The 144,179-nt window shown below is 37.4% G+C and overlaps 1 protein-coding gene and 2 long non-coding RNA genes across 7 annotated transcripts; 2 read left to right on the top strand and 1 right to left on the bottom strand.

Moving 5' to 3' along the window:
- Positions 1–15,582: 15,582 nt before the first annotated feature.
- LOC131202914 (uncharacterized) lies at positions 15,583–34,033 on the top strand. Its single transcript, XR_009156247.1, has 3 exons — positions 15,583–15,622; positions 30,060–30,151; positions 33,719–34,033. It is a non-coding gene; the product is annotated as an uncharacterized LOC131202914 (long non-coding RNA).
- Positions 34,034–74,745: 40,712 nt separating this feature from the next.
- On the bottom strand, positions 74,746–125,456 carry ANKRD50 (ankyrin repeat domain containing 50). Of its 5 annotated transcripts, none has more exons than XM_058192539.1 (5): positions 125,326–125,456; positions 121,941–123,126; positions 100,982–101,211; positions 81,039–84,589; positions 74,746–78,886 (listed from the first exon to the last, which is right to left on the bottom strand). In XM_058192539.1, the coding sequence occupies exons 2-4, from the start codon at positions 122,417–122,419 to the stop codon at positions 81,042–81,044; spliced, it is 4,257 nt and encodes a 1,418-aa protein (XP_058048522.1). In that variant the 5' UTR covers positions 122,420–123,126; positions 125,326–125,456; the 3' UTR covers positions 74,746–78,886; positions 81,039–81,041. The 5 variants fall into 5 exon arrangements, with proteins under 5 accessions (XP_058048522.1, XP_058048517.1, XP_058048521.1 ...); XM_058192534.1 differs by lacking the exon at positions 125,326–125,456 and adding an exon at positions 125,086–125,295; XM_058192538.1 differs by lacking the exon at positions 125,326–125,456 and adding an exon at positions 124,161–125,079.
- Positions 103,718–115,293, top strand: LOC131202915 (uncharacterized). Its single transcript, XR_009156248.1, has 3 exons — positions 103,718–103,819; positions 112,101–112,153; positions 112,888–115,293. It is a non-coding gene; the product is annotated as an uncharacterized LOC131202915 (long non-coding RNA).
- Positions 125,457–144,179: the final 18,723 nt, after the last annotated feature.

The following is a 144,179-nucleotide window of genomic DNA, read 5'->3' as shown; positions in this document are numbered from 1 at the left end:
CTATTCTATTCTATTCTATTCTATTCTATTCTATTCTATTCTATTCTACAAGGATGATACCATGCATTTGTGTGATGATCAGATGTCTGTTGTTTTTTGTTCCTGTGGACAATCACCATGGATCCACAGATATTCATACAGACACCTCTCTCCACCTTTCTCCATTCTAATTAAAACTGCTCCTGCGACATAAAGCTCCCCTTTCCATTCTCCTTCTCTTAAGACAATATAGTATATAACTTTAGAGTGTTCTTCGGAATGAGAGTCACAAAAAGATTATAGCAAGAGGAATAGGCTGCAATTATTTCTAATTTTCAACCAATAGTTTTTGGAATTATTTCTAAAATTTCAACCAACAGTTTTGAACAATTGTTTGGTTGAAAGTGGATCACTTGAGAAGGAACAAGCTGTTCATAAAATCTTTTTAAATGCAGAAGAAGCTCTCGCCATCATATTATATAACTTTTGAGGAATTCCAGGAAGATGGGCCAGAAGGAAGTGGCATCTCTGCCCAGCTTTCTCTTGCAGTACTTCCTGGAATGCCTCTGAAGTGACATACCACATTACATTGCACTTTATCATATTCTTCATATAGTACTTAAGAGATGTAAAAATAATTAATATTTGTAGACAGACTTACATAGAAATTTTTAAAATTAAGAAAACAGTGGAAGAAAGTTGGCTGGCCATACAAAACAGTAGTCAGTCCTCTGAAAAAGTGAATGAAAATGGCTTTTCTACATAGCATGAAGCACTACATCATATTTCCCAGTACTGGAATAAGTACACATGATAAAACATTCTGGGGCCTAAATATTTCTGAAGGAAAATTCCCTTCAATCTCTTATCATCATCAGCTTTTTCTTCATTTTGTCACAGAAAACTAAGTCAGCTCACAAAAGATTTTCTAGGCCAAACAAGAGAAATAAACTGACTATTACTCATATAGCTGTCTCTGATACAGGCTAAAAGTGCTGACAGGGTTTAACTTGCTTTTTTAAAAAGTATTTTGAAGGGCTGTAAACTAGTAATTTGTACTATATGCAGGAAGCAGAAAGTAAAATGGTAATTTCGTCCCTATTTAACATTTTGCATACAAGAAGAAGCCCTGAATTAGTGTGACAATGGTATCCCGCAGTGTTTGCAAACAAGTGGCAAAGGAAGATTTAGGAGTGAAAATACCTTTGGGGCTTTCTTTGACCAAGCCTTTTGCATAAGCCCAGTGGCAATTATTGGCTAAAATAAACTAAATTTATACGTGAGTGACATTGGTCCTCTTAAGATCTTAGAGAAATAATTTTTCTCTTTCCACTTCCCTACATAGTTCAGTATTTCATTGAAAAGAGAAATTTAAACTTTTATTTTTTTTTAACCACCAGTTCGTGTCTGATTTCCTCTTCCCATATCTTACTCCCTCTTGCTTTAGGATGCAAACAGGAGAGAACAGAAATTACAAAATTGCAGATAGGGTGCTCTCCAAAGGAAAAGGAAAGAAACTGGCCAAGATAAAGAGGCCAGTAGATTAATTGGGGGCTTTAACTTCCCAACACACTAATCTTCCAAGGAGTGGGAGGAAAGAATGTGAGTCAATGGCAGCTGAACAATGATTCCTCTCATCCAGGCATTTAGCCTGTGAGCAAATTGAAAAGGGCCCCATACTCTTAAAACCACCAAGAAATAGCCATCTTTTTTGATTGATATCAGCATTTGTTTTATGAGGCATCTTCATCAAAAGATATTGCACAAATCTCTGGCCCAAAATAAGAATGTGATGTCATACCACTATCTCATTAATAACACTTCTCCAGATAGTTTATTGCATTGCGGCTCAAAGGTTGTGTTCCCTAGGGATTATGGGACTCTGTGTAACACTTTTGGAAGGCCTGGGTTGTGTTTTGTATAGATAACACCAAAAATCAGAGTACAACATGTAAGCATAAAATAGTCACAAAAATATTAGTGTAAAACTAACCTAAAAAGCTTTATTAAGTCCATACTATGCAATACTAAGACAATCTAACTATTTGTGAAAGTTTTATGACTTTTAGAACTCTTCATCTGACAAAACAAAGGCAGGAGATAGAGAAGAAAAGAAATAACAATGCATGAGGTGGAGAAATCCTGACTTGATATTGAATTGTGCCAAACCTCAAAGGAGTACTCCTCTTTGATTGAAGTTTTGCAAAGCAGGTACATTGTACCTATGGTAAGCTCATTATATCTGCATCCTGTCAAAGCAAACCCTTTGATGGTCTTTTGCCATGTATGTCAGTGATCCAAAAACGTATCTGCAGGCACTTCCAGTTCCTGCGCTGATAAAATTGCTCAGGTGAAACACATTTTTTTGGAAAAGGAAGTACAGCTTGAAGCAGATCATTCTAATGACAGCAGCTGAAGTGAATGCACAAAAGAAAGAGGCACTATAATGTGAATATGTCTAGTAAGAGGTATGTGTAATTTTGAACTCAAAGCTGGCAGGAAATGAGACTACAGACATTCACAGTAGATCTTAGTTGGCATTATGATAAATTCCATTAAAAAGAAAGTAAACGTATAGGAAAAAGCACATAAATATTAGAAAAATCACCAGTTATGACTTAACTAAGAAATAAAAATGGAAATAAACAGTCTCACTGTTTTTCTTGTTCTCTCCTCCACATTGCTACAGGGACTACGTAACACAAACCTATCTTAGAATAGTTTTCCATGTTTTCTGATTAAGGACAGTGTGTTTTGTATTGTTTAATCAGAGTTCTGGGTTGTTCAGATAATCTTCATTTTGCTTTCTTTTACTCATTCTTAGTGAATGCTTAATATGCAATCCATTTTTCCCACATTAGTCTGTATAGGAAGGTAATGCCAGTCCACACCTTAATCTGCTTTTGTGCTTCATTGTCAACTGTAAGTTGCATCCCATTGCATCTCAGTTTAGTGGCATTTTTCTTGAGCTGAGCATGCAGGGAGATGCCCAGGATATGCTTTAGCCACCACTTTAGGAAAATACATTTATTTGGGTATATTTTAATAATATCCATGTTCCATATCTATATGTCAGGAACTGGTGCCTGGAAGGTTCACTTAATGTTTTTCACTGAGATGTTTTGTTTCCTCTGTGGAAACTAGTTTAACTATTGAAAGACTGCTGTGGCTGGTTATGTTTGGTCTTGACACATTTTTCTGTTCTTTTATTAGTGACCTAGGATATTTCAGTTTATTAACTTAATTATAACCCTAATGTGGTTATATAGATTCCACTGAGATGGATGGCAGGCTGTGATCAGAATTTTTAGGTCTTGTGAATTTGCACTGTTTTTGATATCATATAAGATATGATGCCTTAGTGTCATTGCCTGCAAATATGCCCCTGTCACCAGCAAACTAAGATTCAGTGGGTTTCATCATGGCTTTAACTGTTCCTCATCATGGCATCAACTGTGTCATTTCTTTGGAAAATGCTTTGATTTTCAAAGGTCCTCACAAAATTGGTCAGAATATACAGTTGATGGTTGCTGAAAGGTCAGTGAATATAATAATAATAATAATAACAACAACAATAATAATAATAATAATAATAATAATAATAATAATAATAATAATAATAATAATAATAATAATAATAATTTAATTTGTATACCGCCCTTCTCCCGAAGGACTCAGGGCGGTTTACAGCCAAAATAAAATACAATAGTAATACATACAATATTAAAAACAACCGTTAAAAAACTTATTCAATTTGGCCAAAATTAAGATACGATCAACCCTATAAAATTAATAAAAGTTACAAACCCATAAAATCATCTAAAAATTTAAATAATCAAGCCAGTCCAGAAAGGCGGAATAAATAAGTCTTAAGTTCGCGGCGAAAGGTCCGAAGGTCAGGCAATTGTCGAAGGCCTGGGAGAAGTTCGTTCCACAGGGTAGGAGCTCCCACAGAGAAGGCCCTTCCCCTGGGAGCCGCCAGCCGGCATTGCTTGGCTGACGGCACCCTAAGGAGTCCCTGTCTGTGAGAACGCACGGGTCGTTGGGAGATAGAGGATGGCAGAGACAGTCCCGTAAGTAACCCGGTCCTAAGCCATGGAGCGCTTTAAAGGTGGTCACCAATATCTTGAAGCGCACCCGGAAGACAACAGGCAGCCAGTGCAGTCTGCGCAGGATGGGTGTTACATGGGAGCTCCGAACCGCTCCCTCTATCACCCGCGCAGCTGCATTCTGGACCAACTGAAGCCTCCGGGTGCTCTTCAAGGGGAGAATGTAGAGAGCATTCCAGTAGTCCAAGCGAGAGGTAACAAGAGCATGAGTGACCGTGCATAAGGCATCCCGGTCCAGAAAGGGGCGCAACTGGCGAATCAGGCGAACCTGATAAAAAGCTCTCCTGGAGACGGCCGTCAAATGATCTTCGAAAGACAACCATCCATCCAGGAGAACGCCCAAGTTGCGCACCCTTTCCATCGGGGCCAATGACTCGCCCCCAAGTGTACAGGGGTGCCGGCATCCACAGCCACTCCGTCTTGGAGGGATTAAGCTTGAGCCTGTTCCTCCCCATCCAGACCCGTACGGCTTCTAGACAACAGGACAGTACTTCGATAGCTTCGTTGGGGTGGCCTAGGGTGGAAAAGTACAGTTGCGTATCGTCAGCGTACAGTTGATACCTCACCCCAAAGCCACTGATGATCTCACCCAGCGGCTTCATATAGATGTTGAACAGGAGAAGCGAGAGAATCGACCCCTGCAGCACCCCACACATGAGGCGCCTCGGGGTCGATCTCTGCCCTCCTGCCAACACCGTCTGCGTCCGGTCAGAGAGATAGGAAGAGAACCATTGATAAACGGTGCCTCCCACTCCCAAACTCCCCAGCCGGCGCAGCAAGATACCATGGTCGATGGTATCAAAAGCCGCTGAGAAGTCTAATAGGACCAGGGCAGATGAATAACCCTTATCCCTGGCCCTCCAGAGATCATCAACCAACGCGACCAAAGCTATCTCCGTACTGTAACCGGGTCGAAAGCCGGACTGGAATGTGTCTAGATAGACAGTTTCATCCAGGTACTGGGGTAACTGACTTGCCACCGCACTCTCTACAACCTTCGCCGTAAAGCGAAGGTTGGAGACCGGACGATAATTTCCTAAAACAGCTGGGTCCAGGGAAGGCTTCTTGAGGAGGGGTCTCACTACCGCCTCTTTCAAGGCAGTAGGAAAGACACCCTCCTGCAAAGAAACATTTGTAATCCCCTGGAGCCAGCCTCGTGTCACCTCCTGCGAGGCCAGCACCAACCAGGAGGGGCACGGGTCCAGCAAACATTTGGTGGCATTCAACCTCCCCAGCAACCTGTCCATGTCCTCGGGAGTCACAGGGTCAAAACTATCCCAAACAGTCTCAACAAGACGGGTCTCGAAACTCTCATCTGGATCTACCCAATTTTGATCCAATCCGTCCCGAAGCTGAATGATTTTATTGTATAGATAACCGTTAAACTCCTCGGCACGCCCTTGTAATGGGTCCTCCTGCCCGTCCTGTTGGAGGAGAGAGCGGGTCACCCGAAACAGGGCGGCCTGGCGGTTATCTGCCGACGCAATGAGGGAGGAAACGTAAGAACGCTTCGCATCCCTCAATGCCACTAGGTAGGTCCTACTGTAGGACCTAACTAGTGTCCGGTCAGCCTCAGAATGGCTGGATCTCCAAGCACTCTCTAGGCGTCTTCTCCGGCATTTCATCTCCCTCAGCTCCTCGGAGAACCAGGGAGCTGGTTGAGACCTACGCCGGGTCAGAGGCCACAAAGGCACGACACGGTCCAAAGCTCCAGCTGCAGCCTGGGAACAGGCCGCGACTAGTTCTTCAGCCGTGCTGCGGGCCAGATTCTCGGGAACCAGCCCAAGCTCCATCAGGAACCTCTCTGGGTCCATCAGGTGCCTGGGACGGAACCAACGCATTGGTTCCGTTTCCCTGCGGTGGTGAATAGTGGTCCAAAAGTCCAGACAAAGAAGAGAATGATCTGACCATGACAAAGGCTTGATAACTAAATAATTTAAAATCAGATCATTCAACCACTGGCCAGAGATAAAAATCAGATCTAGAGTTCTTCCCCCAATGTGGGTAGGGCCGTCCACTAATTGAGTCCATGGCTGTCATGGAAGCCATGAACTCCCGGGCCGCTGAGGATGCCACGCCAGTTGATGGCAAGTTGAAATCCCCCATGACCAACAGTCTAGGGGTTTCAACTGCCAACCCGGCCAGCAACTCCAACAGCTCGGGCAGGGCTGTTGTCACGCAGCAAGGAGCCAGGTACGTGATCAACAAGCCCACCTGAGTCCTACGACCCCACTTCACATAGAGGGATTCACAACCAGTTATCTGAGGCACAGTGGTCTCCCTCGGTTCCAGGCTCTCCTTAATAATAACCACCACCCCTACCTTGGGCCCTCGGCTGATGGAATGCTCGGAAACCTGGTGGGCACATCTCCACTAGGGGGACCCCCCTTCCGTGCCCAACCAGGTCTCCGTAATGCCCATAACATCCGCGGTCCCCTCCTGAATTAGATCTGAGATCAGGGGTGCTTTATTAACCACGGACCTTGCATTGCATAACATCAGCCGGAGGCCCAAGTCCCGAGTATTCTGGCCACCCGGGGAACGGGAAAAATCTGGGGGGGCCGGAGCACACGATCGCTCTTACATAGCGAGGGCGTACTCCCAAAACCTGATATGCCCCCCCCTTCCACCATATCTGCCTCTCCCACTTACCGGTTGTCAATAGCACAACCCTGATAAGCTGGAACGAAACCCTCCCCCACCACCTTCGGACCTGTTAACTTAACGCCGCAAACACACATCGGACTTGGCTCCCTCCCTGATGGGTTTCCCCCCCATTCTCCCCCTCCCCCCCACCAACCCAAACCTGTCAATTCCCACCCTCCCCTTAAAATTCCCATTAAAACTCCCCTTAAAAAATCGATTAAAACAATTAATTAAAAATCCCCTAAGTCTCCTATTTTTGGCATGCCACCTCTTCAGGTTCCAAAACCCGTCCTCAAGGTGGGCCCTTGATAATGTGGGGGGCCAAACCCACGAGAGAGGGGAATCTCGCAGGGCAAGAAGGTCAGCCGCTGTAAATGTCCGCATAATAGAAGTCCAGCCAACAGACCCATCCTGGGCCAGTCAAGATGGTAAATGACAGTGCCAGCAATTCCGGGTGAGAAACAGTTTAGGAATAGTTCTTAGATGGACAAAACCGCTATGTTCAGTCAATTCACCAACCCCTCATATACAATCCAGGGATTTATTGATTTATTTATTTATTTTATTTATTTGATTTTTATACCGCCCTTCTCCCGAAGGACTCAGGGCGGTGTACAGGCAGGGATGTACAGGGCGGTGTACAGGGATGGTCTATGGAAGAGGGGGGAGGGAAAAGATAGAGTCCTACAATGATGCTGCCAGGATTGTCCAGGACTGTCCTCAATTCCCCCAACTGGAACTAAAGATCTTAAAAGGTCCCTCCGCAGCCGGCCTATAGGTGTCCTCCAGGATGGTAAAAAGGGCGTCCGCTGGGCCTGGGGACGTCTTTCAAGATGACAAAGAAGGCATCCACCGGGCCAGTTGGCTACCACTAGGCCAAACTGCCAGGCTGCCAAACCGCCCAGGCCGCTAGACCGCACGTTCGCCCATTGGGCCAAGCCGCTCACCCGCAGAGCCATCTCTCTCCCAAAGTCCAGGGAGGGGGCCGGGGGGGGGGCAAAGGTCTTAAAAGGGTCCCCCACAGGCCGCTCACCCGCCGGACCTGCTGGGCCATGCCACCGACTCCGACCACCATCAGACCAGGCTGCCCGCCGTCCGTCCAGGCCGTCGCCAGACCAGACTGTTGCTGACCGTCGCCACCGGGAAAGCCAGGCCGCCGCTGCTGGAAGGCTGCCGAAATCGTCTCCATCAAGGGAGAGACGCTGGCCGCCAAACCCAGCAGCCCGCTAAGCCAGACCGCTGGAAAAAACCAGGCCTCCAGGCCACTGCTGACGCCACCACTGGAAGATCGAAGATCGAAATGCCGAGAAGCCAAAAAGCCGAGAGCACCGCCGCCGTCGCCGGGGGGGGGAGAGACAGTTCCGGGGCTCCTCTCGAAGCAACCCGGAGCTGCCCAGCATCAAGCCGCCCATCCTCCAGCTGCCCATACTCTCTTCTACCCGGGCGGGGGGCCCAAGCTCTCAAAAAGGCCCTCCCCAGCCCGGTCAGGTCCAAAAAAGGCTCGTCGCCACATCCCCCATTCAGCGGCACGACGTCATCTTGGTCATGCGCAAATAGTATCTAGAGAATATAATGGACTTACTGAATTTGTTGTTGTATGAGGTTTTTTTGATGATGAAAATTATCCTTAATTTGTATGGAAGCTGGATTGCTGTTCTTTGGTTGTCTGCTGTCACTGTTTTCATGTATACTTGGATGATTCTTCCCAATAATTAATGGTAGCTGTTGCGGCTCTATTTTTTTTCAGATCTCATTTCCATGCAGTGTGAACTTTTCTGAATTGTAACATTAATTCAGAGGGTGTCTACCACTCTACTTAGAGTGCCTCAGCTTCGATTCCATTCATTTCAGTTATTTTATCATTTTCATAGTTTTACTGCCACTTTCACTTCATTTACTGTGGGCTATGTATCCAAGTATCCTATGCTTTTCTTGTGCTTGGACATGTAATAGATCAGCTACTGTCCCCTGAAGATCTTCGTGATTATATAGATGTTGCTAAAGAAAGAAAAAACCCCTCTCTTCTTGTTTAAAGTTACTGGTATCCTTAAGATTTATATTGACTGTTTCCTAATATGATTTGATTGCTTATTTGTTCCCTATGACTATCATTAAGTGTTGTACCTTATTATTCTTGATGAATGTATTTTTTCTTTTATGTACACTGAGAGTGTATGCACCAAAACAAATTTCTTGTGTGTCCAATCACACTTGGCTAATAAAGAATTCTTTTCTATTCTATTCTATTTAAATATCATATAAACTTCCTATTAACTTTATAAATATTAGGTAAAGGTTCTGCTTGCACATATGTGTTAGTCGTTCCTGACTCTAGGGGGCGGTGCTCATCTCCATTTCAAAGCCGAAGAGCTAGCATGGTCCAAAGAGGTCTCCGTGGTCATGTGGCCGGCATGACTAAATGCCAAAGGCGCACAAAACGCTGTTACCTTCCCACCAAAGGTGGTCCCTATTTTTCTACTTGCATTTTTTATGTGCTTTTGAACTGCTAGCTTGGCCGAAGCTGCTAAGTAACGGGAGCTCACCCCATTATACTAGAGATTCGAACTGCTGAACTGCCGACCTTTCGATCGACAAGCTCAGCATTTTCACATCCCTTGTAAATATTATTGATGGTTAATTTAGACTGAAAGTGGTAAATTTTATACTGTACTTATATTTCTGTGCTGCCTCTTCCAATGTTAGGGTCTTTATTTTCCCTTGTGACTAATACTCTGCCTTTCATTAATGGTGAATTTCATGGTCAGTTGCCCCTTCATGTCTTGTCAATAGGCTTGATTTATTTCTGTTAGTCTATCAGGAAAAAGCATATGAGATCCATGCTAGTGTTCATGATCATATGGTTGGGTATAGTATTTGGCACATTCATGGAGAGCTTCAGAGACTTCTTTTTCCCTCCATGTCCACATCATCAAGCAGTGGTAAGGTGGCAAATCTATTTGTTAATGCTATTTTTCTGGGAGGGCCGCTGGGTGCAAAAAATGACAAATACCCAATACATTTTTCCTGTAAGGAATAATGTAAATAAATATAATGTGTTCCCAAACCAAATACAATACAATACATTTTTTAAATAAAATAATATTTATTGAATTTCCAAAAGTTAAAATACACAATACAAAAAAAGAATACACACACACACACGCATACACACACACACATATAACATGTCAAAATTACATTACTCATAAAAGCTGTTATGAGTAATGTAATTTTGTCAATGCACATTTTTATGGCAATATGTAAAAAGATGTGGTTGTATACCATTACTTTACAAGAGAAATAAACCTAAAAATTAATAAATACATAGCTTAAGTGAAATAAAAACTTCAATTTGCTTGAGAAAAACATGAAAATACAGAAAATGACTACAGAATCTAATATCGACTCCCTGACCTCTGGACCTTTCGACGCGAGCTCAAGACATTTTTGTTCCATCGCGCAGGGCTGGCCTAATAGTTTTAATGGGGGGTTTTATTTGAGTTTTATTAGAGTTTTAATTATCTTTAGCTAAATTGAATAAGTTTTTTAATAATGTTTTAATCTTTGTATTCTTGTTTTTTACCTTGCTGTAAACCACCCTGAGTCCTTCGGGAGAAGGGCGGTATATAAATCAAAATAATAAATAAATAAATGATAAATAAATATAAGACTGCAAGGGAATGTATATAGGGCAAGAACTACCATATGACTCACGCATCACCCTTTGTTTCAGCTGGAAAGGTTAGCGAGTCACAAGGCAACCGACACCAATAAGTTCTATCTTGTGCATTGAGTACCAAACAAATAAATACCGGGACAAACTTTTCTTGTCAAAATGCATTGAGTACCAGATTCAATAAGTTTTAAAGCAGTTGAGTACTGAGATACCATTGCATTTGTTTACAGCTTGTTCAACCAATTTAGACCTGACCTAACAAACAGGAAGCAGCAGGTGAAGCTAAGCAAGATCACATCAAATACCTGTACAATTAGCACAGGGGCCCCCCAAGGCTGTGTGTTCTCCCCACTTCTCTTCTCTCTGTATACCAATGACTGCATCTCCAATGATCCATCTGTTAAGCTACTGAAGTTCGCAGATGACACAACAGTGAATGGTCTCATTCGAGACAATGACGAATCCGCATATAGACGAGAGGTCGAACGACTAGCCTTGTGGTGCAACCAAAACAATCTGGAACTGAACACACTCAAAACCGTAGAAATGGTGGTAGACTTTAGGAGAAACCCTTCCATACTTCCACCTCTCACAATACTAGACAACACAGTATCAACAGTAGAAACCTTCAAATTTCTAGGTTCTATCATATCGCAAGATCTAAAATGGACAGCTAACATCAAAAACATCATTAAAAAAGGACAGCAAAGAATGTTCTTTCTGCGCCAACTCAGTAAGCTCAAACTGCCCAAGGAGCTGCTGATTCAGTTCTACAGAGGAATTATTGAGTCTGTCATTTGCACCTCTATAACTGTCTGGTTCGGTTCTGCAACCCAACAAGAAAAACACAGACTTCAGAGGATAATTAGAACTGCAGAAAAAATAATTGCTACCAACCTGCCTTCCATTGAGGACCTGTATACTGCACGAATCAAGAAGAGGGCTGTGAAAATATTTACAGACTCCTCGCATCCAGGACATAAACTGTTTCAACTCCTACCCTCAAAACGACGCTATAGAGCACTGCACACCAGAACAACTAGACACAAGAACAGTTTTTTCCCGAAGGCCATCACTCTGCTAAACAAATAATTCCATCAACACTGTCAAACTATTTACTGAATCTGCACTACTATTAATCGTCTCATAGTTCCCATCACCAATCTCTTTCCATTTATGACTGTATGACTATAACTTGTTGCTGGCAATCCTTATGATTTATATTGATATATTGACCATCAATTGTGTTGTAAATGTTGTACCTTGATGAACGTATCTTTTTTTTTTTTATGTACATTGAGAGCATATGCACCAAGACAAATTCCTTGTGTGTCCAATCACACTTGGCCAATAAAAATTCTATTCTATTCTATTCTATTCTTCTTTGGTAATGGAAATCATCCTTTATTTTACATTGGAGTTTAAGCTGACTTTTTGGACAGACTAAATCATGAATGGAGTTACAATCACCATTTTGAATTCTATGGTCATTATATATGGATGATGAGAGTAATCAGAATGTAATCCAGGATGAATACATTCTTGCCATCTGATGCTTTTGGGGGTGGTAGAAGAGACCTTATTAATAGGCCTTTGGCTGCTGCAAATGATAAAGTCTGATACTATTTCCATTTTGTTAACCCAGTCAAATTTTCCAAGGGTTTCTTTCCCTCCTGGTCTATCTGCTGCAACATGGACACTGAAGTCCCCAGCTATTATAACTAAATACCCCTTTGGACTTGCTGTCAAAAGCATTTGGAATTTCAATGTAATGATCTTCTTTGACACATCTGGACTAATTTTGATGGGAGTATAGATAGAGAATTGTTCTGAAAATGCCAGAATGATTAGGCAGTTTGAGATCTTTTGGAATTTCAACACACTTGTGGTTGTGTGACTAGTGTGATGTCAATGCCCCAGCATAAAGAGTGTATTTCTTAATTGTTTTCTGATATTTGAGAGTTTTTTCTCTTTAATTCAGTTGGTCTATTCAAATATCATAGCTATTGAAATTCTATAATCTATTTATTTTTGTACAAACAATTTCCCTCTGATTTGTATCAAAGATCGCTAAACAACAAAAAGAAATTGCTTCTAGGTTTTGTGGAACATTTAATAATTCATGTGTTTAAACATTTTTATGTACTTTCTTTGAATTAAAAATATTAATAAAAAATAAAAATGCTTTCATTTCTCAGTATGTGCATATGAAATTCCAAGTACTTTGAAGTTTCTAAATATTATAGAAGTGGTGATAATGTATATGTTTTCTTAAGAAAAAGAAATGGATTTTATAAAGTAATAAAGAAGAAGAAAAGAATTTAACTTCTGGTTTGAATAACACGGCTACGGTATTACAGAAATATTATTTAAGTGGACAATATCAGTGCTGCTGTAAAATGCTTATCAAATATCCTTTAGTATCTCTGGATTATTAGGCAGGGACCTGGATCTAATACTGACACTTGCATAATACAAACATTTATTATAAAAACTCAGTGGAAGCATATTCCTCATATTTCAGTATAATTTGCAGCAACACGAACACATAATAGATATGTAATAATCTTATTACAATGTTAGAAAAGCACCGCTGGAAGTGACTTATATATAAATATGCATATAATATACAATTGCTATAAACACTTCTTTCTCATGTATTGGAAAAAGTCCGTAAAGTTAGTATAGCAAGGACCTGTTAAGACAAAACACAAGTCAAGAACATATATCAGGAAAATTTCCTAATATACAGAAACTATATGATTCTAAATTAGGTACTTTTTAAAAAATGAAACGATGTAACTGTGAGTTTGTCAATTGCCTGAATTAAGATAATTTGTTCAACTGAAATATGTTTTTCAGAACCTTTGCTCCTCAGGTAAATTTTTAAACCCATGACTGTAATTGATGATGACAATCAATATCATTTTCTTGGTAACATTTACTTTGGCTTGGGAAAATGAATAGATGCCTGATATAATGATGGGAACAATGAAGATTTGTATTTGGCCCAAGATTTGTATTTGGTCCATGTCATTTGAAAATATCACTGTAAAATGTGACGTTTTACATTTTTAAAAATCTCTCATGTCATTCATGTTTCACAGTTCAGAGGCCTATTCTGTAATTAAAGTAATAGCATTGACACCATAGCATAGACAAAATAGAAATAGATGTGTATGCTAACGAACTTCTCTATATATGATAAAAATATTGTATATATGATAAAAAGTTTCTTCATCTTTTTATGAAGTTTCTAATGAAAATAGATTTTATGTTATGATCTGAATGAAAACTATTATGATTCCTGTGAAATCAGGCTGAGGAAAAAAAAAGTTTCTGTATGCTAATTTTGAGATCTGCTATCTTTGAATAGAAAAGAAAAAATATGAGCTAGTTTTAATTCCATATTTATTCACATAAAAAAATCTAAAACATTATCATGGTATGCCTGCCAAGTCAACATGCAAAATCCAGTTTGGCAATAGCTTATCAAGAGTGAGCGAAATGCACAAAATACTGAGGGAGATTTTTGATTTTTTGATAAATTGCTCAAATAACATCGAGTCTAGTGAAAAGTTAATGGAGATTTAAAAAGTGTGCACCTTCTTTTGTGACATTTTAAATAGCCCATAAAAGTATTGTGAAATCATTAACTCCAGTCTCTGTCTGTGTGTGTTTGTGTGTTTGTGTGGGTTTGCTTATTTAATAGACTCTGTGACCTTTTATTCCTATGAATAGTGCTAAGGTCTTATCAAAGGAAACTGATATCATAATGTTTTAGTGATAGAAGTTCAAATGTAAACATGTATCTTTAATTCTCTATTTTCTCTACTTTACATTACTTTCTATTCTAATATTTCAAGTAAAATCTTTCTCAAGTCAAACTCAGTTCCTGGTGACAAGCCAGGAATTTGCTTGGCAGTACTATGGTGATGGTTTGCAATTGCCTCCTCTGGGATTTTTTTTCTAGATAAGCTGTCTAGTCCACATTTGTGGAATTTCTAAGTAGTGTCCCATCCCAGGATTAACTATAATTAATAATGTTAACTTTTTCAATCAGCCAAATTTAGCAAGCTGTGTCATCTTCTGTAACTGATATTTACCAAAAACTAATAAATAATATCTTCTCTGTCATAAATTGTTTAGCCTGTTCCAGGGCTTTCTTATAGCAATATATTCTTATCACTTACTCTTATAAGCCTTAGAAATATTCTCTAATTCCTGCTTCAAACTTTTGCAAAATCAGCCTCTTCTATGTTTATACTTGAAGACTGTGCCAAGAAACTAACAATTAAGGGCTTATCACAGTAATTAATAGAGACTATTGTATGAATGGAGCCTCAAAAGCTCCATTTAAAAAAAAAATGGCTATGTGTGAAATATCTGGCTATAATAGCATCATGGAATCACAGAGCTTCAAAACAATAGTGAAATAAATGTTCTCCCTTTTCTTGAAAAATAGACCTCTTTGTAATCTCTTAAAGCAATGACAATGTCCATATTCTGAATAGAGGTGATGAACATGCTAGCCTCCTCTCACTGCATCATATTCCATATGTAGTCTGCCACCATATATAATGGAAAACCACTTCAATCAATAAAGGCTTTCCAAAGAATTGAGGAAGAGGTAAATCAGGTAAATCCTGATCTTTGATTTACAGTATCTGTATAGATAAAAGATCCTCTTGGATCTTTTGTGGCATACAGGAGGAAAATGACATAAAAAAGACAAGTGTGGAAATACCTCCTTCTCTTATAGGGAGAAGAACTATTTATATTCTTATTGATATTAATATAATTTGCTATTATTTAAACAAAATGCAGATTCTAATTCTTTGTTATAATCTTTATTTTTTATATATCAGATTGAAAGTTATGAAGTTATGTAGAAAGGTGGAGAAGTAAAGGTAAAGGTAGTCATGTAATCTTAATTTTTTAACATTTGATTTAAATTGATTCAATGTATATGCAAGCAACCAAACTCTTCGATTTCTCAGATCAGTGATATAACATTTCACACATAGCATGACATATTTCTGTTCAAAAGTTATCTTGAATGTGTTTATTTCTGCCAGCTACAACTTTTAATTGCCCTGTTTTGTCTCTTATTCCTTCTTATCTTCTCCTTATTCTCTGAAAAACAGTTGCCAAACAAGCAGGCAGCTAAAATCTTCTCAAGTTGTAGATAAAGCAATGGATCAAAGAGCTGGTAAGTTTCTTAGCAATCATGAATTGTTTCATTCTTTGATTAATTGGGAATTCTCATACTAAGCTAATCTTAGCAAAAGCCAAATACTTTCTGAGAGAAAAAGAGAGACAACTTAAGCCAAGAATATTTACATTTTCTAATTAAAAATGGAAATTAATTAAAAACTGAAACAAAGAAAGAAAACAAAACCTCCATGGGGAAAAAGGAAGTGGTAAGAAACTATTAAATAATAGTAAATATCAGAAGCATTGGCAAAATAAATATTTTGATCAATTTCTATTTAATCTACAATATTAGATTTTGATTGATGAAATTATTGTCATTGGTTTTCCTCTGTTTTGTCTTTTTCAAAGTTCTTTCCTGGTGACCAGGGATATTAATTTGTTGAAAGAGCTATAGTCTTTAATATTCCATTGCATTTTTCTGCTGAAATCCAACCTTCTAGATTTTATAAAATTAACTTTTTGTTAGCCTGGCTTTCATTTATTTGTGCCAATAAAAAACAAATATCAAACTACAGTGAATTTAATGGAAAGATTTTAGCGGGTTGGGTGAAACTCCATATGGATTTCAAGGATGTAATATGAAGCTCTAATAGCAAACTAGCATTTGCATTTTATTTTTCATCAAATCATTCATTCCTCCAGATCAGTTTTCACCATTTATATCCGTTTAATCTTCATCTTATGATATAAGTTAAAATGTTTATTCATTTTTATATGGAGAATCATCATTCTCACCATGCTGGAATTTAATACTTTTTTGCAACTTAGATTTCACAAATTTTCAGCAAATGTAGACTATAAAACACCCAACACAAAACACAGTATAAAATGGACACAATGTACTGTGTGAAAAACATTTTGCATTGCACATCATAAAGAAGAATATCACCACCAGAAACCTATTTTAACTAAATGAAAGTCCTTAGTACAGAATGAATGCCTTTTGTCACAATTTGCTCGATACATCTCTTAGCTCTATATTGTTTTCAAACATATGTGTGAATAATTTAATTTATATGAAATAGTGTAATTGGAGATCACGTAAATATTTATCCATCATTAAAAATAGTATTGTAAGTAATCCCTTTCATGGATTACTGCCTTGTCGTGGCGAAGGGGCTTGTGTAGCTCAATGAAGCTATGAACTATGCCACGCAGGGACACCCAAGACGGACAGATCATAGCAGAGAGTTCTGACAAAACGTGATCCACTGGAGAAGGAAATGGCAACCCACTCCAGTATCTTTGCCATGAAAACCCCATGGACAGTACAAAAAGGAAAAAAGATATGATGCCGGAAGATGAGCCCCTCAGGTTGGAAGGTGTCCAATATGCTACTGGGGAAGACGCTTGCTCCTGGGGAGGAAAGCTATGGCAAATCTAGACAGCGTATTAAAAAGCAGAGACATCAACCTGCCAACAAAAGTGTGTATAGTCAAGGCTATGGTTTTCCCAGTTGCAATGTATGGCTGTGAAAGTTGGACCATAAGAAAGGCTGAGCACCGAAGAATTGAGGCCTTTGATTCTGATGCTGGAGAAAACTCTTGCGAGTCCCTTGGACTGCAAGGCGAACAAACAAGTCAGTCCTAGAGGAGACCCTGACTGCTCTTTAGAAGGCCAGATCCTGAAGATGAAACTGAAATACTTTGGCCACTTAATGATAAGAAAGGACTCACTGGAGAAGAACCTAATGCTGGGAAAGATTGAAGGCAAAAGAAGAACGGGACGGCAGAGAATGAGGTGGCTGGATGGAGTCACTGAAGCAATAGGCATGAGCTTAAATGGACTCCAGAGGATGGTAGAGGATAGCAAGGCCTGGAGGAACATTGTCCATGGGGTTGCGATGGGTCGGACATGACTTCGCAACTAACTGTAAGTAAAAAGATTTAAATTTCAAAACAAGAAATATTTATCCTTATAATGACAGTTTTTAATGAAACATACATGCAAGAATATATGGTATAATACATGATATAATCCAGCTGTCCATCTGGGATCTAATCCAGCTGTCATATAGCACATTATGTATGCAACCTCAAGCTAGATTTAGCAGGCTCTTTCCACAAAAGTATTTCAGTAATGAACTTAGTACCATTGCTGGATTCCAAAGGGCTTGGTAAGCAAGTTCCTTTAACACAGCATTATTTTCATACAACTAGATACTGAATTGATTAAGCAGTTATTAAATCTGCTGCTATTCTGACATTGTGAACAACTGGCATGCTGGATGATTCCTTACTTTAAAAAATGGGATAATTCTGCCCATTGAAGTAGTCAATGGTTTCTAATGCAGGACGAAGAATAAAAGCATCCTGTTGATCGGTTAATTTTTGCTGAAGATTTTCCTGAGTTCTTGGTGCATGCCTATATATTTTTTGTTTATTATTGGTAGTAATTCCTGAATTGATTATAGGTAAAGGTAAAGGTTCCCCTCGCACATATGTGCTAGTTGTTCCCGACTCTAGGGGGCGGTGCTCATCTCCATTTCAAAGCCAAAGAGCCAGTGCTGTCCGAAGACATCTCCGTGGTCATGTGGCCGGCTTGACTAAACGCCAAAGGCACATGGAACGCTGTTACTTTCCCACCAAAGGTGGACCCTATTTTTTATACTTGCATTTTTAACGTGCTTTCGAATTGCTAGGTTGGCAGAAGCTAGGACAAATAATGGGAGCTTACCCCATTATGCACACTAGGGATTCAAACCACTGAACTTCCGACTACATTGATTGTAACGTAATATAATTATATATTATATATACAATATAATTATATATATATTGATTATAATGTAATATAATTGTTTATGTTATAACATTCATATTATATTATAAGTATTATAATGTTGATAATTGTATAATATTACAATATAATATTGTATATTATAATATTCAATTATTGTACACAAGAAGGGAATGAATTGTCTTGGTGTATGTACCAGGTTCAACTTAAACTGTTTCATTTTGTGGAGATCTCACAGTGTCTAAAAAGGCTTGTAGAATGAACTCCGTTATAGATTACATTCTTGCAGCAGCTTTCTTGATCATACTGCCACAACCATAGCAGAAGAACTATGGAAAAATCATATTACTTCTGTTTGATGTGCAGTGATCCTATAAATTTAAAATCCTGAAAAATAGGATTAGAATAAATAGTTCAAGTATGGGTTTCTACTTCCATACTAAAAAAACTCAGAGGTAATTCAGTGAAACAGATAACACTACCTAATCTCTGTTCTGTATCCTTGCGCTAATATTGTGTGTTAATTATTCTGTTCTTCATTTGTTCTGGCTATTTGGATTCATGCTGAAGGTCTGTTGTCTGAAGTTTCTTCTGGGAAACTTCAATTTGACATTTCCCAGACATTTTTTTGTATAGTATCACCTAAGCAGATATCTTTCAAGTGAATTTCAAAGCATGACAGTGAACAGATTGTGGTCACATTGGTCAATTAAGTAGTGTTCCTTCTTGAAAATGTTTGGAAAATTGTTGTGTTTAGGGACAACACTAACAAAAATAATCACCTAAGTGTGTTGCTTAGCAATATGCTTTTCAGATGAGATAATTTCATTAGAAGAAGTCTTTCAACTGTACAGGCAGCACTAACAGTTATCAGTGGATTTTAATAAGTTCAGTATACAACAGATCAGAAATATGACCCATTACAAATTTTAAGTACATTAGGCTTGAAATATTTATTTATCGCATTTGTATAGTCGCCCGTTTCACATAGTGACTCTAGGTGGTGCACATAGCCATAATCAAGAGAATATAAAACATTAAAACAACAAAGTAGACATTTTAAAAAATAATATGAAAATGTACAGAGAGTACCTAATGTAGTATCAATCTGTACCTGGAAAAAGGCATAGGATTATATGTCATGGGGTTCATTCTCCAAACCATGGTGTAAATGTGTCATAAAAAATGGTGTTATATAACATCCTCATGAAGTTGCTCTTGTCATAGTCCTAATTTTCAGTCAATTGAAAATCATATTTCTTTTTTGTCCTTCTAAAGTTATATTCTTCCTTCTTGGTCCACCACATTTTTTTCCAGGGACTCCGTCTAGCATATTTTATTGATAATTAAAGACTGGAGTGTGCTAAATCATTAATTGCCATTTCAGAGTGCTCTTAAGTATTCTTAAGCCTCCAACTGCTATTGCCTAGATGATTTTGCTTGGCCTGTAGGAGTGATTGAACACCTGGCTATTAACATTCCATGCCAGATACTTGCCAGCCTTTGCCAAAGTCAGCCCATTATGGAAGGTGACTGTGGCTGTTTCCTTGCCAGCAGATGATATGCAATAGAGGTATCTTTTCTATCAATTGTATGCCTTAGCATTCCTCACAGTAAAACAGTAAGGGAAACATCAATTAGCTTTGTTACTGGAAAAGATCAGCAAGGAGGACAATGCAGTTTTTGCTGGCCTACTTTCCTTCCAACTCATGGTTTGCAGAAAAGCACTTTAACATGATGTCTGCTTGAGTCAATTACTTGCAAAACAATATCATCCCATTTGATGTGTCTGAAGGTTGAATAGATTTTTAGTATAATGTCATAATTTCTTTTTTAATTTGTAAAGTACCTTAAATTGTATTAAAAATTTAATAAAATAAAATAAATAAATAAATAAATAAACAGGGTTATTTATTTTATTTATTTTATTTATTTTTATTTATTTATTTTGTCACAACAGTATATATAAGCATAAGCATGAAAGTAACTATATAACATATAAGCATATATATATATAAGCGTAAGTATGCAATAACTATATTAATTGGATATAATGAAAGGAAACAATAGGACAGGAACGGTAGGCATGCTTGCGCTCTTATGCACACCCCTTACAGACCTCTTAGGAATGGGGTGAGGTCAATAGTAGACAGTTTTTGGTTAAAGCTTTGGGGATTTTGAGAAGAGACCACAGAGTCAGGTAGTGTGTTCCAAGCATTAACAACTCTGTTACAGAAGTCATATTTTCTGCAATCAAGATTTAAGCCGTTAATATTAAGTTTAAATCTATTGTTTGCTCTTGTATCATTGTGATTGAAGCTGAAGTAGTCTTTAACAGAAAGGACATTGCAATAGATGATTCTATGAGTTAAACATAGGTCCTGTCGAAGGCGGCAGAGTTCTAAGTTTTCTAAACCCAAGATTTCAAGTCTGGTGGCATAAGGTATTTTGTTGTATTCAGAGAAGTGGAGAACTCTTCTTGGAAAATATTTCTGGACACGTTCAATTGTATTGATGTCTGAAAGCTGTATTCAAGAATTGATCTAGCAAATGTTTTATATGTTCTGGTTAGTGTTTTTGGAGAAGAAGCTACACAAGATTAGGTTTACAACTCTTAAAGCCTTTTTTGCGATGTAGTTGCAGTGGGCTTTGGCACTTAGATCATTGGCTATGAAATAGCCAATGATCTAAATATCTAAATATTATTATATCCATTCCTTTAAAAAAAAGTAAATTCATTTAAGATATTCAGAAAAGAAATCAATATGTTTGCCATTATATTACCTCAAATACCTGGCTCAGTAGTCATATTATTTTCATCCAACTAATTTATCAGAAGGAAAGAAGAATATCCTTTTACGTCTCCTTAAAGCACCTGGGATTTATACTAATTCCTTTCTTATGCATATACAGTTTAGATTAATTTGAAAAAAAACACACTAAATCTATCATTGTCTTCCTCTTGTCATAGTAATACTTATTTAAAAGATTCCCATTTCCTTTCATATAAAATGTTTCACCCAATTTCTTTGTAGATAATATTAAATAAAGCAAAATAAAAGGTAGAAGATATGGTATGATGGTAATGAAAATAGTTCTTGATTCTCACATTGGAGCCAATGGGACTTTAATATCCATTAATATAGCTGAACCTTGAACCAATATTTAGATATTGTGACATTATCTGTAAAATTAACATTCCAAAGTCAGGACATGAAATAGACTTTAGAAAGACCATGTTAGAACAAGTTTGGTCTAGTGGATAAGCTTGAAACTAGTAGATCATGCATTTTGTTGCCATCTTAGACATAAAAACCTTCTGTGTGGCTTTGTGCTAATCATTTTCTCTCTCACCCTAACCTCCCTCATAGAGTTGTGGGGAAAATAAGAAGAGGAAGCAGTATTAGGTATGTTCTCTAGTTCAGGGGTCTCCAACCTTTTGGACCTCAGGGACCACCAAACACATAATTTTAAATCCCATGGACCACTGGGGTGGGGGGAGGCTCAGCTGCCTTTCGGGCATACCTGTCTGCTTCTGCGAGGCCTTCAGGTGGGAGGCCTGAGAGAAAGTGCCTGGTTTGGGCACACAGCCTGGAAACCTCTTTTGTGTTCCTTCTCTCAAGAAGCTTGGTCAATCTGAGTGAAGGAAAACGAAGACAGGCAGACTGATGGTGGCTTGCTGATGTTGGTGGGAAAGTCAGTCCCATATTCCAGAGCTGTGGTAGTCACCAGACTGGCCCTTTGGTCATTCCAGAGCAATTCCTCCACCTGGGTACACTGGCCTGCCAGGGAGCAGGTAGCTCTCCGGCAGGCCAGTGGACCCGGATAGAGGAGTTGCTCTGGGATGACCAAAGGACCAGTCCGGTGACTACCACAGCTCTGGAATATGGGACCGGGCCATAGGGCTGGAAATCTCTGCCATAGGAGGTGGCACGTGCAATGTGCAACTTTGCAGGTGGAGCAACATGCAAAATGGAATGCAGCCCTTGCTGGCTGGAACAAGATAATGGTGCTGTTACGGGGGGCGGGGTGTGTGTGGCCCAAGTGGTGGTGGAAATGGCTGGAAGGTGTGAGAGAGAAGTGCTAGCTGCATTTGCATGACATCAGCATTCTACCTTCGCTGTGGTATATTTGCACCAGCTGGTGGTACCAAGGCAGCCCTTGTCTCCTGCTGCTTGGGGCTCAGAGTGGTAAACCGCATCCAGGAAGCACTACAGCTTTTTTCCATTTTATCATTTCTTCCCTACATTACATGTCCTATTTTAAATTTAATCAGCATCAACCTAGAATCTTAACCGGTGCACCATTGTTATTTTTTGCACAACATAATCAAGGCAATGCAGCAAAGAAAACAAATCTCAGTTCCCCGCTTCATGCTAAATTTCTTTTAAGAATTTCTACTCATTCCCATTTTAAATATATAGGCATATTCATGCCTGGGATTTATCCACCAATCCAATACAAAGAGAAGTCTTTAAAGCCTGGTGTTTCTAAATCTTTGTTTTTAAATCACACAGGCAAAAACAAAAACAAAAAGCAAATGGAGGATTTGGGAAAGTAAGGTTGGGTGGAGGGATCAATGAGAAAAATGGAGATGTCCAGAAAGGGACGGCTGATGTAAATAATAACAATTTTAAAAAATCACAGTCAAAGGGGATTTGGGCAGCTAACACTGGAAAAGCCAACTTTGGAAAATGCCAGCTGGGTAAAAAAAGAGGAAGGGGTCTTCTTCTTTTTCCAGAAAGAGCCACAGGGAAAGAAGAAGAAAGAGCCAGTTGGCTTTGTGCAAAAAAGTCGGGCAGATATCTCAAAGATACCCCCTCCTCCTCCTCCTCCTCCTCCTCCTCCTCCTCCTCCTCCTCCTCCTCCTCCTCCTCCTCCCAGAACCGCTGCTGTTCTTCTTCCTTTTCTTCTCTGCCATAGCCACCCAACCTCTGAAGATCCAGTATTTCCACCTCATCCAAAAGGCTGGCTGGGGGCAGAAGGATGAAAGGGTTGGTGAGGGCTTTGTGGGGTCCCTCAGATGGGGGATGGATTGGCATACAAGAGCCAGTGCTAGGCTGCTGCGGGGAACTGATGAGGGGGCACTTGAGGCTTAGAGCCCTTGGGACTTGGAGTGGTAAACTGCATCCAGGAAGCACTACAGCAGAGAAAAGCAGCCATAGACAACCCTGGCTTTGCTGTCTATTGCAGATGCTTGATCGGCCCCCTGCAAACCCTCATCTCTCAAGCCCAGCTGAAGTTTCCTGTGCTGCTTCAGCAAGTGCTCCTCGAGAGACGAGGGTTTGCAGGGGGCTGATCTAGCATCTGCAATGGACAGCAAAGCCAGGGTTGACTCCAGCTGCTTTTCTCTGCTAGCAGGTGGCGAAGCTAACTGCCTGAAAGACCCCATCCTGTCTCTGGGAGTCAAAGCGCTGAAGCACGAGTGGTGCATGAAACCTTGGCTGGGCTCCGCAAGAGAAATGCAACGATTTCTCTGCGGACCACCCACATTTTCTCATGGACCACCAGTGGTCCGCGGACCACCGATTGGTGACTACTGCTCTAATTTATTTCTAAAATTAATAAAGGTGGGATAATAAATGAATAAATAAGAAAAAAGTGAGTTTCATGCCCTGCAGGGCTCATTAGTTCCACATAATGATAAGGTCAAGATAATTATGCCAGATCAACAAAATCATATACATGTCCATGGTTCATATTATACCTGGCAGTCAGGAAAAGTAGCCTGCAGTATTGTATTCTAACCTCTGCACCACCACGTTAAGCACAGATTAAGCACATACACACATACTCGTTTTATCATATATGCCATTTATTGCTATTGGCTGATTTTGTCCCCATACACTATATGTATTTAGTTCATTATACTGAATAGTATAATTAAATAAAGATAAATTAAATAAATAATTAAATAACCCAACAGTAGACTTGGGTTAAAGAAAAAGAAGAGCAATACAACAAAAATATTGCTGCATGAGAAACTACTTCTTGAGGCGTATTCCATGGTCTGCATTCAGTTATATAGTGTTATCAGTTGTGTTCAACAATTCATAAAGGATCACAAACTTCACAACAATAAAAAGAACAGATGGTAGCACCTTTTTTCTTATATGTACCACTGACAAAAACTTTTCAATTGTATTATGAATAAAGCAAGAGAAATGCCTGGATGTCTTAAATAATTTGCATTGTGCCTCAGAGCTTTAAAAGCTAGGATTTTGAAAATAAAATGCAACATTGTTGTTTACATTAATATTGATTTATTACTTTACTTTTAAATATGAAATTACATTTTCATTACATTATTCTTGCAAGAAAAACCATTAAAAACTAACTAAAATAATTAAAAATAACAATGTCACATTTTCTTATTTTAAATTTCCCCCCACTCCTAAAAACTTTGTGCTGCCTTCCAGCATGTCACTTTAAATAACCACCTCAGTCCACCCTGAATTTAAGCAGTCAAATATCTATATACTGAATATTCAGAGATGTTGGAAAAGCATTTTTAAAGCACAGAAATAACACAATGAAATGCAGTCATATATTTATCACACTTGGCCAATAAAGAATTCTATTCTATTTTATTCTATTCTATTTCTGTACTATATGAATTAAGGATAGTCAAAATCATCCCAAGTAAGTATATTTGGCAATTTTGTTAATCATAGACTACTCTATTTGGCAACTTTATTGATGCTGATCACAAAGAAGATAATGTACACACTACATAACTAACTATACAACTTGGAATATTTTTTAACATATCAGCATAAAGACAAATTAATCAAATTGTTATGAAACAATAGGTGTAACCTGATGAGTTTACTTACTTTAGGTTATAATGAAAAGAGATTGAAGGCATGCCTCAACAAGGAATGGCATGTATGTTTTCCATATTTAAAAATAATGAGTACAATGACAATCAAATCATTTTTAAACACTATCATATTTAGAATGTAATAGTTATATTAAACCAAAGATAATCTAGAAATGTGCAACATGGGATAAAAAGTGGTCAAGAGTCATAAAAAAATCAAGACAGTAAAGGATATAGGCAATCTCTGTTGTTCAGAAAAAAGAAATTAACCAAATGGTATATACTTAAGAATTTCTTAGGATCCTTGAGATCTAAAGAAACCACAAAAATGAAAAGACAAATAGATACAATCTCAATAGCGAAGCACATGATATCAGTTATCTAAAAGTGCAGCTGCTATAGATTATTTGTAGTATGCAGCACGGTGCCAAATCCTTTGATGAATCCTTTTAAGATACACTTACAAACAAATGAGGTGGTGACTAGTTTCCATTAATCTTCCATAAGTATTATAGCAAGACCATGATCTGTGGTTAGACATTCTGGAAAGCCCAAACTGACCATCAGTAACGTAGCTATTTTTTGAACTGTATTTTATTAATAAATACCAGAACATTGTGAAAAATACCTCCCATGAGTTAAAACAAAGAACAAATAGCCAGGCTTGTCATTTCAGGATACTCTGGGTATCTCATCCTTTTAAAGATATTGTTGCAATGCTTCATTTGTTGTAATGCTACCATATCTAGGCTGCAAAACTACCATATCTGCTCTGCAAATCTCTAAATGGCAACGATTTAGAATTTTATGTATAATTTTGCTAACATCTGGTGGTAATTCAATTTTTTGTAACCAATATATGGTAACCTAATATAAATCCTGACGTTTATTTTCCAGATATGTTGGATCACAGTTTATCTTATCCTTTATGGAAGTCTAGAGAAAGTTGTTTCAGTAATAGGTAATCACTGGGTTCTCTAAAGTTATTGAATTTTAGATAATACTTCTCTGGAAAGCTGAGATTTGTGATTTATCAATATCTAAAATACCGCAAGTTGTATTCTCATGCTTTGATAACTATGAATGATTTGATTTGCATTTGATCTAGGGGTTACCATATCCACCGTATGTAATAATCCCTTAACTGAATATTGATCAATCAAAGGAAAACATTTGTCAGGCCGTTGGAAAAGACTGGGCCTGAGAAACTGGCAGTTTCTCTTCTGTGGAATTCTTCAGGGAAAGAATTGCTGTCTTACCCCCAAAATGACTTTAGTTCTACACATTACCTAAAAATAGTTTCAGGCAATTATCTTTACTGTAAAAGGTAAAGAGTCCTTCAAGCTGAGCTCATCTTCTAAAAGATAAATATTTAATGTTAGGTGAGAGGGGTACGTATTTCTCTGCAAGTGTGCCAATTTCTTCTTTTGTGCATTTGGGTCATAATTGCACTTCCAGATTCTAGGCCAAATGTGTTTAATTTACATTAACACTTTAAAGTATTTTTAGTTACCTTTGAACACACAGCCCTCTCAAGGCAGTTTATATATTAAGAATCCAGTAGAAAAATTGGCTTCATTTCAAATTCTGTAGCTATTCCTATTGCAGTGTTAATAAGTGTTGTAAATTCAGAATGACTAACATAGAATTTTTATTTAAAAATATGCAGCAAAAGTTAATAGTGCTGCTTGAAATGGATTTTATGAAGTGTGAATTTGTATCAAGATTCTGTTTCCCGTATGTGTAAATGTTAGAAAAGAGCTTTTCAGACTGGATTCTTTCCACATTGCCAAGAATTTGACATTTCTAGTTGTTACTGCATCTGTCAAAAGGGGTGAAAAGTTAGGAGTCTAAAGCTCAAATTGTTTCACAAATCGCTTTTGTCTTGTAAAGATGGTTTGTAAAAGTCATTTGCCATTGAACCAATCAGCGATTTTTATTCCAAGAACTTTGATTTTCAGCCCCTCACCTTAAACATTTCTCTGTGTATAGGGATTAATATTCATGACTAATTGTACTAAGATGCCAGAGAAACGCATCTATCTCATGAACTCTTTGCTATTGTTGTATCTGCTTATATTGTATCTCCTATATTGGTTCTTGTTTCTGTATTTTTTGTGACACTCTCCTCCGTAAGTAGCCATAGCCATAATGTTTATATCTCCATATGTACACTCATATGCCACCTACATAAAAGTGACACAATTTTGTGTTAAATCTATCCATGAAATGAAAAATATTCTGACTGAGAAAAATAAAGGTAACAACACAAGGACCAGGCTGAAACTTGCAAAAAGCTTATCCAGCTCAACATTTTGTTTTCATAATAGTCAATTGGATATATGGTCTGCCCTTTTTACACAGTGAATTAAATTTCTCTATATATACTTTTTAAAAATTATTATTTGTCTTCCTTCACCCTTGTGTACTTTCCCTTCTATGATGATAATGGCTTTTTCCCAGCTTTGCAAAAGCTCACATTCTGCAACAAAACCTCCTACACCCTCAGACAGTAACATCTGCCTCTATCCCAGGTCCTTGGAAAGGACTTGATAAGTGCATAAAAATGCCAATTCTAGTCTAAACCTTTGGCTGACTTTATGACTAGCCATAACAATCCCAAAACAGGAACAGAAAATGAAGAAGCTAAAGTGCTTTGGGACTTTGGAATTTAAACAGACAAGTATCTGCCACACAACATCCCAGATAACAGTTGTTGATGGAAAAAACACAAAAGCGTGGATAGTGGACATTACAATATCTGGAGGCAACAGAAGAGAAAAGAAAGAACTAGAGAAAATCATAAAATATCAAAATCTGCAAATATAAGTAGAATGGATGTAACAAATACGTAAAGATAACCACTGCATGATTGATTTTCGTCTCAATATACGTCCATACTTAAATCATCATGACAACAGTATTCCCAACTACAACTTCAAAAAAGCTAATTACGACCTTATAAACAACGATATGACAAAATAGATATTTATTTATTTATTTATTTATTTATTTATTTATTTATTATTATTATTTATTTATTTATTATTTATTTAAAATGATATGACAAAATAAATAAATAAAAATAAATAAAATAATAGTAATAGGAGTATTGGGTACAATTCCAAAACATTTGGAGAACCACTTGAATACCATCGGCATTGACAAAATCAGTCATTTGCAAACAGTAGCTTTTTTTGGAACAGTTTACATCATGCAATGATACTTTTAATATTATTAAACATCTACCTATTTCAGGTCCTTTGGAAGGACACGATAGGTGGACAAAAATGCCAAAACTGGTATAAACCTCTAGCTGACTGTGTGACCATATACTGTATAATATAACTACTTTAATCACCACATTAATTAAGCTCTATAATTATAATTTGGTTTAATTTGGAGTTACTGAATAATAGTTTATAGGATTAAATTAATACTGTTTACTAAAAGCTATTTTTTCCACATGTTTAGGGAACAATAATTGTCATGTTGGTGTTATTTTATTCTTATTTACAGTTTACAGTAGTTCTCGACTTATAAAGTTCATTTAGTGACTGTTCAAAGTTACAATTGCACTGAAAAATGTAATTTATGACAATTTTTCTCAGTTATGACCTTTGCAGCATCCCCATGATCATATGATCAAATTTCAGATGCTTGGCAACTGGTTCAGATTTATGACCATTGCTGTGTCCCAGAGTCACGTGATCATCTTTTGAGACCTTCTGACAAGCAAAGTCAATGGAGAAGCCAGGTTCACTTAACAACTGAGTTACTAATTTATCAACTGGAGCAATTCACTTAACTGTAGCAAGAAAGTTCATAAAATGGGCAAAACTCACTTAACAAATGTCTTACTGAACAACAGAAATTTTGGGCTTAGTTGTGGTCATAAATCAAGGATTACCTGTATCCTAAATTCTATTCTAAAGTCTGTTACTAGTAATATGTATAGGGAATGATTCCATCTCTATAAAGTTTTTATATAATTGCTCATACAGCAGTGCAAAGGAGTCCTTTTTCTGACAGGAAGCACAACTTACGTTTCCAGAGCTGAATATAGGCTTGTAATTTGGTTGTAGTGCTCAGAACATCTTCAAAAGTATTCATATTAATCACCTAGGTTCCATAAAAAGTATTAGAAAATTGCAAGGTAGTGAAATCATGTAAAACATAGTGTCTCAAACTCTTTTTAATTCTCAAATTCTTTTTAATCCTTTATGAAATGCATCAGTATTTTGTTTTGTGCAATGAAATAACATGTATGCATCTATGTATGTGTACATGTAATGTTAAGCTGAGCTACATATGGTCCATTATGCATTATGTACTGAGAGACAGACTAAGAACAATTGGCAGTATTTTGAACCACTGTCCATCTACTTCTCCTGCAATGATGAATTGGAATATATTTCGCTATGGCCTCAGGCTGGATCTAACCCACTTCTGAACTCTTTTCCTGCCATATCAAATGTGTGTTGTTTTTGGAGAATTATCTTACTAAGAGACAGGCAAACATATAGTCCTTTACACAATTTATTTTACAAGGAAAGAATAAGAATGACAAGAATCAGTATTTCAGTGCTTTATTTGGAAATGTGCCCATTTAAAAAGATAAAGAAGAACTTGGGCATAAGGGAGCACCCAAGTAGGTGTGAAGAAAAAATGAGAAAGAGTAATCATTGATATGCTCCCTGTGAGACATACATTCTCTTGTGCTCCTGAGCACAGGATTTTACTTTGGTCCATTTAACTGAAAAACATCTCATAGGATGTACACTGTGTAAAAACAGAGAAATTCCATTTCAAAGAAGGGATGGAACTAAAACACAGCAGCATGACATAATGTAACTTTCATATCTTTCAGCTCTGAGAGTTTAAGGAAAGATGGACTGTGTACTTTTCTGAGAGACACTACATATCTGCAACTGAGCACCAGAACCTGGATGGCTCCTAAAGGTAGAGCACTGTAATTTATCATATCTAGATATCAAATGCGTAAAAGTCTGAACCTCATAGAATAATATATGGCTATCTGTAACTAAATAAAGGCAGAATGGGTACTCGCAATCATTTGTTACAAGATCTCTGAGTAACACGGTGGTGAGAGAAAGGAAGAAACAAGGTATAAGACAAACCATATAGCACACTCGGCCATATATCAAAACATTTGATCTGCAAGAAGCCATCACATACCTCCCAGAAGCTGCCATATGAGGACAAATTATGCATTGTAAAGATTGCTCGGAGGTGGGATATACCTCCAATGTAATCTACTGGATCCTCTGCATGGATTGCCCCTGGAACTATGTAGGATAGCTGGGTAGGAAGCTAAGCACCACATTGCAAGAATATAAGTGAGCGATCAGATGAGGAGACCCGAAATCATTGGTAGCCTCATATTGCAATGAACAAGGACAAACATTCAATTTTGCAGCTATTAAGATTGTTGGACAAGCAGGCACAAAAACACCCATGGAAGTGATCGAAGCCTGGGAAACGGGGGCCCTGCCAGTCAACAGGAGTGCTGATCAAGTACTTAGAAGCGAAGCCTTGGTAGTCAAGGAAATAACATCCAATGACTTAATGGCCAGCCATCCACACCCCAATCGATCTCTAAAAATACATACAGCAGGCATGACATAAAATACAACAAACAGAATAGCTCAAAGCTCACATTCTTATAGAGTAGTTCCCTGAAGATGTGTTCCAGCATGACTCTGAAATCTCATAAGACTAAACTTCTGATCCCAGTGACCAACTCAAATTGGATCCTGTAACTAAATAGGACAGTCTCTGAGTACTGTCTGATTGTCAGTGTTGATTTGTGTTAAGCTTTTGGTTGATTTGTGACTGAACTTCCATTGATTTACTCTTTCCAATAATATGCATCTCTCTCTCTCTCTTCATGTGATATAGTTACTGTATGCATAGAATATTTGTACCAGGATTGCTAAATTTAAATCGAGCTCATTAATGAGAATAGGTCCTCACATAAGCAAATTTGAGTAATGCAGACATTGTATATCAGAATGTATACAAGGCTTAATGGTGTTGTAGTGGTTATAAGAATCTCCTAACAAATTACCCATATCTTTTTACATGATATAAATAGGTCAAGGTCTTGGAATAAGAATTACATAACTACTTCATTTTTAAAGCTTCTATGAGCCTTTATTTTATTATTCAGATTGATTTCTTTGCTTTTAACTGCTTGTTTTCGTCTTGATTTAGCAGTTGGTTTTCATTAGTTCTGTGAATAGACAGAAAATGGCTTCATAACTTTTGTTTTTATTTTCGTAATAAATTCTGGGTCTCTGCAGAATTAATATAGAGATAAATCTACTTGAACAGAGCCAAGTGCTAATTTATAAGTATGTTTTTTAAATTCATGTTGAAATTATTCCAGTTTAAACACTTCCTCTTATTGTTCTGAAGTGTTATAATCAAGCACTAACGCCTTTTTACTAATTACTTAGGGAATTTCACCAATTTATCAGATATTCTAGAAAATTTACTTTTTTCATATGGTAGTTTCATGTGGCTATAAAAGGAGAATGGGCCAACATGAGTGGGCTTTCTGTTAACTTTAATCAATGTGAAAACAGTTCTAATGATTCTCAGAGCCCACTTTGAGTCCAAATGATAACTTTGTCTAATCTATCAAGCATTTTCACTAGAAACAAATTTTAGGCATAAATCCAGATATGAGGTTTATTATGAAGCTACTTCTATGTTCTATTTTAGTAATCTGTCTGCTTTCAAAGCAGATTTCAGAAATATATCCTCACTCTGTTGGATAGCTTTAATGGGATTACTTTTAAGACTGTTCTAATAAGTGGTGTTATTAAGTTGTCTGGCTCTCACTGGGACTTATACATAACCACTGGAGTTTCCCTCTTTTCTCCTGATTTTGTTACAAATTGGAATTAGTGTCATCTAGTATATGGTTTCATGTTTTAAAGAGGATTGGATCTTTCAATTAAATCCCCACACAGCACACTATGTTTTTAAAATCTGCTTATTTTGGAAAATCCTAATCCATAGAGCATGTCCAGAAGGGGATTAAACGCACAGTTTAGGACACATGTGACAGAAGTCTAATTAGAGAGCCCATAATACAACTACAATGAAAGTCAGATTTTTACAAAGGAGAGTTTAACACACAGCACCAAGGAATTATTTCTGAAAGTCATTCAAGTTGAGATGACAATAGTCTTTTAATTCCCCCTTTTAAAAACAAAATGGTTTTATCCAGTACAAATGCCAGGATGAGCAAATTCTCTGAGGACACATCATTTTTCCATTCTATTTTGGGTGCAGAAATGTGGAAGAGTTAATTCTTAAACAGATAACTTTGCTCCCCTTAGAGAGAGCAATTGTCTATTTTATTCTCTGCCAGATGGAAACTCAGCATGGTCTCTAGTTTTCATCATAAATAGGGAAAAGAACCTGAAGCTATCTAGATACAGATACCTTAGTATCTGTATCCTAGAGGGCTTCATTTCTTATTAAATATAGAATAAATGACTTGCTCACTAAATCTGCAGGAATGAACACATGTTATTCTACAGATTTTAGTAGATTTTATTGGTAAGTACTATGCTCAGGTTTAAACATAGATGCTTACTGAAAAGATCCTCATTCTTTGGGCTCATATTTTTAGGGAGTGTAGGGAATGACCAGACTGAGCCCAAAGGAAGGATCAAGCCCGTCATCATTCTCAAGTCAATTCGCATCCACAAGAGATCTAAGTCCACCTTGAATTCCATTGACTCTTATCTACTACCAGTTTGCTTTGAGAGCTACTAGTATAGATTCTTGCAGAAAGGATATGCTTGCAGTAAAGCTTTATATTCATTTGAACTGCCTGGACTTCCTGATTTTCCCACCCTTGACAGGTAGGTTGCTAATCTGATTATGTGTCAGACTTTAGAAAATATTCCTGATGTCTCCTGATGTCTAGAACTTACAGCCATTATATTTGTTTCTAGAAACCTTATACAAACCTTACAACCTTATGCATATTACCTCCATAATAAACTTATGGAGTCGAGTTTACTGCTAAGTTCTGGAGGGAGTTCTTACAGTCATTGGGTCATCCCAGGGACTTAGCTCCGCCTTCCATCCGGCCACTAACGGAGCTGCTGAAAAATTATATAAAGCCCAAGCAGACAAATGCTGATCTCTTCAATCCCCTTTCCAGTTAGGAGACAGAATGTATTTGTCAACTAAATACCTAAGATTGAAGTTGCCTAGCAAAAAATTTGGTTCCAAATTCATAGGTCCTTTCCCTATAGTAAAGATAATTAACCCGGTGACTGTCCAACTTGGCCTCCCTTGAATATTAAGAAAAGTTCACCCAGTGTTTCACAGTAGTTTATTGAAACCAGCTAAGGGATCTAGTTTGAGACCCTTACCAGCGGCTCCCCCCCTCCTTTGGTAATCGAGGGGGAGAAGGGGTTAGAAGAGTGTGTACTGGGTATTAACCCCTTATTTTGCATTTCTGTCTGTTTTGTTTTCCAGGGTGTGGTTTCTTCTGCAGGGGGGGATGCCTGTCAGCTTTGGAAACCATATTAGGCCGAAGGCTTCCACATGCTGCCACTTTCTCCTGTATGGGAAAGGAGTGGAGGGGGTGTTGGCAGTACAAGGTATTATTAGACATAACAACATTCTTCCTGCTGGTCAAAGTCAGGCTGAGCTTGCATCTGGAAAAGGAGTGCCTGGAGTGATGTCTCGACATGGGACGGTTGAAGATTGGAGCATGTGATCGCCAGAGGGGTCATGAGGGTGGGAATTTTGGGGTTTGTATTACTGAGGGAGGAACCCGGATCCCCAGATTCGGATTTCCACCATCTGTGCCAGATTACCTATGCTAGTAAAAGAACTTTGAAAGATGTTTGCCTCCGAGTCTTTTCTGCAAGGAGGGTTTTCTGGAACATTGACATTATGTTGCATTATGATCTGAATTTACCATGGGTGAGATAAGAACATTTTTGAATCCAGAACTGTTTCTTATTTTCAGCTTTAGCAATATCAAAATAAACAAAAGCTGTATAAAAGTAGAAATCAGATCAGTCATTCATATTCTAGACCACATAATTTTTAATTTTAAAAGACCCCTGCAAGTGATCTTCTATAAGAACTTACATGTGGAATGAGAGCAATGAGGGATCACGGAAAAACAGGAAAAAGGAGCAGAAGATATTCATAAAGAAAATATAGAGTTAGGGTCAAGGTGCAATATTAATACTGTACCAGGTTTAGTGAGCTCTAATATTATTGAAGTGGTTTCTTTAACAGAATAACAGAATTGGAAGGGAGTTTGGAGGTCTTTTAGTCCAACCTCTTCCTCAGGCAGCAAATCTTATATCATTTCAGATAAATGGTTATTCAATCTCTTCTTAAAAAGTTCCAGTGTTGGAGCATGCACAACTTTTAGAGGCAATTTGTTCCACTGATTAATTGCTCGTTAAGAAATTTCTCCTTAGTTCTAGGTTGCTTCTCTCCTTGATTACTTTCCGTCCATTGTTTCTTGTTTTGCCTTCAGATGCTTTGAAGAATAGCTTATTTCCATCTTCTTTGTGGCAACCCTTGAGATATTGGAACACTGGCATCATGCCACCCCTAGTCCTTCTTTTCATCAAACTAGACATATCCAAATCCAGCAACTGTTCTTTATATGTTTTAGGCTCCAGTCCCCTAATAATCTTTGTTGCTTTTTTCTGCACTCTTTCTAGAGTCCCAACATCTTTTTTACATCGTGGCAACCAAAACTGGATGCAGTATTCCAAGTGTGGCCTTACCAAGGCATTATAAAGTGGTATTAACACTTCATGTGATCTTGATCCTTTCCCTCTGTTAATGCAGCCTAGAACTGTGTTGACTTTTTTGGCAGCTGCAGCACACTTTATAGGAACCTATCAAGCAATTGTCCTTCTTTTTGAGATTCTGCTCTTAAGTCCCCTAGTTATGATGACTATTTAGCCTAATTTTAAACTCTAATCTGGCTTCCCAAAATGCACATAACCACCTATGGTTCAGAATACATACAGCACTAGGAATATATACAGGTTTCTTTCATGATGTAAGCATGCTTGTTTGAAATGGATTGTCTTTAAACTAGGGGTCTCCAACCTTGGTCACTTTAAGACTTGTGGACTTCAACTTCCAGAGTCCCTCAGCCAGCAAAGCTTGCTGAGGAACTCTGGGAGTTGAAGTCCACAAGTCTTAAAGTGACCAAGATTGGAGACCCCTGCTTTAAACTGCTGTACTTTAAACTGCTGTCTTTGATTTTCTTTTTCAAAATTAATAAAATGAAATATAGGCTGCTTGTAAACACTAAGAAATTTAGGGAAAACATAGAAGGAAAACATAGAAGGAAATCTCATTTTACTTACAAATGGAAAGCAGCGCTGAGTTTTAGAAGCCCTGCCACTTACAAGAGCAGACAGAAAGAGACTTGCCCTGCTTCCATTTCTGTACGTTCTGAATACTATTATAATGATAATAATTATGTATGAGGTATATAAAAATAACAATTCTATTTTATAAATAAATTTTGTTTTATTTTTATAAAAACATAATTCTACTTTAACAGTAAATCATTTGGGTAAAAATCTCCTCTTTCTTTTGATAAACATAATTTTCAAATTATATATAATTAAATGGCTATTTAGTAAATGTTTTGCCCTTACTTTGCTTAGTATATAAATCACTGTCTGCAAATTTGCTAACAATCTAGTTCTGCCCACCCTTGGAAAAACAGGTTTTTCTTTTCCTTTCACTTCAGGCACAGTTACAACACATGTTCTGGTACATTGCCATAATTCCTGTCTATTCGTTCATGTGCTCAACTTAGCCCCAAAAGAATGAACAGCATGAAAACAGCCAACACAACTCAGAAAACTAGAAGCAAGCACAGGAAGATGTTACAGGATTCCCCAGTGATTTTAACCTTGGCAAGGACAGAGTTAAGAAATGCAGATTGGCCTTACCGATCCTTGGCAGTGATTTGGAAATGGAATAACGCAGCCTCTGAATATATTTTGTGTGGCGTATTTTAGTATTTGTTGCTGATATTTTTTATAGAAACTCTTTTCTATGAATCAGTAGGAAGTTGCTCTTGTTTGCAGAGAAAGGAGCAAGTCAGTAATTGACAAAGCATGGTGCTGTTCACTGACTGCTGAAAGAAAGAGACTTATGTGAAAGGAGGCCATATTGCTGGAATGGCATGCATTTAAGTAATAAAGATAGATTGTGGCACATAGAAATGTAATTGGCTGCCTTCCTCAAATGAAGATGAAATGGAACAGTTCGGTTGTAGAAGGTTATTGATCATCAGAATTGCAGAGGCGACACCAACAAATGTCCTAAGTGTCAACCTCTGAACAGGCTTATGGTTAATGTTCTTGTTTTTTTTTTCCAAGCAAAGGGAAGATTAAGCAGTTTTAGTCAATGCTGTGGCCACACATTCAAAACTGAAATGGAAATGTAATAAATATATACTTTTCTGATTAGAACTTTGCTCAAACAATTCTGAAAACTTTCTGTTTCCTACAACTAGCTTACACTTTTAATCTTCAGTGGGATTTGAAAGGCAACATGATTCAGACGGCATTATCAATTTGAATCATGCAGTTTGCTAAAATTACCAAGATAACTTGAAAATACTACTAAGCAGTTGCCATATAAAAAAATTACAACAGGGTTCTTTCATGTGGAAAAACAGTTCATAATAAGGATGATTATTTATTGCTGTGATCATATCAAAAGCAACAGAGAAGCATATTTGCACATAAGAATCATAATCTTATGAATTAAACAAAGAGCAGCAGGCATCAATGTATTAAGTAGCAGGCATCAAATATCTTCCATAAACTGAAACTGATTAGAGAGAAGGAGGGAAGGAGGGAGGGAGGAGAAAGAGAGAGGGAGGCAGGGAGGGAGGGAGGGAGAGGAAGGGAGGGGGGAAACAGATGGATACATCTTATTTACCTTCTCAGCACTATACTTTATATAACAGTTGCAATCAAGATAACAGGTTTAAAAATTTGATTCTGGGCCAGAATTATAACCTAAGAAAGCATCTAGACAAGACCCTCTTCTTTATGAAGATGGAAGGGAGGAAAGAAGTTGGAAGGAAAGGCATCCAGATTTGAAAGATTCTATCACAATAACCTTATAATAAAAGTATAATTAGCATGCATGACTTTGGTTCTGGTCTGATCTACCTTAAAGGACTGACGGCAACCCTCTTCTGTTAAGTTCGGGCAATGAAGAGGCAGGAGACCAGTGAGTGACAACAGCTCTTTAGTTTATTGTGACCCCAGCAAACACAACCGGCAAAACCCCCTCTTTAAATACTCTTTTGGTTGAGGCTTCAACCAATCAGCAACGTGCAATTTTCCCGCCCAAAATTCCCTCTCAAAGTTCAAAATACATTACACTCCTTCCCTCCCAGAATGCTTTGTACCTCTATTTACATAATATTTACATGCTATTTCTCTACGTAGTCACGCAGGTAGACAGGGCGTCTCCTAACTCTTTCTGACCTGCGCAGTTCATTCTCTGGGAGAGAGTCGAGCTGGTCAGAGGGACTGTTTGTTCCTCCCAGCTCCTCCTCTAGGCCGTCCGGCCCTGGATTGTTGGCTGAGTCGTTCCTGTTGCCTTCAGGAGGAACCGGTTGGCGTCGCTGGACTTCATCGGAATCAGATAAGTCCTCCGCTCGCCTCGGGTTTGAGTCAGCTGCAGATTCAAACAATTGGTAGTCAGGGCCTGGTTGTTTGGTTTCTAGTTTGTTTGGTATACGTTTTCTTAACTGGTCTATGTGGCGTTTCCATACCCGGCCGTCCTCCATGTCTACTACGTATGATTTGGGTCCGGTTATGCCCAGAATTTCCCCCTTTAACCATGTTGGGCCCTCGCTATAGTTGTGTGCCCATACTGGGTCACCCACTGTCATTTCCCTGGTTTTTCCTTGAATACCCTTGTACCCGTCTGGGGTATAAGTTGGGTTTAGTCGGTCTAGTGGGCACCTGAGTTGTTCGAGTAAGGAATCCTCCAAATCTCTGTACATACAGTGGTTTGCGGCTTTCCTCAATGCGGCCATGTACACACTTATTGATTCACCTTCTCGCTGTACCCGTTGCCTCAATTCGAAACGTTGGACGAACTTTGAGGGTACCGGTGCGTAGTGCACTCAAAGTGTTGTTTGTAGTGTCTGCCACGGTACCGATTGTACCGGCGTTGGCTCTGAGAGTGACTCCGCCGTATCGAAGACCTCTGGACCGCAGTGGCTCAGGAAGTATGCTCGCTTCCGATTGTCCGAGACTCCCTGTAGTTCGTTTGCTTCGAGGAAACACTCGAAGCGAGCCATGTACGACCCCCATTTGTCCTTTGCTGGGTCGAATGGCACTGGTGGCATGTAGCTGGACATCGCTATTTTCCGCCTTCGAGAACTGGCTGGGTTTTCGAATTCCTGGTTCCTTCAGCTCTTTTTTCAATCTCACTGCCTCAACATCCCACCTTCGTCACCAATGTTAAGTTCGGGCAATGAAGAGGCAGGAGACCAGTGAGTGACAACAGCTCTTTAGTTTATTGTGACCCCAGCAAACACAACCAGCAAAAACCCCTCTTTAAATACTCTTTTGGTTGAGGCTTCAACCAATCAGCAACGTGCAATTTTCCCGCCCAAAATTCCCTCTCAAAGTTCAAAATACATTACATCTTCAGTCACATTTTATGTAACATAGACTGTGTATCTTATTTCACATAGTAGGATACTAGAGCATATGGCTGCCTTTATCATATTTCAGTGATTTTTAACCAGATTTTCTTAGATTTATTTTGAATCGATTGCTTCAGGAATCAAGAATCATTCAACTTTAGCTGAGATAAAAATATATTTTTATTTATTTATTTATTTATAATTTAATTTCTATACCGCCCTTCTTCTGAAGGACTCAGGGCGGTTTACAGCCTTTTTAAAACACAAATAATACATAATATAAATAACAAATTTAAAACAAATTTAAAATAAAATATTAAATAGGCCTAATTATAGGCCTATTTAATATTTTCCATATAGTTCTGGAACCTCTTTATCCATTTGTTGCTTCATTCTATTTTCACCCATGACAAGACTTTTAGCTCTTCTTGTGTTTTACAGCAGCTATAGCATCAGTTTTGCTTTATTCAATCAATTTTATTAAGATTGAATAATAGGGGATATATGAGTGCCTTTGAAAATGTCATTTAGAGCAAGAATGAGTCAATTGACAGTTTGGGAAGATATAAATTAGTTGAAGATCAATGCCCCCCACACACACCTTGCTTTGTTACACCTTTCATAATTTATTATTACTTTCCATCTCTTTTGTGGGATTTTTTTTTAAAAAATGGTATATATCTATATATCTATATATCTATATATCTATATATCTATATCTATTCTATATCTATATCTATCTATCTATCTATCTATCTATCTATCTATCTATCTATCTATCTATCTATCTATCTATCTATCTATCTATCTATCTATATATCTATATATCTTTGCTCATACAAGCACGAAGCCAAAAGCACCAGCCTGAAGATGATGAGTGAGACCTCGTCAAAACGTCGCCAAGATACTCTCAACCTTACATGGGAAAAACCTGAAAATGCCAAGGTCTGAAGAGTTTTTAGTCTTGAGAAGACATGCAGTGATTTCTCTTTCAAAGAATTCCTTTTGTTCCATATTAACAGATAAGAGAATAGAAAATCAGTTGTGAGTAGCAGCGTTAATTTTACTGCCACAAGAAAGTGCAAGACATACTAAAAGGGACTAATGGTCAGTTGTTACACTACAAAACAGGAAAATAGGAATAATTGGAAGGGAAAGTGAGGCCTTGACTGGGAGAGTCAAGATAAGTATTAAGACAATGGTCCCACCCATCACTGGAATGTGGTTCCTTTAAAAGGCTTTGTATGAGGAAGTGCAGCTATTAGGTTAAAAACAGTTTTCCATTCCTTTTCATTGTTTATATGTCCATTCAGTGAATGAACACAGGAAAGGAGATTGTATCTAGTGATTTTCATATGGCTAGGTTTGCACATATGCTAAGCCATGGTTTAATTGCAGTATCTTACTTAAAACATCAATCCTATGCCATAAACCATGGTTTACAGTGCAAAATTCCTGAAGTCACACAGCATGCTAAGTCAATATCAAACAAGCAATATTGTGTGTTACTTCAAAGGAGGGACCCAACAACTGAAGGGAATGTTGAACTGTAAGTATGGCAAAGCCTTATCTCTCATCAAATCAGATCGATATGTACTGATATTCTTTTGCAACTCACAGTTATTTTTAATATATCAACATGGTCATTTCCCTTCTATAAGCTGTGCAGGTCTGGTTTAGATTTTACAAGGAAAAATAATGACTTTTAAAGAGAGGTTGATACAGAAGCTTCTAACCCTAACCCTAACCCTAACCCTCACATCCAGGACATAAACTGTTTCAACTCCTACCCTCAAAACGACGCTATAGAGCACTGCACACCAGAACAACTAGACACAAGAACAGTTTTTTCCCGAAGGCCATCACTCTGCTAAACAAATAATTCCCTCAACACTGTCAAACTATTTACTAAATCTGCACTACTATTAATCTTCTCATAGTTCCCATCACCAATCTCTTTCCACTTATGACTGTATGACTGTAACTTTGTTGCTGGCAATCCTTATGATTTATATTGATAAAGTTTCCAAATGGCGCCGACGAAGGCTGCCTCGGTGAAATGCTCTCTAATTGTTTCTTTATTTCTAATTGTTCTCTGTGACTCACTACGGATTTCCTACTCACGAGACCATCTGCTAAAAATTAAGGAACATTTCTTTAAGGAGCAGCTTTCTTTAATCTCACCCCCGCCTGTCTTTACAAACACGGAGGAGATTCTAACACAGGAGGAGGCAATTCCCACGGAGCCATGGATTACTAAAAAAACCAAACGACGGAAACGAAGGAAAAGAGGTAAACGATCTGGGATCTTAAACAGATTAAGAAGTCGCATTAAAACTCCTCTGCCTTCAATTTTCCTAACAAATATACGCTCACTTGCAAATAAGATGGATGAAATACTCCTCTTAAATAAATACTATTCTGATTTTCGCAATTCAGCAGTCCTATGCTTCTCTGAAACCTGGTTAAATGAATCAATTGAAAATAGCAGCCTGAACATTCCAGGATTTCAAATTGAACGATCAGACAGGATTCCAGAAACATCTGGTAAAAAGAAAGGAGGAGGCTTATGCCTATATATTAATAGAACCTGGTGTCAAGATTTTAATATAATTTACAAATTCTGTGACAACAATTTAGAGACTCTAATTATCAACTGCAAACCTTACTATTCGCCTTGTGAATTTTCCTCATTTCTTCTAATTGCTGTTTATGTCCCACCACAAGCCTGTGTAAACAAGGCATTACGAACTCTAGCTGACCAAATCATGGAGGCTGAAGCCAAACACCCTGATTCACTGGCCATTGTTTTGGGAGATCTAAACAAGGCAAACTTAAGGAAAGAGCTACCAAAATACTTTCAGCATGTCAATTGTCCCACCAGAGGCAAGAATACTCTAGACCATTGCTACACAACACTAAAAGATGCCTATCGGTCTTTACCACGTGCAGCTGTAGGACACTCTGATCATTGCATGATTCACCTTGTACCTGCTTACAGGCAAAGACTTAAAGCCAGAAAACCAATAATTAAATCAGTGAAAACCTGGACGGAGGAATCAGAATTAAAGCTACAGGCATGTTTTGACTGCACTGATTGGAATATTTTTAAAGATACCTCTGCAGACCTGGATGAACTCACAGATACTGTAACATCATATGTCAGCTTCTGTGAAGACCTATTTATTTTATTTTATTTTATTTATTAATCACATTTATATACCGCCCTATCTCCCGAGGGACTCAGGGTGGTTCACAGGCAAGTAAAAGACATATAAATACAAACTAAAACCACATTTAAAAAACTTATTCTACAAAGCCGAATTAAAAAGCAATATAAATAATAAAAAACCTATTTAAAACCAATATAAATTTAAAAACTAAACCAGTCCTGCGCAGATGAATAAGTGTGTTTTAAGCTCGCGACGGAAGGTTCGGAGGTCCGGAAGTTGACGGAGTCCTGGGGGAAGTTCGTTCCAGAGGGTGGGAGCCCCCACAGAGAAGGCCCTTCCCCTGGGTGTCGCCAGACGGCACTGCCTAGCTGACGGCACCCTGAGGAGTCCCTCTCTGTGAGAGCGCACGGGTCGGTGAGAGGTATTCGGTAGCAGTAGGCGGTCCCTATGTGTACCTACAAGGAACTTGTGAATATACAGTAACAACAAACTTTGGTTTACACCTAAACTTAAGCAGCTACGACATTCCAAAAAAGAAGCCTACAGAAAAGGTGATAAAATGCTGTACAATCAGGCCAGAAATGCACTAACAAGGGAGATAAGAGCAGCAAAAAGAAGCTACTCTGAAAAGCTAAAGAATCAGTTTTCAGCAAATGAATCAGCAAACATGTGGAAAACTCTTAAAAATATCACCGGCTATGGCAAACCTCCTTCCCAGGCTGAAGGTAATCAACAACTGGCAGATGACCTGAATGAGTTTTACTGCAGGTTTGAAAGGAAACTACAGCCACCTATCTCCACAACCCCCATCTCAGACACACCAACAACAGCCAAGCCTCCTACAACTGACCCCATTTCATTGGGTTCACAACCCCTAGTGATCACAGAAAAGGAAGTGCAGGACCTATTTCACAGACAAAAGCCAGGAAAAGCTCCAGGCCCAGACAAGATAACTCCTTCTTGCTTAAAAGTCTGTGCTGACCAATTGGCCCCCATCTTCACCCATATTTTCAATAAATCACTAGAGATGTGTTATGTTCCTTTTTGCTTCAAACGCTCTACCATCATCCCAGTGCCGAAGAAGCCCACCATCAAGGAACTGAATGACTACAGACCAGTTGCTTTAACATCTGTAGTCATGAAAACCTTTGAAAGGCTAGTGCTTTCCTACCTGAAAACCATCACGGATCTGCTGTTAGACCCCTTGCAATTTGCATACCGAGCAAATAGATCAACAGATGATGCTGTTAATATGGCTCTGCACTACATCCTACAACATCTTGAGTCTCCAAAGACCTATGCAAGGGTCCTTTTTGTAGACTTTAGTTCAGCATTCAATACCATCATTCCAGACATTCTTCTAACTAAGCTAAACCAGCTACAGGTACCGGAACAGACTTGTAAGTGGATCACAAGCTTCCTAACAAACAGGAAGCAGCAGGTGAAGCTAAGCAAGATCACATCAAATACCTGTACAATTAGCACAGGGGCCCCCAAGGCTGTGTGCTCTCCCCACTTCTCTTCTCTCTGTATACCAATGACTGCATCTCCAATGATCCATCTGTTAAGCTACTGAAGTTCGCAGATGACACAACAGTGATTGGTCTCATTCGAGACAATGACGAATCCGCATATAGACGAGAGGTCGAGCGACTAGCCTTGTGGTGCAACCAAAACAATCTGGAACTGAACACACTCAAAACCGTAGAAATGGTGGTAGACTTTAGGAAAAACCCTTCCATACTTCCACCTCTCACAATACTTGACAACACAGTATCAACAGTAGAAACCTTCAAATTTCTAGGTTCTATCATATCGCAAGATCTCAAATGGACAGCTAACATCAAAACATCATTAAAAAAGGACAACAAAGAATGTTCTTTCTGCGCCAACTCAGTAAGCTCAAACTGCCCAAGGAGCTGCTGATCCAATTCTACAGAGGAATTATTGAGTCTGTCATTTGCACCTCTATAACTGTCTGGTTCGGTTCTGCAACCCAACAAGAAAAACACAGATTTCAGAGGATAATTAGAACTGCAGAAAAAATAATTGCTACCAACCTGCCTTCCATTGAGGACCTGTATACTGCACGAATCAAGAAGAGGGCCGTGAAAATATTTGCAGATCCCTCGCATCCTGGACATAAACTGTTTCAACTCCTACCCTCAAAACGACGCTATAGAGCACTGCACACCAGAACAACTAGACACAAGAACAGTTTTTTCCCGAAGGCCATCACCCTGCTAAACAAATAATTCCCTCAACACTGTCAGACTATTTACTGAATCTGCACTACTATTAATCGTTTCATCGTTCCCATCACCAATCTCTTTCCATTTATGACTGTATGACTATAACTTGTTGCTGGCAATCCTTATGATTTATGTTGATATATTGACCATCAATTGTGTTGTAAATGTTGTACCTTGATGAACGTATCTTTTCTTTTATGTACACTGAGAGCATATGCACCAAGACAAATTCTTTGTGTGTCCAATCACACTTGGCCAATAAAAAAAAATTCTATTCTATTCTATTCTATATATTGACCATCAATTGTGTTGTAAATGTTGTACCTTTATGAAGGTATCTTTTCTTTTATGTACACTGAGAGCATATGCACCAAGACAAATTCCTTGTGTGTCCAATCACACTTGGCCAATAAAAAATTCTATTCTATTCTATTCTATTCTATTCTATTCTATTCTATTCTATTCTATTCTATTCTATTCTATTCTATTCTATTCTATTCTAACAAGCTAAAAGAGATAAAGCAGGCTTTATTAAGGAATAAGCATATCCAAGATGCCTGAACAGCCAGGTAGCTATGATTAAATGTGAATGTAGCTGAAGAAAGTTAAAAAGAAAAAGAAAAAAGGCAAACCAGAATAACAGGAACAGATTGAAGAGTTGGCTGAATTAATATTATATAATGCATCATAAACATTTAAAGGGACAGACAATTGGCCTCATTAGACAAATCAGCTGTCCTGGTTCCTGTTTTTCTTATAGCAACTTTTCCCATCTCATTCTCTCACAGAAAAATATATGAAGTACAACAAATTGTGAGAACATCCGAATGCAGAAATACACTTCCTGTTAGAAATATTTTTAGAGCATTTTCCTCTGGTCTGCCTCTATTTCCCGATCTGCTTTTCCTTTCTCTTTCCTTTAGATTAGGAACATCAAGCATAGCAATTATTTACCAAATTATTTACTAAACAGATATTAGATTTTATAATAATTTATGCTTTAAGTAAAAACAATAGTGATAACCCACTAAAAAGCTAAACTTATTTTGATTTTTTAAACCCCTTCTATTGCTTGTCCCAAAGGTCCCAAAGCAGAAACTGGACTTTCTTGCTCTGAAGAAGCTTCTTGGATGAGAAGTGAAACCTCTTCAAAGAAAAATCAGAAAGTTCAGTTGCCTCTTGAAAAAGCACCTTTGGGACAACCATGACCTGGATAACTGAGAATATCCTTAGACCTTCTATTGCTTGTTTACAAAACTAATGTATGTATGGATCAACTGTGTGGCATGCTGATGCTGAGATAAAATGCAATGGATGAGTGGATTAGCTATGCATAAGTTTCTTGGACCCAAACTTATAGGGATGTCTCTGTCATTATCTGAAAATTAAATTTGGTGGGAAATTCCAGACAAAGTAGAATATCATAGGGTCACATTTTCAGAAAAAGTTTCCACTGTGTTTGGAGACAAAAGTTTGGTAAAATATCCTTGACCTTCCTTGGATTGATTCTTATAGAAAGATGCCTTGAAAGTAGGTTAACAACCTCAGGTTGTTAAACATGGGAAGTTCAGAAGAGGATTCCTGTGAATAACATGGCCAATTCTCAACATAGGCCCTATAGAGCACTACACTGGTAAGGATTAAATAATTTGAAATTGGAAAGGAGCTTCATTTTAGCAGTTAAACCTTGTATTCCAGCTCTTAGGTAAACATGGGATTTTCTCAAGTAACAAGAAGGGATATAAATTAACGCAAATGCTGAAAAACAGCCCATTAGGATTGATAGAGTGTGTCATTTATCTGATATGCAGTAGAAGAAAGTAGTCTTCTTTTTAAAACCCTATATTGTTCTGTTCAATGTGCTATGGGGAAAGAAAATGAAAAAATATATATTCAGAAAAAGATAAAGAGCTTATTCACGTATTTTTTACTTTTGTGAGAGCTACCTAAATTAAACCATCATTATCATCAAAAGATATATATATTCCAATTTCACAGTTGATTAGCTTGCCATTTCTTTCTTGGTATAAAATTCTGGCATCATGTTTGCATAGCTGATTGAGGGCATAATGGAACAAATGCAGTTCCTTCAAGAGGCATGAGTCTGCGAGAAAATTTAATGGTCAAAGTCAGCAGCATTTTGTTTGGATTGTCTTGTACTCTGAAATTACTATAAATCAATACCATTTCTATTTTGCTCTTCTGCAAGAGAAAAATCTGTATGTGTGTGTGTGTGTGTGTGTTGCTTCTGATAGGTCATTGTTTCTAACACTTAAACATACAAAAGAGATTCACCTCAGATTAAAATATGCTTCTATATAAAGATGAGCACTTTCAGCTTTCTGAGTTTGCATTTAGACTCTGCAATTTGTCAGCTTCAGCTGTATCCCTAGCTACAATGAGTCATTTCACTTGCTTTAGATTTATATCCAGAGTGCTGGAGGATTGTCTTATTTATTTATCAAATTTCTGCACTGTCCATCTCATCTAAGTGACTCATATATTGAAGCAAGAGGATAATTATTAATATATATGGTCACATTTTAGAGTTATATGGAAGAAAGTCAGGATTATTTTACGAACTGGTTCTTTATACTGTAAAAGCAGAAGGCAGAAGCAGTGCTATTCCGTGCAAACTATATTTATAATTCAGCTTCCTCATTTAGAAAGAATCAAGAACAAATGGCTGGAAACCATAAAATTAGTGATGTTTTCAGTTGTGCGTGAAGAAAACATAGAAAAGAACAATGTTCAAATATTTGAAAAAGAATCCAAAATACTTTCAACTGCCAAGTATATTTTTATAAAACATTTTGTATGGACTTTGCATATTTTTTTATAGAAGAAGATATATGCCCACATCTTGTAAACTGATTTCACCAGTGTGATTCCTGATGTTTTGGACTGTAAGGGCATTAATCTAAACTTCTGGTAGGGTCTAATGGAGTTTTTTCTTTTAGGTTGCTTTAAGATATTCATAAACTATTTACAAAATAAGCAAGGGAGCATATGTCAAATCCAGGTACTATAATATACTTGCATATTTATTTACTTAGTTGTTAATTTATTTGTTGCCTAATCTCGGCATAAGGCTACTTTAGGTGGCTTACGACAATAAAAAGGAAGAAATGAAAAGAGTGTAACTAAAACAGAAGTAGAATAATAAAATAATAATTTATTTATTTTTCATATTTTATACCGCCCTTCTCCGAGGACTCAGGGTTGTGTACAGCATAAATAAAACATAGATATCGAAAAATTTTAAAATACAATATTCAATTAAAAATCTAATTCAATAAGCTGCATGTTAAAATTGTTGAATAAAAAGTAATAATAGATTAAAACCCCTAAAAAACCCTCAATATTAAAATTAATCATTAGGCCAGCCCCATTAGTCCAGCAGCCATCGCCCGCAGGGAACTCTCTATTTGGTCCCCAGGCCAGTTGTTGTGACTGAGGCCCAAGTAGTGATTACCAAACATCATTCAGTCCTAAACAAACTTATTTTATTAAAACAGCTGAGAATTAATCCATTCTCAGTTTAGTCCAAAACAAATTCTTCATAAATAGTCCTTTGGCCTTATCACCAACCTTTGTTGTCTTTGGCAACCTGCCAAAGGCTTTTCTTGGCAAAAATCCCACAAAGTTCAAGAGATGCTGACAAGAAGCACTGGAATCAAAGTTGCTTTTCTACAAAGAACCCAACGGCTCGTTGCTGCACTTTTAAGCTTTATAGGAGTGGCCAATCATCTTCTGGCCTTACTCCCGAGTCATCCTTTTTGCTTCAGCTGCTCTTGCCTTCTGACAGCTCTTCTCATGCGTGCACTAGGAAAGGCTCCTCCTGTTCCTCTCCTCTCTGCTGTCCGCCTCTGGAGGCTCCAGAGTCTGTGCATTGTCTCAGATGGCCCTGGCCCCATCTCTGCCTCCGATGCAGTTCTCTCATCCAGGCCTTCCCCTGACTCCAGGATTGGCCCATTTTCCTCCCCAGCCTCCTCACTGCCCGACTCCACTTCCAGGTCCGCAGGCTGCTGGCAGACCACAAGACCAATTGGCAGAGCCAGATCTTCCACCTCCAACAATAGGAGGGTAGAGGCAAACCTCTAGGCAGACCCTAGAACGGGATATCAAACTCGTGACATCATGTTGTTGTAATGTGACATATCATGACTTTTTCCCCTTTGCTAAAATGAGTTAGGTGTGGCCAGCAACTGGCCCATGGGCTGCAAGTTTGACACCCCTGCCCTAGAAGGTAGGATATTCCAATAAAAGATGTAATTGGTTTTTAGAAAATATATCATTAGATACACAATTTTCTCTGAACCTTGAGTGACTATATATCTTGTACCTTTTGTAGATCCCATAAACACATAGATTTTATTTTTAGAAAATTAAAACTTTCTTAAGTATATCCTGTTGAAATTAACAGGTATCACACTGTACTGTATAGTAGAGATTTTTAGCCATAGTATTAATACTGTGAATTTAAATATAACTGGAGGGTCTATTGGATGAGGAGGGAAATGTCTTCAAAGAAAAACCAGAAAGTCCAGCTGCCTCTTGAAAAGCACCTTTGAGACATACAATTGGAGTCTATTAATGGTATCAATTAAAAATGGATTCCATTAAATATTTAACAAATATACTTCATATAATAGTATCCAACATGTAAATATTTAACTTGATAAATGATATTGTATTTGGCAGGGTTCAACAAATGCAACATTTCAAGCAAAATATGAATCCTGACCACATGCAAACAGCATACTGATTACAATATTTTGTTCAAATGTCTTAGCTAAGGCTGAATATTTAGCCAAGGCTGAGTAAGTAAATATGAATTTGGAAGTCTACTCTGACTTGCTTTCTCTTAAAGGGGTACTTTCTAAATTCATCCTGAACTCTTTGCATACTCTTTTAGGGAAAGACTTTAAACTTCTTCCATAGAATTATGCTATACTGCAGAGAACACTGAAGAAAGTCCTTAAAGTGCGTGCACAGTCAAGAATAGGAAACTATTACAAATATAGATTCTATGAAAAAAGGAAAGCTCTTTTTCAAAGAAATGCTTTCATCACTGATGACTTTTGTATTGAGCAGCTTTGAAAAAGAAATTGGTAAAGGACCAAAGAATTTCCATGGAATTTAAATCACAAATAGCTGCTCTAAGAACATTACATACTTCTTGAAAGTTTAACTCCTTATTAGATTTTTACATTCTCTCCAAAAATGTTGTTTACAACAGGATATAAAAACAACAGTGACCAAAACTGAACTGTAAGATACCTACTAAAGAAATCATAGATTGTTCTTTAACATGGATCTTTATTACCTGGTGATGTCATGCCAATGCAAAACTTCAAATATTCTTGACAAGGCTTCAGATCGATAGTCATTTTGGGGGGAAAAAAGCTTCAAAAATTAGAGGGACCTGCGCCTTAGAAATGCTGGGGAGAAAGCTAATGTCACTGCCAAAAGACAATTCAATATGAGACCTCTGTAACTAGTCACTGGTAGAGAAAGTGATGTGATTAGTCATTGGCATTACAAAATGACTACTGAAATATGTTTCTTCTAAAAACTTACCAGCTTTAAAGTGTTTGGCAGCCAGAGAAAATAAATGGGAAATTATCAATTGGTATGGCCTGTCTAATTGATCTGTAACAGTGGGTTAGTAGTGATGTTGGACATTATAATTGCACAACTATTGGAAATTAGCATAGTTGTGGAGTACTAAAAACCTGTGCTTATTATATATTATTATTCAAATTTTGCTAGTTGCAAAATAGCAAAAAAGATAACAGAAGTGCAACAGAAAAAGTTTTAAGACTGCTTGGGTCACAGTAGTATTCCTAGCTAATATATTAATGCAGTGCATCAGCTTGGAAGAACATGGAATCAATTTCTATGACCAAAGAAATACATTGAGATGACAGCAATCAATCAACTTTTATGGAATTTTTTTCTTGGGAAACTTGTAGAAGGAAAATAAGAAGGAAGGTATAGTAGGATATGCATCTTGTGATGACAAATTATTTCCCAAACAAGATATGGTTTTGCCAATTTACTTTCCAATTATAATACTCTTAAGAAGGAGCTTGAAGTTACATTTCACATTTATACAAATTGTAAAGCAGGTATTGTATGCTGCATCAGATACTGATAACTCCAGTTAAAAGTAACCTACAGAAACTCGATTCAGACAATTCTGATGAATTAAAAATTAAAAGAAATGACTTCCTAGTCATTTCTAAGCTCAGATATGTCATTTTCACATAATTCATTTCTTAGTCTTTCATATAGATACTCTGAAACTAACATAAGGAAAAGATCTAAACATTTTCCTTACAGGTAGTCTTGAATTAAAATAGTTCATTTAGTGACTTTTCAAAGTTCATAATTGGCATCCTTCAGTCTCAAAAGACTATGGTCTCGTGCTTTGGAAAGAGGTCCTAAAACAGCATCTAGTGTGACTAAAAAGGCCAATTCGAGAGTGGTAATTCCTTCCACACTGAGGGCAAAATACATTTCAAAGTTTTTTTCACTGAAAAAAGTGGAATGACCATTTTTCACACTTATAATTGTTACAGCACCCCCACGGTCATGTGATCAAAATTCAGACGCTTAGCAACTGATTCTTTACTTCCCCATTGACAAGCAAAGTCAATGGGGAAGCCAGATTCACTTACTGTAACGTTCGTATTACTAACTTAATAGCTGCAGGGTTTCACTTAACAGCTGTGGCAAGAAAGGTTGTAAAATGGGGCAAAATTCACTTAGCAAATGTTTCACTTAGCAACAGAGATTTTGGGCTCAATTGTGGTCATAAGTTGAGGATGACCTGAATTTTTAGATCAATGGAATATATTCATTGCAGCTTAGCAAAATTATAAATACCTAGATATAAAACAGATTTTGTACAAATAGCTATATGCATACATATACATCTGCAAAGGGAAAAATTATTATAAAAATTAAAATACAATTGAATTAATACTCAGTCTTTCCCTGATATGAAAGTACTGTGTTGATGATTTTTTTCTGTGCAATTTTTGCCCACCAACTGCTTGTTTGAAAAGTTGAGCATTGAAAGATAAAGCACAATGATCAAAGAAAATATCAGTAGATCAAGATAGATGTTTTCAAGAACAGAACAGTAAAAGGCAGGCTGCAGCTGCTTGATAACAGACCAGCAGCTGATAGCTGTAAAAGATTTTGCAGGTTAAAAAATTAAGATTTTACCAGGCATTGGGGCAGCTGTTTTCTTTCGAAGAGTGTTTTATTGGTTGTTTTTTTCTACATGGAGAATTATGTAGAATAGTCACATGACAATTCAGCATGAAATGAAGCAATAAAGCTATGTTGATGCTAAATTGTACTTTAGGAAGTAAAATGGATGGGATTTTTTCCAGTTAATCAAAAATATAATACATCAAATCTATACTGTTTTTATTATAATAAGCAAGGGGGAAAAAAACCCTTGCTTATTTTTGATTTTTTTAGAAGGGAGAAACTTCATAAAAATTTAAATTCAATTGCAACTGACAATTTATTCTATGATTTCATGTGTTTCTGAATACATTATTTGAATTACTTACATTTGCGTGAAAAAAAAATCTGAGATTGGATAAGACATGCTGGGAATATAAAAACCATTATGAGAAAGAAAGATTCCTGCTAGATTATTGTCCAATGATATAATGTATGGACTTTCTGTTCTTTTACGTAAGTATGTAAAGGAAAGACTATCTGAAGATAAAGTTATAATAATTTCCTTAGATTAGAATTTGGCAAATACAACTATGAGGTTTATGAAGGAACTTCTAGTATTGTTCCTGAAAATAGACTGCTGCCCTACCTGGTCCATAATTTTCTATTTTACAGAAAGATCAGTTATTGGGACATATTTTTAAATAAAATAAACTTAATCTAAGCTATTGTTATACAGTAGTAATACTACAGGTAGTCCTTGATTTATAACAATTCATTTAATGACTGTTCAAAATTACAACAGCACTGAAAAAGTGATCGTTTTTCATTAATACAACCGTTGCAGAATCTCCATGGTCATGTGATCAAAATTTGAATGCTTGCCAACTAATTCATCTTTATGACGGTTGCAGTGTACTACATGTGAGCAGGTTTTGTGATCTTCTGACAAGCAAAGTCAATGGGAAAACCAGATCCATTTAATAACTGTGTTACTAACTGAACAACTGCAATGATTGATTTAACAACTGTGGCAAGAAAGGTTGTAAAAAAATCACTTAGCAATATAAATTTTGTGTTCAATTGTGGCTGTAATACCTTAATACAAGGTTAAAGAACACTGATTTTGGCAGTTCTGGGAATAGATGAGGAGGAATGTTTTCTGTAGGCATTTCAGAGGTTACAAGAGATGCATATTAATAAAAAGCTAGAACATGAATGTACTACTCCACAAAACAAATTTTTGCATGCTGAATGGGAAATGGCCTGGAGCTATTGATAACAATGGTGTGTAAGATGCAGGAAAAGGTGTAGTAGAATTGGAACAAAACATCTAGGTATTGTGGATTATGTTTGGATCCCCACATCCTCCCAGGAAATGTTTTCAAGATTTTCAGATATCTCCTACAGAATTAATAGTCAGAGTATAAGTGAGTCCAGGGACAGCCAGGATTGGGTAGCCATGTCCTCTCTCTGCTTTTTGCACTCTGTGCTAAATTGTTGAACAGGATTAATGCTACACCTTTTTTAGAAAGTACACTATAGACATGAAAAATTAAGGGAAATTTGTAACACTTTTTAACTAATATTTTTTATTAAAAGGCAAAAGCTTTCATATTCAACAGATCACATATATTTATGAATGTGAGCTGCAATTCACAAATTGCCTTTCAATCATATTTGTTAGTTGTAAATAGATGCTACCAGATTCCTTCTGATTTTTGCATCTCAATAGAATAGAATAGAATAGAATAGAATAGAATAGAATAGAATAGAATAGAATAGAATAGAATAGAATAGAATTTTTATTGGCCAAGTATGATTGGACTCACAAAGAATTTGTCTTGGTGCATATGCTCTCAGTGTACATAAAAGAAAAGATATCTTCATCAAGGTACAACACTTACAGCACATAATGATAGTCACAGGGTACAAATTTAACACTTAATGATACAACACTTAATGATCAGTGGTGGGTTGCCCCCAGTTCGCTCCTGTTCTGTAGAGCCGGTAGTAAAACTCTGCTGCGTTCGGAGAACCGGTGGTAATGGCTGGCTGGCCACGCCCCCGAACCGGTTCTCCGATCATCAGAGGTTTGGGTTTTTTTTACTTTTAAAAGCCTCTTTTCTTCAGCCAAAAAGGGGCTTTTAAAAGAAAAAAAACCCTCTGATGATCCTGTGTGGCTGAGCAGGGATCCTCAGAAGAGCATTTTAAAAACTTTTTTTCTCTGGCCCACCCAATCCCCCCTCCTCACTTACCGTACTTAATTAAGCAAGCTCCTTTTGGGCTCGCTTTCCTTCGGCGTCTCCAATCAGTTACATTGTCTGGAAGGCAGAATCAGTTGCAGCTGATGTAATTGATTGGAGTTCCCCAGGAACTCTGGGAGTTGAAGTCCATAAATCTGCCTGGAATCCATTGCTCAGCAAAATGCTTTGCTGGCTGAGGAACTCTGGGAGTTGAAGTCCACAAACTTTAAAGTTATAAGGTTGGAGACCCCGATCTAAAAAATTTAAATAAAATAACAAAATATTTGTGCCGCTTTCTGAGATTTGGTGTGTTTCTGTAGTGTTTCACTCTAACTACACAAACACAGAGAATCTCACAAAGCTGTATGTGGCATTTTGTATGTGTGAGTCTGTTGTGTTGTGTTGTGTGTGTGTGTAAAGTGTGAAACTTGGTTTTTGAGCTTTTTGTGGCTTTGTGAGGTTCCTGCTTGTTGCAGGGGCCCTTTTGGGTGAAGTGCAGCTGCTATTACATTGTGTGTGAGTCAGTTGTGTTGTGTTGTGTGTGTGTAAAGTGTGAAACTTGGTTTTTGGTACCTCTTATTGTTTTGTATACTTTATTATTTTTATTATTTATTGTTATTGGCCACACCGACCCAGTCACATGATGGCCAAGCTACTCTCACCCAGTCACATGACCACCAAACCACGCCCAGTGTCACATGACTGCCAAACCACACCCACAAAATAAGCCATGCCCACAGAACCAGTAGTAAAAAAAATTAGAACCCACCCCTGTTAATGATAGTCATATGCTACAAATGAGCAATCAGGAAACAATATCAGTATAAACCGTAAGGATATAAGCAACAAAATTACAGTCATAAGTGGAAGGAGATGGGTGATGGGAAAGATGAGAAGGTTAATAGTAGTGCAGATTTAGTAAATAGTTTGACAGTGTTGAGGGAATTATTTGTTTAGCAGAGTGATGGCCTTCGGGAAAAAACTGTTCTTGTGTCTAGTTGTTCTGATATGCAGTGCTCTATAGCGTCGTTTTGAGGGTAGGAGTTGAAACAGTTTATGTCCAGGATGTGAGAGATCTCTAAATATTTTCACAGCCTCTTTTTGATTTGTGCAGTATACAGTCTTCAATGGAAGGCAGGTTGGTAGCAATTGTTTTTTCTGCAGTTCTAATTATCCTCTGAAGTCTGTGTCTGTCCTGTTGGGTTGCAGAACCAAACCAGACAGTTATAGAGTTGCAGATGACAGACTCAATAATTCCTCTGTAGAACTGGATCAGCAGCTCCTTGGGCAGCTTGAGCTTTCTGAGTTGGCACAGAAAGAACATTCTTTGTTGTCCTTTTTTGATGATGTTTTTGATGTTAGCTGTCCATTTTAGATCTTGCGAAATGGTAGAACCTAGAAATTTGAATGTTTCTATTGTTGATACTATGTTGTCTAGTATTGTGAAAGATGGAAATATGGAGGGATTTCTTCTAAAGTCGACCACCCTTTCTACGGTTTGGAATGTGTTCATTTCCAGATTGTTCTGGTCACACCAAGAGGCTATATAGATTAACACAACTCCTTGTACAATAGACTAGAGGTGGTGATGTCTTTTTTTCATATTGATAAGTTTTGGCAAATTTTGGTTGGAAAAGCTTATGCAACAAACAGGAAAAGAAAAGAGCCTCAGAGGCTGTGTGCAACTTTGTGACCTCAGGCTATTCAGTCTTTGATAGATGGTTTGTTGGTCTCAATTTTAATTTTAAAACTAAGCCTTCAATGCCACAATGTGAAATAATAAATCCAAAGGGTAAATTACCATCTATCTCTAATATCATTATAAATTAACCTGCATCACAGAACTAGATATAAATAGTAATCTTCTTGAATCAGCTATCTTAACACCCACAGCATAGGACAGGTATTGCCCATATCTACAGTCAGGCTCAAATATCAGAGGGCAAATTAAGTTAATAAGTAATCTTGAGTTAGAATTTCATATGCAGATCAGAAAACATTCTATTGTCCTGATGACTGTTACATAGTTTACTTTTACTGAATTATATAGCTCTTTTAATTAAATATTGCTATAGAACAGGGGTCTCCAACCTTGGCAACTTTAAGACTTGTGGACTTCAACTCCCAGAATTCTGGGAGTTGAAGTCCACAAGTCTTAAAGTTGCCAAGGTTGGAGACCCCTGCTATAGAATGCTGTTGTGGTCCGTCAGCAGCCTACGGAGCTGGCAACAGAGTCGGACAGGGATGAGACTGAGGTGAGGCCAGGGCCATCAGGAAGTGAGGTGCGGACTCCAGAGCCTCCAGAGACTGATAGTAGTGAGGCAGAGGAACAGGAGGAGACTGTTCTTGATGCGTGCATGAGAAGAGCTGCCAAAAGGCAAGAGCAGCTCAAGCAGAGTGTTCTGTCCCCTCCCTTCCTCCCCAAAGCAATGCGCCAGCCAAGGCCGTCTGCTAGCAATTTATTTACACTTGGCCGGGTTTCTTCTGGCAACGAAAAGTTCTGGCAATGTTCCTCCACGTGTCAGCCAAGTCCTTATCAAGTAGCAGCTTTGCCAACAGACCGTTGCCAGGGCAACCAGGAGTCTGCAGGATGATCTAAAGTACTCACAAGAAATCCCAGCCTTCAGTCCAAAGCAGTCAAAGAGCCAGTAGTCTGTAACTTTGTCCGACACAAGGGCCTACGGAGCACTCTCCCTGCTTTTATCCCCTGTGGGGTGTGGCTTCATGACTCAGCCCTCCCTGGACCTGCCCCACTTTTCCTCTGCTGCGCACGCTTATCTCGGCGTCGCTGTTTCGCATCTAGCCAAGATTGATCCTCAGCAGCTGGTTCTTGGGGTGTTGCCAAGGGGGAGGAGGGGTCGGGGGAAAGAGGCCTTGTCAGCTTCTTTTCCTCCTCCTCCTGGCCTGCAGCTGGAACCTGGGACGGTGCCAGGGAAAAGAGGGTCCAGGGGGGGAAGGAGGCCTTGTCAGCTCCTCCTCCTCACTCTCCGAGTCATCCGGCTCCAGGAGGCCAGGCCCTGGGGGCGGAGCCACAACCCAGAGAGGACAACTCGGGAATAGGGTCAAGAGATTATTGGCCCTCCCATAAGGCTTAAAACAGACCAGCACCGGTGTTTCAGCTTGCCGGAAAACAACATTGTAGCTGCGTCCTCTGCTTTGTTTTTGTGATTTCTGGACATTTATTAGGAAGGGCCTTTGGCAGTTTGCCTAATTGGACTAAGGATTGTGATAACTGAAGAATTTGTGTTTGGGAGGCATTTGTTTTACTTTGAGTTGAAGGACGCTGGGAATGAAGTAATTTTCAGCTGTTCGAATAAAGTTTATTTTATCACGGACTGAGTTTGTTGCTACCTACTTGGGTCGGGGTCACAACAAATGACACAACAACTCTTTCTAGTGTTTGTCAAATTCTAATTTCCATCATTTTTATTTCTTTTTTAAAAAGTTTGTAACACACACCCCCAACCGCTTTGGCACATGCCATATCTCTGCCCACTATGACAAGGACATTGCCTTTTCACATTTTAATCAACATGGGCCTGCCCTGTTGTCAACCCTAAAGTTGGGTGCATTGTTCTGTTGGAGGTACAGTATGATCAGTCATTCTTTTCTAAAATTATCTCTTGCTTTGAATTAAAAAAGACGACATTTTGATTTTAAAATACGGTGCAAAACGTATCTTCTAAAACTTGAAGTGTTACAAGCGGGGCATATTTGTATATCGAGTCAGATAATTGCAATTTTTGGCAACTTCACTGGATTGTGTCACATGATAAGTCTTTCTTGCCTGGCATGTCTAGTGAATTGCAGATCACCAAGCCCGAAAGGGTGTTGCATGTATTTACTTGCAGATCAGCAATGAACACAAAGTCACCTTGAATAATTTGGAAGTCTGCAAGATGATGGATGTGCAATCCATTTTTGTGTTCTTGGCTTTTCATCAGTTCCAAATAAAGGAGCAATGTAAGTAAACAATGTTCACTAAGCACTGCATTAATTCTCACACTTTTATTTATTTTATATATAAATACATTTGGGTACTATCTAATCTGCCAGGGATTCCTAATAATTTGCAACAAAACTTCAAACATTCATTGTAATTAATACCAAACACTTTAAAATGACTATTGCAATACAAAATATAACAATATATAAAACCATAAGAATCTTGATTAACTTATCATCATCCAAACCCAGTTTTAATTATCTTTATCAAAATATAGATTAACCTTTTAAACTTCCAAAATGCTAACAAGGAGCTAAAACGATTTCTGAAGGAAGGAAAAACAAGGATGTATATAAAAAAGCCGCCCAACCTTTGAATTGCAATTTTATTCAGGTTAAAGGAGCTTTGAGGTGTTAAATCGGATGATCTATTTTGGAAGTGAGAATTTCTCTTTCTTGTGTTATAGCTGTGATGCAAAGCTTAGTTGAGTAATTTAATTACTGTAATTTAAGAGGATAAAATAGAATGTTTGCATATTTATTTTCACTACACTAGGACTGGGATCAATTTAAATAAGGGGATAAGAGTGATAGTAATAATAAGCCATTCTACTAGGATCCATACATATACTATGCTGATACTGTTAAGTTGGGTGATTGAGGAGCCAGGAGCCAGGTCTTTGTGAACAACAGCTCTTTGTTTCACAGTGATTGTCCCATAGGACAGAATCCAGCAATTGTACTATAGGACAGCTCTTCTTATATAGTAACTTGGCTGGGGTGCTGGCCAATTATCATCGAGCTTTTTCCCGCTTAATTTTCCCTCCAAAATTAGATACATAACAGATACATTATGTTATCCTAGGTTCTTGGAAAGAACTCAATGGGTGTTGTGCCTGGCCCGCCCTCCTCTCCTCAGCCGGGCCCCTCCAATCTCCTGCTATCTGAGCCAGAGACTGATAGTGAAGAAGAATGGCCTGGTATGCCTCCAGCCCCCAGCCCTGGCACCATGCCTGGATAGAATGAGCAAACAAACCTCCCTCCTACAGCGTGTGAGCACGAAGCCAGCCACGTGCTAGAATTGCCGGCAGCAGAGCAGGAGGACGGAAAGACACAGTGGACAGATCCCCGTTTCCGAAGAATGGAAGCAAAAGGAAGGGAGGGGCAGGCCTGGATAAGTGCTGAGTCATGGAGCCACACTCCATGGCTTATATAAAGGATCTGCTTTTTGGCATTCCCTGAGTCAAGCAAAGTCTCATATGGTTGCTGAAGTCACATCTTGGATTCCTGCCTGCCCTGAGAACTCTGACAGGAATTTGGCAAAGCTGCAGAGGCTTTGTGGCCACGCTTGATACAGACTTCCCAGACCCGTCCATCAGAGGAGGAGTGGGACATGACAATGGGAATGAATGCAAAGGCAATGTATTACATAAAGATAAAGGTTTCCCCTGTCTACTCTAAAGGGTGTTCATCTCTGTTTCCTAGCCAATGGAGTGAACATTGTCCAAAGACACTTCCATGGTTATGTGGCCAGCATGCCTATACATTGAGGCACACAGAATGCTGTTACTTTCCCACCAAAGTGATATCTAGTTATCTACCCACATCTGCAAGCTCTGAACTACTAGGTGGGCAGGAGCTGGGGCAAGTAACAGGAGCTCACCCCATCACATGTTATTTGAGTCTCGAACCTGGGTGTTTTCAGCTGTCAGTGTCAGCATCTTTAACTGCTGAGCCATCACTCAGTAGTACATGGCTGATACATTTTTTTTAAAGGAGACAAAGCAGATAAAAACAAGACCTGGCAATGGCTAAGAGCAAAAGAATTGAAGAAAGAGACCTAGGGGCTCATTCTGGCTGCATAAGATCAAGTCTTAAGAACAAATACATACAAAGCCAGAATTGAGAAGATAGCAAGAGACAGCAAATGCTGTCTTTGCAAAGAAGCTGAAGAAAAGTGGCCTACCTGATTAACTGCTGCAAGAAGATTGTCCAACTGATTACAAACAATGGCATGACAAAGTAGCAACAATGGTTCATTGGAATATCTGCAAGAAATACCTTTTTCCTGAAAGGAACTAGCAGGATTCATAAAACAAAAATATTCACAGAAGTAGAATTGTAAGAACTGCAAAATCTACATGCACAAAGAAATAGAAGACTTGCTATATGTAGCTCAGGCAACAGAGACAATACAGAAGGTTGATAATAGACTCATCAGTCATTTGCAAAAGGCAGTCTACTTAGAGCAGCTTAGAACTTGTGACAATACTTTTAATACTATTTAACAACAATAGCTGCCTAGTTCAGGTTCTTAGGAAGGGCTCAATAGGTAGGTAGACAAAACTTCCAAATCCAGTCTAAACATCAGACTGATTGTGCAACTACAATCCATAATAATAATAGAATAGAATGGAATAGAATTTATTGGCCAAGTGTGATTGGACACACAAGGAATTTGTTTTGGTACATATGCTCTCAGTGTATATAAAAGAAAAGAAAAAGAAAAAGAAAGAAAAAAAAACCTTCATCAAAGGTACAACATTTACAACACAAATGATGGTCATAGGTTGCAGATTAACCAGTGGTGGGATTCAAATAATTTAACAACCAGTTCTCTGCCCTAATTATTTCTTCCAACAACCAGTTCACCATATTGCTCAGAAAGTTAACAACCGGTTCTCCCGAAGTGGAGCGAACTGGCTTAATCCCACCATTGAGTTTAATCCTTAGTGATAGCAACAAAAAGTTATAGTCATACAGTCATAAGTGGAAAGAGTTTGGTGATGAAAAAGATGAGAAGATTAATAGTAGTATAGATTTAGTAAATAGTTTGACATTGTTGAGGGAATTATTTGTTTAGCAGAGTGATGGCCTTTGGGAAAAAGCTGTTCTTGTATCTAGTTGTTCTGGTGTGCAATGCTCTATAGTGTCGTTTTGATGTTAGGAGTTGAAACAGTTTATGTCCAGGATGTGAGGGATCTGTAAATATTTTCACAGCCCTCTTCTTGATTCGTGCAGTATACAGGTCTTCAATGGAAGGCAGGTTGGTAGCAATTATTTTTTCTGCAGTTCTAATTATCCTCTGAAGTCTGTGTCTTTCTTGTTGGGTTGCAGAACCAAACCAGGCAGTTATAGAGGTGCAAATGACAGACTCAATAATTCTGTAGAACTGGATCAGTAGCTCCTTGGGCAATTTGAGCTTTCTGAGTTGGCGCAGAAAGAACCTGCTATCCTTTGAGATGAAGTATTAAATGTTATTTTTTAAAAGAAAGAGCCATAATGCTGTCCAATGAATTATAGAGTCAATAAATAAAATGAAAAATACTAAAGTTATCTTTTGTTTTCAAACCGTACATGCTTATCAAATGTCAGTTAAATGACCTATGCATCAGATATTCTGAATTCGAGTTCAAAATAGTAGCACTACTATTAGAAGATTATTAAGTGACTTGTATCTTCAGGAAAGTATTGTACACTTGGAACTAGTAATTTTGCCACCAATCACAAATCTAATTGATTAGGTCAAGTTGACCATTCAGCTGGGAGTAAAATTGATTCTTTATTGTTCTGACCTTTTTGCTTCTCAAGTGTTCTTTGTTGACCTATTTAGGGCTTGAAAGGATTCATTGAAAGACATGCATTGACATTTTGACACTGGAAGTACAAGCATTTCCCCCCTCAATATACATCATTTATCATACAAGCCCAATTACTGGTAACTTCTACAGTTTGTAGAATCAAGGAGATTCAAGTTATATTTAAAATTCAAGGAACTGGATATTAGTTGTATTGTCACCATTTCCAAGTCATACATCTGTACTTAAAAGGCAATCAATTATTGCCAATACATTTGAACTGCATTGAACTGCATTATCCAAATGTCAGAGAAGAGATTGGATGGTTTTTGCATCAAGAAGTTGTTGAACTACAGCCTTGTGTGATTTGCATCTACACAAATTTCATCTACAAATGTAGGAATTCAATTTTCAAATCCTATTCTATTCTAAAATCTCAAATACGCTGTGCAGTCTTTTATATTTCTTTCCTGAAAAGAACACGTGTTTCATTTAGTGCAAAACCACTGCTGTTATTTCTTCCTTCAGTAAATCCTGAAAAGATATTCTTACAATCTGGAGAAATTTGTAGAATGGTCGAACATAATGCCCAAATGCCTCCTGCCCTTGTCTTCATAGAAACTACCTAACATATTGAGAGGATGAAGCAGATTGAGAGGATCAAAGTAGCTAGATTTGAATTTGGGAGGAGAAAGAACTATATAGTGGTATAAAGATAAGGTTTGAGTTGGCAGGGCATGTTCTTGTAAAATAACTGAAAAGAACTGGACAGCTCAGTTGTCCAGACATGTAATTGCAATGAAGAGAAAGAAGAATGGAATATTTTCTGTTTCAGTACAACTTTCCTTTAGCAGATCATAACTTTAGCACTGAAATTTTGTACTTTTGAACTGTAGCACTGACTGGATTGCTTCTCAAGCACTGCTTTCTGATTATTTTTAAGTCATCACTTGTTTCAAAATAGTTTTCTACATAGCTCCAGTAGAACCAGAACTGGAACTATTTTGATAAAATTCATAAATACAGTATACCTACAAAATTGGTCTAGTGATTGAGACTAGAAACTTAGTAGATTGGAAGTTCAAGTTCCATCTTATTCAAGAAAATCAGCTAAGTGACTTTCTGTCACTCTCTGTCAGCCTAACCCACCTCACAGGGGTTTAATGTGGAGAAATTAGGAGGAGGAATGAGTATTAGGTATGTTTTCCACCTTCAGTTATTTATATAAATAATAAAAGAAAACTATAAATACATACATACATATTAGTTTTGACAGCTATATATTTGTAATCCATGTAAGAAACCTAAAACAAGATAGATCAATGACATCAGCAAGTATTGCAGGCCCAATTGGCAAAAGGAACATGTGGAAGGCCCTTTCATCCTGCAGTGCATAGACTGGCTAATATGATGGTATTTGTAGTACAAGGATCTTAAGCGATACATTTGAATTTCAGTCGTATTGAATCATATTGGCATAATTCTTTGTCCATATGGCTTTAGACTGTATTTGGCTGAGAATTATGAGAATTTCCTTCCAACATATAGAAGAGTGAGTGAGCACATTTATGATTCTCTAGCAGTTAATACATTTTTAATCATAAATACAATTCATAAAATTGATTGATTCATATAATGGTCATGTGAATTATTTCTTCTTTTTTAAAGTGCTTTTTCTTGGCAGGTCAGTTTTATTTACAAGGAAGAAATTTTCATTTTATCTCTTGGGTTATGACAGTGAACTAATACTGTAAAATGTCTGTATTTTTAATGCAGTGATGTGCCTCCAGGAAAAACAATCATATGGGGAGGAATCTTTTTGGTTCCATTTCCAATGAAGTCAGACATGGGTTCATGGCTAGAATCCAGTCACAATAATATAAATGTTGTTGTGAACCAATCTGAGTCTTAACTATGAATCTTTGCTGATTCTATAAGATTCATGATATATATTCATGATGATTCATATTAACCTTATCTAAAATAGAAATGCATAATGGTATCTACTTTTATTTTTTGGCACTTATATTAGCATTTTTTCTCATCTCGCATAGTTTGATGAATGTATATAGTTCTCTCAAGTCCATTAATAAATAGCAGATTGAGGTATGTGCTTTTATTCCACCTAGCAAAATCTTTTCTTTTACTTGATTTATCTTCATTTATCCTTAACATAAAATTAGAATTTAACACTTTATTACTTTGTGTCAACATATTTTGTTCCAATGATATTCAAAGGTAGCATTGTTTTTATGTGGTTATTAAAGACATGAATGGGAAGGGAACTGGACTTGTCTGGAATGCATTTCAATTGTCATTGAACTGTCTTTGGAAATGGAATCCAAATGTTGAAAATGCAACTGACCTGTTGTATGGTCAAATGAGTTCCCATTAAAAATGCATAGCTTATACAGAAGGAGGCTAATATAATTATATTTATTATATATAATTATAAGGTGGGTGGTATTTCTCCTCCTATGCTTAGTGTTTATTACAGTTGGACAGATTAATAGTTGTATTGCATTCAGTGAAAAATGAGTTTTGGCCCTCTATAGGCTACCATTCTGTAGCAGGACTAATAAACCCACAGGTAGCTCCCTTCCCATTGCAGACCCCTATTTATATGAATGTTTATATCCTTTAGAAGCTGGAGTTTCACTGGAGGCTTGTACGCTTAAATATTCTGTTGTGTCTTGTCCGCTCTCACCGGGGTCTGCTTATCTGCTCCCGAACACGGAGGAATGTATGCCTCCCGGCCCCAGTCCTGGCTCCATGCCCAGACAAGCTGCAGAGGAGGGGGCACCTCCCAGTCCCAGCCCTGGCTCCATGCCCAAGCAGGCTGCAGGGGAGGGAGCATCCCCCGGCCCCAGCCCTGGCTCCATGCCCAGGCAAACGGAGCAGCTAGACCCCTCCCCCTCCTCCACAGCATGTGAGCCTGAGGAAAGTTTACTTCCAACAGCTGATTGGAGTGACCCTCGCATCAGAAGATTGGATAGGCGGAGGCAACAGAAGGAAGGGAGGGGCAGGCCTTAATGAGTGCTGAGTCATGGAGCCACACCCCATGGCCTATATAAAGGATCTGCTTTCTGGCAGTCTCTGAGTCAGGCAAAGTCGAACTTATCTTGCTGAAGTCACTTACTGGTCTCCTGCCTGCTCTGAGGACTTTGCTAGGACTTTGGGCAGAGCTGCAGAGGCAAGCCTGATTTGGATTTCCCTGACCCGGCCGTCAGCGGAGGAGTGGGACACGACATATTCTGACCGTTTCTTCTGACTTTTAATGTGAATTCTTCTCCTTAGCCTCTTATCTCAATTTCAGACACTATCAACTACCACCACCGGTATCAATGACCAGCCTGCTTACTGCTGCCAGTTGAATTCTTCCCTTCTTCTCACTGTTTCCATAGCTTATTTTGATTCCACAAGTCATAAACCAGAAAAATAATAATATATGTTGTAATATATATTTCACTCCAACGTAAGTGGAAAGTTTTCATTTTGTTGTGTGTTTTTCTAAGAATCATGAAAGACTTCGGTGAATTGTTAAAAAGGTGATGTATGGTATATATCAGATTAGCTTTATTAGCTATACATATACATATTCACAAGCAGAATCTACACTTTAGACTAAATTATAGCATGATTAGTTTACTATGTTGTATATTCTACCTTTAAGGTCTGATATATTTATTGTCACTGCAATCAATATGCCTCTATAGTATTATCATTTTGCAAAAAAGGAATGAAAGAAATAGTGAAAATTAAATTAAGATATTCTCCGATCAGATTTGATTAGACTTGATGGTTTCCAGTTACACAAGCAGATTGCTTTAGTGAGTTCTAAAGGCTCTCATATAGCTCTCCTCTGCAGTAATGGCTGTTAGCTACCTCTGTAATCCCAGCAGGGATGCTAAATGGACAACTACTAAATGGTGCCAGTAAAATGCAAAATACCCACAGCATAGTCACTTCTAAAAATAGAAATAGTTCACACATAGAAGAAAGTTTGCTTAATATGTTTTTTATCCTCATCCACTTTTAAAGTGTTGATGATCAGACAATACCCAATTTTATGAATTTTAAGCATACTAATAATATCTGAAGAATATCTCTGGGCATTTGAGGGATGTAAAAATGGGAAAGAACAGTTGACCTTAATTTTAGACCCTAGGTTGTGAAATAATATTAATACATAATGGATTCAATCTAAGCTGTGGCATGTATGCACAGGTAATCTGCATTGAACACTCATTTAGCAATTGTTCAAAGTTACAATAATGCCAAAAAAGCAGAATTTATAATGGGTCCTTGTAGTTGCCATCTTCACAACATCCGCATGATAGGATAATCATGATTTGGGGATCTGACAAATGGCTCATAATTTACATTGAGGTGTCCTCTGGTCATGTAATCACCATTTACAATAATCACTGCCATTTTTCTGACAAGCGAAGTCGATAGGGAAGGTGCCAGGAAGTCGCAAATGGTAACCATCTGACCATGGGCTTTGTCTAAGGACAGAAACTCAGACTGCTACAACTGCAGTAAGGAATAAGTCATAAGTCAGGTAACATAGATACAACCTCCTCACTTAGCAACAGAGCTGCTGATCCCAACTACCAGTGAGAACTACCCAGTGAGTACACAGATGATGTTTACATTGTGCTTACTTATTTATAGTCAAAGCTACCGAGGTGAAGACTATTAGACTTTGCACAATAAATCAAGAGAAATGTATAGGATCAAAATATAACTCAGTGTTCCTGGCATGAAGTTTATCATATTTATCATGGTTTGGTATAGCAGTCATTTTCTGTAGGGGCAAGTGATATATTGAACATGATCCAGTCAAATTCTATGTAGAGTGATCACCTATACAGTATCCCAGTACATACCAGTATTTTGAGATAGGAACGGCAAACTGGTTTTCTCAAATTAAAACCATTGTGATGAATACAAACTGGGATGAAATTATATACCCACAAATCAGCGCACGCGCGCGCACACACACACACACACGCACACACACTCTTTGAATTTTAATTTTGGTGAAATAAAAGCAGGAAAGCTATTGCCCATGTTTTAAATTTAAATTTAAATAAGGGAATGATTTATTAACTATGAAAAGAAACCTGTCACAGTGCTAACATATTCTTGCGAATGGATTTTAATTTGGTGATTATTCATTTTGAATAGGTAGAAAAATATCACTCTTCTTATCCAATCCAGTATTTGGACAGCAATTTTGTGGGCAAGAATAATGAAATTTTGTGGGAAAGAAATTGCTGTAATTATTCAGCTATAAATATAGGACAACCGTTTCCTTATCATCAAAGGTGTGCAACAATGCAATATAATTAATAGGGAACAAAATGCATTTTAATGAGGAGAAGCATATAAAGGAGTGCAGTGTAAACACACAAAAAAATATGTAGGAGCTAAAGCTTACAGTGTTCCCTTTCTACTATGATATTGAACAGCAATGATTATGTCAGCTTTTAGTAAATACTTTTGAACATTTTCTATTGTGATTCATCGTCAAATACAGTAAAATATGGATGGTTTAACAGTTGAACACCCAATGACTAATTGGATGTCATGTCTATCTTCTTTATTTACTTAAAAAAGATTTATATAGCGGCTCATCATAAGAAGCCCTCAGTGATTTTAATTGTAAAACAAAAGCAAAAATAAAATAAAACAATCATAAAACAGTAAAAGCAGTATACAGTAAAAAATTCCTGCTACTTAATCATGTTCTTGAAATGCCCCACAGCAGACTTAGTTGTCATCCTTCCATAATATCTACCTATAGAATGCTATCCCAGAGTCTCAATTAAAAAGCAGTTTTAACAGCTCTCTGAAAGGTTAGGTGTCTGCTGAATTGCCAAGGGGACAGTGTTCCTCAAGGCAGAGGCAGTCACAGAAAAGGCACACTTCTGACGTCCCACCAAGATTTCAGAATGGACTGGGAGTGTGCCCAGTATCATATCCTGTGGAAGACAAATATTTTTAGGGAGAAGCACTTCCACAAATAACCAGGTTCCAACCCTTTGAACTGATCGAGAAGGATACCATTGTCAATGGTATCAAAAGCCATAGATAGATCTAGGAGAGCCAGGACTGACACATTATCCCAATCCTGGGCCCTCTAAATGGTCAGCAAATGTGACCAATGCATCTCAGTGATATACCCCAGCCTGAACCCAGCCTGAAAAGGATATAGATAAGTCTCTTTGTTCAGGACCATCTCAAGCTATAGGCTGACCACCCTCTTACAATCTTCTTTCAAATTTGATAATTTTTGGATAAAAGTTTTGTAACACAACCAGGTCCAAAGATGACCTCTTGAAAGGAGAGGATGACCTTCTTCAAGGCAGGTGGCTTCATCCCTTCCTGCAAAGAGGCATTAACTATCACTTGAACCCAGCCCATGACACTTCCTGGGAGGCCTTAATCAAATCAAAGGAAGCAGGAGTCCAAAACACAGGTGGCCAGTTTGCTTGCTCAAGATAAATTGGCTCTGCCAGAAAACAGGACTCAGACATGTTTCAGTCACTGCCAAAGGATCTGGCCAGCCAGAGTCTAACACCACGGTCAGCCACTTTATCTACAAGATGCTGAGAATATTCCTCAGAGTGGCCCTTTATTTTATGAAGGCTCTTTTAAATATCTAGATATGAATTTGGTTTCAGACAATGTATTTTAACTATCGGATTAAATCACTATAGAGCAACTGGTTAGTAAGATTTATATGAATTGAAAAACAAAGATTTTACATTGCAAAACAATCACCAAGGACTCTTCAATTTATTTTTGTCTCTACTAAGTAATGACTAGTCCTTGAATAGTTTACAGCAGTATTCTGCAATCAGGCCAAATTCCTGATGCATGAACCATCTCCCAGAACAAATGAATGAACAAGTAAATTCCTTCTTATGCAGGAACCCTGCTGAGTTTTCTGGGAGTTTCCACACATCTGGAAGGCATTCTTTGGAAAACATAGGTAGGTTTAAAGATTTAAACCCAATACACTATATACCTAATTGGATGGTACTTGAAGAACTGCAGAAATTGTTGAACAAAATAGATTTTATCTCTTTTCAGTCTGGATTCTAGCCTTGATTAAGGACAGAATCAGACTTAATTTCACTGATAGATTAATTTCATTTAAATATGAGTGAAATTCTATTGCTCTTACTTAATCATTTTTCAGTTTTTTGTCTTGGGGGGGAGGGATGGAGAGAGTAGAGGAGAGGAGAGAAACAGGTATATTATTTAAGGAGATTGGTACAGTCATCACTATCTTCGAAGGGTCTTTTGGCTAAGAATATCTATTACCAGCATTAGTCAATATATGCTTTCCTGTGCAGGGGCAGACAAATTAATATACAGTGGGCATGCATGCTTGTGTGTTTGTGTGTTAACAGTTTGATATGACTGGCTATATAAATGTTTTAAATAAAATAAAAATATTAAATTTGTCCATGTATTGATGCATACTTTAATTTAGTGAATTTGGGTCTATTCTTGTATTTGATTTGGCAGCTGCAGTTGGTAAGTCTGTAACACTCAGGTTGCTTAGTGGAATGTTGTTCCTCTAAAGGAGCAGCTGCACCGGCTTTCGGTTAGCTATAGCCCTACATTAAAGGTTTTGCCTATGAAGTATAAAGCACTAAAGAATTTAAGATCAGGATGCCTGATGGACCACCTGTGCCATTAACGGACCAGATGGAAGTCTTAAATTGCTGCAGTAGTCCATTTCGAAGGTCACTAAGACATGAGTCACTGTGAGTGAGCCTCTCAATCCTGGAACAGGACATTAACTCATTTAAGGATTTGTTTATAGATCAGAGATGGGAAATGGAAAGAAGACGTAATTTGTTGTATTTTAAGAAGAGCTAGATTAGTAAAATTATTTATACTTGTGATGAAGGGCAAATCATTTCTCTGTATATTCTTTTTCTTTTTTATCTTTTTTTCTTTCTTTTCTGCACTTTTTGATTTTTATTCTTTTAGTTTGTATTTTATTGTTGTAATTGTTGTTTAATAAAATTATTATAAAAAGTAGTTGTTTTAGCTTTGCTGTAACAAAGAGCATTTGACCTGGGACTGGGTGAACCTCTTCTGATGTGATGCTTGTTTGCTTTGTTATATTTTGTTCTCTGTGTATAAAAATACATACCCACAAAAGAGGAAATTATTCTGATCTACCAATGTGAGATGTAAGCATACACTAACAAAGTTTAATCAGCATGTGAACTTTCCCAGTGTTATTAAAACATATTACAAACTTCAATTCCTTATAGGTAAGAGAAGCCATTCAAAAGGATTTTATAGATGATTTTGGGGTTGCTACTAAATAATTTTGTATAGTATTTCAGAAATTCCAGATAGTAATGAGTCATGGTCTATAATACTAGGAAGTAGAAGTGTGAGGCCCCCAGCTCCTCATATGCATGCGCGCACACACTCCTTATTAATCTTTGATTTGTTTTTTATAGGGAAGGACATTGGCATTATTCTACTATAATAATTTTTCACTTCCTAAAATCTAAGATCTTTCCCCAAGAGATTTTACTGATGACTTTTCCCAAGTTTGAAGAAACATGCACATATAAATATATTTAGTACAAACTTCTGAAGGATCAAAAAGTAATACCATTTTTCTATTCTCTCATGGTTGTTTATTCAATTAGTTGTAATGGGAGTGTGGTATAAAGTTTTATATCCATGTTATTACATAGGAGATATTTGTTAATAAAGTCAGAGTTGATATCTGGAATCTAAGATCACATCTGTGTTGCCTTAAACATGATAATAAGCTATGACTGGAGTAATGAAGAATCCTGATCTTTTATTAGTCAACAGGAGGTATTTTTCTCTTGAGTGATGTGTAATCATCCTTTTCCTTATTTCTGTGCTAACAAAGCCACAGAAAGGCTTCCTGAATACTTTTAGTCTCTACATTTAATCTTTCTTCAACCTTTTATTAGTTTTGACCCTTACTTAACCCTCCCACCAATATATGAAGATATAAATTAGGACCAACATTCTTCAGAAATAAGTTGAAATATGTATTTCAGAACTTTTGCAGAACCTCTGTTATTCATTAAAGCATTTTTTCAAGTTTCCCAGTGACCGTGAAATAAATAATATGGCTATTTTAAAAAGTTGAATTCTTAAATCCTTACATTTTATTGTAATTGTTTATGATTTTTTTCACAATATGCACCAGGAATTTCCTGGACCTCTCTACTTCATATTTTTTCCTATTATGTAGCCAATTCGACTGCAAAGTTGATAATCCAATGTAATCCAAGTATAATGTGTTTATTTTGATGTTGTTTCATGTGATTATTAGAAATAAACAAAGTTTTCTTTGCAAAATTATATTAATATAATTCTTATTGGACTTACCTTATCAAATTCTTTAAGTGATCCCAGGTTTCAGCAACTTTTTGCCTTCCAAACAATCAGTAATCATGTTTTCCCCCCTGCTATTGCATTAGTGGGAATATATAATTGTAATAACAGTCAGAGTTTACTCAATAGCCAATAATTCTAATATGTACAGTTCTGATTTGATATGCAATATCTATTCTGTATTTGCAGATAAGTACACGTAAAACTCTTTTTGAGTGACATTGACTCTGCATTTCTTTCTAAAAGTTTTCATGAAGCATAAATCATGTACCTAAGGTAAAGTCTAAGGGCTGACTAATTCAGGATATAATAGATAATAATGCTAATAAAAGAATTTAGAGTATAACCCCAAGTCCCAAAGTAGAAATCATGAAGTTAATGACTTGAATTTCATTTCTTTTCTAAATAAGTAATATCACATTTAGCCTAGACTGTTTAACAAAAGCTTGATTTGCCCAAACTTTACAACAGAAGTAATAAAAGATTTAGTACCGTAACACCAAAGGTGGCAATGTAAATGCTAGGGTTTGAATCACCAACTGCCAATATTTTTGAATACTCCAAACCTAAACCTGAAATTAAACATGTAACTTGGGGACCTTTCCTAATTTTTTGATATATTTAATTCATGTACACAATTTGCATTGTCTAGGTATGCACTACCAGGCTGCCATCAGTGAAGAAACTTAATAGATGTCCCAGAAGATAAAGTTTGATCAAAGTGATTATCATTCTATATTTCAGTCTGCACTTTTCATTTGTGTAATAGGAAAAACATGTTCTTATAAAATCTGATTTTCATATTTTATTTTCCATTGACTCCTATGCATTTCACTAGAGTCATAATTTAAGAAATCTGGATATGGGTTTTATAGAAAAAAGAAAGGGGTAATAACATATCAGTATTCATAGACAGCTGATAGCATTTTAGAAGTTCTGTGACAAGTAACAGGATTTATTTATTCATTAATATATTTAGAATACATATTTCCTGCTCTATAGCAACAAATGTTTTGAAAGACCCAAGATTAAGGCCAAAATCCTACTCTTGTATTTGTAAACAGTTTTTTTTTTGGTAATAATAGTTGCAAATTCCTCTCTCCCAAAATCCAACAGAATAGCATTCGGCAGCTGCTTATTCTGTGTATGCTTAAACTGATGGATGGAAGGAAGGAAATAGTTATCACATTTTATGTCTCTAAGTATATTTTATCTGTCTAGGCATGCACTCCCTTTCATTCACACTTTAATTAAATACCAGTGAATAAACTATAACATAATTATATGGAAAAAGTTTAGTCACCTATAGTCAAATAATGGTGTATTTCAATGAATTCCTAACTGAAGAGGACATAACCTTGATATGGTCCAAAGATAAATGGCATTTTCCTGCAAATTTGAATGCTAACATGTTAATGTTCAAATGTTTTAAGAATGATAATAAAAAACAGTGAATATGAAATATGTTGAAGTTTGGACACTTCCAGTAAAATGGAACACACTCACTTGGGGCACACCCTTTGGCAGAAATAAAGTTTTTTCCAAAATTTCCTGTAGATTTTTAGTATTGGAAATTCTTCTCAAGAGTCTTTCTATTCTTACTTTCAGATCTTATCCCTCTGTCTCTCTTTCAAAATTCTTGTACCTCAGATCTATTCTTCGGTCCTTTGTATATATTGCATATTTTAGATTTCTTCCAGGTTTTCAATTTAATTCATGTTTGAGGTATATTTCTTTTCTATTAGGTATTTTATAGTTAATTAGGATGCACAGTATGTTTCAGACTGTTATCTTGCTGAAATCCCAATCTTTTGTCAGCTTCAGTTTCTTAACTGCAGTAGGACATTAATAGTTGATATTTGAATCTATTATTCTTTAGACTCACACATTTTCTCTGCCACTGGCTATCAGCTACTCAGTCCAAGCCCTGATTAGCCCATTCTTGTGTTTAATGGTTCGCATTTTTTTCAATAGTTTTACCTTTTTTTCCTATAATGTGGTTGTTGCTAAATAGTTACATTTTGTTTATTAGTTTAAAGTACTTTGTTTTGTTTCAGACTTATCAAGTTTCTTTGATGGAGGAGGGGGATGAGAGCAGGGTTTTTTTCTCCCTGGCATCTTTTCTGTGCTGGGCACAAGCAGCTTTGTACTGTGGTCTGCAAACAACTTCAGTGTCGGCCAAACTTTTCAGCAGGTCATTTGTAGTAATCAATGAGTTCAGTTTTGTAGATCTAAATAGATTTAAGTCATTTTAAGGCGTTCCCTTAGTTTTCAAATGAATGAAAGAGGTTGGCTATTTAGTTGGTGATAGGAAATTATAAGCTGTTATTTTTGCTGGTGGTGTTACAAAGTACTGCCTAGAAGTACTGATATTAGCTTCTACATCTGCCATTTTTACTATTTTATTACCCTGTTTTCCCCAAAATAAGAAATCCCCTAATAAGTCCAATCGGGCTTTTGAGAGTACGTCAATAAGGCCAAGCACTTATTTCAAGGTTCAAAAAAATATAAGACAGTGTCTTATTTTTGGGGAAACATGGTATTTTGAATCTGTAAACAATTGTGCCTACATATTACACATGGATTCTAATTTGTAAAAAGATATGTTTAACTTTGTACAATGTAGAATTTCTTTGAACTGTTTCTTTAGGGATTAATTTGAAGCATACAATTAGACTAAAGATGTCTAAAATGTTTCCTATAACTGCACAGAGATATACAAATAATGGGCAACTGATTTGACAAAACTAGCCCAAATTGTATCATTGTAATATATTGAGATATACTTGCATTCTACAAATCCCATCAGAAATTGATAAAAATGTGTGTACAGGAACAAAATTTTCTAGAATGTATCTTATTTCTACATATGCTTTCCAGCATTGACAGGTTACAACACACACATGCACACCAAGTATTCACTGACATTTCTACAGGAGTTATAAAATTTCCCATCATTTATTATGCCAACTAGTTGTAGTGCAATCCACAAGTTGAACTATCACAAAGGAAAAGAATTCTAGTTCAATTGGCTATCTACTTCCTATATCATTCCATTATCTGGTTTCTATATCAATAATGACAGGTCATTCACAGTATTAGATATAGTACTGCACAGTTATTAGCATCATGATTTGTGTGAAATGCATTTCAAAACATTTTCTGATTTTGATGGGTCCATTCCAAGGATAAGCTAGTTCGAGTCAAACAAAATAGATTTAATTAAGTCCAACTTAAAGCTGGAAGATGGCTGCTGTTTGGACAAACACGTCATTCCTCTAGTAAGGATCACTGTTTCAAATTAGTTCCAATTACCAGTATTTTTCTCTTTTAAAGTAACATTACATATGTTCCCAAGGGCTCAGTGGCTAAGTTGCTGAGCTTGTTGATCGAAAGGTCAGCAGTCCAGTGGTTCGAATCCCTAGTGCCACGTAATGGAGTGAGCTCCCATTACTTGTCCCAGCTTCTGCCAACCTAGCAGTTCAAAAGCTCGTAAAAAATGCAAGTAGAAAAATAGGGACCACCTTTGGTGGGAAGGTAACAGCGTTCCGTGTGTCTTTGGCCATGCTGGCCACATGACCACGGAAATGTCTTCGGACAGCGCTGGCTCTTCGGCTTTGAAACAGAGATGAGCACCACCCTCTAGAGTCGGGAACAACTAGCACATATGTGTGAAGAGAACCTACATATGTTCCTACCATAATAGTGTAATTATTTCTATTTTTCCTATATAGTTACTAGTGGCTAAACATGCATATTTTAGCTACTTCACAACATTTGGAAACCTCCCAAACTAATGCTTTGACTTTTATCATACATTGTATTCCAAGCCAACATGCATATCTAAAGTGAATCAGGCTTAGTTCTGTATTACAAAATTAGGATAAAAAATAACAAGAAGAAATGAAACATTTGATATAGTCACATCCAACATTCCATTAATATAGTTAGGCTTTGATTTTTCAGAGAAGGGACAATAGCAAACAAATATAAAACAAATATCTGCTGAAAAGCAAATATATTTATTATGCACTTTCATATACATAAGGACTTTCGCTTAATATAATACAAGAAATAAAATAAAAATTTTACAATGTGAAATTCAATGTACATTTTAGGCTATTTACAAACAGTCCAGGAAAGAAAGTTTCAACTGTGCACCATGTAATTTGAACAGTTCCAATGGAGGATATCAAGCATTAATAGACATTTGCATAGCAGCACAGGTGACAAGAGGAAAGGATGCTTTAAGTAAAAGCAAAGGCATTTCCAATACTGATTATAACAAGACCTATATGGCACTGCTATACCTTAACATGTCAACATTTTGAAAGATAAATTAACGATCTGCTTCCTCTTAAGAATACCTACTGGGCTCACTTGTGCTACAGATATTAACATTCACTTTCTAAAACCTCAAAGGCTGATAATTTAGTTCATCTGGGAATGACTTTAGCCAGTGAATTGTAGGATTTTTTTTTTTTAAAAAATTGTAAAATAAGGCAGAGTTTTGTTGATGGGGAAACAGAACCCAGGAATCTTGAATTATATTAAATTATAGCTGATCAACCCTATCAAATCATGGCTTAACAGAACTGAACACACCCAAGAACTTAATGGTAAGCATAGAATTGTCACTTTCAGATAATCAATGTTTACCCTTCTTGAAGAGAGGCCATAAAAGCCAATATATTAAAATCATATATTAAAGCAATGTGAAAGAGTCTCACACTCTTGTCAAATGGGTAGATTTATAATAATAAGGGCAGGCATGCTGTATTCCAACAAGGTTCTGAAAATATGCAGGAACTTTTATACCAATGTATTATCAGAAAACACTTTCCTTCTGATCTTTTTTAATTGATTACTATGCTTAGTAGATATTCTTTGCCTTATCCCAGCTCCTTCAAATGATAAAATTATTCTGCTGAAAATCCAAAGGTTTCTGCAACATGTAGCCTTGTTGCGAGTATGGCCATAAATGTAATTATCAAGTCACAAATACATACTAGGATAAAACAAGTCCAGTAAATACAATCTCAGCAATAGCTGAGATAAGAAAGACAACAATCTTTAGGAATATTTTTAGAGTAAAACATTAATAAGAAAAAAGGGCTGCAGTTTTGAATTGTTTTGCAAATACCCAATACTAGCAATACTAGAAAAGGAGATTTTCATGAGTATGAATTCCTGTTTACGTCACATGTATCTTTTATGCTCTCAATGCATACAACCCTGCATCTTTTTCATTGCAATATTTTCATTAGCCAGGGCAGACTTCTTACTGACAAGCCTTTACCACAAATTTTAACCCCAAGGCAGAAATCCCCATAGTTGACCTATAATTTATTCCATAAGTAGCCATGTTGGAAAAATAAAGCAGTGATACTTGGTGATACCCCAGCAATGGGAAAAACATGAATTTCCTGTCATAAATTACCAGGAAGAATGAAGCTTGTTCCTCCTATCCTGAGTTGTTTTTTTGGTCACAAAAGAGATGCACAGAGTAGCAGGGACAGGATTTTATATCAATAGATAAAGACTGCTACCAGGCAACTTCAAAAAACATTTCTTTGATATTTAGAGCTACAGCGAGTTTTTAAAATATATCTGAGAGTGAATTAAGTGGTACAATCCAGCTATTTATTATTTTCAGCTGAAAAGATATTGTTGAAGTTTACCATTTACTTCTAATTCAATAATATTAATAGATGCCAAAAATAAAACCTGAAAAAAGAAATTTATATTGGGGCCACACACAAAACAAAAAGAAGCAAAACAAATCAGCCATTCTTACTGCTTTAAATATATGCAGTGAGGTTATCTGGGGTTAGGCTTGTCAACTTTTCTAATCACTTCATTTTTCAGTATATTAAATCGCATTATATGGGTTAACATTTTATGTCTCCTTAACACCAAAATAGGCACCAGATATTTTCAATTTGTTTTGGAATATGTTATTTGTTAGTTTCAAACAGGGAGACAAATGGAGGTCACTAAATTGTCAATACAATATAGTTCAGTGCAATAGAGATATCTTGTTTATTTCACATCATTTAACTGAGAATTGAAGGATTGAACAAGAGCCTTCATGTATTGTATACCATTCGTCTCTTCCACAGAAAAATCTGAAGCAGCAAGTTGGGCTGACAGACCTCAGCTGGCCTTTCAAAGAGGAAAAAGGCAATGTGAACACAGATGTAACCTGGTTTAACTCAATTAAATGAGGCCTGGTTTCAAACATATTCCTTCACCAATGCTGTTCTAAACAAGTGACAAGAACAAGCTTAATGACTTGTACCTAGTATGATAATTTAGCTACTATTGTCAAAAGACTGACATTCCTGGTGAGAAGCATCTGATTATACGGAAATATATCCATGGAAATACAATTTGAAATAAACAGAAAAGTACCTCATATTGGTTTGTATCATGTGTTTGAGATGACCTTTACTATGTATGTACACACTTTTTTTGAAAACATAAAATGTGAACAAGCCATACCCAGATGACCAAACACTAACACTTTAAATTTCAGTGTTTTTTGAGGGAGATCATAAATGTTATCAACTATTATTATGGCTGTAATTTTGTGAGGAAGTGAAGCTGGGATTGTTGTCTGTGCTTGGGAAAAGCAGCTGCAGCCAGGCAGAAATGTTTCCCACCCCATTTCCTTGGGCTCAACACAAGCTCATGTATTTTTCTCAGAGGGTTGTTAAAGTTTACAGACCCAGAAACTTGAGAGCATTTATTCATTCACTCACAAATTAGCTCACAAGCCTCCACACCAGTGTTTCAGCTTCCTGGCTAATGCAGCCACACCCAGGCATTTTCAAGGACATGCCAATGTCCAGAGGCAGCTTTACAACACCCAGAATCTTAGCTTACAAAAGCAAATGCTAAGACAGAATGGGAGGTGTGTTTAGGAAGAAAGGTGATATAAAGAAAAATTGAGGTCATATCTAGAGATTGGCAGCTATTACAAGAAGGCAAAGGACTATCATTCAACTGCCAGGACCACAAGCTTGGGTGAGCAGCATTGTGCTGATGGGAATCCAGCTTGAAGCTTTGCTGGAAGCATGGTATCAACCAGAAAGGGAACAACTGCATTAAGGCAGCACTTCATCCCAACCAATGTAAAAAGTTTTGGAAGAAGGCTAAGATTGAGAGCCACTTTAAAGACTTGGAGACTTTGTCTGAACTGAGGGTTAAAAGATTCTGAGAACAAAATATTGAATATTAAAGATGTATTTACATGGCAACAGCAACTTCCAAATCTGAGATGGGTGGAATTGACCCAGCGCAATAGACTATTGTTGGAGAAAGTGGGTGCTGTAATAAAGCATTGAGTACAGATTTACTATGCTCTGATGTGCCCAGTCCTTGGAAAGCAAAGAACCGGCAAAGGCAATTAGCATTGTGGCTGTGGCAGTTCACATAATTCTCTTCTACATGCAAATTGCACCCTTTGATATAGCTCCAGTCTTTTGAATGAGTATATGTGAACCTGCAGTAAAAAATATAAGAAGTCTTATGACATCTTAAAGTCTAACTAAGAATCACATGCTTTATGTGCAAGCATAAAACAGGACAAAAATGATGGTGTTTAAAAGGCTTATTAAAAGAAATAACCAGATGTATGTATATATTTGTGAAGTGAGGTTGCTTCATTTTTTTTAGATAGCCAAAGATATGGATTATCTTTTTGACAGAAAGCAGATTTTTTTTGCCATATTAAAATAAAATAAATACGTAAGGCAATGCCTTTCAGCACAAGCCACCATAGCACCTTTACCCTGATGATGCCTTCTTGAAAAGGAGCTTACATTTCTAATTCTTAAAACTTTTCAGTTGTGTATGGAATATATGGCATTATCTTGTTCTGTTATTAAGGAAGAAAGTGCTTATTCTATGTATTAAGTATAAAGTACACAAAATACAATTTCTGAAGCACAGAAGGTTACATTAAGAAGGCAGCCTTAACTTTTAGGCACATTGCAGTAATCAAGGTAACTGTGCTGCAGTGATCACATTCAGAATTTTCAATGTAGTTTAATGAGCAAGAAATGCTTTTATCCCAGTCTAGCTGACAAACCATTCTTGGCAATCTCTTCTTTTTGTTCCTGGTGTTATGAAAACTGCCTAAAAAAAACAAAAACAAAATGAAAATTTACATTCTGCCTCAAAAATCTCCAATCTTATCAATAACTGAGGTTATTAGTTATTGAACTATTTATGATGTCTTCAATGATATACAAACAGCAATATCTAAAAATCTTAAGAGTTTATCACTGATTTTTGAGGATATTGAAAATGGATTGTTTGAAATCAAATCCATATTTTGATCAATAAATTACAATGAGGTCTACTGTCTCTAAGTAACACTGTCTTGTCAAACTTGCTTTTAGCACTTAGTATCATCTTTACCGTATCTCAATGACATCAGATTTTGAATTTCCCTTATTGTTGTCCCCGTCCCCCTGTCCCCCCCGCACTAAGTGCTACTCATAGCAATTAAGAAACAGAATATGGTGATACAGGGACATAATACAGACATTATGGTACTGATGATAAGATAACAATATGGCAATTCTATTTCGACAAGATCATATTCATGTTTAACATGTAATTTGTGATTTGCGATTATTTTTAACAAAATTCAAGCTTTTGTAACTTGAAATGGCATACTTTCTATTCATCCTTGAATTTCATTAGGTCACTGAATTCTTATGATTTTGTAATATTTTAGGTATGAGACAAGATTGCATGGGCTGACACACAAGGCCAATTTACAATATTTAAAAAAACAATATGTATGGAAAAAAATCTTAATTAAAGAAAAGCTTGGCCTTGAAAAAGATGTAATAAGTCACAAGAAATCTAATATATACAACTATGAAAATAGAATTATTACAGATAGCTTATTTATTCTTAAATGAATATATTTCAGTCACTGATTGAAGTTAGGTGGTATCCATATTGAATGAAATAAAATATATTGTAAATCTATAGATCCAAGTTATCATTTTGGGATCACAAGTGCAAAATCCTCAAATTAAAATAACTTATTGATTCACATGGGGGACTTAATTCTACCTGGTCCTTTTTTTTCCAGCAAGGTGTGAGTTTGAATATGCAATCTTGGAAGTTTCAATGTATTCCCTAGATTTTAATTCCTTTCATATGGTAAGCACATAGGTTACCAACCTCTGTTATTAGCAAACGATGTAGATAAAATGATCTTTTTCATAGGCTTCATTTTATACATATATATTTAGATGACTGGTTTTCCTAAAGATTAACATTGGTATCTTCGCAAATGTATGATGAAATGTAGAATCAGAGACATCAAGAATGAGCAAAAATTTTGCACAAAACTTATATTATGCAACCTTCAATGTCTCCCTGGTTCTGTGATTCTATCTAGCTTCATATCTCACACAAGTAATACTGTGGTCACAAATCTGCATTAAAGAACTATTGCAGTGTTTGCAGATTCCCCCCCCCCCCAATCTCTTCAATAAATCATTATCAAAAAGTACTAAGGTTATTTTATTTTTGCTTCAAAAAATGCATGACCATTCTATAGCTATAACGCAATCCTTTCAATTATCTGGGATTCCACCAAAATATATCCTTTAGTCTTCTTTTAATTAATTTCCTAACCAAACAATGAGAGACCATGAAAAATATCATATCAAAGTTCATAGTATTTCATTCTACTCCGGATTAATGGCTACTTTAAAACAAAAAGGTTAGTTTGGAAAATATAACAAATATGTGCTACTTTGTAGTGCTTTTTGCTATTTGCAGAATCTCGACTAATTATTTTAGAATTTATTTTAGGACCAAAATCTGAAGCATAATTGTTACATTTAAAACAAAAGAAAATTGGGTATTTCACTTCACCATAATCGTGAAACTGCTTTCTAAATAATTAGAAGGAAATTAATCAAAGAATCTGACAGCTATAAACACATTTAATCTAAAGAAGCAACAATATTAATGATCTTATTTAAAATTTTGATTTTAATTTTTGGCAAAGCATTAGAGCTATTTTGATAGGGCATCCATAAATTCACTATTTGGCTAATGAAGGGCCGTGGCAAGCAGTCCCATAAAAATCAAGTTTGTGAGTGTATTAATGTCCACATGGACCTGGTTTAATGCAACCTACATAAAAATGTCTCTGGCCATTTAACAGTCATATGGCATATTCTCACTTTTGATTGCCAATCAGCAACAATGGCTAACTAAGAACCCTTTGAATAGGACAATTCTAAAAGTTGCTTACCTTTTACAATGGTGTTTCTTTCTTGTAACTGAAGCTTGGGTCATTTCCTTCAATTTGAAGCTTTAAGGCTTGTTTAAGGCTAAATTCTGTTTCTGCAGATGGATAGCCTTCCAAAACCTCCTGATGCCCTCGATCCTGGACTGTTCGTGGAACAGATACCCTCCCAAGAAAAACCTGATTGCTCTGCAGATGGTAGTTTGGATTTGTCATTATTCCATTTCTCTTTTTTTGCTCTCCACTTTGTTGATGGATCAGGAACTGCTGTTGGGACCGACAAACTTCTTGCTGGGCTGAAGGGACTAAAATTTTGCACTGTGTATCAGCAGGCATATTTTTAAGAGGCATGGTAGTGCCACATTTGGCAACAGATATCTGCTTATCAAACTGAGTCATTTCATATTCTAAAACTTTTGGTTGTGAGGAAGTGGCTTGTTTTACTTTTTTCCCAGCAGACCCGGATTTGTTGGAGCTCTCAGTTTTCCCTGTTTTGTTTGGTTTTGTTGATTTTGGGTTGGGTTTCACTTGACTCCATTCAAATTCACTATTTGGCGAACTATGATTCTGGCTTAAAGAATGAGTGGTGGAAGAAGGTGAAACAATGGACTGTCTACTTCTACTGCGGGGCAGTGAATGCTGCTGTATTTGTTCTGTGAAGGACATATTGTGGAAACTATCAATAGGTACTGTTTGGGCAGTTGCTGTAGATGAAGTTGTACGAAGAGAAGAGTTTTTTGAACTTTTCAATGAATTATTAGATAAAGAGGACTTCTGTCGGTCAACTGTTGAATCAGGGGATTCAGAGGGAGAACTAAAAGCATGAGATGGGCCATTTGACAAACCACGCAAAGCAGCTTGTACATCACCCCCACCAGTGCTCCCTGAACTGTTTGATTTTATAGTTAAGGATTGTATTTTTGAAGGTACTGATTGCAAAGGTTTTTGTTCCATTGTATGGACTGGGGAAGGAGTGCATCCATTTAAACTAGAAGCACCATATTTTTCCAGTAGTTTAATTATTGGCGTGTGCCCGTTCTTTGCAGCAACACGCATTGCTGTGCGCCCAAACTGATCTGCGTGATTTGGATCAGCACTATTTTCCAGTAATATCTGCACCACATCAATATGTCCTTCTTGGGCTGCAATGCAGAGCGCAGTAGCACCTTGATTGCATGTATGATCAACTAAGGATCCATGCTCAATCAAAAGCTGAACTACTTTGACGTGACCCTGCCATGCTGCTGACTGTAAAGCTGACCGTTTCTCATTGTCTGAGGCATTTACATCAGCATGGTATGTTATCAGCATCTGTACCATCTCCACGTGGCCCTGCCAGCAGGAAACATGGAGTGCCGTCCTTCCTTCAGCATCACTTGCTTCTACATTTGCACCATTTTCCAAGAAGTACTCAGCCATTGATAGCTGGTTCTCTAAGGCCAAGATGTAAAGTGTTGGCCGGCCATCAGCATCTTTATAGTTCACATCAGCTCCATGGCTGAAAAGTAGTTCAACTATATCTCTGTGCCCTTCTAAAGCAGCAACACGGAGTGCATTTCTCCCATCATAGCCTCTATGATCAATATTAGATTTATTTTCCAGTAAAGTCTGCACACAGTCATAGTGGCCCTCCTGGGCTGCCAATATGAATGGTATACGTCCATCATTATCAATTTCATTAGTCCGAGCACCTTGTTCTATAAGTGCTTCACATATTAATCTGTGACCTTCAAAAGCAGCCATATGCAAAGGTGTCCATCCTGCATCATCCCTATGGTTTTCATCTAATCCTCTATCTAGCAGAGTCCGTACTACTTCAACATTACCTTGAGCAGATGCTATGCTAAGAACTGTCCGTCCTTCACTATCAATGCTATCCACAGCTGCTCCCCAAAATAATAAAGTATTTACAACTGAAGCATGGCCCATTGACGCTGCGGCAAGAAGAGGGGTGCGGCCATTGTTGTCAGTATGATCTACATCTGCTCCACCTTCTAGAAGCAAATCAACAACATCTACATGCCCTTCATAGGCTGCTACGAGCAGTGGAGTCATTCCATCTTTGTCACAATGATCCACTTCAGCTCCCCTGTCTATTAAAAGGCTCACAACGGAAGCATGTCCCTTGCTAGCAGGAACACAAAGAGCAGCAACTGAGAGAGCAGTCCTTCCATCCACATCCTCATGATTTACCTCTGCACCATGGTCTAGAAGATGCTCTACAATTTCTTTATGTCCCATGTACGCCGCAGCAATTAAAGCAGTTCTCCCTTCATTATCTGCTTTGTTCACCTCAGCTCCATGTTGCAACAGATTCAGTACAATATCTTCATGTCCTCCCCAGGCTGCTGCTCTCAAAGCTGTTCGACTGTCAGCATCTGCACAGTCTACTTTTACACCAGCATACAGAAGTGCAGAAACAACTTCAGTATGTCCACCCCAAGCTGCAGATCGCAATGCTGTCCACCCATCATGGTCAGTATGATTTATGTTAGCGCCACATCCGATCAAACAATTTACAACTTTGGTGTGTCCTTGCCGAGCAGCTAAAGTAAGTGCTGTCTGCCCAAGTGTATCTTCAATTTCAAAATCTGCTCCTCTAGAAACTAACAAATTCACTACATCAAGATTGCCACTGTAGGCAGCATTGGCCAGCAATGTTCTTCCATTTGAATCAGATTGATTTATTGAAGCCCCATTATCCAATAAAGTTCGAATAGAATCTTCTCTTTCTAATGCTTGTCGCACAATGCAAGATGTCCGATCATCTTCACTATTAACATGAGCACCAGCTTTTACTAGCAATTGTAAAACTTCCTGCTCTTTGGGGATCAACGTCAACAAAGAATCTTTAACAGGAGTACCATTCCAGATCATCCATAAAGCTAATTCAGAAGTTTCCAGTTGTAAATTTGAATCTATCAAATGCAAAGCAAATTCTTGTGCTTCCAATGGTGCTAAATCCTTGGCTCGACATGTATAACTCATTGCTAGCATTCGGTGTCCCTCTGCTGCATTACATAAGTATTTTTGTGTACAATGTTTTACATCCAACAACCATTCTGCAAAACTGTAGTGAAAAAGGATCTTTGTGTTTCCTAGACCATCAACGAGAACTTTTGATAGAACATCTAGTTTGCGCTGGAAATCCTCCATAGACAATGCCATATTTTTGGTCCAAACTGCATGGAACAATTCAGTTGTTGTGAGTGGTCTGCAAGCAGCAAGGATTACATTCAGAATAGGTTGGACTTTTGCAAACTGTTTTCTCACAAAAAGTCTCTGACAAAGCCAAAGATATAGTCCATTTAACGTTCCAGGAATATCACGAATTTCTCTTAGCATAATGAAATTTTCTACTACTCCATCTAGGACACGCTCAAGGTACAGAAAACAACCACTGCTTTTAATGTGAAGCTGATTCAACATTTCTGCAGTTTCTTTTGTGAGATGTTGTCTCAGGGCTTCTTCTTGATCTAAGCGATGAAGAATATACTGTTGGACATCTTTCACAATATAGGCCTTCCTCAGGTCATCAAGACTTATTTTTCGAAAGCCTAGACAAAAATGAGACAAAATGTAAGCATTTTACAAGTTTAATTTCAAACTAATTTTACTTATTCTGTTAGAAATGTTCAATTTACTTACATGTGAAACATCAGATGTATCTAATATTTCATGAACTACTTAATTGTGCAATGAAGGTTTTTCTTTAACACATGACATATTTCTTATTAAAACCTCCAATTTTTAATACTTTATAAGCAAGATTACATATTCACAATCTCTAAACATGCGATATGATAACTAATTCACAAACTGAGGTTTAGAATTTGCTGTATTGCAAACAGATTGTTTATTCCATTTGCAAGATTATTAACCATGATTTGCCATTTGTCTATCTCTATAATATTATGACTTTTTTTCAAGTCAAAAGTTCACAAAATTAATTTTGTAACTATCAAAATGTAATTTAAATTCTTTTACTTTTTCTTTACAATTCCATTTCATTAGGAATATGAAAAGAATGGGGAAATTCAAATGAAAATGTCATTAGCTCTACAAAGTCAAAAGGATGCAGCAGAAATGGATAAACAGTATGTATTTTGAGAATGCAAAGTGAGCATTCTGTTTCCTTGACCATTTCTCAGAAAAATCATATTCATTTTTTTACATATTGACTAGGAGTTTTCAGTCATGAATAAGCATAGATATTGTAATCAAACAAATCATTTCAGCAAGTTAGATCATGTTTACCAATCATTTCTCTATCATAAGTATTGCCAAATCTTTCTATCTTTGTCCATAACAATAATCTCATTGCAATTATCATATATAAAAACAATTTTATATGAATTTCTAAATGCTCACCCATCATCCCAAAGGAAATCGTTCTGGTTTCAATTCAATTATAATCACTAAAATTCTCTGAATCATTGTGTGTATTTGGACACAAAATTTTCTAGCTTTTCCCATGTCCATCAAATAAGATAAAATGTCTCCTATTGTTATTCACATTTACAACAGGAATTTGAACTGCCCTTTAAAAATATAGACTAATTCTCTAGTAATATACTAATGATATATTGTTTAAAAATTGTATTTAAGGTATAGTGTAATTTCATTCCTTTCAACCATGTATTTTTTCCCATTGTTCTACCTGGTATACTAAGCCAAACTTTTTAACTAGTTTGTCATACGTTCCTAATATGTTCTTTTTCTGTTTTTAATTTCAAAAAAGTATATACATTTTAACAATCACATGTTCATCATTTGTACACAATCATGTTTCAAATAAGTTTAATAAGATTCAATATTATATATCTGTTAAACTACTGAAGTTCGCAGATGACACAACAGTGATCGGTCTCATTCGACTCAATGATGAATCCACATGCAGATGGGAGGTTGAACAACTACCCCTGTGGTGCGACCGGAACAATCTGGAACTGAACACACTCAAAACCGTAGAAATGGTGGTAGACTTTAGGAGAAACCCTTCCATACTTCCACCTCTCACAATACTTGACAACACAGTATCAACAGTAGAAATCTTCAAATTTCTAGGTTCTACCATATCACAAGATCTAAAATGGACAGCTAACATCAAAAACGTCATCAAAAAAGGACAACAAAGTCCCCGAAGCACGTAAATATTGGTTAAAAATTAAAAAGTGGCTACAAGAAATCACGAATGAACAATTGGATCTAGAACCCGAACTTTTTTAAAAAATATGTGTAAAATATTTAATACTACATATATTAACTGCTGCTAGGATGGCCTTCGCTCAATGTTGGAAACAGCCATGTGTGCCCACAGAGAGACTAATTGTACAAAAGATTATGAATTGCGCAGAAATGGACAAACTAACTTTGAGTCTGAAGGATAAGGAGACATCAGTATTCTATGGTATATGGGAACGGTGGTATGGATGGATGGAAAGGAGATAGGAATATTTAGTTACTAAGCAAAATCAATAGATAAAATAAGAACACAAATATGTATACTTTAATGTTTGTCATTATTGCATGGATTATTATTAGATGAAAAACACTACAAATAAGCTGTTAAATGATATAAGCCTTTTTTCCCCTTTTTTTAATGCTTTTAATGTAAAAAAGTTTAATAAAGTATATATACGTAAAAAAGGACAACAAAGAATGTTTTTTCTGCGCCAACTCAGAAAGCTCAAGCTGCCCAAGGAGCTGCTGATTCAGTTCTACAGAGGAATTATTAAGTCTGTCATCTGCACCTCTATAACTCTCTGGTTTGATTCTGCAACCCAACAAGACAGACACTGACTTCAGAGGATAATTAGAACTGCAGAAAAAACAATTGCTATCAACCTGCCTTCCATTGAGCACCTGTATACCGCACAAATCAAAAAGAGGGCTGTGAAAATATTTACAGACCCCTCACATCCTGGACATAAACTTCTTTAACTCCTACCCTCAAAATGATGCTATAGAGCACTGCACACCAGAACAACTAGAAACAAGAACAGTTTTTTCCTTGAATGCCATCACTCTGCTAAACAAATAATTCCCTCAACACTGTCAAAATATTTACTAAATCTGCACTACTATTAACCTTCTCATCGTTGCTATCACGCATCTCCTTTCACTTATGACTGTAACTTTGTTATTTGTATCCTTACAATTTATACTGATATTGATTGTTTTCTGTAGCCTATGACTATCATTAAGTGTTGTAAGTGTTGTATGTTGATGAAGGTATCTTTTCTTTTATATATGCATATGAGAGCATATGCACCAAGACAAATTCCTTGTGTGTCCAATCACACTTGGCCAATAAAATTCTATTCTATTCTATTCTATTCTATTCTATTCTATTCTATTCTATTCTATTCTATTCTATTCTATTCTATTCTATTCTATTCTATTCTATTCCCTTCCCTGTTTTACATTTTTCATATAACTATAAATAATAAAACCATTGATAGTAATGTCCTCTGCCACCAACTGCTCTCTTGATTTTATTTTACATTTGTTTATTCATTTATTAAACCCATTGATGGCCTAGCAAATTCACCTGAAGGTAATGCTTCGAGAATGCTCAATGCTCAGAGAAATGTTGGGGAAAAAAAGCAAAACCAACAGGTACATCTCACAGTCTACATGCCTCAGTTAGCATATTAAATGTTGAAATTTGTTATGTATTTGAATTCTTGGAGGAAAATTTGGGCGGGAAAAAGCACGTTTCTAATTGGCTGGTGCCTCAGCCCAAATGCTATATAAGGAGGACTGTTCTCCTATTCCAGTTTCTGGGTTCTCACAATAAACTTAAGAGCTGTTGTTACTGAAGTCCTGTCTCCTGCCTCCTTATTTCGCGAACTCAACCCTGGTGACTAAGTTGGGATAAAGCTGGCAGAGAGACCAGAAAAGAGCTGAATTGGATTTAGCTATCGAACCTAGCCAGTTAGGGCACCTACGATAAGAAGATGCCAAACATGTCTACCTACACGCCGCCATCACCATTCGACCCAGCTAGAGAGAAGTGGGGGTCATACATGGCTCAAATCGAGTATTTCCTTGAGGCCAACGATTTCCAAGGCCTCTCCGATAATTGAAAGAGGGCATTCTTTCTAAGCCACTGCGGACCGGAGGTTTTTGACACTGCTGAAGTGCTCTCCGAGCCAATGCCTGTCCAGTCCGTGCCCTGGCAAGTACTGCAAGCAACCCTCTGAGCACACTATGCCCCAGTGCCATCAAAATTTGTGCAACAATACGAGTTTCACCAGAGAATCCAATGTGAGGGTGTCTGATCAGTGTCTACATGGCTGCCCTGAAAAAATCAGCACTGCACCGCAAGTACCGAGACCTCAATGATGCGCTCCTAGAGCAACTAATTTGTGGAGTGAGAGACGTTCGATTACAGAGGAGACTTCTTGCCAAAACAAACCTAATGCTCCACTTAGCCCTGGACGAAGCCAGGGCTCACGAACTATCCTCCAAAGCTGCCGAGACACTGCAGAGAACCTCTATGACTGACAACACATCGAAAACAGTGCCAGTACATAGCGAGGAAGCCAAACCTTACACACTGTAAGCCGCCCTGAGTCTTCGGAGAAGGGCGGGATATAAATGTAAACAACAACAACAACAAAAAATCCCGAGAGTGACGGCGAGATCAAAGAAGTATTCCGAACCGAGAAACTGGAACGAAATGAGAGAGAGAGCTGTGCTAGTTGCGGGGGAGCCCATCAGAGACAATCCTGCCATTTTAAGGACGTTATCTGTAGATGTTCTGAAAAGAAGGGGCACTTAGCACGCGTATGCAGAGCATTGCAGCCAAGCCACCAAAAGCACAGAGCGGAATTCAAGCCAGCCAATCCACAGCCATTTCAAAACTGAAGAGCTCCCCTTGGTCCAGCCCAAAAGAGAGCAAAATAGAATCAAACCACCGTAAGGATAGGGCAATCTTCTGCCAGTCCAGAGAGGAAAATCTTCACAACTGCATACATCGAAGGCGTTCCATGTAAAATGGAAGTCGACACTGGGTCATTGATCACTATCATGTCCTGGGACAAATTGATCACAGCCATCCCGCACATCACAAAGGGTCACCTCAAACCTCAAAGACTGTGAATCCAAGATTATCAGGGAAAATGAATTCCCATAAAAGAAATCACAACAGTTCGGGTCACTTACAGCCAGCACAAAAAGACTCTACCAATCACCATTGTGAAAGGACACTTTCCCAGCCTCCAGGGTCTTGATTGGGCCCTGGGCATGGGAGTCTCTGGAGTCTCTGGAGTCCACATCATCGGGTGCGATTTGAAGGAGGAGCTACTGCAGGAGTTCCATGACATGTTTAAAGACAGCCTGGGCAAGTGTATGGGGACCCCTATTTCGTTTAACTTAGATCCTGCAATTGCCCCAATATGACTAAAGGCTAGGAGGGTCTCATTAGCCCTTAAACTGAAAATCGACAAAGAACTTGATAAATTAGTGCAACAGGGCATACTAATCCCAGTCGACCACGCAAAGTGGGAGACACCCTGTTGTGTCTTGCCCGCTCTCACAGCAGCCGGGGCCTTCTTATCTGCTCCCGAACACGGAGGAATGTATGCCTCCCGGTCCCAGCCCTGGCTCCATGCCCAAGCAGGCTGCAGAGGAGGGAGCATCCCCCGGCCCCAGCCCTGGCTCCATGCCCAGGCAAACGGAGCAGCTAGACCCCTCCCCCTCCTCCACAGCATGTGAGCCTGAGGAAAGTTTATTTCCAACAGCTGCTGATTGGAGTGACCCTCGCATCAGAAGACTGGATAGGCGGAGGCAACAGAAGGAAGGGAGGGGCAGGCCTTAATGAGTGCTGAGTCATGGAACCACACCCCATGGCCTATATAAAGGATCTGCTTTCTGGCAGTCTCTGAGTCAGGCAAAGTCGAACTTATCTTGCTGAAGTCACTTTCTGGTCTCCTGCCTGCTCTGAGGACTTTGCTAGGACTTTGGGCAGAGCTGCAGAGGCAAGCCTGATTCGGATTTCCCTGACCCGGCCGTCAGCGGAGGAGTGGGACACGACACACCCATTGTGACTCCTGTCAAATCAGATGGCTCTATCCGAATCTGCGCTGATTATAAGGCAACATTAAACAAAGCCTTACAGAAAAGCGCATATCCTATCCCAATAGTTCAACACTTTTTGCATTCATTGGGACCCAGTCAAATTTTTGCAAAGCTGGACTTAGCACAAGCATACCAGCAATTGCCTGTGGACGCTGCCACAGCGGAAGTACAAACAATTGTCACGCACAGGGGTGCATTCAAGTGCACCAGACTCCAATTTGGGGTCAGCGTAGCTCCAGGGCTATTTCAAAATCTGATGGAGTGACTGTTGTAGGGTCTACCAGGGGTAGTACCCTATTTTGATGATGTTTTAATGTCAGTAAATGACCTACAAGAATTAAGAGAGAAACTACGAAAGGTGTTGACCATTTTCCGGACTGCTGGGCGACGAGTTAAACTTAATAAGTGCCCTTAGTCAAGTTTTTAGGATATCAATTCGATGCGGTGGGAATTCATTCAACGGAAGGCAAGGTTCAAGCCATTCAGAAAGCCCCCTCCCCAAAATAAGACAGAACTGCAGGCCTTTTTAGGGCTTTTGAACTTTCACTCAGTTTTTTTAAAAGACAAAGCTACTGTAGCAGAACCTTTACACAGGCTGCTCGCCAAAAAGACCCTTTGGACATGGGGAAAAGCTGAGACAGCTGCATTCTGAGCTGTAAAGCAACTGTTCTCGGGGACAGTCTGCTGATCCAATATAATGGGATCTTGCCATTAGTTCTTGTGGGCAATGCATCCCCTTTCGGAGTGGGGGCTGTTTTGAGCCACAAACTACCCAATGGAGCTGAAGCTCCCATTGCTTATTTCTCATGAACTCTATCAGGAGCCGAACGGAACTATAGCCAGTTAGATCGAGAGGCCCTAGCGCTTGTCTCAGGGGTGAAAAAATTTCATGAATATTTATTTGGCAGACATTTTGACATTGTTATGGACCATCGCCCCCTTGGCAGGGGACCGTCCCACACTTATTGCCCTTTCCCCCAGACTGACTCGATGGGCCATTTTCTTGGCCGCTTATTCCTACCGTTTAAACCACTGACCGGGCAAAGATTTGGGACACACGGATGCTTTGAGCAGATGCCCGTTGCCAGAATTCGTCAAGGACCCCACTTTGGGCACCCCTGTTCTTCTTAATGACTCTCTAGACCAGTGGTTCCCAACCTTTTCTTGTTTGAGGCACAACCTTTTCTTGTTTGAGGCACCCTTGGAAAGCCTTTCAAAAGTTCCCGGCACCCTTATAAGGAAATAGATATTTAAAATCTCCGTAGCTCAAAAGTTCCCGGCACCCTCAAAAGATCTCACGGCACCCCTTAGTGCCGCGGCACACTGGTTGGGAACCACTGCTCTAGACATTGCCCAATTACTTCTGTCGAAGTTGCCAGGGTATCTGCCAAAGACATTATTATCAGAACTGTTATTGGCTGGGTGCAAAGGGGGTGACCCAGTTCTACTGGCGAAGAGTTCAAGCAATTTGTAAAAAAGCGATTTGAACTGTCTACGCAAGGGGGGTTTGTTGTGGGGAGATAGGGTGGTTGTTCCATCAAGCCTTCGAGAAAATGTCTTGAATTTATTGCATGTGGGGCACCCTGGTATTGTGCGCATGAAGGGGTTGGCGCCAGCTTGATAAGAACTGGTGGCCCCAGCTTGACAAGAACATTGGTGATTGGGTGGAGCGATGCAGTCCCTGCCAGGACTCCAGACCACTGCCCCCAACAGCCCCCGTAAGAGAGTGAGAAAAACCCCAGGGACTGTGGTCTAGGCTTCACATAGATTTTGTCGGTCTTTTCCACGATCAAACATTTTTGATCTTAGTGGACGCATTTTCCAAATGGTTGGAAATAATCCTAATGCGATCTGTGATTGCTGAGGCAGTGATCCGTGTTCTAGAACGACTATTTGTGACACACGGGTTGCCCGATATTATTGTCTCGGACAATGGTCCACAATTTACAGCCACCCAATTCGAAAGTTACCTCGTCGAGCTGGGCATCCATCTTGCCCTCTCAGCGCCTTTCCATCCGGCTAGCAATGGCCTTGCAGAACGTTTTGTTAGGAGTGCCAAGGAGGCACTATCCTGGATAAGCCCGGGGGGGACTGGCAAGCCAAATTTGACACATTCTTGATAGTCCAACATGGGACCCCGTGTACAACCACCGGCTGCAGCCCTGCGGAATTACTAATGGGAAGGAGGCTACGATGCCCTTGAGACCATTTAAATCCAAGCTATTCCCCCGATAGTTATTGGACACTAGAAAACAGGACCAGGGAATTCTCAATAGGCTCTCCAGTTTCCGCAAGAAACTATGGGGAGGGACCCTTGTGGTTGGCAGGGACAATTCTTGACATTACAGGCCCGAAGTCATACAAAATTGACATGGGTGATGGGAGAGTCTGGAGAAGGCATGTTGACCAGATTCGAAACAGATTGGCAGCCAAAACAGAGTTCCAACGAACAAAGCAACCAGGCCCTGACTACCCGCTGTTTACACCAACAGCTAACTCAAGCTGAGATTGGTCGGGGGACTTATCTGAAAGTTGTGAGGTCCAGCGATACCCTCCAGTCCTACCAGAAATCACCGAAGCAAAGTCCGTCCATAATCCAGGCCAGGAAGGCCAATCGCAGGAGCTGGGAGGAACAGAAAATCCCTCCGACCAGCTCGACTCCCCGCCTAGAAATGAGTTACGCAGATCAACCAGGCGCAGGGAACGCCCTGGTTACCTGTGTGACTACGTATGTAAATAATTTGTAAATTTTAGCTAAATGTGTTCTGGGAAGGGCGGGGTGTTATGTATTTGAATTCTTGGAGGGAAATTTGGGTGGGAAAAAGCACATTTCTAATTGGCTGGTGTCTCAGCCCAAATGCTATATAAGGAGGACTGTTCTCCTATTCCAGTTGCTGGGTTCTCACAATAAACTTAAGAGCTGTTGTTACTGAAGTCCTGTCACCTGTCTCCTTATTTCGTGAACTCAACAAAATTCATGACAGAATAATTTGAAAAAGACTGAACAATTATAGTTTGTTTAGAAAGGTTGCCAGGAGAAAGCCTCTTCTAAAAAGAACATGACTGCACAGCTCAGGCTTGCAAAGTTAAATCTGAACAAATCACAAGACTTCTGGAACAATGTCCTTTGGACAGACATGTCCAAAGTGGAGATGTTTGGCCATAATGCATAGTGTCATGTCTGGCAAAAATCAAACACAGCATATCAACACAAACATCTCATACAAACCATCAAGCATGTTGATGGAAGGGTGATAATTCGGGCTTGTTTTGCAGCCACAGACCTGGGGACTTTGCAGTCATTGAGCTGACCATGAACTACTCTGTACACCATTAAGTTGACCATGAACTCATCTACACACCATGAACTTCTCTATATTTTAGGGTCAAATGTGAGGCCATTTGTCTGACAGCTAACGGGTCATACAACAAGACAATGATCCCAAGACACAAGAAAATCTACAACAGAAATGGCTAAAAAAATAAATCAAGGTCTAGTCAAAGATTTCTTTGATTTATTAAGTATTAATTACATTATAGCAATAGCAATAGTTATGTGCTGCCCCATATCACTTTAAAGCAGTGTCTGGCCAGTTTACAATGTAGAAGTATTATTTTCATATTGCTCCCCCGCCCCAGCCCCCACCCCCCACAAAATCTGGATCATTTTAAAGACTTTGGAAGGCTGAGTCAACCTTGATCCCTGTCAGGATCAGGATCAGGGATCAAATTCAGGCTGTTTGCAGAATTCGCCTGCAATACTGCACTTTAACCACTGCACTACCAGGGCTCATTATATATTTGTTGATTATATCAACAAATCCATGCCAAATGTAGATTCTGGTATCTTGTGAATATTGAAAGTAACATTTGGTCTCTGATATTTTGGTCTTTAATGTGACAGAAATGTTAATACAAAACATTGGTAACTTGGAGGTTAAAAATTCACTGTGGCATAAAGCTTTTAGAGATACAACAGATCTGATCTTTTAAAGATGCCAAACACACAGGCAGAAGCACGCACGCACACACATACAAACACAGCTGTTCCTATTAAATTAGCAAGACTATGCTATAACAGTACATTTTATTATCTTCAATGTGTTTGCCTTTTCCATCATTAACATACTTCATATTTTGTCCTTCACTCAATGCATTTGTCCTTACTCAGTGCATCTTTTACATTTGTAATCTAAATGATGAACAATGTTCCTATGTTGTAAATATGAATAATTTGCATCACCAAGCTAAGTTGATTTTTATCGTATTAGGTATATTAGCATTTTGTGTACATCTTTTCAAAAGGAATTAATAATCACTAACTAAACATTAACTGGACAACCAAATCCTTTTAACAATATCATTTAACAAAAGTCAAACCGCAGACTTCTTGCAGTTGTACAAGTACCTGAAAATAATAAATCTGTTATTTGTTAAAACTGGTTTAATTGTCCATTTCAAGTCTGTATATATATTTAAGTCCCTTCCTCATATATATATATGCACAAACTTGCAGGTAAGTATATGGAAGAGACTTGAATATAGATTTTTTTCTGCAGTACTAATATAATCAGAGCTGAAACATAAGAGTACCTGTATACACTATAGTTGAGGAATTTATTATTTTTGTATTTAGCCTCTTTTAAATGCTACTAGTAATTGTCAACACTTAAACAACAAGAAGTTAAAGACCGCTACTAAAATTTCCATGAGATCTGGAAACTGAATTTGTACAGATTGATATTCAATTTAGTTAAGAATTTTAAATGAATTTGTGTGAAGTGCTTCACAAAATATATTGGTTTGAATGAAACACCTGTCCTTGAAGTGCTAAAGCAGGGGTGCCCAACCCTGGCCCACTACTGGTCATGGCCTCTTTGGAATCAGGTCATGCAAGCACCTGGCTGGCAAATGGGCACGCAGCTTGAATTGCATGAGCATGTGCACCGGCCCTCTGCTTGTGTGGGCTGGTTCCCCTGCCCCCATCAACCATCATGGCGTAAAGGTTGGGGACTGCTGTGCTAAAGCATTATCCAAAAGGCTTAATAAAGCTGCTTTAAGGTATTTTTCTGTCAGTGTGTGTAGAACAGCCCTAGCTCACATATAAACATGTTATGGCACACTATGTATTATTGCACAATTATACTCTATATGTGGTATTTTTTCCTACTACATACATATTCATTGTAATTTAAGGATGTGGAGAGAATTTGGTAATAGCGTATGCTCCAAGAAAAGTTAAGATAAATAAGCATATACAGGGGAACATACAAGATATAGTTTTCTTGTGGAATGTATCTCACATTTGTTTGTAAAAGGAGTTAAAATTCAATTAGGAGTATTGCATTTGCCTTAGTTGCACAAAGTCCTAAGATTCAATCTCTCAGATCATCTAAGATATATATTGAAAAGGCCTGTTAATGTATGGCTAGCCAGCATTCTAAGCCCATATAATAAGAGTTAGGATAAACTACTATATTGTATGTGCATTCCTGTTTTATAAAAAATAGTAATAATTCATGATAAAAGCATGATACTCTATTTGATACTAATAATAGAACTCTTGATCCAGATATTGTTAAGTAATATTTCCAGTGGAAAAAGAAAAAGAAAGTGACATTCAGTTCTAAAAAGCCTGCATTTGCCCATCAGACTTGGGACAGATGCAAATATCTGACTTGCTGCATACTTTGGAATCCTGAATATTGAAGTCTATAATAATACGAGATAAATTTTGAAAAGTTCTCGGGGGATTTGCTTCCTTTTTGTATATATTAACTCTGCACCACAGCTTTTGCTATAATCTGGTAATAATAAGTACAACTTTCCCCAAATAGTAATTAAGTGCAGCAAGAAGCCATGGAATCCATTAATTTTTTCTGTAAAACTTGAATGTGTGTCTTTAAGCAGCATTCCTTGCTCTTTAGGTAAACATATTTGCTGATAACATATTCTAGTTTAATTCAGTCTAACTTAAATCTGGGATGCAGTCACTAACCTGAAATAATAAAAGTTCAAAGGAGAGATCAACAAGGAAAAAAAAAGTCAAAAGGACCTTAACTGATTTTAGTCTTTACTTCAAGATAAGAGAGTATGCAGAAACCAGACAGATTTTTGGTAGGTGGAATCTGCATTGCCATAGGAATGTTTGAGAATCTGTACATAACTAGCTTCTTTGCAAAATAAGACTGTACTCTGTGACACACTTGCTCTTGAGGCCTCTGGATTCACAGATCTGCCTCAGCAATATATAACTGAAGACTACTTTGGACCCTTTTCCCTTTTTATTTTTTATTGGCCAAGTGGACGCACAAGGTCTTGGTCTCAGTGTACATAAAAGAAAAGATACGTTCATCAAGAATCATTTAGGTAGAAATACATACTCAAAACATTCTGACAAGGACATCATAAGGCACATCCACATCCTTTATAAGTAACAATATAAAGTAAAACAGAATCTTACAGTTTTCTGCTCTCTAGTTTTAAAAATATGTTTATGTCTTGTTTTTCTCAAAGCACAATATTTCAGAAATTCTACTGGTTGTGGGCTTTTGTGAGCTCTGGGTAACAAATTTTCAAATTTTTGAATAATTATTTCATTTCCCTGCCACTTAATTTGATTTCAAGTTAAGATCAATTCCCTTTCAACAAACCTAAATAAAATGCTACTCACGTACTCTTGATGCATAGGTGGCATTTTAATAACTCTTGAAATATTGCAATTGTTATAAAATCAAATAATTTAATAATTAAAATTCAAAATCTGAAAAAATATTTTTATCAATATATGTGTGTATGTTGATATAAACACATGCATATATGTTTGTAAATAAATGTTTAAGTGTAACTTTTATTTATACATACATATACAAATTCAGTTTGAATTTGAATGAAACTATTCTAAAATATAGAATAGTGCTACATATTTATCCCAAAGCCCAAAGTTCTGTGTAGAACTACTTTGTCAACAATACAGGTCAAATCTTCCCAAGCCTTAATCTGTTCTTTTGAGCTTAATATAATGTTTTGCTTCTTTTTCAACCTGAAAAGTATTTCATTTCTTTTTATTGAATCTCATTAGTTTACAATAAAAATAACAAAAGCTATCAATAAGTTAAAGTAATACAATGTAAGTATCATAATTTATAAGGTAGCTGGCAATTTTGACAGATAACTATTGAAGCAATGTAACAATTGTAATAAATAAACTTGCTGTGAAGATGCCTAAATTTGTGTTGTAAATGTTGATGCTGGTCAAACTTTGTGTAGAAAAGGTTTTTTAAGGCTGGATAGAGGCCCTACTCCTTTTTTTTTTTTTTTTGTGAAAATATGCCTGATTTTTTCAGAATGAGAGTCTACAATTTAGATTTGGAAAAACAAAAATTTATAGGCTGCTCAGTTTTTTCTAATTTTGTCTTAATGGTCACAAAAACTAAACTACTTTTCAAAAAACCCAAAATGTTGAGACTTCTAGGGTTTGTATAGTGAACTGAAGATGGCTCTGACTATGATAAAGACCATGGAATTGATGAGTAGATCAGTTCCTTCGAACTATTATAGATAAGGAGAGGGTGGAAGAAGAGAAGACAGGAGATTGCCTAAATGTGCTCTGGACAACAGGTTTCCATGGGTTTGAGCTCTGGGAAATAATGGAATTAACTACAGAAACATAGAAAACTGGTGGCAGACATAGACTTAGTGATCTATCGATCTGCCCTTTAATTTTTTTAAAAAAATTGACAGATAATGGACATGTGTGTTTAAACTGTTAACTGACATCCTATCTTTGCTAGAAGTTGGGTCCAAGCTTCCAAAGGCTATTCTTTCTGTGAACTAATACTGTCTAATATTAGTTTTGAATTTTCCTCCTGTCAGCTTGCGGTTAAGACATGTTTTTGCTTAATATTGAAATCCTTCTAGAATCTTATTCATACTTCAAAGTGGGAGACATGACTGAAACCTTTTATATTAAAAGGTTTCAGTCATGTCTCCCACTTTCTCTTCTATTCTCCAGGCTGTACATATTTACTTCCTCTAATCTCTCCTGATATATTTTGTCCCTTAGACTTTCACCATTCTTGTTGCCCATCTCTGGGCTCACTCAACCTGATTATTATTATTTTTTAAAGAGTGGTTTCCATTCCAAGTGGGGTCTGACTAAAGTTCTATATAGCAGGATTAGGATCTCCTTTTTTCCTGCTAGTGATCCCTCTAGTGATGCATACCAGGATTTTGTTTGCCTTGGATTTTGTTTGCAATCTTGTTTGCAACCACAATGGAGATCTTTAAAGGACGCAAGTCTCACTTTCTAATCACTTTCATAAATAACTCATTAACTACTTGTGAGCTATTAGACACCTTGTGAATGACAAGTTTGAAAACACCTGGTGAATCTATCTTCATTCCTGAATGAAAGAAAACTAATTATAAGCTTAATAATTTAAAATCTGATATAAACAGCGAAAAACTAAGTAAGATTTTCATCTTTAAAAGTTATAAATTGACTAAGGGTCCAGATAAAATTGAAATATTGAAATTTACAGTAAGATTTTGGAATTAATTGTAAAGGACAAACAATTTCTTATGGAAAATACATCCTGTTGGTTTTTATATGATACCAACATAATTTTATGATTTCAGGAACTATACACTAGATGAGATTAAATGTTTTAGACATAGAATTTCCTACAAGATGCTTATGACAAGAAAAATAGTGAAGGAAAAAAAATAGAATCAGAAAATGGTAGCCACAATATCAACCATGTCATTAATTTCCAAAAAATGTTATTAAAGAAATGTTAAATATAAAGCAAATTTAATCTGACAAGATAGAGATAGTACTGAATTTAGTATACAAGACTAAGGTAGAGAAAAGGCTCTTGGAATTTTCTAATGTAAAGCTGGACCATATGGGTGTCTACAAACAGACATTTATTACCATAACGTTGTGGTTTTTCATTTAATAAAGTTTAAATATAGGATGCTACTTGCTAGGCAAACTACAGTAAATGGATGCTGTTCCATAAAGTGAATGCTTCATTGCATAGTTTTTTAAAAAAAGGTGAGTGTGAATGTAAGGATTTCAAAAGTGGAAATCTGTTCCTAAAATTTGGTTCTTTAATAAAATCTATTATCACTAATCTTCCAGAGAGGGAGCAAGTCCGCATCTGTTCCACATAACACGGTTTCACAGCTTGTTCTTATTCTTTCTCAAAATCAGCTAATTTTTTTTTTTTGTGTCTTTTAATCTCAGTTTGGTGATCTTTGTTGTTTTAGTACTTTACAGTGTTTATTGGCCTCATTTCATTCTGAGATTTGGATTTTCTGGCTTCTTTACTATAACAATAAGATGCCAATTATTATTCTTCCTTTGCATCATATCTTGAGTCAACTGCTTTCTTTCTTTCTTTTGTGTTGTTTCTCGATTTATCTGTGACCTACTTATCTCTCTCTCTCTCTCTCTCTCTCTCTCTCTCTCTCTCTCCCTCTCCCTCTCCCTCTCTGTCTGTGGTTGACTCCTGGTAATCACCCAAACTACTGCCTGCAGTTTTTTTGGCATTTCAGAAATGGTTTACTGTTGCCTCCTTCCTAGGACTGAGTACAGTATGTGTGTTTGGCCCAAGATCATCTTTGGCTGGACAGAATCCGGACTTAAGTTTTATGCCACTTCATCACTACACTAAACTGGGCCTAATTATAACATGTATTCTATAGTTATCTATTAAAGTTCTTAAAAGCTTTTCTCATATTTTCTTAAAATAGGGAATGTTTAGAATCTGGCTTTGGAAGTTCATTTACCAATTTATTTTTCCTTCCAGATTTCAAGACATTCTATGTTGCTTTGATGTTATTGTTTTCTCACAAGGTGCTAAATTCCTTTCATTTATCCAGTGGTTAGAAAAAATAATCCTGTAAAAATGCAACAAAGAAACAAATGCAACACAAAACAAAATAAATCCTGTGTGATATCTTCCAAATGTTAATTATTATCTCTGTCACAGGGAGTTATTTCAATCTTTTTTTCCCAGTGGACTTAGATTTCCCCAACCCATACCATTTTTTTTACCAGAAGCTAATATTGGTGCCAATTAGGTATTAGATGTGTCATTAATATAGGAAGATAAACATATTACTTGGCTTACTAATTTGCTTTTTCTTTTTCTTTTATTTAAAAAAAGAGATTTTTCTGAAGTCCTTTTCTTAAAACAAGCAGCTTTGTAGGCAAGCTGGAAATCCACTGCTTACACTTCAGAAAAATCTCTGAAACAATAGCAGCAGAGTGACAAAATGAGCTTACAAATCAGCCAAGACTGGAACAACAAGTTGTAGAAGACTCCCAATAGCTTTTGCCAACAGCTCTCCCATAATCAAATGCGGCTACACCCATTCAATAAACTTCAAAATACAATTTCCATTCTTAAAATGTAAAGTAGTAAATCAAGAATTTTTACCGGGGGGGGGGGGGGAAGAGAAACAGACACAAATGTATGCACCACCATTATTAAACCTGGTACATTCCAAATGTTGGTAGTCCTTGACTAATGACTTGTAAATTATGGTCCTAGTTAGAACCATAATTTTGGTTCCCAAGCAATGCAGTTGTTATAACCAAGGCTGATCCTATTTAAGTTCTTTTTGTCAATGAACAATAAAGTCAGTCAGGTGTGCTACCTGTTGTAATATCTGGAGTATATAAATCTGAAATAACATGTACATATTCCAAGAATATAGATTGTTCATATAGGTTAATGATATAGATATCAATTTTTTATATATACTTCATATTTTCTATAATGCTTCTTATATAATCCTCTTAAAACACACTACAAATGAGAAATAATGTCATTAAAACATGTACTTACCTGTAAACAATTTTGTGACGGTTTTATTCTGCTTTCGAGCAGAACAGAGAAGCAGTAACCATGGGGGAAAAAATTCATAGTGAGTAGCTAGAAGCTCAGCTATAGTTCCAGATAATCCTGTAGATGTTTGGTCACCTTCAGCAATATTGCACCCCTCATCTACAGAATCCACCAAGAGAAAGTAACTTTGTTGGGGGCTCTTAGCTCCCAGAAGTGGAAGCAAAATGCACCTGAAACAAAAAAGGAAGAAATATAAAAATCATGTGTGCACACCTAATAATAGGGTGAAACAATGGCTTAAAAAGAACATGCATAAATATGTGGAAACCATCTATTTTCAAATAACGAAAGCATCTGCAATTTTTCCAGGCTTTTATAGCTGCTTCAGAAGCTGTTCTTTCCCAGCTATGTCTGCATTTCTACACCTTTTCTCCTTCAATAGAAGGTATTCAGAGACACTTCAAAAGAGTTTCTAAAGCAATCAAACAAATTGAAAAAAAGCTATTTTAAATTTTGAAAGGAGTTCAATAAGCACACATAGCACACAAAGAACCTCTTTGGAATTAGTCCAATAAATACATTCTGTCACATTATTAGAAATTATGTGACAGTGGAAGTTGCATATATGTAGACAAAAATTATCCCTGCTATCACATTAAAATATTTTCTTGATATTGTTGGGGACTCTTAATATTTTACAATTTATTTATTATGCAAGTGTGATAGGTTGGCACTAGAATTCTTCATAACTCAAAGCAAGTATTAACCACACTAATTTAGACTTTCAGAAACTTTATTCCTAATATAGCCAGAGACCAGCAGATTGAGAAAACAAATTAAACATTGTAATCTTGAAGATAATCAAGTGCATAGTTTGCTTCTGCATAATAACTTCCAATTAAGAGAACCGGATTACAGTCTTTCAAAAAATAAAAGTTCCAGCTTCCTTTCTAACAAGATATAATAGTAACAGCAACAGTGACCTAGATTGATTTTGGCCAGCTTCAACTGCCCTGCCACATGAACTATGACCATTCCTAGGCAGGAATAATTGGCTTCTCATAATGATCTACATTAGATTGTCCTCAAAGTCAGTACAGTACAGTAAATGCAGTTTCTGCACAATGTGGCAAATGCACAGTTGTCAGTAATATGCAGAATTAATAATACCTGTTGTAAAATAACATTATGCTCTGACAATACCTTCATTCAAGGATAAAATGAAAATATTAAAAGCCATAAACAATATGAAAACATGATAAACAATCAAATTTCAATAGCAGGGATAGTACACCTTTTCACAGTATTTATTTAAAACATTTATATATCCAGATCTTATACAAAAATCTGGGAAATATGAAGCCCACTTAAAAAAAGGATTAAGAACGAGTTAAAACATACAGGTTAAAAGTGAAAAAATAAAGTTAAAAAATTCAGAAGGCTACAAAAGTTAACCAAGTGGAGGGAATGCCCTCAAAATAATATAACATCACGTCAGGACCCACTAAAAAGCTATTTTCTGCTTCACATTATTGGAAACATGAGAAAAATCTTTGTGTTCAAGTGTGCCTTTGAATCAGTTTTTAACTCCTGGCAACTGCGTGGACCAGTTTCTACAGTTTTCTTGGCAAGGTTTTTCAGAAGTGGTTTGTCATTGTCTTCTTCCTAGGGCTGCGAATATGCAACTGGCCCAAGATAACCTGGTTGGCTTTGTGCCCAAGGTGTGACTAGAACTCACTAGCTGGCTTTTAGTATGATGCTTAACCATTGCACCAAACTGGCTCTGAAGAAACAGGATCACAAGCCAGTATGGCAGATTAGAGAAGAAAAACACACCATTCAATGAACTTTCCAAACAATATTTAAATGCTTTATTCATTATCCTTCATTCTGGAAAGATAATGAATGTTCTTCTATGACTATATGTCAATATCTGATTAGCACCAATGTTCATTGTATTCTATATGACCTGATTCCTGAACTGCTTTCAGACATTATATTGTTCTATTTAAGTAGAATTGCCCGCTGTCGCTTTATGAACTGGCATTATTGTATCATGCTATCTAATCTCAATTCTTGAACATAGAAAGAAATTGGGACTGGAAGTACACTGTAGTGTACAGATTCTTTTAAGTGAAATTAGTTAAATTTGCCAGTCTTAGCAAAGGGCTAAGGGAAAATCAATTGAACATAATAAGCCAGAAGGCAAGCTGTTTCAAGTCTCTCTAATGATAAATTGATTAGGAAATTACCACCTTTAGCAAAGAAACTATACTCAACTATAGTTGAATATAATTAACTGGACAAAGCCAAGAGGTTCCACTGCTGTGGAGTTCAGGATAATTTTATTCAGATATCAACACTGGCATCACAATTTTGTTTCTGCAACTTATCAACCAAAAAGATGACCAGCCTATGTACCTGGATCTTTTAATAGCACATTGTTACATGTAATTAACTAATTTGGATATTTTAAGCATTCATCAACATTGATTGAATTGAAATACTGACAATTGTGACCTCTCTCCCCTCAGTTTCACACAGAAATAATTACTATTTTAGTGATTAAAAAAGCAACATATATATTATGCAGAATAGAAAAAGTATTGATGCTTGTAAATGTTGATGGTGCAAAAAATTATTGAGAATAGTATGGATAAACAGGTGAACAAACAAATTAATCATAGCACAAATTATCATGTTTTGAACACAGGGCTCTCTTGAGAATAATAGAAAGAAAAAGAAAAATAGGCAACAAGGAGGACAAACTTGATTATAGAGGCAATGGGAACACCATTGGCTGACATGAAGGGCCAGGATGAGGACATTCTGGAGAAGGTAAGTCTATGTGATTGCTAAACCATTGACAAGTTGGTGATACATAATCAAAAATCAATTAAAGATTGTAGTTGCCATCAGTTTCCCCAAACCAGAGATCCTACAACGAAAGGTGTGTTTCAGCACATTTAGAAAGTTATTTTTGTAGTTTCTAACTGCAATGTGATTTGAATTTATTGCACAAGTTATTCAATAGGACAACTATTCCTGCTATAAATTCATAGGAAGTTAGTTTCAAATCAAAATGACCCACAGGTGGTCCTCGACTTACAACCACAATTGTGTCCAACATTTCTGTGGTTAAGTGAGACATTTGTTAAGCGACTTTTGTTCCATTATAGGACCTTTCTTGCCGTAGTTGTTCCGTGAATCCCTGCAGTTGATAAGTTAGTAACATGGTTGTTAAGTGAATTTGGTTTCCCCATTGACTTTGCTTATCAAAGGTTGCAAAAGGTGATCATGTGACCCTGGGACACATCAACGGTCATAAATCTGAACCCGTTGCCAAGCATCTAAAATTTGATTACATGATCATGGGGATGCTATAAATTTTGCAACTGTGAAAAATGGTCACAAGTCAGTGCCCTTGTAACTTTGGTCACTAAATGAACTGTTGTAAGTCGAGGACTACCTATACTTCTTACACCATTTTTCCAAGATAGCTGTGTATTACTTTCACCAATAATTGAACTTTTAAAGCATTCCGAGGCTGAAAAAAAATGTTACATGATAAATTTTAATATGCCCGTCATGAATGCATCCAAGCAATCCTTTCCAAGCAAACATCGTAGCCAGTAGTTGCTATTTCTATAGATGAGTCCTTTACCCACAAGCACCACTCACTGTACATCACTAGATACTTTTTTATTTTAACAATTTGTTTGAATCATGTTTCTAAGATACAATGAAACATACACATAAAGCAGAATAAAAGTGTATAGAAAAAGGAGAAAAAATCCCTTCTAGATGCTTTTACTGCAGCTTTTTAATACTCAAATAATTTCCCCCCTCAGGAATAAACCATGTAATGATGGCTTTACCTATTGGAAAAGGTGTGGTTTGTGTTGCAAAAACCAACTTTCATCCAAAACTAATGTGCCAGTTTCTGATTTTGATTTTCAAGAAAGCTACAGAATGTTATATGCAATGTGTAACATTGAAGAGTACAAATAAAATAATTGCATTACAGCATGGCTGTGAAATAATAGCACCATGCAAGTCCTGGAAACTGTCCTTCACTACTTCTTTCCTTCAATGCTTCATAACCATCAACTGGTTTCATCTATTGTACTTTTTAAAAAAAATACTTTTAATAATTATTTTTTTAAAAAAATAAATTTTAAAAATTAAAAAAACTCTTAAGAATGTTATAGGCGCAAACTGCCTTAGTTTTCTGTATTTCATCTGTGACTTAAACTTCTCAGAGGCATTTTTAAAAAAAGTTGAACATGATTAGAAAGATTTTTGCTGTAGTTGTTGCAACTCTACATTCCTTTAACTGTTGAAAAACAATCTGAACATTTGGGAGGAAGATATTGCAATGGGTAAGAGATGCATTATTCATTAGTAGAGGATAAATAACTAAGCTTTTCCCACTTCCACTCAGGGGTTAAATTCACTTACCTTCTGTACTGGTTCACAAATATGCGCATGCCGCAAAGCCTTCTGCACATGCATAGAGGCTTAAAATTATCGCAAAAAAGTGATGGCATGACATCTGCGTGGGTGGGAGGAGCCTCCCGCAGCTGCCGCTACTGGTTCACCCGAGCCAGATAGAATCGGCTGAATTTCACCCCGACTTCCACCCCATATGCGCCGGCTGGAGGGTTTGGGAGTGGGAGGCACCGTTTTGCGGTGGTTCTCCTCCTATCTCTCTGACCGGTTGCAGACGGTGTTGACAGGGGGGCAGAGATCGACTTCAAGGCACCTCCTGTGTGGGGTGCCACAGGGGTCGGTTCTCTCGCCTCTCCTGTTCAACATCTACATGAAGCCGCTGGGTGAGGTCATCAGTGGTTTTGGGGTGAGTTATCAACTGTATGCTGATGACACCCAGCTGTACATTTCCACCCCGGACCACCCCAATGAAGCTGTCGAAGTGCTGTCTCGGTGTCTGGAAGCCATGCGGGTCTGGATGGGGAGAAACAGGCTCAAGCGCAACCCCTCCAAGACTGAGTGGCTGTGGATGCCGGCATCCCGGTACAGTCAGCTGCAACCGCTGCTGACTGTTGGGGGCAAATCATTGGCCCCAATGGAGAGGGTGCGCAATCTAGGCGTTCTCCTGGATGGACGGTTGTCTTTTGAAGAGCATTTGGCGACTGTCTCCAGGAGAGTCTTCTCCAGGTACGCCTGGTTCGCCAGTTGCGCCCCTTTCTAGACCGGGATTCCCTATGCACGATCACTCATGCCCTCGTCACCTCTCGCCTAGACTACTGCAATGCTCTCTACATGGGGCTCCCCTTGAAGAGCACCCGGAGGCTCCAGTTGGTCCAGAATGCAGTTGCGCGGGTGATAGAGGGAGCCTCTCATGGCTCCCATATAACACCTCTCCTGCGCAAGCTGCACTGGCTATCTGTGGTCTTCCGGGTGCACTTCAAGGTGCTGGTTACTACCTTTAAAGCGCTCCATGGCATAGGAACCGGATATCTACGGGACCGCCTTCTGTTACCATATGCCTCCCACCAACTGGTGCGCTCCCATAGAGATGGTCTCCTCAGGGTGCCGTCAGCCAAACAATGTCGGCTGGCGACCCCCAGGGGGAGAGCCTTCTCTGTGGGGGCACCTACCCTCTGGAATGAGCTTCCTCCGGGACTCCATCAACTTCCTGACCTCCGGGCATTTCGCCGCGAGCTGAAGACGAATTTATTCTTCCGAGCAGGACTGGCATAATATGGGTTTTAAATTGGATTTTAAACGGGGTTTTATATCATGTCTTTTATAGTTTTAATTTGGCCAAGGTTGAAGAAGTTTTTTAAATAGGTTTTATTGTATATTGTATTGTATTTTTATCTGGCTGTTAACTGCCCTGAGTCCTTCGGGAGAAGGGCGGTATAAAAATTAAATAATAATAATAATAATAATAATAATAATAATAATAATAATAATAATAATAATAATAATAATAATAATAATAATATTCTATTTCCTATTAATTTAAAATTTTCCTTTCAACTGACTAAAATGAGAGGAAAACCTATGAATATTAGCTTCCAAACTGTATAATATTTCCCCCAGTATTCTGGGGCAAAGAGATACTGGTGGAACTGGTCAGATCAATATCAACACAGTGCAGTGTCTATTTCTGGGAAAGGCTACAAATTTCTTCAATAGGTCAAATTTTCTTTGTCTTCAAAGAAGGAGATCTACATTTTTCACTCATTTGCTTCAGGCCCACTCACCCAGGGACCAGAATATATTGTCTTTATCTTACTGTCTCCCTTCATATATGTCATCTACTACTTTAACAGGGCCAATTTCACAAATGTAAATTTTTTAAAAGTCACATATTAACATGTCACAGATTAAAAACAATAGAAATGTTACATTCAAGAAAACATGTAATAGATGAATAAATTTGCTTTAAGCACCTTCCTAAACTATCAGAAAAAAGGAACATATCCAAAACTTTCTTCACCACTCATAAAATATTTCAATGTAGGGGGAAAAAGTAGCAGAATTTACTATTGATTTTATACATATTAAAAGGGGAACAGTAAAAGGTGACTTGCTAAAGGCTAGAGAGTGGAGGATATATTTTCTTCTGGTGATAGCTTGTGTGTAAGCTGTACACAGATTTGTTCATCAAAGACAGCAGCTTTACTTGGTCTGCAAAGGCAATGAGCAACCAGGGTAGCTGTTTCACATAGAAATGGCATGATACTTCCAAAACTAAAAACCTCATGATGCATGCCTCCAAATTCTGGGTCCTCCTTATTTATGGACCATCTTTCAAGAGCTACTTTGGATTTGCAATACTTCAACCTTGAATCATCATGGAAACCTCATTTATATAATTTAACAGGCAAAAACTATTTTTGTCTACAGTATATTCCACTGAATTATGCACAACCATTCTGACAACAGCAAATGTCTTTCTGAAAGATAAAAATAATCTACTTTGTTGAACTGAGGTTGCAGAGAATAGAAGGAGAAAGTGGTATTTCTTAGAACAGGGGTTCTCAACCGGGGGTGCGAAACGATATTCCAGGGGGTACGAAAACTTGGGTTTAGCCATTTCAAAATTATAGTGTATATGCATAATTATATGCATAATTATTTACTTTTGTAGGGGGTATGAGAATATATCAGAAACGTTCTAGGGGTGTGGTGTATAGAAAAGGTTGGGAACCCCTGTCTTAGAATGACTCCTTACAGACTGAACACGAGTCTGCTGTTATCAGTATTGAGTTTTGTTTTTCTTCTGAATACTCATAGCTAATAGTCAAGGTAATAAGATCACATGTAAAACTATATCACCAAATAATTCATTCTGAAAACTAATATAGCAACAACAGTTAACAAACGGTTAAGGTTTAGGCTTAAGATACAGAAGGATCTTGACAGACTTGAACATAAGGTGCTATCTAACAAAATGAAATTTAATGGTGAAAAAATTAAGGTTTTACATTTAAGCAAGAAAAACAAATGTACAGGTACAATATATGTGGTACCTTGCTCAACAGTAGTAACTGTGAGAGGGATCTTTGAGTCATAGTGGACAACCATTTAAATATGAGCCAGCAGTGTGCAGCAGCTACCAAAAAAGCCAATACAGTTCTAGGATGCATAAACAGAGGGACAGAATCAAGATCATGTGAAGTGTTAATACCACTTTATAATGCCTTGGTAAGGCCACACTTGGAATATTGCATCCAGTTTTGGTCACCACAATGTAAAAAAGATGTGGAGAGTGCAGAGAAGAGCAACAAAGATGATTAGGAGACTGGAAGCTAAAACATATGAAGAACGGTTGCAGGAACTGGGTATGTCTAGTTTAATGAAAAGAAGGACTAGGGGTGACATGATAGCAGTGTTCCAATATCTCAGAGGTTGACACAAAGAAGAGGGAGTCAACCTAATCTCCAAAGCACCAAAGGACAAGAAGCAATGGGTGGAAACTAATCAAGGAGAGAAGCAACCTAGAACTAAGGAGAAATTTCCTGATAGTTATAACAATTAATCAGTGGAACAACTTGCCTCCAGAAGTTGTAAATGCACTGGAAATTTTTAAGAAGAGATTGGATAACCATTTGTCTGAAGTGGTATACTGTTTCCTGTCTAAGCAGGGGGCTGGACTAGAACACTTCCAAGGTCCCTTCCAACTCTGTTATTCTGTTCTGTTCTGTTCAAATTCAGCATTCCATATTAGTCTAGCAGCGATACATCCTTATATACATTTCCTTTAGCCATAGGTTATTTTAAATATACCTCTGTTTTATACTTTTACAAATCATTAAGATGTTAAACATAAGTCATCCAAAGTCCTGTAATTTATACTAAAACAGTAACAATAGAGAAATACAAGTTTATTATGACATGCTTTAAAAATTAAACATTATAGCACATACAATATCTTTCCATTTATGGTAAAATGCAATTCAGAATCTCTTATTTGACCTCTTCCAGTCAAAAGTACTTCTCTGTATCATAATATATGCTAAGGCAAGCCAAATTCTTTGTCTATACCATTTTGATTTATATCTATGGCAATATTTAGCACTACCATGTATGGCAATTAGATACTTCTCTCTTAATGGATAAGTAGAACAGGAGGAGAGATCTAGCAGAGAAATCCATACATTCAAATTTCTCACGCACATCAGAGTCTGTAATAAAAACTTAATAGAAACTATAGTTTGCAGCAACCATAAACTATAAAATGTTTTCCATAGGTGAAATATTTGTAATCACAAAATTTTTATATTCACAGCCCTAACTCAACCCCAGAAATTACTGCATCATTTCTACTCTTTCAACTCAGTCTAAAATGCATTAGATGGAAAAGATTTTGATCAGCCTAAGTTCTCATTTAGTAAATTTGTGGAAGAAACCATGTCTTACTCATTAATCAAAAGGGACTTGGCTCCACACTAAATCAAATTATTTGTGTGCAGAAGATGCTAGTTCACTTGATGATATCCCAGAGCTGAAGACTACTGGCTCTTGCCCAGAATACTAGAAATAATAATAATAATTAGTTATTATTTCTATCTTAGCTATATCACCCTTTTACACAATTTTAATTAGACATTTCTTTTACTCTGATATTCTATCCAGATTCTCTAAAGTTAATACTGTCTAATTGTAACTATTAACACAAACTATTTTTGACAATGTTGTAAAATAGTCCATTTTACTATGGTTACAATTATGGCTATGGATATTCTTTAAATTAACACCTAAATCATACTTTGTCTTGTCCTTTAAATGACATTAAAGTGGTCAAGAGAAAAAGATAATTATATTGCTCCTCATTCTGTGACACCTAGCTCTGAATATTTAAGTTTCAAGGGCATTTGAATGTGCAGAAATTAGAAAATGATACATTAGGATAAGAGAGAGAAAATGTATAAGTATTGATTATCGACGCAAAACTGTTGAAAAGAAAAAAGTGTTAATATTTCTTTATTTTAAAAAAATTGTTTAATAAAAAATATTTTAAAAAAGAAAAGAAAATGAAATCCTTTTAGCTCTTTTTGTATTTTTTTCTAACTGTACAAATTTTTTGTATCTCTCTAGCTGTGTGTGCACACATATGGACATGGAACATAGAAAAAAAGTGCTATGGCTAAATTTGTGTACAATATTAAATTATAACACCTGTTTTCCTAAATTGCATTGTGAATGAATCATGTATTCCATTTATTTTCCCTTGCTTCTCTATTTGCAAAATATGAGAAACCCTAGCCTTATATCACATAAATCCAAACAAAATTAAATTTTAGAAACCTGAGTTATGACTTATTTAAATACAATAGGCTATTAACTTTAATGTGAACAAAACAAAAAGTTAACCTCTTCTAGGTTTGTTTACATCATCATATGAAGTAATAAACCAACTCTAGGCACTAAACTGGTTCACTAAGACCATCTTCTGATTTAATATTGTCTGCAAAAATAATCTAAATTTTTAATGATAGTTTGCAATAACTTTTTCACTATTGTTTACAATAGCTTCTAATTCTAAACTTTAAAATTTGTTATTTTCTACAGATTACTCAAATACATACAGGCATGATTTAGCTTTTCACTTTTGCTCCTAAATTAGTTATTCACTCTTCCTCTAATATTTAATTATTAACAAATAATTTAAGAAATCACTGCAAATAATCAAATGCAGCATAAATCTCAATAATGCTGATAATTAAACTCTACTACAACATATATGATTTCAGGCTCCTAAATAAAAAACAAAAAATGAGTTTAAAATGAGTTCCTAAAAAAAGTGTTTAAAATAGCAAAATCATCATGATGTTAAAATCAAGGCAATCACACTACTAGTGTTCAATGAACTGATCACTGATATAGAGCTGCCCTAAGCAATATGGTCATCTAGATATTGATGGTCAGAATTCATTCTGAAGTAACAGCCATCAATCACAATTTTTGGGATAAGTCACTAATGAGACACAATTTTTAAGGTCTTAATATAGCAAACAAGCAAAATCCAAACCTGTAATTATACATGTATATATGGGTCAGTATGGTTAATTCTTAGGTAATTGGTACAGTTAAAGTTAAGTTTTAAAGTTTAAAGTTAACTTTTATATTTTTAGATAACAAGTTAATCTAGTCTATTGCATACATGTTAGAACAGGCATCTCGATGTAAATGGTACCAAAACTGCTTTGGAATTATAGGTATTACAATGTCTGTAAGTATAATTCCATACATCTTAGGGTGCAATTCTTATTTATTTTTGACGAATTATGTTTCATGCTAACAAAAAGTAAAAGCAGACAACACAAAGTAGACTGGCTTATTCATAATTCTCCAAGTTATTCTTCATGCCAAACATTGTTGAAAGAATGACATTCTGAAAAATTGGGTAACTAAAAAGATGAAGGAAGATTGTCCTGGGATACGTTTCCAGAAAGTAAGAAAAGAGTGGGTTGCTTATACATTTTTTGAAAAGCCAAAACCAATTGATCTGAAGATGTAATGTGTAAGAAATTAAGATTAGACTATACCTCTTTTCCTGCAAAGCTGAAGCCAAGGAATGGTTTTCAGGTTCTGGTTTTTGCAATTGCAGCTTTAAAATGCATTGTAACATTTCTTTTTTCAGATTGTGCAGTGTGATTATGTGAGACAACCCACGAGCAAATACAGTAAACAGAGGTTTGTATTTAAATAATGGTTATATCTACAAACAATATATACATACACATACTTTAGTCAGACCTCAAACAAACAGCAATCAACAATCACAGCACAGAAGCACACAGGGCCTCTTCTTATTACAGACTCTTAAAGTGATATCAACTCAAATACCTTGCTGACTGGTTCCCAGTATGGCATCATTGTAGCAGCTGGTCAGCTCTTAAATCATTACCCTGACATCTTTAATGCCTCTGCATTATATACTACCACAACTAGAATTCTCCTGAAAATGAAATCACTATATAACACAGAGAACATAAAGTTACATAAGTTTCTCTGCTTCTCTTCATTCCCTCAACCGGCTCCAAGTAACAGCCAGAGGGAGAAAGTATTTGCTATTTTATTTTCCAATGTACCTCCATAAATTAAAAACAAAAAAAAAATAAAAACAAAAATAAGGTAATCCAAGTATGTTAAACATGAAATATTGTGGAAAGCAAATAGCTGGTTTTTGCTTACAGTGTTTTGCTTACAATTACTCAAGAGACCTTTTAACCCAGAAATCCACATCTGTATGACTCAGTGTTAATTCAAAAAATGTCTTCCCACACTTTGGCAGTCCTAGAGCAACACACAGAATCCAGAAGTTTACAGCTGTTCCTTTACTGGCCAGTGATTATGTAAAGCTGAAGTTGGATATAACTTTCTGTTGATACTGTTTGACTTACAGTTATCCTGTGTTGCATTCGCAGAGAGAAGCAAGCAAGCAAACAAACAAAAAGAAAAGAAATTTTATCTTGTATGGATCAGTTTTTCTGAACCAGTTATTTAAATGTTACTAATGAAGATAAAAAAGTGAGTGGCTTGTGTAAAATCACAAATAGAGATGTGGAAGTTACTCACTACTCTTCAAAAAGCTACTTCAAAAAGCACACTTTTGCATCAAGATTTTCTTCAGAACTTTGTCCCAAACCCTGAAGCCAGAGATAGATAACATAGTCATGTCCAGGTTACAAGCTTTAATAATATTGTGTGAATATATGTATGTATGACTGTGTGGTTTTTGCAAAGACATTGAAACTGCAAAAACAGCACACACAAAAAACTTAAAAAAAAAATTTAAACTCAAAATGTTTTATCAACTCGAGGCATATCACTGTTCCAGTTATTTTATATCAAATACTACTTTGCAAAAGTTCTTATAGAGAGCTATAGGAGAAGTGAAACATATTTTTAATTGTTTCTCATTAACATGGCACTATTTCAAATCTGCCTTTTATAGCATGCTCTGACCAACAAGCCCTCCTAACTAAAAGGACGTTGCTAGGAACAACATATACACAGGGAATACACACACATGCACATCTGAAAGAATTTGATTCTGAATAAAACAATGGTTTTTACCTAATCAATGCAATATTTTTATTCAAACCAACCTTATCACACACACACATACACAATTGAAAGCTCCACTGAATTTATATAGAACTACAATACATATTAGAAATAAATATGGTAACAAAGAAAAAAATGACACTTAGCATGTTAATAATTTTGTTGATTACCTCTCTATGTTCAACATGGTTTTAAAAGGATGGTTATTTAAAATTAAAGTCATCTTGGGCAATCATAATTTTATCTGTATATTACTTACCAATAGTTTTTGTATGTTTAATATAACTTCCCTCCAGGTGCATATATAGAATTGCAGCCAAAATATACTAGTCTTTGTCAAAAGTATGTATTGTCTTTCATGTGTAATATATAGTCCATCACCAAGTTAGCACCACAAATGTACACTTCATTCTGAGCCTCCTAGTTACAAACTGACTCTTCCAAAGTTTTAGGTGAGGTATAGACAAATTCAACCTTATTCAATAGTAATTAGAACATTTTCCCTCCACATTTTTACTTCAGTCTGCAATTAAAGGCATTTTAAGCAAGGGGTCTCAAACTGCGCATCACAAGAAAATACCTGGATAACAACAGCTCCCAATACAAAAATCTGGAAAGACTTATTTGATTCTGTCGAAATTGCCTTCAATGATGATGAGGAATGATTTCAAGAAGCTTTAAAGCCCCAAATTACAAGCACAAAGTTGTTGAAGAAGAATCTCCACAACTGAGCGCCCCAGCTACTTTGTGCAAAACAGGTGTGCTGTTTGAGTTCTGTCTGATAGTTTGTAGGGAGAAATTTCATTATTTTAAAATATCAAAGCATCATGAAGTTTCACAGCCAATTTTAAGGTTTGCACTTTATCACTGAAAAAAGAAATATATTTTGTATACATTACTAACATTGTTTCCTAACAAACAGGAAGCAGCAGGTGAAGCTAAGCAAGATCACATCAAATACCTGTACAATTAGCACAGCCCCCCCCCCCAAGGCTGTGTGCTCTCCCCACTTCTCTTCTCTCTGTATACCAATTACTGCATCTCCAACGATCCATCTGTTAAGCTACTGAAGTTCGCAGATGACACAACAGTGATTGGTCTCATTCGAGACAATGACGAATCCGCATATAGACGAGAGGTCGAACGACTAGCCTTGTGGTGCAACCAAAACAATCTAGAACTGAACACACTCAAAACCGTAGAAATGGTGGTAGACTTTAGGAGAAACCCTTCCATACTTCCACCTCTCACAATACTAGACAACACAGTATCAACAGTAGAAACCTTTAAATTTCTAGGTTCTATCATATTGCAAGATCTAAAATGGACAGCTAACATCAAAAATGTCATCAAAAAAGGAAAACAAAGAATGTTCTTTCTGCGCCAACTCAGTAAGCTCAAACTGCCCGAGGAGCTGCTGATTCAGTTCTATAGAGGAATTATTAAGTCTGTCATTTGCACCTCTATAACTGTCTGGTTCGGTTCTGCAACCCAACAAGAAAGACACAGACTTCAGAGGATAATTAGAACTGCAGAAAAAATAATTGCTACCAACCTGCCTTCCATTGAAGATCTGTATACTGCATGAATCAAGAAGAGGGCCGTGAAAATATTTCAGATCCCTCACATTCAGGACATAAACTGTTTCAACTTCTACCCTCAAAACGACGCTATAGAGCATTGCACACCAGAACAACTAGACACAAGAACAGTTTTTTCCCGAAGGCCATCACTCTGCTAAACAAATAATTCCCTCAACACTCTCAAACTATTTACTAAATCTGCACTACTATTAATCTTCTCATCATTCCCATCACCAATCTCTTTCCACTTATGACTGTATGACTGTAATTTTGTTGCTGGCAATCCTTATGATTTATATTGATATATTGACCATCATTTGTGTTGTAAATGTTGTACCTTGATGAATGTATCTCTTCTTTTATGTACACTGAGAGCATATGCACCAAGACAAATTCCTTGTGTGTCCAATCACACTTGGCCTATAAAAAATTCTATTCTATTCTATTCTTATATTACTGCCTCACACACACACAAAAGATTTTGGAACAATGCATCACCTGAAAATGATTATAGCATGAAACAGTTTGTGTATTGAATGTTTTGCAGAACTACAAATCCAACTGTGTTTTGTTTTATTTAATCCCTATGGGTGACATTTAGAAACTCTTTCAAGAATTGTCCCATCACTGATCAGAAAAGCATTAAGAACAAACTTGTAGACAAAAGCAATTATAGAGATGTAATAAAAAGAAAAAAATGGAATGGTACTAATGTTTCTTATATTGCTGTCATGCAGTTTGTGTTATTCTGCATAGTTTATAAACTAATCAGGATACTGCAATGTTATAACATAACCTTTACAATGGAACCCATATCTTTCTTGATATTTATTCATACCAGATTTCCTATATTGATTGTATGCCCTGAATATGCTCTGGAAAGATTCAAAGGCTGCTCCTTTTATTGAGGAGTGCAGGCCAATTCTATGCATTTCTTTTTCATAAAAAATTCTTTGAATTCAGTTATTTTCCCTGAAATGTAGTCTCTTCACAGAACCGAATCAATGTTGCAGGAAAGCAGGCAAACTCAGATGCAATTAACATTCTGCCTAAAAAATGGCACTTTTTAAGAAAATGATTTTGGTACCAAAATAGCATTACAATGAATGATGGTCAAAATACTTTGGCTAGCAATATGATTCATCTGTGGAACAGTAGGATTTCCCTCAACTCTGTCTTAGGCCACAGGTTAAACAAGGAGAGAAAAACTGTAGGGAGAAAAAAAAAGAAATAATTGCCAAAAGAAAGGCTGATATGAGCTTTCTTTTATGCAAGAGAAAGATAGAGTTATAACATTCTTCAGCTCCATCTGAAAATGAAAAGCTGCAGTATAAATGTAATACTTTTTCAATTTATTGATCTTCTTGTGTAAATGTACACAAACTTCAATCTTATAGCACTAGCACTTAAAACTTAGATACCGCTTCATAGTGCCTTTATAGCCCTCTCTAAGTGGTTTACAGATATTGCATATTGCACCCAACAACTGAGTTCTCAACAACTGAATTCTCAACAACTCAACAACTGAGTTCTCAACTGAGTCCTCATTTTACCCACCTCGGAAGGATGGAAGGCTGAGTTATGATTACATTTTGCTAATTTTGAGGCTAATACAGCTTGCTAATACAAGCTAAGAAACAAATGGCCACAGAAAATGGTGGCTAGATTTACATACTCAATTAAGTCCACTGTGGACTTTTATTCTCCTAGACTGATAGCTGTACTCTAAAAAAGTAATAGAACAAAAGCTAAAATTTTGTTATATTTACACTCAGTGTACAATTAAATATTGTTAATATTAGTTATCAGTCATCTACTTAAATGATTTGAATAAGATAGAAAAAGAAAATTATTTCTAGAGGTTTTAACTCACTTTTAAAGATTGTATCATACTTTCAGTGTATGCAGCCCACAAACAGACTGAGACTTAAGCCTTCCAGTTCAATAATTACAGAAGCTTAAGAAATCACCACCATAAAATCAAACTTCTCTATAATATGATTTGTTTGATAGCAACATACTGTGCACATTGTGCAAATTGTAGTTTAGTCAAGGAACTACTATTCAGAAAACCACATAATATATGAACTGCTTTGGTGTAGACATGTCTTTAAAACACATGACTTGCTATTTATAGAATTTCTTTTCAAGCTATAACCTAAATCATGCCAATAAAACTTATAATGCAACAATGACAAATACATAGAATCATCTTAGGAAACTGGATCTCAGTTGTCCTGTAGTAATAATGTGTTTTATACAACCTTTTCATCTGACAGAGCTAGTTCGGTCTAGAGTTTAAGGCATCTGGCTAGAAACCAGGAAACCGTGAGTTCTAGTCCTGCCTTAGATATGAAAGCAGGGCGGGTGACTTTGAGTTAGTCACTCCCTCTCAGCCCAATTCACTTTACCAGGTTGTTTTGAAAGGAAAATAGGAGGAGGAAAGAATATAGGTTGGCTACCTTGAGTTATTTAGAAAAGTAATAAAGATGAGATAAAAATAAAATTAAATAATAATAAAAGTTATACATGGCACATTATATTTTCTTTCTATGTAGGTTTACTGTTCTTGAATGACACTATATTCAAGTAACTGAGTAGAAGCATAATCCTGCATTTTGAATGTGCTTAAAAATGCTGCACATGATTCCAGTATAGTTGTCCAGTTCAAAGAACATCCAATACCAGCAGCTCTAAAGAGGCCTGTAAATTGGAGTTGGATAACAATATTTTCTCAGCAAGTTGAAGGGCTTTTAAGGTCTTACACCCTTTCCTAAATGTCATCAGAACACCTAAGGCATGTAAACACATTTTATCATCTCTGTTAGAAAGTTATTAAGACTTGCTCTCAGAATATAAACACTGTGTGAAGATCCCCATCACACAGGTACAAGTCTTACTATGTTACTATGTTACTATGTGTGCAAGTCTTACTATGTTTGGACTAGCCTGAACAATTTGAACACCTCTGCACCAATACCACACATTTGGAAACGCCCACGTGAGCAAACTAAGACATAAAAAAGTTTTCCCCAACCTTATGCTCTCATGATTTAGGACTTCAACTCAGCCAGTACTGGAGGTTGGTTGGGAATTATATAACAAATGTATGTAAAAGGTCCTAAATTGGAGAATGATAACTGCTCAAATTATTGTCTGCTTACATATTATGGTACTTTAAAGAATAGAATAGAATTTTTTATTGACCAAGTGTGATTGGACACACAAGGAATTTGTCTTGGTGCATATGCTCTCAGTGTACATAAAAGAAAAGATACCTTCATCAAGGTACAACATTTACAACACAATTGATGGTCAATATATCAATATAAATCATAAGGATTGCCAGCAACAAAGTTACAGTCATACAGTCATAAGTGGAAAGAGACTGGTGATGGGAACTATGAGAAGATTAATAATAGTGCAGATTTAGTAAATAGTTTGACAGTGTTGAGGGAATTATTTGTTTAGCAGAGTGATAAAAGTTTTTTCGGGAAAAAACTGTTCTTGTGTCTAGTTGTTCTGGTGTGCAGAATAGTATATAATATTATTATAATATTTATAATATATATAATATTGGTATTATGTGTTTTAAAGCATTCAAAGTTCACTGGGACTTTCAGATTAACTTGTTCCATAAAGGACTATGAAAATTATCAATGATGAATATTATTTTCTCAGCCCCATTTATCTCAGCCTTTGTTATCTCCCTCTTTTATAAAGTTACACATGCCTTAAGAGCTTAAAATATATCTCTAGGAAGCATTCTTATTTACATGTTAAACCACACAAATTTCACATTTATAATGTGTCTGTGTAAAACAGAAATTACTCTCATTTTTATTGTGCCACAACAAAAAATTCAAACTCCATTTCTAATTTCTGATTTTATTAAAGAGAAGATTGACTGACTTACTGTATAGGCATTCCAAAAAGAGAACTTCAAGATGCAGTTTTGTTTACAGGTTTTTAAAGCTGCAGTAACCTGCAACCAAGACTTCAGTATGGAGCAGAATAAAATAATTCTTAGGTTTTGGAGAAAGTTTCTGAAATATAGTATGAGATGAACTAGATATTCTCCAGAGTTTGTCCATCATCAATGTTGCTAGCCATAATAATTGTTGGTGCTTTTAAGGTTTGTAAATGTCATGCATTTTTATCAAAGAAATAAGAACTTCTTCTTGAGATTCTGATTGCAAAAGTCAGAAAAATGGCATTAAGATTTGGAAATCAAATCCAGATGTCATTTCTTTTCCAGTGTTCCAGTCAACTCAGGGATGAAGAACTTAGTGTATGGCTTGACTACCCTGTTTCTCTGAAAATAAGACCCAACCGGAAAATAAGTTCTAGCATTTTTCAGGATTCTGGTAATATAAGCGCTATCCCCCAAAATAAGCCCCAGTTAAGATTGTCAGCCAGATGGATGCATTTAGTACCATAGTTCTCCCAAAATAAGACCTAACCAGAAAATAAGCCCTAATGCATCTTTTGGAGCAAAAATTAATATAAGACCGTATTTTGGGAAAATACGGTAGCAACTTTCAATATCCCTCATCATTCACCATACGTCTGCTGAGACTTCAGGTAGAAAACCATAGTTTCCTACATTTTCTTAATCCACAATATTACCTAAACACGATTATATTAGAGAAACAAATAGCTATTATTCAGTATTTTCTTAACTTAGTATTTAAGTTCTTAACTGAGTTCTTAACTCAGTATTTTCTTATTGTGGTAGGTGCTGTAGAATCATAAAAGTAGCAAAGTAGCCTTTCCAAGAGCATTTTTATCAAGTTGATGTCACAATGGCTCTAAAAAGAACTAACAGATAATAAAAGTAAATCATTTAGCCTATAAATAATAAAAGACTGCTTCTAGGCACAGAAAGTGTTAGGAGTAACTGAGCAGACAGATAAGTACAACCATTAAGGCAATCTATCAAATAGAAATTTTGTAGAATATTTCATAAATACACCTATGATGTTCATTTCACTTGGGGTTGTTCTTTCACCTAGGACTTACCCAGTTCCATATACAAACGTTTGGAAGACTGCTGCACAAGCATTCCATATAGATCAGTGTTTCTCAACATTGGCAGTTTGAAGATGTGTGGAATTCTGGGAGTTGACGTCCACCCATCTTCAAGCTGCCAAAGTTGAGAAACAATGATGTAGGTAAAAGACTACATATGAAAAATGTTAACAGCCCACACCAGGAAAGGCCTATATAAGTCAACCAAAATCAATTGTAAAGCAGCAAGTAACTGAGGAGAGAGGGAACTCCCATCAATTTCTATATGAATGGAACTAACTAGAAGTAGGGAGAAATACTATTTATTCCTCAACAATCCTCTGATCTGGAGGGGGAAATTCTCATTGGGAAGTGCACAATGATTTCTCACATATGTGAAAGCATTATATAAGGATGCAGGCCTCCATCACTAATATTTTCATTACCACAAAAAATAAGGTTCATGATACCTCCTAAGAGTTTTGGATTATAGATTCCCAATTCCTCACCAATGAATATACAGTGGAGTACTAATAAGATCTATAACATACAAGATCTGGAGTCAGCTTTGTTCTAGAACATTACAGAATTATAAATTATAGCTATCAATGAAGATTTTCTTTCCCTGGTTATATCTAAAATTTCACAAAAGATAAAATTCCATTATAGTTTATATTCTTTATAGTCCTTCTCTGACTTGGCAAATTATAGAAAGCTTTTAATATCCACTGTTGCTCCATATCTAATGCATATCAAGATAAAGTTTAACAATAGTCAACCATCAAGTGATTCAATATGTTTCATTGTCAATAATGATTCTGCATCAACACTGTTGTCATCTTTTAAAGTATTCCTGCAGGCCTTCAAATCAAGAATGGTATCACTGAACAGTAACTTATATATTTATGAAGCCTAATATATTAAAAATTATTGTTAATGATGCACTTTGTTTAAATACAAGTTCTTTACAGGTATACCATTGTCCAGATTTGACAAATGACAACTCAAATGAAATAGCCCCCAAAATCTACTTCATAAATTATTGTTATTTTGCAGACAATATAACAGACTAAGTCTTCAAATATTGTACAGTTTCAGAACAGCTTTTATTGAATGACATCTGCTCAAGATACTTTGTTTTTTTCCTACAACTTTTGCTGGTTTTTCCATTTCCGTGAAGGAAGAATTTCAGGTTTTTAGGTAGAAGCACCTTTACTCAGGAATAAAATGGTCCCATCAGATTTTGATCTTTTCACACATTGGCTGAAAAAAGCTATTTCCGATTTTTTGGCAGCAGTATCAACACTTTGTAACACTTTCCCATCTTGAATAAACTTCAAATTATACTTGAACATAAACTATAATTGAAAATGAAACATCAACAAGATAGCACTAGAGCGCATGCTTTGATCAACATGACCTTGGCTAGGTTTTTGTTTGGTTTTTCCTCTACTGTAGTTTCCAGAAAGCCACTGTGAAAACTTTGAACAGGTATTTATCTTTAAAAGCAAGGGCTTCTATCAATATAACCATGGAGACATTCTAATCTTTAACTACCTTTCATCTTTCTTCTTCCCTCCCAACTCCTAGTCCCAGAGTTATCAGAAGATGTCAATCTAGAATGTGATTCACACCAATTTCTCAGGATACCATGCCCAATATTTATCTTTCCATGTGAACTTTTTTCCACAGGCCTTATTTGAGCAACTCCTGTAAGCAGAAAATACCACCCACATGAAGAGCAATTTCTGTTTTTAGGAAAGCACCTTATTTGCTCAAGCAGTATGAAAGAAACATACTCAAGGGTCGTTTATTACCTTTTAAAAGCTTCAGCAGGGTTTCTCTCACATTCCCCAGGTTGCAGGAGACTTTGAACAGCTGGATCTCTCACTTTGTCCTCGTAACCCTGAATCAGTCCACTCTGACAGATCTGGGCAACTAAGCCTCTAATAAACCTCCCCACACAGAGCGTATCAGAGTCCTGTGCCCTACAAAAATGGAAGGCTAGTGCTTGGTGATGTAAACCTCTTTGTAAGTTTGCAGGTGAGCTTGGCCATAATAATTCAGTACAAACTGCTGTCTTGCCACTACCAGGACCTCCTACTAACAAAACACCCCAGGATGCTCCCTTGCCAGGGACAACACAAGCATTAGACCCAGAATTCAGCACAATGGACGGTTTGTTGGCAGAGCTATTGCTGAAGCTTGTCTTTTCCTGGAGGCAGTGCTGTAGTTTGTGAAAAACCCATTCTCTGCAATAAAATTGTTTCCCCTGCAGCAAGCTGGTCTGAGCCATTTTACAGACTACCTTCTGAGACAGGTCCAAATCAAGAGCACATCTTAGGTTTCACTGAAGACAACAGATTCTTAAATCCAAGCCAAAGTGCCCGTTGCATGAAACTATGCCACAGGACAGACTGCAATCCACCAATCTGTTCATGCCTTCACATAATAGTCAGTGGCATCTTTGGGAGAGAAGCATCTTTCAATCCAAATATGTCTGATATTGTTTTGCTGGAAATCCTCTTTAGAGGTATAGCTATGTTGGTAGCAAAGCTCAATGATGCATCGTTTAAAAGGTTGCACAATGCCATGATTATAGTTGCACTTTACAATGCTGCATGCTATTATGAGATTAATGCATCTAAAGAAGAGATAACATGCATGAAGAATTCCCACATTTCTTCTCTAAATTCCAGTCATTTCCAAATATATGTGGCTTTTAGATTCCCCAGATTAGCAACTTCTAAAAGCAGATCATTTTTCCCATCAGCAAATGCAGCATATATTGCAAATAAATGGATATGCTTCATTTAATATGTAGTTTCCAAAGTTCATACAAGCTCTGTAGTCCAAATCTGTCCTTCAAATCATGATGATCATGAACCCAGTAAAGTAGAAATAGAACTTTTCTTCCCAGTACTTTCTTTGTCATCCCGTATTCCAGTAAACCTCTGCTAGTTTCCAATTGCAACAGTCAAACCACAGGATTTCTGTCCTGGCCTGAGAATAAAAGTACCAAACATTTGTTAGTTTATACATAACAGTGAACTTCATTTTGCATAATAGAGCCACTCATCTGTATAATGTACAAACAGGAGGAGCCCCCAAATCCATTCCCTGCATTCAAGCTAGCAACACGGAGACACTGGAAATGAAGGATAGATAATAATATATTACTCTATGGTAATATAGCCAATCAATTTTATAAATAAAGAAGCAAAGGTGCATTTTCTCTCCATATCTCTCCCAAGCAAGAAGAATTAAAGCTTTGCGGATACCACCTAGAATTACATTCCTGTCTTCTATCCCCAAGGCAAGTGACCTTGAAACCTTGCAAAGCCCCATGTCGTTCTGAAAACAGATCTCGAGCCTTCGACTCGACTCGACTCGCCGCCCAGGAGACTTTGCCATCCGAACCCCACCCACCCTCCACTCCGTACCTGCTTTCCCCTTTATACCTCGGGACCTCCCTGAACAGTTTTTCTTCGCCTTCTTTGTTCAAAGCCTGGAAGCCTTAGGAAACGCCGGCGCTTTCCAAAGCCACGTTTGAACTTACCGTCCGGCTCCCCCTCCCGCTCCCTTCGCCTTGTCGCTCTGCAGCTTGCAGTCTCTGTCATCTGTTCGCCTTGCTTCCCTTACGGCAACGCTTTCTTTTCATTTCGTCCCCAGGCTTTTGTCTCGCCAGCCTCACACGGCCAGGCTTATCGCGTTTTCAGCTGATACAACCGGCAGGACGCAACAAGCCCCCTTTTCATCCCGCTCTCTCTCACCCCTCCCGCTCCTATCTCCAGAGGCGTCCAACGCGTTTTGGCCAAGGGATAAGAAGAATAAGGGCGCAAGGGCGGGAGGAGGCCAAGAAAAAAAAAAAGTGGACTCAGTCGAGCGACCGAAAGGGCGGCCCGTCTGCTTCTCGGATCCACCGCTCGACACAGACACACGCCCTGTCCCCATCCCCCCCCCACCGCCTGCCTCCTCCTCCTCCTCCTCCTCCCCCAGCGCCAGCACAACGGAGACCATACAGAGGGGACACGCACACAAGGCTCGGCAGCAGAGAGCGAGCCGGACGGACGGACCGCTCTGTTCCGCCTCGCTCCGATCGATATACCCTTGGCTCTCGGTCTTCGGCTGCGGAGGGGAGGCGGAAAGGGAGCCAAGAGCCCCGGCTCTTCTTTCTTCGTTGCTCTACCCACCCTCCCCAACTTGGATCACAGCCTCCCTCTTCTTTCTAGTTCGCGAGATTCCGATCGCAAACACGCCCCACAACTGACTCGGTCTCCCTTCCGGGTCCCCGTGGTTGTTTTCACTCCCCCACCCATCCACCCACCTACCCCGCTCTCCGTTTTAACACCGGGGCTAAAGCGAAGAGGACCCTGGCGAGCAGATCGAGGAAGCTGCTACGCCCACGGCCGTTCGGATTCGCCCGGGCGCTTGAAGGCGCTCAGAAAGCGAGCCCAACCGACCGAGGCTGCGGGGCACAAGCGAGAGCCTCGCGCAAGACAAAAGCGGGGAAGAAGAGCTCGGGCGCAGGCAGGCTCCGCGCAAGAAGGTGCCGGACCGCGGACGCCTCTGCAAGGGTCTCTTGGCGTCCGGGCAGGAGAATGACAGGAAGGGGCCTCCGGAGAGTTTTCGAAAATCCCAAGTAGCGAAAAGCCCCACTCGGGGCAAGGCAAGACAACCCCAATCTCCGGCGCCACTTCGGTCTTGTTTCCCTTCCCGACGCTGCCTTTGCAGCGGTATAAAAGGAGCCCGTTTTGTTAGCTCGAAACGGGGTCTTCTGCAGAACACCGAAGGCGCCGCGCTATCTTCAGCCCTTATCCGGGATCCCGACCGCGAGAGCGGAACAGGCTGCTTGGATGGCTCGCCGGCTGAATGCGGCCCCTTCCCTCCACACCCAGCCTGACCAAGAGAGGTTGGCAAAGAAGCTTTTTATCCTGGCAGCGGCGCCCGCTGTTCAATTACCTCCCCCGCTTCCTCTTCTTTGGACAAGGCGGCACTAGCGGCAGCAGCTGCTGGCTCTTCCCCTCCCGCGCTCAAGCCGCTCCCCCAAGGCGGGCGAAGGCTTAGACAGGCGTGGCCGCCGCTCTTTCCCCCGCCGCGAAAGCCTAGCGGTGCCCCGCAGCGCCGGCCCTCCGAAGCCCAACGGTTCCGACGCCAGGCACCCTCCACCCCCTTTTCTCTTCCGTCCCTCTTTTAACCTACATCATTAGCCCGCCTCCCGCTTGGCTTCGAAGCCACGCCTTCCGCCCTTGGCCACTCCTCTTTCGTTCCGGGTGGAAGCTGTTTTGTGTTTGTCCTGGGGCGGGGAAGGGGCGTGGTTAGGCCTCGGAGATGCTGCTTCGGATCACCTGGGGGAAAAAAAAAAGCCCTTAGTCGGGGTCAGAAAGCTACCGGCTGAGTAACTAGTCTGGCTGGCATATTGCCTTTGCTCGTTTGTGTTCTCTAGACATCAGTCCCTTTCATTCTCTTTGCCATTTTTTACTTCTTTGTGCATTTACAGCAGGACTTTTTTTTTTTACTACCACACTTGCTCTGAAGCAGTGGTTCCCAACCAGTGTGCCGCGGCACTAAGGGGTGCCGTGAGATCTTTTGAGGGTGCCGGGAACTTTTGAGCTACGGAGATTTTAAATATCTATTTCCTTATAAGGGTGCCGGGAACTTTTGAAAGGCTTTCCAAGGGTGCCTCAAACAAGAAAAGGTTGTGCCTCAAACAAGAAAAGGTTGGGAACCACTGCTCTGAAGTAAAAAGCAGCAAAACAAACTGCATCATAACACAGAGATGGGTCCTTATTTATTTTGTCAAGCATATATAAGATAACAAATAAAAGTATAAACATGATTATGAATACATGAAATGGATGTGAACTTTATACTGGAAGTTTATACTGGAACATTTTTTTAAAAAAAAATTCTTTAATTATCTCACAAGGGTGGGGGGAGACAGAGGGAGGGAAAATGGAGAAAAATAAGATTCAGACTTAATATCCTAAATTAATTTTCCTAGAAGCTCTTTTTCATATACCCTTTCCCCCCTAAAATAAGACATCCCCTGATAATAAGCCCAATCGGGCTTTTGAGCACATGGCAATAAGGCCAAGCGCTTATTTCAGGGTTCAAAAAATATAAGACAGGGTCTTATTTTTGGGAAGCAATAAAGTTGCATTCTTAATACCAAAATGATGGAAATGCATGGTCTAGTGGCTAAGGGACCAAATTGAAAACCAGGAAACTCTGATTTTTAGTCTTGGTTTAGGCATGAAAGCTAGCTGGGTCACTTTGGGCCAATCACTTTCAGACAGCTCAACCCACCTTACAGTGTTGTTGTTGTGGGGGAAATAGGAAGAGGAAGAGATACTGTGCGCATTCACTTCTTTGAGTTATTTGTAAACATAATGGTGAGAAATAAATAAATAGATACATAAATAAATAAATAAATAAATAAATAAATAAATAAATAAATAAATAAATTTGCAACCAGTTCTGTTGTTCAATGCGCCATGCCTGATTTTATGACATTTTTGCCACAGTTGTTAAGCGAATCAGAGTCATAGTTCAAGAATAAATTTATTTTGGACTTCTTGGGATGAAAGGAGATTTGTAAATATTTTACAACCTCCTTGCATTTTTTTTATATTTCACAAAAAGCAGCTGCAGAGAATGGGAATAGGTCAAAGTTTACAAAAAACATTTTCCTAAATTAAAAAATATCTGAACTACACAAACCTTTTTGCTGCAGGAGATACTTACAAATCTGTGTTGTTATTGTTAAACTAAATTCAGAGTTAGCGTTTGTCAAACAATTAAGTATTCTGTGGATCTACAATTCCCATAACAAATCCATATTTCCTAAATTTTACGTACTAGAAAGGGAGCAAATACCAAAACCTGTGTATGTTTATAAATGCCATAGTTCCTTGCTTTGTATCATTTGTGTCATAATGTGTTAGTTTATTTATTATTCGAATTTATTATTCGAATTTATTATTTTATTATTCGAATTTAGTAATATTGAATATACAGTATGAATTGATTTGCGCTGTTATCCTTTGTGAAACTTCGAATAACGGAGTTAAGATATAAAATGAAAAATTGCCTTCTTTGATCATTACAACCAGATTGAATTAAAAAAGCACATTGGAAGTAACCTAGCCTCAGCCCTCATTCCATTCAAAATATTAAAGGCACATGGAGTAGGGAATTTCCCCAATTTTGTAAATGATAAGTGGATGAATCATTACATTTTTATTAGGTAATAAAATACTAATTATATCTGAGGTGAAAAGTATTTGGGGAGAATGCCAAAGTCAATATGGTTGGCCTTAACAATGAAGCGGTGGCTTCAGGTTGAAGATTTTATAGCACTGTCTGAGAACATATGAAATTTAAACCGTGAACTGTCACCGAAGTCATTAGTTGCTTCGCATGTCCAAATGCTTTAGCTTATACAGATAGTCCTCGACCTACAACAGTCCATTTAGTGACTGTTCAAAGTTATAATGGCACTGGAAAAAGTTAATTATGACCATTTTTCACACTTATGACCATTGCAGCATCCCCATGGTCACGTGATTTACATTCTGATGCTTTGACAACTGGTTCTTATTTAGGTTGCAGTGTCCCTGGGTCGTATGATGATCTTCTAACAAGCAAAGTAATTGGAAAGCCAGATTCACTTAACAATGGTGTCACTAATTTAACAACTGCAGTGATTCACTTAACAAATGTGGCAAGAAAAGTCGTAAAATGAGGCAAAACTCACTTAACAAATTTCTCACTTAGCAACATAAATGTTGGGCTCAATTGTGGTCGTAAGCCAAGGACTCTATTGGCAAGTGAATATTAGTCAGGAAGTAGCAGCACCCTTAGTGGATGGTATAATCAAGTTATACTTAAAAGAGAACAGTCAGGATTATTATGCATTCTTTACACAGCAACTGCTTTGTCAGGTACCATGCTATTTTCAAATTTGCCCTTTGGGAAGTGAGTAAACTCTTACTCAGCCATAGCAGGCATTCCTGGGAATCAAAATTTGCCTTTCCATTCAGTTTATAATTCTAGAGATGTTAAGGTGTTCAGATAAAAAGAAGCTCTAAAGTTTGGTTTATGAAAAACTATACTTGATCTTATTCTGTTTTTCCCTCCAACCTGGAAATTTATAAATTGCTACATTAATTGCAGCTATGAATATATTATTAGAGAAAAGAAGGGTAAGTCCAGAATTAGCTTCAAATTTAGTATGTTAAAAATTCAGAATAACATCCAAGATATTTTTTTTAATATGATGAAGCAATGTAAAATAGTTTTATTTTTATTTTTTAATATACTTTATTAAACTTTTATTACATTAAGAACATAAAAAATTATATCACTCAGCAGCAACTATTTGTGGTGTTTTTCTTGTAACAATAGTTTGTGCATTATTTACAAAAATTAAATTGTGTGTGTTTAATGTAAAATAGTTTTAATAGAGGTTATTTTTAGAAATTACCTCAGTTACTGTAAGGTTTACAATAAAAAAAATCACATAAGGGTGGAGTTCTATGTCAGTGATAAAACTTGAAAAGCAAGAAAGTGAACAACTATTTTGAAAAGAATTTCAATCATACTATGATACCTTCTGATATTACATCATGATATTACATCATGTTGGAATCCATTTCTTCACTACAAAGCTCTTGTGCCTGTTTGATACTTTCAGTTGGGTAAAACGCTGCATCATAGGGCAAAACTTTGTCAGCAAGGATAAAAGTGAGGCTTACTGTGTGGCATCATTCCAATTAATTATAATGCTAATAAATATTATTACAATCCCAAAAATTCTTTATTGTTGAGTAGGCAGAATTAATGATTGTAGGATATTTCAGGAAAACATGCATATAGTTTTCCAATAAAATTGACATTGTTATCCTAAACCCATTTATCAAGCAGTAAGTTCCATTATATATATCAGCATATATTTCCAAGTGAATTTGCTTTGGAACACATTTAAGTTTATTTTTTCTTAAATATGTAATGTCTTAAATATTAATAAAGGTATTACAGTTAGATATTTTTTTTTGGATGCCTGAAAGTTTATGCCAAGATACGTGTTTTAGTTCCATCCACTCTGCTTCTCGAACGTGCCGCCACCAGCGCCCAGGCAAGTCCCTCCGTTCTGGCACAGAGAATGGGGTGGGCGTGCACGGCTGGCACATAGAACAGGGCAGCGGCGACACGTTTGACAAGCAGAGCAGATGGAGATCGATAATTTTTTTCACTGCAAGAAGTCTGCAGCCGCCATCTCTTTTTAGCTGCAAGAAGCGTCCAGCCGCACCGAAAAAAAGAGGAGGCAGCTGCAGGCATCTCGTGACAAAGCCCAAAGAAAGAGGTGGTCATGGGGGAGGAAGCGGGTTAGGGCCGGGGCCTCTGAAGGAGGGGAAATGGGACTGGCAAAGGGAGAGAGGGAAGCCTTTGACAGATTAGGCCAGGCCTGGGCAGAAAATAGGTAGATAGAAATTCAATTTTTTTTCCTACCGGGTTCTGTGGGCGTGGCTTGGTGGAGGGGTCCTGTGACTGAATGGGCATGGCTGTGAGTGACATCAAGTTGGCCACACCCACTCAGTCACAGGACCCCTTCAGCAAGCCATGCCCATAGAACCGGTAGGGAAAAAATTTGAATGTCATCACTGGTTAACACCATGCAACAACATTGCCAGGTCATTACGAAGGACTTGATAGGTTGATCAAAATGCCAAATCCAATCGAAACATCTAGATGACTATGTGAAAAACCATGATAATATGTCAATTTTTGTCAAGCATCCAAGTGTAAATGACATGACCCTGGGGATGCTGCAATGGTTGTAAGTGTGAATAATGATCATAACTCACTTTTTTCACTGCCATTGTAACTTTGAATGGTCACTAAAGGAACTGTTAGAAAATCAAGGATTACCTTTATTGTGGATCTATTTTAAATTAATGCAGTAGCATCATGAATTCTTGTACTCTCCATTTTCAGCAGCGTTGCCCTAGATTTAAATGAATTAAATAATAAATAAAGGCACTTGAGATACTAACACATTTCTTTTAGCCGGCTTTAAATGCTGAGCTTACAGAAACAAATATTGGTACATGCTTCAAATGAACACTCATTTGAGTCATCATTGAGGTCCATATCTCTAAATAACTACATTTTAAAAACAGATATTTAAATAGTGCTCTGAAGTTTAATGTATCAATTCACACATATAATGTATTTTTTTCCCTATTATAGGATGCAGAGGTAAAAATAAATTGTTTAAAGTGAAGTTTTTCAGGCTTATTTTATATTTAGTACAATGAACACAATCACTTTTGTCAGAATCCCTTGTTTTCAAAGAAGAAGGATTTCATGGCTGAACCTTCTGCTTTGAAGAAGATCATAAAAAGAGCAAAAGATCCACATGTGTTCTTTCTTGCTTCCTTTTTCAGCTATCAATATGTGAATTTGGGCAATTGTTAATCATATTTTATCTTCTCTCAGCTGAACACTGGAGCCTTATCTCACTTGTATTCTTCGCTTCAACAAATTTTAACTCTGGTTATAATCCTGATGTCTTAATATATATTTTTTTCTATTTGTGTCATTCAAAACTAGTGTATGTTGAATGAGAAACATGTGTAAAAAAATCCTCCAAAAAATGAATCCATCTCTTGATACATTCCTTGTATCCTTGCTGTGTTTGTGGACATATCTATGCAGTGTCCTTTGAAAATAATTTGGAAATCCTATTTTTTATTCCAACATCTAGCCTATAGCCTTATTATTCCTTAGAAGTCTTCCATCTAAATTCACTTCTTAATATTAGCTACTAAGCCCAACCCTCAGCTCTCAAGCCCAGACAAGATCAGACAAGCACTATTATCTGCTGAGACAAGGAGACATGTAAAAGGCAGTGATGCTTTACCACCTACTGTATAGTACAGCAATTGCAAACTCTAATTGCTAGATTCAATTGATAACAGTGCAGATTGTTGCTTTCTCCTGCTTTGTTAATTTTGTGTCTGCATAGCGAAAATGCCCATATATGAGCCTTGAAAGAATGTCCTTTAAAAATATTGATATCCTGTTGCAGTGTTCCAAGTCCCCCTCTTCCCAAAATAGCTTAGTACAAAGTAAAATATTTGGGTCTCTAGCAACTCTTATTTCATAAATGAATCCTTTTCTGGCTCTGATCCAATTAGGTGAAGACATTTGCTTTCTTTTATATCCTTTATGATCTTTCTCTTTCAGTAGCATCACACACTCTTTATAATATTCAAAAAAAAAAAATATCCAGCTGTCTCGAGATGCATTTTCAAGCAGGTGGCTCCATCCCTGTTCCAAGCATTAACTCTTCAAGACTCTAATTACTGCCAGTTAGAGTTATAATGCCATAGGATTAAGGATATTTCTACATGGGACTTTGGCACTATTTTGTCACCAACCCCATGCCCCTGTGATCACAGTTACTCACAGCAACTGTGAAACGTTGTAAAACTGCCGTTTCGGAATTAGAATACTGACACACAGGGATTTGCACCACTTCAGTATTGGCACTACATGCCTCCACTCACATGGTGTTGCCTTCCTTGGGAGTCAAACTGATTTTTTTCTGGCCCAGCTACAAGCCAACTCAACAAATTCCACATGCTGTGTGGGGACTTGAAACATTTTACCAGTGGTAAGAACTTTTGGCTAACTTGACTACCGGCATGAGCCTGAAACAAACGGTACTGGAGAACCTTAATCCTTCTATTCATCTTCACAATTCCAAGTAATAGTAAACCCCTTCCCAAATTTGTCTTGATTTTTCCGTCTTATATAAGGAGCAGACCCTGAAATCTGGCCTACCTGGTTGCTCAAGCAAGCTATTGTTCTCCAGCTTAACTCTACCTATATAGAAAGTCTACACTATAGAATTATTACGGATTGTACAGTAATTGAGACTAAATTGATTTTAAATCTAATAACTGCAGCAAGATTACTAATAGGACAATATTGGAAGAAAAAAGAAGTACCTACAATAGAAGAATGGATATTGAAAGTTGCCAATTTGGCTGAGATGGCGAAGATATCAGCCTTTTTGAAGGACAATACGCAAGAAAGATACTTAAAGGAATGGAAAAAATGGATTGACTATATTCAACGTAGATATCAGACTAAGAGTTATCAGACTGTTTTTGAATGATTATGATGTATTATTTTTGATTGTTTTCGGGGGAAGTTAGGAATTGATGATTGTAGGGGTATAATTAAGTTGGGACGAAATTTTTTTAGCATATGTTTGTTTTATTTTTAACTATACCTTGTGCTCGTTCCGGGAAGTCGGGGGGGGGAGGGGGGTTGTGAAGGGAGGTGGGAGGGGAGGTGGGGGGAAAGGGGGAAAAAATTTTCTGTAAAACTTTTTGAATAAAAAAAAAAGAAAGAAAGTCTACACTATAATCCACCACCACAATTGTATATATTGGGAAAAATACTTTGCTGCAAAACTGTGGTCCATTTGATGCTCATTTTCAATGGGAATGTAGGTATATAAAGGATGGTATCATTTCTTTATAACACAGCTCAGAGTTTTGGGAAGTTGCTCAGGCAAGCATATATAAACAACACATCAGGGAAGAGTAGCAATTGCTATTGACTGGGCTTATATATGAAACTAAGATTTTTTTCCCCTTAGTCAGTAGTACTATAACTCAGGAGATAGGGGAGTGTTTGCATTTTCTATTGATCAAGAGCATATTGAACAGCATATTGATTCTGAACTACTAATTATGGTTTCCTTGTCTATGCTCAGCTTTTAAATGTCAGCAAGTGTGGAGATGATCTTATTATGGCCAACTTTAAAATTCTTTGAAAAGATTGGAGAGTAGAAAGAAAGCTACTGGAATCAATACTTCCTGACAGTGAAAATTGATAGAGGTTTTCAAGAACAGATTGGAAAACCATTGTCCAAGATGGTATGAAGACTCTTATGGCATAACAACTAAAGCTGGGTCCTTTTATACTTACTGGGCAACAACCCATGCAAATGCTAAGGGTGAAGTTCACAGTGTAATGTATATTTTCCACTTGTGTCACCTTCCCCACCTCCAATAATTGTGGTTTTAGATTTTGTGGATGACATTGCATTGCTTGGGGAAACAAAAGGCTTTCAAGAAATGATCACCAGTTTAGATACTAAGGCCAAAAAGATTGGCTTGCACATAAATTTTGAAAAGACCAAATTTATGCAAATTGGAAATGCGTCGGATAATATGCCTGTAACAATCTGTGGCCAAGCTATAGAACAAGCCCAACAATGTGCTTATCTTGGTAGCATTATGTCTATCGATGGAGATGTAGATAAGAACATTAACTATTGAATTGGAATGGCAGTGGCTGTGTTTCAATTTGGTCTACAATAAATATAAGTATTACCACAGACATAAAACTTTTCAAGAGTGTTGTTATACCAACTGCAACATATGCTTGTGAAACCTAGAACTATAGAGCCAAGATGATTAAATGGTTAAATGTTTTTCAACAACACTGCTTGAGAAGAATATTCTATGTCTCACATTGTGACCATTTCACTAATGAAAAGGTACTATATAGATCAGATTTAGAACACATACCGAGAATTGTGAATAAACATTGGATGTGTCTTGTTGGCCACATTTTATATATTGTACTGAAGGAAAGAAATTGTACTGAAGGAAAGAGAAGAAAAGAGAAAATGAGGCCGGCCTTGGAGAACTTGGTGCAAAACTCTTAGGGAAAATTATTAATGTTCCTTGGGATGATGCAAAAGATACTGCAAATGGTCGAAACCACTGAAAAACACTTGCTGCCCAGTGTGTTCTGCACAGGAATTAATGATGATGATTGGAAGAACATGGAATTTGAATGAGTATAATAACTTTGAAATGAACTGTAAATTGGTTTGGCAGCATTTTTGCTACTCCTAAAAGTGTTGTCAAACACTGGCATAAGCAACCAAATCTAGCTTTTTTCTAAATTTGAACTATTTATTAATCTTATGCAAAATATAATTTTTGTATTTACTCAATTCCATGACTAGAGATATTTTATGCACTAAATTTAATATAACACTTTGCAGAAGTAAGTTGCCCAGAGTCTGTTGGAATGGGCGGCTATAATAAATTCAAAAGTAAAGGTTTCCCTGTCCAATCGTGTCTGACTCTAGGACCAGTGCTTATCCCCATTTCTTAGCCAAGGGAGCCAGAATTGTGGCCAGAATTATATACACCAAGATGTACAGAACATTGTTACCTTCCCACCGAAGTGATACCTATTTATCTAGTCACATTCTGCATGCTTTTGAACAGGAGCTGGGACAAGTAATGGAAACTCACTGAGTACTGTCGCATAGTACTCAGTTCTCAGACAGCTGACAAGCGTAGCATCTAACCACTAACCCCTTATAATAAATGTAATGAAATAAATAAATGAAATATCAAATATGTACAGAGGGGTTATTAGAGCACATTAATGAATACCTGCCATGAATACCAAAGGCTACTGTCAAATTGCACATAAATTTAATAAACAAATCTCTTTTTGACTCTTTTTGCAGTTCATACTTTTGTGGATATACAAATGCAATTAAATGTGAGGCGATTTGGGCTGATTCCACATTTTCCTTTAATTATATTTGTTTTGTCTAGCTGCATGATGGCAACAGCCCCTAAACATTACTGGATATTGGTTCAGGTCTTCTCTCTAAACTAACTCATTTCCATTCCAAGATTTATTTATTTATTTATTTAATCGTATTTATATACCGCCCTATCTCCCAAGGGACTCAGGGCGGTTCAACCAATGCTGTTACTATATTACTATACTTCTGTGTCAGAAGTACCAAAGCACTTCCATAGTGAAAGGATCAGCCATGGTAATAGCACTATTTTATTTATTTATTTATTTATTGTTTATATTTATATACCGCCCTATCTCCCAAAGGACTCAGGGCGGTTTACAGGCATTTAAAAGCAAAAAATACAATAAATACAATTCTAAAAACAATTAAAAAACTTATTCAAAAGCCTTAATTAAAAATATAAAAATTAAAACCCAAGATAAAACCCATAAACTAAAATCTAACTCAGTCCTGCGCAATTAAATAGATATGTTTTAAGCTCGCGGCGGAAGGTCCGAAGGTCCGGAAGCTGACGAAGTCCTGGGGGCAGTTCATTCCAGAGGGTGGGAGCCCCCACAGAGAAGGCCCTTCCCCTGGGCGTCGCCAGACGACATTGCCTCGCTGACGGCACCCTGAGGAGTCCCTCTCTGTGAGAGCGCACGGGTCGGTGAGAGGTATTCGTAGCAGCAGGCGGTCCCAGATAACCCGCCCTATGCCATGGAGCGCTTTAAAGGTGGTCACCAAAACCTTGAAGCGCACCCGAAGGCCACAGGCAGCCAGTGCAGTCTGCGCAGGATGGTGTTATACGGGAGCCACGAGGGCTCCTCTATCACCCGCTGAGCCGCATTCTGACTAACTCCAGCCTCCGGATGCCCTTCAAGGGGAGCCCCATGTAGAGAGCATTGCAGTAATCCAGGCGAGACGTCACGAGTGCGTGGGTGACTGTGCACAGGGCATCCCGGTCCAGAAAGGGGCGCAACTGGCGCACCAGGCGAACCTGGTAAAACGCTCTCCTGGAGACGGCCGTCAAATGATCTTCCAAAGACAGCCGTTCATCCAGGAGGACGCCTAAGTTGCGCACCCCCTCCATCGGGGCCAATGACTTGCCACCGATGGTCAGCCGCGGATTTAGCTGACTGTACCGGGATGCCGGCATCCACAGCCACTCTGTCTTGGAGGGATTGAGCTTGAGCCTGTTTCTCCCCATCCAGACCCGTACAGCCTCCAGACACCGGGACAGCACTTCGATAGCTTCGTTGGGAGCTATTGCCAGGAGACACCCAGTTGTGGACTCCTTTCATGTCCCCATTAAATTGTCACTGAAGTGGTATCTATCTATGTGCTCATGGTTGTCTGCTTTCAAACTGTTGGGTTGGCAGGAATTGGAATGAGTGATGGGAGCTTATCGCAATGCAGCAACAAATGTTGTCACTGGGAATTTCTTATACTTGATCTTGGTTTCTTCAAATGCAGATGTGATATTTGAAGGAAAGAAATTTGCAGTGCTGTTTTGATAGAGTCAAATATCTGATAGGTGAATACCTGTATCATTTCTGCCTTCCAACTTTGTTATCCAATTATGGGAGGAAGTTGACATATGTCAAGTGGTTTTAATACATAGCCATGTCATGGGAAATATCACTATAGCAGACTGATAACATACTTGAAATTTATTATCTTTCACTTTGGGGATGGAGTGGGGAGATAAGGAAGGCCCTTTCCCCTTCTGGCCTAGCTGATGAAAACTGATTTGGTAGACATCCTTCTGTTTATCTATTGGTGAGGAAGAGTGTGATGTGATTGGTTGCTTTTTGAGAACTAGATATATGCAAAGCTTTGAAATTACACTTCAAACTGATAAAGGTTTGGTTGAATCTACACTATCTGTGAATTGAAGCGGCAATCTGTTATGATGGACACGTGAATTGAAATGGAGAGTTGCTTTGACGTAAAGAGCTTTGCAGATTCAGTGAATTTTCTGCTGCTTCTGGAATTATTACAGATAATATGCAATGTTGCAAGCATCTTTCAAAACTGAAAATACTGGCAGTAGGAAGCGTTGAATATTCATGATGTGCTTTTTGACACTGATATGAATAATCAGTCAATGAGTTTTATTACTCCGTTATATTCTCTACCTATCCAAATGCTATGGGATGGTAAAGTTAATATTGCTTTGGCCTTCATTGCTGTCCCAGATCCCAGCTTCTTTAATGTGGCCAGCTACAAATCTTAGCTTTGTTCCCCTGTGTAATGGAAAGTGATATTTTCTATCAGCATGTCGTAGCTCTGAGCAATGAACAAGGGTTCATAGCTAATATTCTGGAAGTGTTGTCTGTAACGTATGATTCAACAGTCAATACTACGCTTTGTTTTGCCTTTCCCCATTGCATTTAGGCTTCTCAAATTCACATGTTCATAGCAGATCTGTTTTCACATCTGGACAAAAATTTACAGCATAAAGTGCTTTAGTTCAGAGTTCCAAAAATAATTTCTTCCTGGATATTCTAGGTGTCTGTTAGTATAGAATAGGCTTATTCATGGTGGGGAAGTAGTGTTAAAAAGATGAAAGTTCAAAGTGGGGTCTGTGAGTGTGCAATATGACACACATAAAAAACTGCCACCTTGATTTTTTTGACCCCTTGCCTGGACATCCCCTGGTCAGAAATATTTTTTGTACTGTAATAGCATCAGGCACTAAATGTAAAGATCTTAAGTCCTTTTGTCAGCCCATTAACAGATTTGAGACAATCTGGTGTTTAGATACAAGAAAATTCAAACAGACACACCTTTGGAAATTTTCAGTTGTTTTTCCTACATTGGGTAATGCAGCGTTTTCTTCTTTTGTGCATATGTTGCTGGCTTTCTTTGCTTTAGATCCTAGCCCTATGACTAGAGCCAATTCTTTTGTTGTTGTTGCTGGAATGACAAAGAGTATAATTACAGCTTCATGTAATCTCAGTTGGCAATAAAGAGATAAGTCAGAGTTGATAATAAAGGCTAATTCTCTGGAAAACAGGTGTCAGAGCTTGATAAGTTATTCAGCAATATAAAAAAAAAGGTAGTAGGAAATAGGATGAATTCACATGGCATTAAATATATGGGGGGGGGGGAAATAACAGGCGGGAAAAATCAGTCACCAAATAATCTTCATATAGATTAATTCCTAAAGTTATCATTCTCAATTTGGTCAATAAACTTGCTGGCTATAAGAACATAACTATGTGGAAGAATTTGAAACAAAATCTATTTTGATCAATGCAACTGATCAAAATCAGTTGCAGTGCAAAGATCTTTTCTTGTTTTGGATGGTATTGGGAGGCAGAAATATTGTCACTTAATTATTCACATGCCTGATTTTTCTCTCCATTTGAAAAGGTGTTCATAACATAATGACCAAATGCACCTTTAATAGTCAATTGCACCTTTCTCTGTGTCTATCGCTTTAGTACTTTTATTTGATAATAGAATTGGTTTTGTCTCAAGTAATTTGATTCCTATAGCTCAGTAGAAACCAGTCTCAACTGCAAACAATAACTCTGAAACCAATATTCATGAATTGCAGAGCAGTTTTTGAACTCCTGGTATTTTGTTGCCTCTTACAATAATATGTTCAGGGATTGTCAGCTTCTTACTGCCAGCAACTACCAACATTTTCATTACTCAGAGTGAGATAGAAATCATTTCACCTTGCTGCAGAAATTTTAAATATAGGAATTGATAGTAAATTGGAGAAGCATTAAACAATGCTGCAACCAAATATATATATATATATGCATGGGTACAAATTCAACAGGATTTATAATGTCAGAAATTAGCAACATGTTCCATTAATTAACATTATACAGAAGCAGAAAGATAGGTTACATTGACCCAAATAGTTTTACTTAACATATGCTTGAAAAGCATAGCTTTCACATAGCTAGAATTGGGGAAGATTAAAATCTAATGGGATGCAAGCTGAAACTTTTATATCATTTCATCAAATCTTCAGTGTACAGAACCATAACAAATTACATGGATGACTTAAAACCAAAGTATGTTAATCAACTGTGAGCACCTCTGACAAACTAATAGATGAACTATAGGTAGTTCTCGACTTATGACCACAATTTTGTTGCTAAGTGAGAAAATTGTTAAGTGAATTTTGCCCCATTTTACAACTTTTTTTGCCACAGTTGTAAAGTGAATCACTGCAGTTAAGTTAGTATCAAGCTGTTAAGTGAATCTGACTTCCCCATTGACTTTGCTTTTCAGAAGGTTGCACATGACCCCGGGACACTGCAACCGTTATAAATATGAGTCAATTGCTAGGCATTTGAATTTTGATCATGTGACCATGGGGATGTTGCAGTGGTCATAAATGTGAAAAATGGTCATCAGTTACTTTTTTCCAGAGTGGTTGTATTTCAAAAAGTCACTAAATGACCTGGTGCAAGTTGAGGTAATGCATACAGACCAATGCTTCTCATCTTCCAAATCTAGCAGGCATAATCACAGAAAACAAGAACAGAGCTCAAAAATGCATGAGGAAAAGTGTTTGAAGAATTCACTCAGGGACAAAGTTATGTATATGGCTATAGTTACTAAAAATGGGATGGTGAGGCTTCTGTTTTTACTTATTCATTGATATTGTCTCCTAAGATTTTCAGGAGGATTACAAACTTTTGTTCTAATGTTAATGTTGATTGGATATCTCTGAAACAATCTTTTTTTCAAAATAAATGTAATGACTAATCAAAAAGTTAATGCTAAAGACCAGTCTAATCTATTGTTTCATACTTTTATTTTTAATAACTGTTACTGTTTTTATGAACAGATGTATTATGCAATGGCCTTTGCAATTAAATAAAGTCCACCTAATATGACTTGCTATCTAGAAATGTCAGGAATTTAGCCTGGGACATCTGCAAAAAATATGTGTTCTATCACTGCATTATGGCCTCTTACCTTATGTAATAGTGGAAAAAGTATCCAGTATTCTGATTTCTAAACACCAATGTTACTTGAAAAATTAAAAATATTTCAAACACTGAAAATCAGATGTCAGCTCATTTCTGATACTGGCTGTTGGGTGTGTTGATTCTATACCACTTCCGGTGTTGTCTGTTGGCATCCCCTCCAGGCTTCTACCCTTATTTCAAAGGTAGTGGTAAAGTGTCCTAGACCAGGGGTCTCCAACCTTGTCAACTTTAAGACTTGTGGACTTCAACTCCCAGAATTCCTCAGCTTTGCTGGATGAGGAATTCTGGGAGTTGAAGCCCACAAGTCTTAAAGTTGACAAGGTTGGAGACCCCTGTCTGTGTTGTGTCAGAAGACTTCAATCTGTTTTCTTTTACTGAGAGGGTCTGGAGGTGGCCATATATTATGAAGCCAAAATGCACACGGGGTGGGGTTGATATTGTTCTTTTGTTTTGGGGGAAAGGGTGAAATGTGATCTAAAATTGGCTGACAATGAGCTTAGCCCCTTGTGGACCAATTCTCAGATGTTAAGAGTTTTGCAATCTGATGCACAGGTGCAATAGGGAGACTGGAAGTGGATCCTATTGGTTTTCAGAGGGCATTTAGGGACATCCTTGATGATAGGATAAAATTTAGAACTACGCCGCCTTCGACATGACCTGAGTTTAACTCATAGAATCATCTATTACAATGTCCTTCCTGTCAAAGCTTCAATTGCAACAATACACGAGCAAACAATAGATTTAAGCTTAATGTTAACCGCTCCAATCTTGATTGCAGAAAATATGACTTCAGTAACAGAGTTGTTAAGACTTGGAATACACTACCTGACTCTGTGGTCTCTTCCCAAAATCCCCAAAGCTTCAACCAAAAACTTATTGACCTCACCCCATTCCTAAGAGGTCTGTAAGGGGTGTGCATAAGAGCACAAGCGTGCCTACCGTTCCTGTCCTATTGTTTCTTTTCATTATATCCAATTAATATAGTTATTACATACTTATATATATGCTTATATATTGTATAGTTATTTATGCTTATGCTTATATACAGTATACTGTATGACAAAATAAATAAATAAAATAAATAAATAAATAAATAGACGCTGATTGCCTGCTGGAAGAGGAGGATGAGCATGGAATTGCATTGGATTGTATCAGCATCCCTTCTCACAAATCCATGCAGCTCCTTGATTCTCTGAAGAGCTGAGAGAGATGAAACAGCCAGATATCTTAGAACACTGCTGGGTGAAGACCTACATTAAATTTGTGTATGCATTAAAAATTATTCTTTGAGCCCACATAGTGGTAGTTATGGGCACCAAAAAAGAAAATATTTGCACCTTCTGAATGTTGTCCAGCAACTCATTTTAAGGTAACAAGGGAACAATTAAGACCATTTTAGGAAGGCATGCACTGAATGTTGGGATGTATTGGTGAATGTATGACAGTATATATACCATATATAGTGTATATCCATTTCTTGTAATACTTTTCAGATATTTATTATTTTCACTGCACTGATTTGTTTCTTCGAATCAGTTTTCAAATGGGGTTTTTTTGTTGTTGTTGTTAGCCACTGAGAGTCTTCAAGAGAGGGAAGCATAAAAATATTTTAAATTTGGAAAAGGTTATTTGTCAGTATGCTTCCACGGAAGGCATACATGGCTATATTTCACACTTGGTTATGTGATTGCTTTTGTAATAGCTGTTTCTCTCTGCTTGAAGTCACACACACATTCCACTAATTTCAAAGTGAAATTATACTTAATTGTACAATTAAGTATAATGATATACATCTTAGACTACTATAAACTAGATGCATTCAGCAGACTCTCTGGGGCTAAGAGACTTGAAACCACAGAAATTGCATTTGATGTTGCAAGCAGTATCCAAATACAAAAAAAGGAATGCCAAATAAGTAAATAAATTTAATCAGGTTGGTGAGAAAGTCATATAAAATAAGTATATGCTTATAGGAAAATGAAAGCAGTATATTATTTCAATGCATTCCTGGCATAATAGATAATTAATTAAATTTGCAAATCTAATAACTCTCTTAAAGTGAGTACAAGTCAATTCTGAATGTTGATTTTATTGAAAAAGGCTTTAAATATTTTTTTAAAGTAACATTAGCATTCTTAATGGTACTAGTACTAATACTGAATTAGTATTCTGCATGTTATAATTGATTTCTATAAGTTTAATAATGTTAGAGACATTTCTATTTTAAATTAATTAGATTTTTTTTGGTTGTTTCATTTTAAGTTAACTTAACTTGATTCTTAATAGTTTTTGTTCTTTATATTATTTTTATCATTAAATAATTCCAAGTTATTGTAAGTGGTGTATAGAAGATTGAAAGCTATTTTTTCTTTTTCTTCTTTACTTTTTCTTTTTACTATATTGCACATTTAAATTTATCTAGCTTGCTTCTTTTTTTATTTTCTTTTTCTTATTTTCTATTAGTTTTTATTTTCCTTGTTAAAATTATTCCATACGACACCACCAATGGTGGGTTTCTACCAGTTTGCCCCAGTTCGGGAGAACCGATAGTGGCGGCGGCAGGAGGCTCCACCCACCCACCCAGACATCACCACAGACGGTCTGCGGATGTGCAGAAGGTTCTGCGCATGCACAGAAGCGCCATTCATGAGCATAGCAAGCATGCACAAGTGCGCTCCCAATTCCGAACCAGTAGTGAAGGTAAGTGGAAGCCACTACTGAATTACACAGCCACATTTTTCACAGAAATGGATTCCAATGGGGACTTAGTTTAGTAGTCCACTGTATTGATTACTAACCCAAGGTTATTTCCTTCTTCCTTAAGAAAAACCATATGATTTTGTTTTTCAGCTGGCATTGAAATCCTTTCATCTGAGTGCAATTTCTTGAATGGATTTCTGCCAGACTATTGCAACTGGAAATTAATCATATCCGTTTTCATTTGGCATAACATTCAAGAAGTCCAGAGGAATACATTTAATCTTCTATCATTTTATTTTTGCAATTATGTGAATTACTTTTTATTTAGAAGCTTAAGAAAATAAAAGTGTAACTTGAAGCTTAGACATAGCAGCAAACATAAAGTATTTGGTGGATTTTTTAGAGAAAGATAATACTACCAAACAGCTCAGTTTGTTAGTCACATTTTCCTTACATCTTATCATGAAAATATTACTGTAAAACATTAATTTTCAATATAAATTTAACATAACTATAAAACATCAATTTTCCAGTATAAATTAATCATAAATGACATGGCTCTGAAATCTGAAAAACACATATTTCTAACCTGCTTTTACTAATTTCTTTTATAGTAAATGATTACCAGGATAGATTAAATCAAAGAAAACAAGTTGAATTTTAGCAGGCTCTAATTCACACATGCGTCTATCCTTAGCTTATTAGTAATAAATTATGTGAGAGTACTATTTTGCATTTAGAGATTTCTACTTTTAACTTTATTCCATAACAGAAAACTAGAGCTGTTGAAAAGAAATTGTGAATATAGAGTTGCTGTAAATAAAGCATTGTGCCAACAGAGATAATAGTGATAAAACATGTTCTCAATGCTTTCTCCTCCTCCTCCTCCTCCTCCTCCTCCTCCTCCTCCTCCTCCTCCTCCTCCTCCTCCTCCTCCTCCTCCTCCTCCTCCTCCTCCTCCTCCTCCTCCTTGTCCCTTCTTCCTTCTTCTTCTGCCATATCCATCATCGGACATTGGCAATCATGTTACCGATCCTATTTTTATCAACAGCCATGCAAAAAACTGCTGTTGAGTTTTGTCCAAACCAGTCCCTTAGATTGTGAAGCCATGATGTTCTTCTTCTGCCAGGCTCTCATTTGTCTTCAGTCTTTCCTTGGAGGATTAAGTGAAGTATACCATATTTTTCTGGGTGTTGCATCACATTTCAAATTTTTGAAAGTCAAAACTGAAAGTTTTGATGATTTTCCTTGGCTTTCCAGGTGGCTTATCACCGCCTCATTACTGATTTTGTTAACCCAACTTTTACATTAGAACCACCTGTAAATCCACATTTCAAATGCTTCTAGTCTCTTCAAGTGGCTTTTTGTCAGAGACCAACTCTCCACTCTGTAGAGCAGGATAGAAAAGACGTAGTATCTGACAAGCCTGATGTTCAATCTTAGGCTTCTGTTTATTTATTTATTTATTAATCGTATTTATATACCGCCCTATCTCCCGAAGGACTCAGGGCGGTTCACAGGCAGATAAAAACACATAAATACAGATTAAAATAACAATTAAAAAACTTATTCTAAAAGGCCGAATGTTTAAAAACAATATAAAAAAACAATATAAAAAAATAAAACCCATTTAAAACCAATAAATTTAAAATCTAATCCAGTCGTTTTTGCAACAGACGTTTTTCATTTTAAAGAATGCTGTTCGAGCTTCCTTTATCCTTGTTTTTACTTCAGTGGTCATGTTCTAGCTT

The sequence above is a fragment of the Ahaetulla prasina genome, chromosome 8 (assembly GCF_028640845.1).
Source record: "Ahaetulla prasina isolate Xishuangbanna chromosome 8, ASM2864084v1, whole genome shotgun sequence".
NCBI classification, from domain to species: Eukaryota; Metazoa; Chordata; class Lepidosauria; order Squamata; family Colubridae; genus Ahaetulla; species Ahaetulla prasina.
This window is presented reverse-complemented; position numbering and strand designations above follow the sequence as displayed.

Excerpts from the sequence above, each read along its gene's own strand:
- ANKRD50 (XM_058192539.1), bottom strand. The coding sequence starts at position 122,419 with ATGGCTCAGACCAGCTTGCTGCAGGGGAAACAATTTTATTGCAGAGAA. Across the intron at positions 101,212-121,940 it reads CCTGCTGAAGCTTTTAAAAG|GTGCATTTTGCTTCCACTTC; the intron begins GTAATAAACGAC and ends TTTTTGTTTCAG. Across the intron at positions 84,590-100,981 it reads CGTCACAAAATTGTTTACAG|GCTTTCGAAAAATAAGTCTT; the intron begins GTAAGTACATGT and ends ATTTTTGTCTAG.